The sequence below is a fragment of the Anser anser genome (genome assembly GCF_964211835.1).
Source record: "Anser anser genome assembly, chromosome: 5".
In the NCBI taxonomy this organism is placed as follows: domain Eukaryota; kingdom Metazoa; phylum Chordata; class Aves; order Anseriformes; family Anatidae; genus Anser; species Anser anser.
In genome coordinates, this window is record NC_139725.1 from 41939898 (window position 1) to 42084076 (window position 144179).

Here is a 144179-nt window from a genome sequence, read left to right on the forward strand (position 1 = left end):
GCACAAAAGGAAAGAAGAACAAATCTAAACTGTCTTACACACTGTGAAGAAATAGATTTGATTTTCAAGAGCTTTGAGTATTTCAGACTCATATTTGTGACAATATGTAGACATGGATGAGATAGCACTTACAATCTAGAGCCCCATTTTCAGGGGCTTCAAAACTCCATGAAAATTATTTCTAGGAAGATGTTGGAATAGTTCCTGATTTTTATTGCTTTAAAGGGCTTCTTGATAGATTTTCATAAGGTTCTTTGAGCTGCTTTTAGCTTGCTCAGATGGGAAGATTAAAATTATGATTTTCTGTGATTGAGAGATTGCCTAGATACTTCTCTGAACTCAAAGCCAAGAAAGTTGTTTGTGATTAAAAGTTTTATGCCATTTATATTAAAAATATGGCCTAAATCTAAAGCCTTTATGTTAAATAGAAATAGCAGAATCCATTTGACCCATCTAACACCATCACTGAAATAAAAGAAGTTTGAAGGATATATATATATATATATATATCAGTCCATTCCCTTGGGCCAGTTCATATGGATTTCTTCACTTTTGCCCTCTTCTCAGGACCGCCCATGATAAACATAACCATACTAAACAATAAACAGTACAGATAGCCTGAGGCCTGAGTGGAGACAAACCTGCTAATGGTGTTGAAACAAAATCGTGGAAGAAAAATACCATTGTTCTTTGTGTTCCTGACCTTAATGACAGAGTGAATGCCCAGGTTACACCAGGAAACATGCAGTTATAGGTGCCAATGAGACACAGAAGGTTGTCCACGCTGTCCATGAGCCACAGGCTAGTGTTTGTGAACCCTTCTGAGGTCTTTGCATAACAAATTACTGAGCAGTTTCTCTTCTTCCTCTTCTTTAAAAACAGGTGGAAGGGTGAGAAACTAAATAGTTGCAGTGCTAGCCTGCAGTGCAGCCTACCCCATACCTTCATGAATGATGAGTGAAAGATATACAGTCTGGGAGGATTAAAGAGGTGAGACAGAATTTAAGATTTTTTCAGTGCTGACCCTAGAACTGAGGTGATCAGCCTGAGTAGAGCATATCAAAGCCAACTGTCACTTGGACTCCATGGAGAAGTTGAGGCAACTGGCCCTTCACTGCATAGATCCCCATAGCATCATTTCCCTCACAGAGCAGTGAGGAAATAGAGAGAGAAGATTTGTGTGCTTGGTTCCACGCACACACCTCTCCAGCTAGGGGCTGCTGTGGCAGCTACTGCCTGGTTGCACAGCATCTGAACCACAGTCACTTTGCAAAATGAATCTCAGCTTCCTCACTTAACATAGAACTGAAAACATGATAAATGTTTATGGAGGGAACACTCTTGCATTTAATAGTTGCTAGTTTCTCATTTTAATTTATTTTTTTATAAACAAAATAACACGTTATATCATACCTAATAACTGCATGATTCTCAGGAGTTCAAATGATTTCTGCATTAATTTCTGCCTGCTGATATGTGGTTTGGCAACATTTGACTGTCAGCCTCCTTTTGAGTAATGGATTCAGTGTGGAAGGCCAGGATGCACACAGTGTTGTACCTCATTGCTCAGTTTCACAGTGACTGTATAGTGGAGGGTAAAACTCAAAGCATTAAGTTTTAATTTAAAGCACGCTGAATTTCTTAAGCTGTGTTTGCAAGGTTAGTTTATCCTTTCATGGATGGCTGCTCCCATCTGCCTTTGTGTTAGTAAATGCCCCACAAAATCACTGACGTTCGTGTTGTGTGTGGAGCATGAACAGTAACTATTTTAGCTTTCCATCTTTCATATAGAGAATGGATCCTCCTCAAACCATGACCTTTCTGCCTTTCAGATTTCAGCCTTGTAGCAAAGCTAGGTTTGACTGACAAATCAAATTAAGGACAACAGTGTATAGGCTCTGAATTTTGCAAATTGAGAAACAGAATTAATTCACAAACACAAATATTTATTTGGTGACCTCATTCTCCTCTCCAAGGTACCTTACTGCAAATTGAGGTGACCTATTAGCTCAATGGAACAGTAGAAATGGCATGGGTTAGATGAAATCTCAGGAAAATGCTCTTTAAACACAGATATTTTCTCATTAATGACAAGAATGAAGAATACAACAACAACAAATGTCTCAGCTGCCAAAGGGGAAAGAGAAAGGTACAACCTTTTCCAAGATGAGTTTTAAACTCCTGGACTGTTTCCCTTTCTCTGGTCCTCAGCTGCCAACACAGAAGCTTGTAAATTCAATGATGAGCAATGCTGGTGAATTGTGTTGATGGACTGATTTCAGTCAAAGGGTTTTAAACAACCAATTTTAACCTTTCTTCCTTCTTTTCCAGATAAGAAGCAGGAAATCTTAAGCAAGCAATTTTAATTTTGTTTTGCATATATACCGTTCTTTTTATCCTTAAGAAATTCATATATTCTTTTTCTTTTTCCGTATCTTTTCTTTTTCTTTTTCTCTTTTTTTTTCTTTTTCTTTTTTTTCTTTTTCTTTTTCTTTTTCTTTCTTTTTTTTTCTTTTTCTTTTTCTTTTTCTTTTTTTTCTTTTTCTTTTTCTTTTTCTTTTTCTTTTTCTTTTTCTTTTTCTTTTCTTTTTCTCTTTCTCTTTCTCTTTTTCTTTTTCTTTTTCTTTTTCTTTTTCTTTTTCTTTTTCTTTTTCTTTTTCTTTTTCTTTTTCTTTTTTCTTGTCATGCTAATCAGCAAATATACATGCCTCTCCCTGTATGCAAGCAACTGTCACACACTCCCTGATAATTATGAGTTTCAGAAAGCCTTTTCCCTGTCCTCCTGCTTGCCAATGAAATTCCAGATAGGACTGCCCACAAGAAGTTTTATCTTTGTTACAGCAGGAGTGTTAGCCTCTCTGGCCCTTACCACCTTCTATTGAGGAATGGACTGCAGCACCCACTTGCTGAAAACTGTGCCACTACCCCAGTTTTAAGGGTTGCCTTGTTCCTAGGAATCAAGTTATTTACTGCTTACCAGTTATGTTATAAGTCCCTTATGAGAAAAAAAAAAAAGTGATTTTTTTATTTTTTGTAAGCTCAAGTAAGAAAACAGCAACAGCTTGTGTAGAAAAACTGCACAGAAATAATTGAAAAACCCTAACCCATGAAAAGCTTTTACCTGCATTTTTTATTAGTTCCAAAATATTTCTCCTTCTGTGTTTTCATTTGACATTCATCATTCACTTAGTTGTTGTTTTTTTGTTTTGTTTTTGTTTTTGTTTTTAATCAGAGTTTTTTGACCTCTTATAGAAAGAATCTGTCTTTCAGTTTAAAAAGAAAAGAAACATCATTTAAAGATTTCTGGGTTTTTAATTGGATTAAACTGAATTATGTTGTATATATTAGAAAATCATCCATTAAATATATGTTTATTTAAAACTAATACACAAAAGGATATCTGTTGCGATCTCTGAATGGATGGATTATACCTGATCATAGGTGGATTTTACAAAGAGCTTTATAATTCATAATTTGAGCACAAACAATTAGTATTTCATTAGAAATATATATTTTTTTCTATTTATTTTTAGTCATTTTGCCCTGCATTTGAGAGCTGATTGACATTGTGACCTATATGGGAGCGTTCAAGAACCTCCGAGAGGAACAAGCCTTGTGGAAATATTTAATGATAAAGCCTACTCTAACGTGACAGTGGTAAAACTTCTCTTGTGGCCATCTGGAAGAGATATTGGCATGTGAAACTCAGAAGAACAATGTCGCTGATAGGACAGATGCAGTAAGCAAAAATGGGAGCAAAAATAAGTGTACAGAACTGGGTCTCTACAAGATTTAACAAAATGTTAAAATCAGAGCCCTGAGGGCACTAGGAGGCCTTAGTGGCCCTGACCAGTCTCACCTGAGACTCCCACCCGCAGACTCTGCCCATGGGCCCTGAAGCCTAATTTCAGCTCAGGCTTGAGCCCCCCGTCCCTGCCTGAGCTTTGCTGTAGCGGTGTCTTTCCCCAGTCCTGTCTGGCACATGGTCCCCTTGGACCTGTGCTGCAGTCCTGTCTCCAGTCCTGTCTTCAGACCCAGCTTCTGCTGCTCCTGAGAAGACTCCATGGATGGCTGCTGGGCCAGGTTCACCACTTTGCCCTGCCTGGGCCTGTCGATGGGCCCAGCTACCAGCACCCACCTCTGTCTGTTGTGTTCAAGTGCTCAGGAGCATGCCCTCATCAGTGAGAGCACAGCCTGCTCCAAGCTCACTTCCCTTATGAGCAAGCAGCCTGTCCTCACTGCTCCCAGACTATTCAAAATAGGATTTTTTTTTTTTCCTGACTTTCATAAATTCCTATGTGATCTAGACATAATACTCAGAGAAAGACAAAAAGCTGAGTGTAAGCACATCAAGAATGCACAATACTCAAGGGAAAGGCAATCCACCAGCTACTGAGACTTGGAGCCTGTATGTGATAATACTGTCCCTGGCAAACTAGAGGCAGATGAAAGAGAGAATCAGGATAATCCTCTCAACTGCTAAGAGACCTTGATCATGTAACACAAGCGCCCCAAACAGCAGAAAATGTTCTTTATTCTTGGTTAATGTTTAAAGGCTTCAAAGTGCAATACTGCTATGGCTGTGATTGAAAAGGACAAATTCTGCTCACAAACACACATCAAGGTTTTCCTACTTATTTTCTACTCATAGCATTCTCTACTCAAAATACTGACAAAGTTGTTGCTCAGAGAGACAATGACAGTAGCTGAACACTATTTAATTGACTCTTGGAGCTTAGGTCCAGTAGGATAATGCAAAAGCTTCATTTTGCCCTATGAGGGTTGTAGCACTCATGTGTCTTTCCTGTTAACACCCTTGGAAAACATTTTAATAGTCCTGGTAGTGTAAAGGTGGGAAGACTCCAGCCTACACAGCTGTTTTGAATGCTGTATTCCCACTTCAAGGGAAATCCTGGCACTTGCAAAAGTATAGCTTATTTGGGAGCCAAACATGTGAGTTTTTAAATTTTGCTACAGACATAGATTTCTGGAAGCACTTTGATTTGGAAAAATCTAACAATTTGTTTGATTAGTTGGGGTACTTCTCTAAGAGAACAAAAATAGCTATACTGATTCTTGGATGCTCTTGCCATGAAGCTGCTTTAGATTCCCTGAGATGGTCTTTACTCCTGGTAGTAGCCCTGGATCTCATCCTCTACAGAGGAACGAGAACCCTGAGATTTGTGGTAACATCTCAGGAGCACAGAAATTCAGAAACTCTCTGAAACCAACTTGCATTTCAGGAATGATTTAAGGAAATAAACATGACTTGTTAGGCAGCATTTCCTAAACAGAAACAACAAAAAATAAATAAACAAAACCAACCAACAAACCACCGAGTGCATTTTTTGCTTCCATTTCCTGATCTTGTTGGTAGGTTATAATAGTGCTGGGACCAAACTAGTGACCTTGTGCTGCTGTGAGCACGCAGGAAAACAGATACTGTAAACCAAACATTACTTCTGACCTGCAATGCCTTTATGACAGGAGAGTGTCTTGGAGGGATCAAGAAAGAGGAAAACTCTGGTGTCCTATTGAGGTTTTTTGGTAAAATCTTCCATGAGTGGAAAGGTGTTAGGGAGTTAGGAGGTGGGGAGGGAGCTGCCCACTTAGCACACAGCTTTTGCCACCCCTTGGAACCTCAGCCCCCTCTCCACTGGCACCGCACTTCCCTCAGTGCTGGCCTGATGCCACTAGGTTTCATGGTTGCCCTTGTGAAGGACTGTGAGAGTTGGCCCTTAGGACTTGCTCTCCATAAACTATATAACCATCTGAATATGTATTGACATCTTTGCTGATTCCCTTCATGGTTAGTGAGGGCAGCATAGGATCTTTTCCTAAATCACATTCTCCCAAGATTTTAAATTCCCTCTCACAGAGTTTTTGGTGGAAACAAGCAATTTTTACAAAACAATCACAGATTCATTAAGATGGTGACTTGGAGCGTGAATCTCTCTTGGTTAGTATCCTTGTCACCACATACATTTTTTTCTCATCTTAAGTAGCTCATTATTTATATGGTAGGATAGCTTCAACTGGAGATACTCTGGTCTCAGAATAGAAGGTGGGACTGGGACTGAATTTGGACACAAAGTATGAAAATTTTGAAAGTTGGCTCCAGTGTCATGCTTTAATCTCTCAGGGTATTCTGGGAAGGATCCCAATTTCTTATGAAAAGAGGTTTCTCTCCTTCCAAAAAAAGGACTTGATTAGGTGGTGCTTGGGCAGAAACAGGCATATCCTGCAGGTTTGGGTGTCAATGCATTTCTATCTTCCAGAGAGAGAACTTGCACATATTGCTCCTGAGTGTCCATGGCTGGCAACCGCAGTGTTTTGTCCTCAGCACACTGACTTCTGGAATCCTTTTCTTTTACTGCATGTGTTTCACTTTCTTCTTCAAGGCACTGGAACATCTATCCTGAATTCCACTAAGCACCAAGATAGCAGCTCTGTTGGTCTCAAGCATCAAACTGTATCATCCTGAGAAACTAAACCCTAGTTTCTTACAGAGCAGTCTAGGTCTAGACGTACAAAGAAACACAGAAAATCCCAGGAGTCAAGTTACTCAATATCTTCTTGAATCTGTGAGAGTAGTAACTAAGTCATTAGAAAGACTTGTCCCTCGGGTACACTGCATAAATGGATAATGGGTAATAGGTAGTCGTAGATTAATGAAGTTCATGTGGAGTACTGAAAAGATTTTCCCTTGAGGATCACGATTAGCTTTTGTATACTTTTGGTGTAGTCAATCCATAGCACTTTATTCTCCTTATAGTTGCAAAGTCTAATATTAGCAATATTGAGCTGTGATGGCTAGAAGAATTAGGCAAGAAGGAGAAAAAATATATACATTTGTACAACTCAATATTGAGCTGTGATGGCTAGAAGAATTAGGCAAGAAGGAGAAAAAATATATACATTTGTACAACTCCTTCCCCCAGACAAACCCTTCCTCATCCCATTCCAGTTGGTTTTCCTTTTATAGGAGTCTTATTACTATTATTTGCACTTTTCACAGAAATACAATGAATGCCATCTTCACAGTAAGATGCTGCTGCTGCCCTTTACACTACTTCTAGATATTTGAAAAACAGTTTGTTATTCAGATATTGAAATAACAGCACAGTTGTGAGATTTAACACCATTGGGTGATATTTCAAGCTTCAGAACATTTTATGTTTCTTTAGGGGTCTAATTTTCAAGGTGATTTGATTCATTTTTGCTCCTGTATTCCCATAGCAACTGTAGCCAGAAATGCCTTTTACCGCTTGGGCAGGCTAAAAGGCTGCAGCCTTTTCACTAAGATGCAAGACTACATATCGGGTCTGGTGGTGACATCTTTGTCACAGGGAGTGGTGATGCCTACTAGGACTAAGCTTGCAGACTGCCTGGAAACTGTAGCTAATTCAAAATGCAGTGGTCTGCCAGCACAGAGATGAAAAACATTATACTAATCTCTAAATTGTACATTGGCCACCCATTGGAGCCTGGTTTTAATTCAATGCACTGGTCCTTATCTCTAAAGCCTTAAGATTTGGCTGACTCTGAGAACATCTATTTTCTGCCTGCTAGCATGAAGCCTGCAGCTGATGAATTTTTTAGACTTTTCAGCTCTAGACTGACAGACGGAGGGGGCAGGGGCACAATGCACCAGTTACTTCCCATTTCCCAATTTCATCTCTTTTTGCCTTTCTGACTGCAGTATACTAATTCAGATTTTTCTCTTAAAGAATATGGCTGGCAAAATTCTCTCACACATGCACTCAGGACAGGGATTTTTTTATTACTTTCCTGTGGAAGAAGGAGTCACGTCATCACTGGTGAAAGTATTATCAGCTCTTTTTTGGGAGAGGTCTGCTGTAATAAGTGTTTTTAAAATGTCTGTAATAATAAGCAGATATGGAAAACATTCTCCTCTGTTTTAGCTCGCGACCCAATAAAACCTAGTTGACATGTACCTGACACATTTATGCCACCCAGCAGCTTTTAGTTCATCAAAAAAGGTTACTAAATGGACACAACAAAAAGATAACTGTACTTCAACGTTTGTTTGGTGAGTATTCACCAAATACAATACAATACAATATTCCTTGAGTACCGTATAAATACCATACCTTCAGCAAGCAACAATAGATACTAATGCAGTTGTGTCATTTCTAGATTTCAGCCTGTCATGCAATCAATTTAAGTGTGGCTAATGTTGTTTCTACCTGTAACCATAGTGAAAACAATGGATTTATTAAAATAACACATACTTAAACAGTTGCAGTAGCAAAGACTTAAAGATCAAGAAGATGTTTTTTACATTTATTTCTTCAGGTTTATTTTTCTTCTAGCATTATCTACTACTCTTTGCATGCCTAAATCTTTATGTAGCATAGTTGTTACTGTATACAAATAAAAAGGTATGCTAAAAATATAAACAGCAGCACCTAAAGAAGCCAAAACCAAGCCCTGAGCCTGTATAAAGAATGATAAGAGAATGCAGATGGATGCAAGCTCACATTTGTGCTGAACACCCATCTACCTTACAAGTCAACACACATTAGAAGAGAGGAGGCTTTGTGTCAGAAATAAAGAAAACTGCCCCCCTCACAGATTCTTTTCTTTTGATTGTGCTGAAATGAATCAAGATTACAGAAACAATCAGCCATTTCCTTCCAAGTATCATTAAAGCTAGGTGAAAAGTCTGAGATGAAACTTGCCCTATCTACAGGTAGAAGATAGTTATTCACATTAGGCTCAAGATGAAGGGTTTCCACTTCTTGTGCAAGATTTTTTTTTTTTGTACATGGCTGTGTTTTATAGCAGGTTGCTTTCTCTGAGGAAACTCACTTTTATCAGAAAATGTTAGATTTTTGTCTCATCGTGTGCAGATGATAGCTGTGTCCAATGCCTACAGACCTCAGGAGATCTGGGTAAGGGAAAAACAGCTGCGGAACCATGCCAATCTTGGCACTGAGCTGAGAGCTTGACCAAAGAAACCGGGCAGATCTGGACATTTGCATAAAAAAGGCTTCAAATATCTGTGGAATTTTAATAATGTTTTGGATAATACGTACAGATTTTTGGTTCATTTAGATAGCCACAGAATCAATGCTGGAACTCAGTTCACAAGTCTGGTCTTGGCGCTACCTTTTCTGCTTCTAGTTTCAATTTTGGCATCTGAACCCTTTCTTTTGTGAAGTCCACGAACTAAATTCAGATAACTGAAACCAGTTGGTGCATAGACTTGAAGCAGTCTAAAATTTATAGAAAAATGAGTTTTTTTTTAATAAAATGTCCCCACTGTATCTCATAACGCTGAGCACACTGTGTGCTCACTTTAACTGGTGATATCTGGTGCTAGTCAGGTTTAATTGTAACTGCATTGGAAATCTGTAATCTTTTTTATTTCATTTAGCTTGAATTAATCTCCTCTAACAAGCACTCAGAATAGCCCTATTCCCTCTCAGGATGTTGGCCACAGAGCCATTGTTGTGACTCATTATTGAGAACCCTTTTTCTGCTCAGCAAAATTGAGACAAAGGAATGCCTCATCAAGTTTTTACTGTTCTGCTGCCTTGCATTTATAAAGCTCATATGAATAGGCAATATGCAAAAGTCCTTCCTGTACAAGGTCACCCAATTAACATCTAGTGCACAGAACCATTAAGTTTGATTAATGCAATGCTTTGCTTTAAACTTTTTTCATCTAAAAGCTTTTTTAAATTACTAGTAATATTTCTGAGTATGGTTGCAACTAATTTATAGTAATTAGAGGAATTACATCCCTGAGTCTTGTGTACCTACGTATATTTAGCTCTTCAATATTTCTGAATGTATAAACCTCAAAATATCTTTTTTAATCCAGTCCTCATTTTCTCATTGCTAAAGTTTCTTCAGAAAATTGCAATGTTTTTTCCCATCTGCTTTCTGTTGTATCAGACTGTAAATTGTTTGGGGTGAGAATTCTGTTTTATTTTGTGTCTATCCAGTACTCAGGACACTGATTTTTCTGGTAGCCATTACTAAAATAATTTAGAGAAGACCAAAAACAGGAGCTGTGATGGATGGCTGCTCACTTTCCTCCATCTAGAGCATGTGTTGCAGTGGAAAGTGAAAGGAGAGCAGGAAATGTAGTTACTTGTAATGTTATCTCTCTCACCTACTTCCTCTTTTCTCTTTTCTACACTACTATGATGGGAGCCCAGCACAGGACTGGACATTTGATGCTGCTAGAGAATACATGGTAATATCTTTCCATAGCTCCATAGAGATTACACCTCACAGAGGTCATCCAGTCAGATGTCTTGCTAAGTAAGTGAGTTCTCTATATTTAAATCACAAAGCAGAATTAAACTGAAATACTTCTTTTCTCAGAAGATCTAATTGTTGCATGCTATGGGCAGAGAATAGGAGATCACCAAGCACTGCTGATATTCGAAGTTCCAATAGCTGTGTATCAGGGAGTTATTCAGGTGGTCACAACAGGGAAACAACAGCATGTAATGTGGAGAAAAATAAGAACTTCTCCTTTTTGCTTGCACTTCTGTGACAATACCAAATCAACTCATCAGATATGGCCAGCATGCATAGACAGGGCTTGCAAACTCAGTTCCTAGGACCACTGTGTTCTACCCCTTGCTCTATGTCTGCCTACAGATAGCTTAATGTTTTACAGGAACACAAAGAAAAAAAAAACTTGGAATACATGCAGTCTATCACGGGGAGAAAGAATCGTTTCTGATCCTTGCCTAGGTGGACTTGGGGGAGTTACGTTTTCCAAGGCATTTGAAAAATACATTTAAATTCTCATTTCATTGACAAATCATAAAGGTCACTTGAATGATCATGCAGTGCTTAACTACCCTAGCTGCCCTCACATTGATTGCACAGTATTAGAATACAGACACTCTTTATGAAACATTGGCGCATATTCTCTGTTATAATTATTATTTATAGTTAAGGCTTTAGTGAAACAGTTATAAGGGAATACTGACAGCAGCTGACTTGGTAGCAGACCCAAATTGGCTATAATTGCTGTGACAAATCAATTTCTCTGGGATTATTGCTACTGTAAAACTAATAGTCACTAAGAGTAATATGTCATTAAAGATGGCTCTGTATCAGAGCTTAGTAGTTAGGAAGTTAAGATATTAAACAGAAATAGAGCTGCTGGTAAAAATGATGTAAAAACTCTCTGAAAAGGTCAACTATCAAAGAACAAATGAAAATGAACAATAGGAAATCTTGATAAAATTTTGAGGGTTACAAGAAAACAAAAATCACCAAGCATACTACAACACAAAGGTAGCAAACTGAATGCCTGAAGCATTCTCAGTCATTAAGCTCCCTGGTCTTCCATTGCTGTGGGAGTTGTGCTGTCATGTCATTAATAGAAGGGCAAGGGAGACTTCTGGAATGACACCACAATGAAACAGTAAGTGTGGCTCTTTCACCTGGACTAACTGAAACGCATTAAAATAAATGTCAGGATCAATCAGTGTAATATTCAGAATTTAGCTTCAAATTTCTGTCTGTTCTAAACAAGCCTTTTCAGTGCTGCATCTGTAGTTCATGCCAGGACAATTTTGGCTTCTGCTTACTAAATCACCCATAGATCCTTTGGTCAGTTTTCAGCCAAAGAGGATCCACATCACTTTTACCTTCAAGAAACCAGCCTTTGAGAAATGAAAGATCGCTGTTCACTGACCAGCTTGGTCATGTTCCTCTGCTTGCATCTTTACTCTGTAAAAGGGGCAAACATACATGAATAAATTCACATTTGGAGTATTCTCTTCTTCATGTTGGCCAAGCAACACTGGATGCTGAGGGCTTTCCTGTAGAGTACAGGTTTCTGAATACGTCAGAACATTGAGTGATGAACCAGAGACAGTTCAATGACAACTTATGCTACATGTTTCACAGATCTGTTTTCCTCCCATCCCTTAGAGTACAGAGTACACTTCAGTGAGTTATTAGTTTATAGAGGTGTAGGGAGCTGAAGCCTTTTGGGGTAAATTTCTTGGTCTCTAAAACACAATAAATCTTTCCGCATACATGTACACAACTAGAAAATCTAGAAGCTTACCAAGGACTTTTTCTCAAAGCTTGTATTTAAAAATGTTAAGTAAAAACTTTTAAAAATTTACAGAGTTTAAAATACCACTTCCTATATCTATCTTTAGATATTTTGGAGGTACTGAAACATGTTGGTTTGCAGAGTTCATGGTTTATTTATCTTAAATAAACTAACTAGCTCAGATTAAAGATTAAATTATTTTGTTGACATGCTTGCCTTTCAGACAAGTACAACAGGGAAATATTAAAATGGGTTCGTAACTACATTTGACTGCAAACCACACTTAGTTGGATTATTTCCTGTTTTTCTTATGAGAAAATATAAATTTATGCAGATTATAAAATCATAACAGTAAAATCAATGCTAAAAAAGGGACTGCATATATAAGAGAAATATGTATATAGCAAACAGGAGGGAAGTGAGAACTCACTACCACAGTGTTCAGCTTATTCATAACCACCTTAATTAAACTGCAGGGTAGAAAGGAGAGAGAAGGTCAATGGCTTTTGCTGTGAAATACATTTCCCTTTTACTTTATTCATAACTTTTTGAAGAACGACTCCTCAACTCCTTAGATGTTGCTGCAACACATATCCTCCTATCTCACCAGCCCCTGTTTCTATGCATTTTAAAATGCTGTCATTCAGATATTGCTTTCCAGACCAGGTCAAAACAAAGTCCACAAATAGCATGACTGCAAGACTAAAAACCACACAAGTACAAGGAATATGTTGGAGTTTTAATTAAATTTGACCAAACCAGCAGATTAAATCCTTATCCATTCTTGAGATGGGATAGCAGGAAATGTTGCAGCTACCTCCACCTTGTTTTCTTGAAGGAATGTTGATGCAAGGAAAGGATAGAAAGCTCACGTCTCACTTGGACCCTGACAGAAGAGAGCCCAGTTGCATTCACTGGGCCTCTGCATAGCAGCAGAAAGAAATATTGCTACCTAACCATGAGCTTTAATTAATCAGACCTGAAACAATATGGACTGCATATTTTAGTAACTCTTCAGCCCTGGAATCTTAACAGAGTAGACAAAAAGGGGGACTTTAGATATAGACCTGTCAGGCTACAGAAGACTGATGAGAATTTTATCCATTAGGATGCCAAGTACTGACTTGCCTCTGCTGTCAATCACTATTCAGCAGGAATCTGACTCATTAATCAATCAATACATAGCACAAACGGGTAATGCTGAATACAGTTATTTCTCTGCAGATCAGTATGTCTTAACATAATGATGCTGTGTCTTTAAAACATGTTCAATTTCACAATCCAAAAAGAAGAAAAAAAAGAAAAAAAGAAGAAAAAAAAGTTAAAGATAGAATGCAAATAACACAGGTTTCAGGTGTTTGACAATTTGACAATTCACGTGCTAGTAGCTTATGGGAAATTAAAACATAACACAGGTTTCTGGAATAGTTTCCTGGGGCCTATTTTATAGCTGTTTTGCAGAAGGGTGTTTTTTTGTTTGTTTGTTTATTTGTTTTGTTTCTTTTCAGATAATAAGACGAGTTTTAAAATTATCACATCATATAAATGTTAGCAGTCTCCCAAACTGTCTTGTTTATTTTTCTCTTCACATCAGAAAATGAGTCTGATGATGCTTTGACTGAAGTCAATAGAATTATTCCCATTCAATTACACCCTAAACCTGCAATGGGATTTGCTAATGAGTATAATGTCAAAGACGGCACAAGTGATGAGCAAATGGTTTTTATGATGCAGTCAATATTGAACTTTTTTTTTTTATTTTCTTTTTCTGGAAGGCCTTATTTCAGAATCAGGGACATACTCAATATCAAATATGTATTTCAAAAGGATTAATTCTGCAACCAACACTCAAGCTAAACATCCAAAACTTGTTTCAGACTGGCTTCTGTGGCATTAAGTGATAGCTGAAGTGTATGAAGATGGCACCATTAGAGCTGATGTAAGTGATAAACATCAGTAACAGAAGGAAGCAGATAAAGACCATTCTAAAAATAAAAGAGTGCCAAGAAATGCCTTCAAAGAAATCCTGCCCTCCGTGTTCTTCTATAGACAGTGTTAGAAAAAATCGTCACTGGCTGATCAACTCAAATTCATAAGTCTGAAAATAATTCTGTCCATCCCATAGCATGACAATGGTAATAAGATGGATTCTGCAGCTCTAATCCACCATGACCACCAAGAATAAATATCTCAGAATATTTCTGCCTGTCAGGCAACTGGGATCATGGCCTGAAACTATTCCGAAAACAAATGTTGAGAAACAGATGGGAAGGAGCTGTACTCACAGGTTGTTGGTTTTTTGTTTGTTTGTTTTTTACCACTATTAATACTGCCTGAGAATCATCTCCACATATTTTCCCCATATATGCAGGTAGCACTTCAGTTTATGAAAGCGAGAAGTGTAATATACTGTATGACATCTTCCTTTCTAATCTGTTTAGAAAACTCCATCTTTATAATCTTGGTTTTATTATCTGATAACCATATACTAGCACAATGTGATGTGTTTATTTCCATTGGTGTGGGAAATGCTGAGTTATTCATTCATCCTCCACAGAATCCCCCAAATGATATATTTGGATATATATATCCAGTATTTGGATTAATGTAAACTCTGATATCACTTTTTGCAGGTGGTGGCAAATTCTGATAAAGTGAAAGAGGCTACTGAATTGGTTCTGACTTCAGCCAACAAGGAGAGAGATGAGAAAAAGCTGAGAGAGAGATGAGAAAAAGCTGAGAGAGAACAGAGAGGGAGGCAGAGGCAGAAGGTGTCCTACCAGCATGTCTCTGAAAGAGACTGGCAGAGTGAGTGACGCTCTCAGAAAATCTGGGGAAAAGAGTGGAAAGATACAGGCTTTCTCACGCTACCAAAGGACAAGGTCTGAGAGGATCTCAAAGTGTGTGAATCATTATTAATTTAGGAAGGTAAGACTAAATGTGACCTATAACATCTATTTTCTTTGCATGTATTCTTGTTAATCCAAGAGCTTGGGGCTGAACATCCTCTAACTGAAAGCATATACTTTAAAAATCTTTTATTTCTTTCATTTCATTCATATATTATCATGCTTAGTTTGCATTTTGAGATGACAGGATGACATTAGGTGCATTATTGACTCCGACATAGAGATGAAATAACCATTTATCATCCCTGCTTCCTTCATGACCTTCACCTAGTCATTTTCTTAAGATAGTTTTAAATATTGCAAAATGCCTTTTCCTGTCTGAAAACTACAGTAACTAGATAAATGCAATGGGAGATAGTAGCTAGCATGATGGAAACAAACAACAATTTGTATTTCTTGTGTCAAAAGAAAATGAGATGCATAGATGGGAAATTAAAAACAAGTAGCTTGTTTTAAAATAGAGGTGAGAAAAAATTTACAAATAGATCACCTCATGCAAATTGCTTATGGAAATATTACTTTCACTCAAGACATGCAGATGAGTTTTCAACCTACATGAAGCTCTGCTTTGACCCCTGCCTTGCGGCCAAGATGTGAAGTTATGTGTTATATACCATGATATGCCTTATTGTTTCATATGCAGCAGGCCTAAGTTGGTCTTTCAATGCAGGAAGAATCAATGAAAGTCTTGAATTACTGCAGAGGATTTAGTACTGAAGCATCTGCAAGTGGTCAGGTTTTAGCTACGAAGAGCCATTACTTGAAATATTTTCACTGTTGCCATTATTCAGAATATTCTGTTTATTTCTTAGAAAGTGGAATAAAAAGTACTGGCTGTTCTAACTATTGCAATAAATCTATTTTACAATTGCATTTACTTAGTTGTAAATTTTTACTTTACAACTGAATTTTAGGTTATTAAGTTTTATTTTAAAAACAACTAGCCTTTGGCTTTTTCCTTTTTCTTTTTTTCTTTTTTTTTTTTTTTGGTCATGTAGGAAATTAAAATAGAAGTTCTTCAGCTTAATAACGTATACAAGATAAAACTGAAAAAAAACAATTTTATCATGTCAAACTGGAAGATACCGCTTTCTGTTTTACTGTATGAGTGTTAGATGTGCAAAATGCTGCGCCTGAAATGTCGAACGGTCTTCAGAGATGTACAAGTACCATAGGTAGCCAAAGGTAACTCTAGGATTATGCTTTTTTTTTTTTTTTTTCACAGTTAATCTTTCTCCTGCAGCTGGACTTGAATTTCAAAACACAGACTAGATCTGTGCTGTCACTGTAGATGTGTGCTGCTACTTCAGTTGTTAGCAGCCAAATATCCTTTTAATCATCTATTCTCATTTCCATGATAAAAACAGTTTCCGGTTGCTTGCAAGTAGAAAGAAACAATTCTACATCAGACTATGATGAGACATCAATTTTTAACAAGATTTACTGTGAATTATATGATTGTTCCCTGTACAAATGTGTTTCAGGAGTTTGAGAAAGGAGTTATCCATCAGGAAGATCATCAGACCTTTAAATGAAAATTCATACACTGAGAGAAGCAAAATAGATGCAATAAGTAATAAAATTTAACTGGGTGTCATACAGGCAGCTATGGTTATCCTATATGTTTACTTTGTTCAGAGCAATATTTCCCGATTTCTTTAAAGCTATTTGCATGTAAACAGGACCTCCCCTTCTCCCAGCCCGCCCCGTTCATAACTGATCATCCACTCGCTGTGCTCACACATTTATTGCCATATTTATTCTCCGACTATATCTGCCAAAATAAATACTTAGCACTGGCAAACAGTAGCCATCAGCATATATTTAAACATAACAATTACTGTAAAGAGGCTGGCGAAGACTAGTAACTGAGCCATTTCAAAATTAGGCTGGGCAAAGCACCAGAGAACAATATATGCTGTAGGAAAGTACTTTGATAGAAGGCAAAGAGCAGATGACCTAAAACCTTTATCCCCAACAAGCTTTTGCAGTAATTATTTGCAATTACTTGTACTTAGTGATTAACACAATCTCCAACATAACAAAAGTCATAAATGTCACAGATGTTTTTGTTTAAATCAATTGTGAAATACTTCATTGAATCACTGGGAAAGTTCAGTTTTACAGACATATCTCAAACCCAAATTATTTCAATGGATTTACATATTCATTGAATACACATTTCTATCTCTGCTTGAATGACGAAAAATTCCTATTCTTCTTGTAACTTACATGAATATAGCTATTTAAAGATTAAGCAGTTCTCCAAAACAAAGAGTTTATAGTGAGTCACTTTTACCACACAAAACAATTCCCAAACCCCAAAGATTACACAGCAGGGAATCAGTAAAATTATACCAATACATAGAAAGAAGCAAGAACAAGTAGAGTATTACAAATTGTATAGAATTATCCACAGAATTAAAATGATGATTTTAATCATCACCCTTGATGTAGGGATTACAACATGAATTTGTGAATAAATTGTGAGCCTGTTCTATCAAAAGGGGTTTCTGACATTTCCATTTGACAATGACAATTTTAACAAGTTTTCATTTACTTTCATTTCCTTGCCCAGTTACAGAGAAGAGAGAATAAGTAAAAGCAACTCTATTCTGCAACTGAAATAAGATGTTATTCTTCCATTTACTGACAGATGAAGTGGGCAAAATTTTCTTCAGGGGTAATGTATGAAATCCCTATTGGTTTCAATAAGGTTTTGCACATTTACCCATAAGAAAATTGAGATATTTTATCCTGTACAGTTATACATGGTAAAGAAAGCTGCTTCAAAAAACAGCATATTTCTTCACCACATGAAATTTCTTTTAAGACTATCTTTGTGTCAAGCCTAACTAAACTATTTCCAAAATGCTTTTTGGCTTAAATATAGTGATACCTATCAGTCATCTTGAAATGCTGCAATTTTATAGGGGCTAAATGTAAAGATAATAATAATAAATAACCTGTTTTAAATACCTGTGGAAGCTTCATGGCCATTTTCCTGAAGAATGTACTGTCTCCCTTTAAAACAGATCTCCATACTCAGAACTTCAGACAATGCTTTTGGCTAAGATCAAGAGGGCTGATAGCAAAAACTGTAAACCAGCAGCTAGTTGATTGTTTCTTGAAGGATGTTAGGTTAGATACAGACTCTAAATGTTACCCCAAAAAAGTAACTGTACACTGATCTTCTCCTCAAGAGATACACCTAAAATTATACAAATCTTGCCAAGGTGAGAAAATTACAGTGAAATGAGTCCAGACACCAAGTTTGTAAGCTGAACACTGAATGTTTTCAAACACCAGGAATGTCTATAGGAATCCGGTCACAAATCCACAAATCCTCCATGTTCAAGTATGCTGTCATAATGACTGGCATCTGAGACAGAAATGCTCTGCCCCTGGGCAGAATGCCTACCACTGTGAAACCTCAGAGGCAAGACACCGTTGATGTAATGATCCATGCTCAGCAAAGTCAATAGAAATACAGCAATTTTCAATTGTTTGAAGATGTTCCCCCTTAGAAGGTATCCCTACTTCCAAGCTAAGAAATAAAACATACAATCTTCTTGCAATTAATATTTAAGAACTTGGTTTATGCCCTTTGAGGTAAGGAGACAAGTTGTCTTACTTTGTTAACGCAAAACGTTTTTCTACTGGAAGATGCATCGTAGCACAGTATGATGTGGTATTATTTGGGGACCATCACTTCTGATCTATTCTTCGTCTGTCTAGAACAACACATATAGCTCTCTCATTCTTTAGAAATATTCAAGTTAATCAAGCAGTAAAAACAAAACAAAACAAAATATATATATATATATATGCAAATTTTATATCTGCTCTGCTCCAGGCAGATTTTAACTAGGCCTGATGAAAATCTGTTAGATATGGTTTGTCCATGATGATGTTTACAGCCAAAACACTCGGTAGCCTCTCAGCTGCACCTACTGCTGTGGCCACTTTTCGCCAAGTAATTTTTCTAAGGGAAGCAAGGATTAAAATCAAGATCCCAGCCTCTGATACATCAATACAAACCTAGTTATTTACAAGTCAATAGAATTACTCAGATTTGGAAACATGTATCTGAGATCACAATCTGACACGTTTTACCTTGTTTGCTGGGGCAGCAACCATGTGTTTGAGAACTTGGGGGAATGTGCTGTCAAGACATGTATTCAGCCCTTGGCTCTTCTGGAAAAATATTGGCATAGAGTCACTTGTTGTATGATTCTGCCAGATTATTGATTTCAGGAATGGTACTCTGCATCATTTATTAACTATTATAGTAGAAAAAGTGATGAAGTGGGGAGAATTACAATACAACACAGCTTTTGTCAACCATCTGATTTTAATATTTTCAGCAAATAAATCTGAAATAAATGCATCTGGATCAAGAGACAAAGAATCATTTGTATGTTCACTAAGCAACAGCTTGACACTTTCTGTGATGAATTTGGTTTAAAACATCTGTTTCTACAGAATAGATGTTAATTTCTCAATTAATTGTAAAGTTCAAAAGACAAAATTGTCCTTTTAGAAGCAAATGCTTTCTAACATACTATTATAATGAATCACTCCCATCTGTCTATTTGCACTGCATTTTCAACCATAACTATAAATGATGTAGAGTTTAGGCTGTAGAGTTTACTCTGTTAAAGTAAAATGATAAGAATCATGACATCTAAGATACAATAGCTGTATTAAAACAAAAACTTCTTAAAAATATGTTGACATTCTAGTGAAAAGTTAAAAACTCTGCTGATTCACAGCACATCCATTGATACCTCTCATAAAGTAAGAACAGAATTTACATCTGAGTAGTTTAAGTGGCCCAAAATTTTCTATCTTAATCAAAAAATTTTTCATGAAAAATGTATGACTCAAAAATACGCAATTTAAATGGGTACTGAATGATTTATAACAAAACTATAACAGATTACAATTCAACTGATTAACCAAACTACATCATATTTTGCTATTTTGTAGAAATAGATGGTTGTAAAAGAGCATTCAGTCATTAACTTCTCAGCAAGATTTATGAAACATTCAGTTGAAATGTACAGGGTATCTGTAGTTTGAACAGGAGACACTTTACCAAGTTATTCAGTGGAACCCCATCATAATGACTTCAGGCTACCGAATTGATTTTGATTTTGCCAAATTTTCACGGCATATACAAATCAGAGCAGTTTCACAGGCTACTACATCACTGCTGTGTTGAAAAGTTGAAAGACATACATTTTCCAGGTTTTAAAATGCATAATAAATTATCTTAGGATCCCTTTTGAGTGCCTTGGCTGTCTCCTTTTGTCTTCTTACAATACACAAGGCATGGTGACACTATGCAAAATATATGTTAATTGACAGAAAACGTATCTGACATGAGCTGTTTGTAGGGTTTTTTTTAGATGGGAGATTTTGAGTGGTGGCCTTACACTGCTGTCAGGAGACATGTTTGTCAGAAGACTGTTTCTAATTGCCACTGACTTTCATGCCTCAAATACTTCAGATGGAGTTGAATGGGCTGGCATGTAACTGGAAATAAAATGAAGGTTTATTCTCTTCATATCAGAGCAGGAAGTGCTCCATCAGCTAGTGCAAAAGCAAATGTACTTGCCTGGAGTTCAGACCACCAGGCAAAGCATCTGTGATTTTTACAGTCCACTTGATTTTTGTTGCCTGTCTCCTCAAAATTACACTTTGTAAACAAATTAGACTAAGAGATATGTATGCCAGACAATATTTCTGCTGTAGTTAAGTAATTCAAGTTCAGGATATGATACCAGGGGCTCAGGGTTCAGTTTCTGCATGCAGTGGTGACAGGTCCCCCCCTCTGCATTTTAGGGAGCTCTGAGACTCACAAGAGAGCTGGGGGGAAGATCCTACCCCAGCATGGTAGTCCCACTGCACCTGCAGCTCTGGGCTTTGCCTCCCATAAGTCTAACCCTAAGACTGTGGTCGGGATGGACCTTATCCTGATACTCCAGCTGTGTCCCAGAGAACATGGACAGGGGAGAAAAAGTTTCATTACCTTCCCTTTGGCAACCCCTCTTAAGATTCATTCCCCTTGGAGCTATTGGCTTTGTCTCTTTTCTAACCTGTTGTGGTGGTTTTACCCAGCTGGGCAGCTGAACTCCACCACAACCACTCTCTCACTCCCCCTCCTCAAAGGGAAAGGAGAAAATATGATGGAAAGGGCTCAAGGGTTGAGATAGGGACAGTGATATCACTCTGCAATTATTGTCACAGGCAAAACAGACTCAGCATAGGGAGATTAATATAATTTATTGCCTATTACTAACAAGCTAGAACAGTGAGATACTAAAAGCAAACTAAAAACACCTTTCTTCTCATCTACCCTTTTCTGTGTCATCCCCCCGAGCAGCACAGGTGAATAGGCAATGGGGTCTGCGGTCAGTCTCTAAAGCTTCATCTCCGCTGCTCCTTCACGGTCACTCTCTGCCCCTGCTCCCCGTGGGGTCCCTCCCACGGGATGCCGTCCTTCCCGAACTGAGCCTGCGGGGGCTGCCCACAGGCAGCAGCTCTTCAAGAACTGCTCCAACATGGCTCCGTACCACGGGGTCCATCCCCCAGGAGCAAACTGCTCCAGCACAGGTCCCCCACAGGCGGCAGCTCCCCCCAGACCCCCTGCTCCTGCGTGGGCTCCTCTCCACGGGCTGCAGCTCCGGCCCGGGGCCTGCTCCTGCGGGGGCTCTCCATGGGCCGCAGCCTCCTCCAGGCCACATCCACCTGCTCCACCGGGGGCTCCTCCACGGGCTGCAGCGTGGAGATCTGCTCCATGTGGGACCGATGGGCTGCAGGGGCCAGCCTGCTCCACCAGGGGCCTCTCCACAGGCCGCAGGGGAACTTCAGCTCTGGCACCTAAGCACTTCCTGCCTTCCTCCTCCACTGACCTTGGTGCTTTCAGGGCTGGTTCTCACTCCTTGCTCCCTCAGCTACTGTTGCACAGCAGTTTTTTTCCCTTTAAATCTGCTCTTACAGAGGCACAACCAACATTGCTTATCAGCTCAGCTCTGGGCAGTCGTGGGTCCCTTTGGAGCCGGGTGAAACTGGCCCTTATCTAACATGGGGCACCTTCTGGGCTCTTCTCAGAGAGGCCACCACTGCAGCGCCTTGCTAGCAAAACCTTGCCATGTAAGCTCAATATGCCTGTGTCTTAGGGTTAGGTTAAGAGATTGGGCCCTATCCTGAAACTCCATCCTGTGGCCCAAAGGAGAAAGTCCTTGGAGAAAATATCTGTAGAGCCCTCTCTTACCTTATGCAGCTTTAGAAAAAAAAAATAATGTTTTTTTTTTCACTCCCTTTTCAGCTGCAGCTCTTGTCTCTCTCCAGGACCTAAACATAAGCCTAGGTGTGGGATGAGCTGTACCCTGAGATGCCTAGCTGTGTAGCAGAGGAACAAACATGCAGCCTCTCCCATCATTCGTTTTCCCCCTTGCATCTCACCATTACAAGCTTCATTCATGTCTCTCCTAGCTCTAATTCTAACCTTAAGTGTGGGCTAAGCATTAGCACTAGGCTGCCCAATATGGCCAAGAAGAGAGAATTTTGGGGAGATAATTCTTTTTTCACCCTGCCATGGGAAACAGGTCTTGCTAAAAAGATGGTGTAATGGAATGTATCCGCATGCATCTTAGGCAAACCTGCAGCCTGTGTTGAGAAGGTCAAGCTGCCCTTCCCGGTTTTGTGACAGGAGCATTATAATCACAAACTGAGACCTCTGGCCTATTCTTTACAGTGAAATCCTTAGGTAAAAGAAATGACCATTAAAAAAAAAAAAAGTCTAAGCATGTTCCCAAATTAGAGTTTATTTGTATCAGTATTTCTTCTTTACAGGACTTTTTGATTGTTATACCTATTCCTTTCATTTCATGAGGGTGAAATGAGACAATTCTGATATTTATAATGGTGTTATATCATTATTGGGATAATAAAACATGTTATTTGTATTCAAGCATTGCTCCTTTATCAAGCAGTTAAGGTTAGAAATATCCACTTTTGAATCATGAGCAATAGACAATTGAATGTTGGCAAAGATCTAGAATTTCTCAGTAAATTAATATATACAGTGTGGTAGAACAATTGGCTTAAGTGACTAGGCAAGCATTCAAACAACTCATTTTTGGAAAATGGCAGTATTCTCTAATGTGAATGTAATTTTCCATAACGGAGGGAAACTTCATTGAATGGAAATACAGAAATCCTCAAGACTTATAAGTAGGGCACATACTTACTTATTGAGAGATACTTGGTACCTCAATATAATTATGATTATAATGATATTTTGTTTTTCTGGAAATACACATCAACTAGGTATATGTACGATGCCTAGTGAGATTAGTACCTCCACAGGAGTTACAATTTGCAGGTAATTTATTTTGAATCATTGCAGTAAGAAAGAACACCATGCACAAAAGTACTTCAGTAGAAGAGCTTTTACTGATCCTCTTGGGTGCAGGGCATAGCCAGCTGCTAGCATGGCAAAGGAATGGCTTAAAATAGGCCAAAGCATGGAGAAAGTGTCCAAGGTACCTTCATGAGTGACTGTGTGTTTATATGTATACAAATGTAATGGAGAACAATGCAGACAAGAACTGAAATTTTGTGCTGATGACACTGCTATTAATCAGCTTCAAAATCACTCATTTTTGCTCCTGTGTTCTCAGAGGATAGTATTCTATATGAAAATAATATGAAAGTATTAATATGAAAGTATTCAGGTTTATAGTCGAACTATTGTTAAATTTCAGCTTACAACAATACAAAAGAAAGAAACCATTTAATCAATACTCCATAAGTAAATGTCCCTTAAAACAAATGCTCATGTAAACAAAAATTGGATTATATTTGAACTATAGGTTTTCAAACAGACTAAAGTGCTGCAATCAAACAGATGTTCTTGTTGATGGGTTTGCAGTTATTTACTTATGCTCGTCCTCATATCAGTGACTGAAAGCTGATTCACATTCTCCCAGAATATAAATTTTAATGAAAATAATTCTCCAGCTGAATTTACGTAATTGTAGAGATTTGAACAGTGTGAGATAGTATACTGCAAATAAAGACTTTGCACTTTGTAGTTAAATATAAATCTTTTCTTTTCTTTTTTTTCTTTTTTTTTTCCACTGTATACTGGAAGTTCTGATCCTAGTATATTAGAATATACAACCTCTAAAACTCAACAAAGTAAAATTTGCATGACATCCCTAAGTGTTCTAACATCTAGATAAAGCACTTATATACAGCAATAGTCCTAAGACTATTAAGATCATTTGCAGAGGTTGCTCAATAAATGCATTTCTATACATGAAAGTAAATACAAAAAGTCCTCAAAATGTCCAAAAGTCACTAAGAACATCATTCAAATAGAACTTAAGTGCAATTACTAACAAATGGGTTGGGTGTTTTATATTATTTTATTTTTTATTTTATACCATTACATTTCTGTGTAAGATTTTATATAAATCTACAGTCTCCTTCTTATTCACAGCTTGCTTAAGGCTCCTGCAAAAGTGTGCATTTGTTAAACATAGTACCTATTACAAGGTGTCAAAAACACACACTGGTCCCATTGGAGTGTCTGGGTGTATATACTGGTTGGAAGTGGTGATTGATATGAGAAAAATCATACAGTCAGAGAGATTACATGTATGTGTTAGAATTGCTGCTGGTGGGGATAATGGGTATGTAGACATATAATGTGTTAGAGAGAATAAATTCCTGATGATGGGTTATAATGAACTGATGGTAATGCTGTGTGTATCTGCATATTAAAGTGGTGGGTAGTGATAATATGTATAATTGTGAGGGTGGGCAGACAGTGATAACGAGATGTGTGAACCGTAGGAGGTGATGGGCATGCATGGTAAAATGAGTAGGAAGCGAGGATGTACGTGTGACGCTGTGTATAGTGATGTTGTGGGGGGCACATGGCAGCATATGCATTATGGTGATATTTATGCGGTTTGGACCTGCTGTTCTTGGAAAAGTAGGTGGTGCTCATAGGTGACAGTTCATGTGAAGAAGCAGGTTGGTCTCCATACAGGTGAGGTGTGCCCACACATATGTGTGGATACAATAGACAGACGCAGTTATTAGTTTTGTACATCTGTATGTGCTGAAGGAGTCTTGATGCAAGCATGGTGCATGCATTAGTGAATAACCGTGTCTAGCTAATACAGAATGGGCAGGTGGTGGTAGTATTTGAAAGCTGGCTAAGTGGTTATGTGCAAATATGTAAGGATAGACTCTGCATTGAATGATAGCATGTAGAAAGATAAGAGACATTGCCTGGAGGGAGATGTGTATATGAAGGTGATCAAATATGTTTGCCTAGGGTGTAGAGGTGCAGCAACAGGACATTCTGCTGGTGTTCACATGTGTTTGTAACTGGCGTTGTGGATGAAGTGTGTGAGGAAGCAGCATCTGTCTAGGGGTGACAGCATTGAGTAACTATTGGTTTTGATTGTCATTGTCTGGGATTGGGGTGTGTATATGAAACGGCATGGTATAGATCAGTGCGTAAAAGCAGTTTGTGGTGCACATCCCCAACAGGGATATGCAAGTGTTTTAGGTGCCGTATTAAGGTGTGTGCATGTGCAGCAGTGGTGATACAGCATGTGGTGGTTCAGTTTGAAGTGCTACTGGGAGCAGAAGCAGTATGTGAGGGGACAGAAGAGTGGACAGATGGTGTGTTCGTGTGGCAGCATAGCTGGGATGTTCTTGGCACCATCACGGTGTAGACAGTAATGGTGAGCAGTAGTGTGCAGGCTAGTGCCTGCACTCCTAGATGTGAGAAGCACAGAGGCAGGAGTTGTGCTGGGGGTGTGAGAATGGGACAAGGTTCGGGACATAGCATGGGCTGGGGTGCAGTGCCGTAAGGTATTGGATGCTGCTAATGTGTGATGGCTGGTGGTTGTGGTGGGATACGACAAGGTGGGGAGCATGGAGCAGCAGCACGGCTGCAGGAGGCGGTGTAGGCACCGCTGGTTTCAGGCAGTGCTGTGCATGTATGGTAAAGGCTGTGGGGTGCGTAGTCAGTGCCGTGCCTGGTGGCAGCACCATGGGGCGGGCAGCATGCATGGTGCGGCTGCGGCAGCTGTGCAGGGATGAAGCATGCCAGCCCAGGTAACACTGCCCACCCACTCCTGAACAAGCTTTTGTCCCGAAGCCGGAGGCATGGTCCCTTTGCCCGGGGTGCCCCTGGCCACGACCCAGGTGCCGTGGCAGGTAGGGAGCAGTGCAGCACGGAGGGGCAGGAGAAGACCCTGGCCGCAGGGGGACCTGAAGCTGTACGGCGTGGGGCAGGGGCAGTGCGGGCAGCAGGGGCAGAGCGAGGTGGGGGCAGAGGGGCCGGGGGTGCCTGCCCTTCGGCAGCCCCGGCTCTGCGAGCAGCCGGGGGGGCGGGATGGGAGGCGGGGGAGTGTGGGGGGGAGGGACACCCACTTACGTCTCCTCCCGCAATTTCTTTTTTTCTTTCCCTCCTCCTTTTCGTAGCCGGTGACGCGCCGCCGCCTATTAATCATTCACCAGCCGGGGAGCAGCGATTGCTGCCGCTCGGAGCGAGCGGGGCCGGCGGCCGCCTCCGTCCGTCCCCATGCCAGCGCCCCGGGGCAGCGGCGCCGGGAGCCCCGCCGGGATGCTGCGCCCGGCGAGCGGCGGGAGCCTGCGGCTCTGAGCCGGGAGCGGGGAGGTCCGGGCAGAGGATGCTCCCCAATGGCACCTGCACCAGGCTCCCGGGCGGTGCAGGCAGCGACAGCGGCGGCAGCGACAGCGGCGGCGGAGGAGCCGGCGGCGCCTTGGAGGAAGCGGCGGCAGGGGGCATGGACTCGGGCGGCAGGAACTCCTCTGGCGCCCCGAACAGCACCCTGAGCGAGTCTCAGGGCAGCGCCATCCTCATCTCATTCATCTACTCCGTGGTGTGCCTGGTGGGGCTGTGCGGCAACTCCATGGTCATCTATGTGATCCTGCGCTATGCCAAGATGAAGACGGCCACCAACATCTACATCCTCAACTTGGCCATCGCGGACGAGCTGCTGATGCTCAGCGTCCCCTTCCTGGTCACCTCCACCCTGCTGCACCACTGGCCCTTTGGCTCGCTGCTCTGCCGCCTGGTGCTCAGCGTGGACGCCATCAACATGTTCACCAGCATCTACTGCCTGACTGTGCTCAGCGTGGACCGCTACATCGCTGTGGTGCACCCCATCAAGGCGGCGAGGTACCGCCGGCCCACTGTGGCTAAGATGGTCAATCTGGGCGTCTGGGTGCTTTCCATCCTCATCATCCTACCCATCATCATCTTCTCCAACACAGCAGCCAACAGTGATGGAACAGTGGCTTGCAACATGCTCATGCCAGAGCCCACCCAGAGGTGGCTGGTGGTCTTTGTTGTCTACACCTTTCTGATGGGCTTCTTGCTGCCTGTGGTGGCCATCTGCCTCTGCTACATCCTCATCATTGCCAAGATGCGCATGGTGGCCCTGAAGGCTGGCTGGCAGCAGCGCAAACGCTCAGAGCGCAAGATCACTCTCATGGTCATGATGGTGGTGATGGTCTTCGTCATCTGCTGGATGCCCTTCTACATCGTGCAGCTGGTCAATGTCTTTGTAGAGCAGGATGATGCCACCATCAGCCAGCTCTCCGTCATCTTGGGCTACGCCAACAGCTGTGCCAACCCCATCCTCTATGGCTTTCTCTCAGACAATTTCAAGCGGTCCTTCCAGCGGCTACTCTGCCTCAGTTGGATGGACAATGCTGCGGAGGAACCCATCGACTACTATGCCACTGCCCTCAAGAGCAGGGCATACAGCGTGGAGGACTTTCCCCCGGACAACTTGGAGTCAGGGAGCATGTACAGGAACGGCACTTGCACCTCCAGGATTACCACCCTCTGAGGAAGCATTCCTGCCCCACCGCCCCCCCACTGCCCCCAGCAGGAGGGTGAGCGAGGCCAGGGCTGTGGCATAGGGAGGACGGGAGGGAGGGGGTTTTGGTCCAGCCCACCGACAGCAGCGTTTGGCACAAGAGGGAGCAAAGAAAACCCCATGTCCTCGGTGCGCTGCCCCATCCCCCCTGCCTGCCTCCCATGAAAGTGGGTGCATTTGCTGATGCTGTGATACCCCCTTAGTAAACTGCCGCACTCGGCTTAGGCTCTGGCAGCCGGGCTCTGCCACCCCTCTCTGTGTCTGATGAGCAGCTGTGCGGGTCCCACAGTGACTGTCCTCTTTTGTACAGGTCCCCCTCCTCCTCCCCCTCGGCTGGTGGGACCCCCCTGCCACTGAGCAGAGCTTGCCCCAGTCAAGTCCCAGCCGTCTGGCTCAGAACCCCCTGACCGACGGCAGCCCTGCTCAGCATCTACAGGTACGCACATGCCCTTCAGAGAACAGAAACACTGGGAAAAGTCCCCCCCGTGCACACCTGGCCCTGTTAGCAGCCTCTCTCTGCCTTCCCAGGGGGAAAAACAATAAAAGAGGGGAGAAAAAGGCCCTGAGAAAAGGAGCAGCGTAATCACGGAGCTGTCTTCTGCTTTGCAGACAGCTCTCACCTCCCTGGGGCTTGGGCTCTCTGTGCTGCTCTCAGAGGAAGCAGAACAGAAAAGGTCTTCAGAAGGAAAGCTGCTTCTTGCTGTGCTTCAGAGCTGCACAGCCAGCTGCTGATAACAGGAGATAAGTGGTCCCGTGACCCACAGGGAGCAGAGCACTGAGCTGGGGGCAAGAGGGAGCCTTGAGCCGGGGGATGTGTGAATGCGTCCATACATCCAATAAAGTGTGCAAATAATAAAGTTTAAGGGGAGCGCTAGACTGTGAAGTTATTGTCTTGTGCCTGCTCCATTAGCCATGAGACGGCAATGAAGTGAGCTGAGACAGTTCTGAATGACCTGGGTGGCTGCAAAGTCACTTTAGCCTACATGGAAAAAAGGGGAATTCATTCAAAATCTCCATCAGGCTCTTAAATTAATACTTGACAGAAAAGTAGCTGTTTGACAATAGCTATTATCCTAGCTCCTGTTTCTTCTGTTGCACTAAAAGAAAGATAAAATGTGTTTATCATATGTTGCCAATGTAATATACTGGCCCAGAGCTTCATAATGTTTCATTTCTCAGAACTGTTGTTTTTAGTGTGTGCCAGATGTCTTTTTATTTGATTTTTTTTTATTTGATTCGTGTCACTGTGTTGTGAACGTGTTTCTCTGAAGCAATTTATACTGTGTACTTATGTCTGTGGTGGCTACCTGCAAGAGTGCATTTAAAATGGGTGATGCTCAAGAAGGCTCCTTTTCAGAGAAAAAGGTTGTAACTTTTTCTAATATACTCATCTACACTGTCTCCCCCAGAAAAAAAATCTCTTGAATTTTCCCTCTTTCTCTTATGAAGTAACATTTTTCATATATGTGAATGAAGATTTCTTGTTTGATAAACGAGCTGATTAAACAAAACCTTCTCTCCCTGCTCCCCTTATCCCAGATGCAAGAATTAGTACAAAGTGTATTAAGCAGATAATGTTTTTTTGTTTTCTACCACCTGTATTGACAATGTCACGGAGTGGCAGGTGTCCTGGTAGTTGTGACAAATCACTTCTCGAGCACAATACTGTGGTGGTATTAATTATAGCTACTGACAGTCTGAAGCAAAAGACTGGAAAAAAATCTCCAGTAGCAACACACCCGTAGCCCTGTACTGGGAGCTACAGTGCTGAAGAAGTGCATGCAGTGTTAAGTGTAAGGCTGGCTGCAGAGGCATATAGCACTCAGGGTGGTGGACTTACTGCAGGTTCTTGTCAGATTGTACCCTTCAACTTTTCTCAGCAGCAAAAAGCAGGAGACTACTTTGTACATTTCTTTCACCAAAAATTAGATACTGTTAAATGAATGTATAAATTTAGTATTTCAAAGTTGTCTGATTCAAAGCCCATCGAAATGAGAGAAAAGATCCTAGTTCACTTCAATGGACTGTGAGTCAGCTCCTTTTAGGTTAAAAATTGCTAATGTGGAAGCTGTTACATCTTTATTAAAATATTTTGTGAAAAGCTTTAACAATTGTAGTTTCTTTTCTTTTACTTCTCAGTGGACCTCATTTAAAGAAAACATGCAAATATTAGTTTTGTTAATGATTTCCATGCACATATGGGGGAAAAAAAGGACTAAATCTCTCTGTAAGCTTATTTAACTTTTCACAGAAACCAAACATCTGTCAAAACAGTCAAATGCCCTGCGATACCACACGGTGCTATTTGTGGAGCTTCAGTTAAAATCTCACTCACAATCTCTTTAAAATGGTATAAATCTCTCTCCCTCTCTCTCTCTCTCATCTAGGCATACTGTTATGTATGGTTATACTAAATAAAGAATTTGTCAGCTTTCTATTGCTGGATTTGTTTAACATTAGACACTATGAAGTAAAAGTGAAGAAGCAGTGATTCAAATCAGCTTTGATGAGAAGTTGAGCCTGGTTTTATTGCTTTTTTTTTTTTCTTTTTCTTGATTTTGCCTTTAAACAAAAATGTTATGGATTTCTGTACACCTGCCAGCACATGCACTTTAATTTCAGTTTCCCCAGGCAGAGCGAAGAGGGTTGGTGACTGTACTTGGCAAACTACCCGGCTGCTGCAGCAGAGGCTGTCGGTGACACAGTAGATGGCAGGCTTTCCTTCACAGAGATGCCCTGGCTCACTTGCAGCCAGCAGTGCTGGTCTGACTCCTGGCTAAAACACACCGCTTAGTTTCAGTTTGGAAACAAAACCTGCTTATCCTACATTAACAGTTCTTCCTGCTATTTTTCACCCTGAGTTTAGTTCAACTTTGGCAGTGGGAGAGGTGATCAAATACTGTAAATCACTCTTGATTTCCTTTGGAAGAAAAAGTTTGTTCTGTATTATTCTACCCAGTAGAAGATACCTACCAGAAAGTAAGTTGTCCTTCTGAAATAGTGTAGTATACCAGAAAACAAAGAGAACTCTTTTTAATACTTTCCAAATTGCAAATAATTCTTAAGATCTTACATGGAAATTATTTGAATTTATGCTTAATTCACTGAAAAAAACACAGTACAGCACCATATTTATTGGTGAAATTTTGTCCCTTTATACTGTAACGTAATTCATTTACAACTAGGTAAACCATAACTTATAACCAGTGGTGTGTTGCTCAATTTTCCCTGTGAGTTTAATATTTAAAAAATACTTCAACTTTATACACATCACTGAATCCCAAGCAACTTTTCCCATTCTTTGTTTAGCCTAAGACCTATACAAAACAGTATGACAGCTCTGAATAACATGCAGTGGACTGCGTCATTTCCCTGGGTACAAACAAAGAGAGAATGGCCTTCACATGGATTTTCCTAGCACATACACCCGATACTTCTGCAGCATTTTCCCACTCAAAGAAGAGCAAGTGGAAAACTACTCTTCTTTCTCACCAGATTCCCCAGGAAGCATGATTAGATCTAGAAGTGCATCCAAGAAGACACATCTCATCTCCCAGGGGCTAACTGCTGCCTGCAGACAGTGAGCTTGGAGCAGACTGGCTCTTCCTATCTCAGCTGTAGATGAAGGGAGTGATGGCCACAGGTAGATCCTCTGCCTTCTGAGATGGCCCTCACAGCAGAGAACATCACACAGTATACATTTTTGCATTTAACACTGAAAAAATCCATCTGATTTCTTCACAGAGAAGAAGCATCAGATTTCTGAATGTGATGTGTGCATTTCTGAAATGCCAGATTCCCATTGTGTTGGGATAAAACAGTTTTGTATCAGAATAAAATGGATTTCTGGTTGTTTTTGTAAAACTGAAAGTCTGCATTTCAAGCATAATCTTGCATGCTGTATCAACTTCATGGCCATTTGTCCATATATTCTATGTCAACCAGTTTCCTAAGATGAGCATCATAACTTTAAACATTAGGCTTAATGTTACTGAAATAAAATGATCCTCTGATGAATGATTTATATAGGATTTGACTTTTCTCTGTCATGTTTCCAGAACGGCAATGTGTAAATTAGTGTGTTAAAAAAAAATAAATAAATAAAATAAAATAAAAACAAACAACAACAAGCAAACATAAATAAACAAACAAACAACACCAACAACAAACAGAAAAAAATAGTCAAGAAAATAAAAAATCAGTCCAGTGTTCTATATTTCCTCCCCTAGAATCCTTACCTGACTCCAGGGCTACAGACAAAATGTTAATTGTGAATCTCTAGAGGAGAATAAAATATTTTTACTGCATTATGTATTCAGCACTTCTGTCTTCTTTAACACAGAGCCTTGTTGGACCAATGACTGCAAGCAAAGCCACAGGAAGAAAAGGTAATTTACTAATTAAATTTCGCTTTGAGGATAGTGCTTTCAAAATATTATATTTTGTAGAGAGAAATAAAAAAGAGCAGGTGAAACAGAGAGTATTTCAAAGTGTTTCATTAGACAGCTACAAACTAAGCACAGTTTTCACAATATGCTTTTCAATAAAATCTCTCTATGCCCACCCCCTTCCAACCCTGCTTCACCAAAACCCTAAAATCTGGTTTTAGCATAGTAGTAGGCAGCCATGAATCAGAAACAGCAGGATGATGGGTCCTACCTGAAATATATGGGTTTCATCTCCCGTCTGGACTGAATACATTTGTCATTATATGCTTATCATTTCTATGGCAGGTAGAGTCACCTTGAAAGCAGTATTAATGTACAAAAGGCCCATTCTACTCTCTCTTTAAAAAATAAAAAAATAAAAAAAAAATTCTCTGCATGGGTTCTTATGCTATGAAACATGAGTAACACTGCAGGGTATCTCTGTGGGTTATTGAGTTTCCTAAGTAGAAAGGTTAAGATAAAAGTGCCAAGATGCATAGCATATGAGGGCTGGAGGACAGCTAAGAATCACACATTTATAACTTGGGACCTGCTGTTCATTGTGATGATGACTGTAACTGGTTTTTATTAGCTCACATTCGACTGCTGCTGACAGTGCTGTTTTCTGTATGTAGGAGCCTCACCAGTCATAAAAGTGGGTATGAGAACAGAGGGGGAGGCTGTGAGCTTCTGCAAGGGTGCTGTAGTGCCCTGTACTTGGCACAGCTGAAGATGCTGAGTAACGTTGCTGCTGACAGACTGAGGCAAGTCAGGGGACTAAGGTTCATCCACTTCATGCAGGACTGGTAATCACACGCACATTTACAACAGCAGGTTCAAATGGTCATCTGGAATAGTTCAAAACGAGACACAAATATCCAAAGCAAGTATGTAATATACATGTAGCTTGCAAAATGCATAATTATTCTATTTGGTCTGTTAGACCAAAAGAGATGGATTAAGGTGTTATGAAGGTTATGAAGGAGCTCATGATCAATAGAATTCCAATTAGAATTTCTGGACAATTAGGTAGTGCTGTTTTACTACATAAAATATCGAATCATTTATTTCATAGAATCATTTAGGTTGAAAAAGACCTCTAAGATCATCAAGTCCAACCGCTAATAGGAAGTCTTTTCTGTTTTTTTTCATGCTAATTTGATGTGTAGAGGAAAACTGAAGTCTCAGTTCTGCTGCAGAGGTGAGTCCATTGCTGGAAAGATTGGAGCTGGTAGGAGAAAAAGCTCTTGGAGGAAAAACGTTTGGATAAGAACTGGAGTGGCTTTATATGGAGATATCTATTTGATACTCAGAAGGTTTGAAGCTTGCTAACACACACTGAGTGTTGCAGGTGCCCAGCACTTTAGGAAATCACACCTCACACTTTCTACGTGGACCAACCATGCCTTGCCTCAGCTAGGATAATGTAAGCATCTCCATCTGAGGCCTAAACATGGAAACTAAGGGAGGCTTTGATTTGGTTTCTTAATTAGTTAGGTTAAATAGGTTATCTATTTAACCTAACTAATTAAGAAACCAAATCAAAGCCTCCCTTAGTTTATATTATAACAATATATTGTAACTGAATACAAAAGCACCTTGTCTATCAGCATACTGGCTAAAGGCTAAGGATCTTCTTGCCCTCTGGCTTCTGTTAAATACAGACATAGATGGATCTTGCCCCTCTATCCAGTCAATAAGAGACAAGTCATGGATAAAAGAAAAATTTGAAAAGCGCTGGCTTACTGAGCAGAAAATCAATACTAGTGTTAGTGAGTTTATTTTCTTAACATTGCATCAGAATTGTTGTTTATATCATTTGGTCACAGAAAAGAAAAGATGCTTCTAGAAGCTAAATTGACTGTACAATATTGTAAAGCAGCTTTTTTTTTTTTTTAAGGAGCTATATATATGTCTTCTTGAAAAAGTAGAACAACTTTGATATTAAAACAAGTTTATTATCTAATGCCTTGTATTTCCTATATCATTTTGTATTCTTTCTATAAACTGAGTGTCTTCATAAGAAAAGATGCTTATTTACCCATTCTTGGTGACTATCGATAACTCATTTCAGTGATGCTTTGAACAGCTACACCAGCTAAAGACCTGTCTGATCCAAGGTTCATGCCTTAGATTCATACAAATTAATTACACGAATCAATTGCAAGACCAAATGGATGAACAAAAGAAAATTCAATGAAAGGAAAGATGAGAAGCACAGAGAATGGATTTTTTTGATGGATATTTTGTTTTAATTTTTAGATCAGTAGACATTAACTGGTCACATGACGAGACCAGGAGAAGTTGAATCTTACTTTCTACTACTTGTGCTACTACAGGATGGTACAAAATCCTCATCAGTTAACCGTGCAGAAGAGTGATGGGATTTGTGTCTCAGGTGACTACATGTGAAGTTTTCATAGATGTAGGGAAAGGTGGGGTTTTAACTCTCCCTGTTGCTATTTCTGTTGTTTAAGGTGGAAAAGGAGATGGAAAGGTTGTGGTGTTTTACAGAGTGTTGTATAAGAAAAAGCAGAACATTCCAGGTATGTTCACAGTGGGGCAAATGATTGTTTGGATATTTGGGGAGAATGGACATGAAAGAAGGCAGAATTGGTGGATATCTTACCACCACTAAGCACTGAACAGTAGTGCTCAGAGCCTTAGAAAGAGGGAATCTGAGATGGAGAAAAAGCAAGTGTGTGATGTCCAGGAAAGGTCATTTAATTAAGAAAAGAGAGAGAGGGGAAAAAAAAAAAAAGTCCAGTACAAGAGTTATAAAGTAGGACTTAGTTCTTTCATGTAATTAATTTAGATTGTTTAGGGTATGGCAGATACATTAATTTTCAGTTCAGCAAAAAGGATGAAGTTCTGTTTTTTATGTCAGTTGCTATTTTCAAAGCTGGCTGTTGCTTTTGAAAGTTAGAAAGTAACTAGGTATTTATCTAAAAACTAAGTGATAATGTAAGTACTTTATGAAATTACTAGAAACTTAGGAAAGCAATGCAGAAAACAGATAACAGATATATTTTTTTTTAATGTTAATTTACTGTGGATTTTTCTAGTGCTTTAAATTTCATGGGCTATTTTCTTTCCTTTTAAATAGAAAAAAAAAGTCTTACCATTTTTTTTGCTGAGCACAAAGAACTCTACATCAACAAGACAGAAATGGAATGTAGCAACATATTATCTTCTCTTTCACCATCATAAAATAAGATTTGCAGAATTCCTTACTTTAAAAGCATCTTCAATGCTATGGCTGTGAAAACTATTTTCCATAAGAGAAACACATGCTCTTAAGAACAAAAGGTAATGTTCACATATTCCTCTCCACAGACCTTGAAACTCCGAACTTTGTTTAGCGTGAAGGCAGAGCTGCATTCCCCAAATGGTTTATCTAATTTACAGAGGATTTCAGGTTTCTGTGTACTCATTTGAGAACCTTTAAGTAGAACTAAGATTTAAAAGAAAATAAGTAAGAGAATAAACTACTCAAGCAAGGAAGGAAATCTCCCAAATAATGCATACTTTTGGGAAAAAAAAAAATTGTCAGTCATACTTGCACTTAAGCCAATTCTAGAGTCTGTAGAAGGGCTTCTCCTAACTAGACAGATTTTTGCTTAGATAAACTATTCCCACAATCTTAAATTTTACTAGGAGAGCATATTCTCTCTAAAGGTAAATAAATATATACAAGTTTTCATTTAAACACTAAAGAAAAAAATGCATTTAAACCTAAGTTCTTGTCTTTCACTGCAGCAAAGTTGGCATTATCTAATGAGCCAGTAGGATGTTCTTTTGAGAGATCTAAACTGGATTTATGGAATTGCAATGGATATCAACAGCATTAGTGTGGACAATTTATCTGAAAGTAATGAAAGCTTCCTCATTACTATCCAACTGATATACAGGCAAACAAAAGAGGACTCGTGGTGTAAAAGCTGCAGATATATAATAATATGTCACTGCGTATAGGGCAGAGCAGACCATGATGAACGTTGCATATTAACAGGTTGATGCTCTTGTACTGTATTATCTTCTCATCCTTTTAAGCTTCAGAATCTAGAAAAGAATGAAAATCAACTTTGTTTTACTTAGGAAGACTAACACATATGTTGTTATGAATAAGTATTCTCTTAGGATATCAGAGTTGCTTCAAATGGACCCGAATCTGCTTCATCATCTCAGTGGTTAGGTATAATTGAAAGAGAATCAATTCACTTTAAGTGCCATTAGCACTGCAGAGTTGGAAAGGTTATTGCTGAGAAATGTAGGAAGCTTGTATTCTGAGAAACAGCTACATGCACCACATAAACACAACTTATTACTTCTTTGAAGAGGGAAGAATAAAAAATATACAGGGGGAAGGGGCTGATTTTTTGTTTTTGTGTTTGTGTGGGTCTGTGGACTACTATCATGGCAGGCTGACTAGCACCTAAAATTACAGACATCTTTAATAACTGTTAGTTGGCATAACTGGTCAGACAGCTGACAAAAAAGACCCTGATTTTGTCCTAAGAAATGGGTAATATTTGGCTGAACACTGACTATAACATACCAAAAACGAAAACTTTGAGTGAAAAGTATATATATATATCATTCAAAGCAGGGAACTGCATATAAATTAAGGAGGTTTTGAAAAAGAAATTAAAAGGAACAGCTAAAAAGGTAAAAGCTTGTAGGTGGCACTGGAGCTATTTAATGATAGGGGAACAGATTAACACATATTACCTATCAAAAGAAGACATTACTAGACCCCTTTCCCCTAAGTTTAAAAGTAAAAGTTAAACACTACACAACAGAAAAGTACCTAATTTACAGTTGAAATCAAGTACAAATAAAAAAAAAAAAAAAAAAAAAAAAACAAGGAACTTTAGCAAATAAACGGTAAATTCTTAAAGCAGACAAAACCAAAAAATGTCAAGGAACATTTGCCTAAAGACACAGTAACTACAAAGGGAAAATGCAGTAGAGGAGGAAAACGACCAGTGTGCTCACTGCTGATGAATGATGATTGTATTTAAGAACGTTTCAGGAAGAGCCATAGGGGAAAAAAACGTGAAATCTTATTGCCTGTGTTCATTATGGACTATCCTTTTTCTTAAAGAAGGGGAAAGGATGAGACTGTGGAACTTCACCAGAATTAAGAGTTTGTAGCAGTTCTGGTATAAATCCAATAAAGGACAGTACAAAACCATCAGCAGAGGCTGATGCTCTCCTAAGACTTCAGAGGGAATTCTGTAATGAAAGAGCTGTACTATGGATGGTGGTGAAACCTGCTGGAAACCACAGGGCTCTCTCTGGGGAGTTGTTCAGCTCAAATGTCTCATAAATGATCTGGGGAAAAGAGAGAGAGAGAGAATTCTTTGTAAACATCAGCACCATTCTCTTCAGTGGTCAAAATAAACAAATGGTTTTCTTCATAACTTAAAAAAATATGCTGTTAAGCTATCATAAAAATAATAAAAAAAAATATACCTGCAATAGTTTCTAAATTTGTATTTCACAAGGAATCCAGCAGCATAAGAAAGGGTGCAGAAAACTATAAGTAAACCATCAGGTCTATAGAATATTTTTTTTAAGTGGAAATTGACTCGTCATCTTGGCTGAGTGAAAGAGTGCATGGCAAAGGTACAGAAAATTGAGAAGATGAATGGGTCTATTTTCTCATGTCACATGTAAATTAATTTTGCAATTAATTGATATGGGATGGTTGGATGCTAAAAGTAATAAATAGGATCCAACCTCTATTAGACAAACTGATGGAAGTCTACCATGTGTGACATCAATGATACCCAGTCTCAAACTCATTTTATAACCTGGTAGAGTATCTAGTAGAAGTGCCACTTACAGATGTCAGCTTTCCTATTCTATTTCCAAAACCATTTGCTATTGTCAGAGACCGATTTCTGATTTAGGTGACTTTTAATCTCACACAAACTATCTGTTCTTATGTTCCAGGGAACAGTGTAAACCATTCTTATCAATCCAAAACACAAGACCTACTGGTTATGTTCCAAAAAACAAATCACACTTTGCTGAAATATCACAGGCCATGTGCTTTTCCTTGATTAATGACTGAAAATTTTTATTTGTTTGCAGACCACTGCATTCTAAGTAACAAATACCTGAATAAATCTGCAACAAAAGGATGTTAAGGATGGATTATCCTGGTTAAAGATGGATACTTGCCCGAATTTCTTCTCTCTTCCTCCCGAGCTCTTCCACTCCCTGGATTCTTGTTCTTTACTTTATCCAAGAAATACATAATAGTGTTTGACTTTCCCCCATCCTTCTGCCTCAGACTTGCAATGGAAGGACTGGCAGGTGGCAGGAGGGACAGGACACTATAAATGTGGGACCACCACCACGTCTCTCCCTTCTCTGCCTCTGCTGCTGCCTTCAGCTACCTCACCTGTGGTAAAGTGGTCCTTCAGTCCTTCAAGTCTACAATACAAAAAAAGGAAAAGAAGGCTTGCTGGACTCCCCATTCACATCCACGTCTTCCAGTGCCAGAGCTCTACAACTCCAGGGGGGAAAGGCAAGGCTATGTATTGGGGGAAGAAGGAAAGGCATGAAATTTAACCTAGTTTGAAGCACTGGGAGAGTGATTACTGTTGCTGCCTCAAGTTGGTTATATACCAGTTAAATGCATGAAACACCTCTCTACAGCCTTGATAAATATCCACATGCTGTAGAAATGGAAAATATTTTTTCTAGAAGGAACTTAACATGTATCAGTGATTAAGCTCCATGTGATAAATGAGGAAAGATAATGAGATTTGAAAATATGAAAAATATTAAGTGATGAGAAATCATGCTTCCTGGGGGAAACACAGAATCCATTCATTTTGAAATCTTCTTTAAGCTGTGCTGCACTCAAAAAAGGAGGAAAGTTCTTGGAATGTTTGAATTTTGCCTACATCCACTTCTAGCTTTCACTTTAGTCCCACATCACACTTAATCAAGCCCTCAGTAGTATAAAATATTATTTTTAAAATTGGGAAAGTCAAAATTTTATCTCTGATTATCTGATGATTACAAACCATTAAAAAAGCATTATATACTCATGAATAAAATGTGCAGCCAACAAATGATGTGCCTATTAGTCAAACTATCTTTGGAGAAATTAAGGAAATCTAAACACTAGATTTAATGCTTGGCAGCAGGTCACACTTTTTGGACCACTGTGATACATTAGAGGTTTGGACATTCCTACCCCTTGCAGAAATCAGCATTTTTAGACATGGACTCATAGACTCTTGTGTCCACTATTTTGTTAGCATTACTTTGTTACATTCAGTCCCCTAGGGAATTTACAATTTAAACAAACCACCCAAAAAGAACAACAAGTAAAAGTACTAGATCACTTAAAATCCCCCATACAAATCTAAAACTCACAGATACAATGTTTATAGTGACTTACATAGTTTTAATATGTGAGAAAAGATGCACTGGAAAAACAGATTAAATATAATATGCTTATATAATGTAAATAAAGTATTTTTAGTGAAAGGAGTAGTATGTAATATGAGGGTCAAGAGGTCAAGATTTGTCTTAATCTCTGCTCTGTCTTGGAAAAATATTTACATTTGATTTTGTGTTTTACATACTTTGTTAAATAAAAATTAAAAGAAAGTTGCATCCAATTTCATAACTAGACACTTTTAATGTAAGTGTTGTTATGGTTATCTGTACTCATTATGACCTTACTTATTCCCCTCATATGGATGTAAATAGGAAACCCTGCAATGAATCTGCCTAGCATAAAACTGATTCATCACTGTGATATGAGCCAACGGTACATGATACAAGCCAGCTATCTATTTGTTTCCTACCAAAGAAAGACACAATTTAAATTGAGAGTGGAAAGTAAAAATGATTTACCCTTTCTCCCAAACCCTCTACTTCTTGGTCTGAACCATTACAGTAAAGGAAGAGAAATTTGTCCTCTGCCAGCTCAGGCATTTCAAACGCATTCAGGTGTCAACCAAATCCAAATGCTATTGGCTTTATATTCTCTTGGCTGCAAAAAGAAGGTAAAGCAGCCCACAGAGAGAAAACAGGAATCTATAGTATGTAAAAACAATAGTGGCTATGGTGACCATCTAGCTTTGAAGAGATGCAAGACTGTGAGCTTGTTTTTAGAAAAGTGACTTGCACAGCTAGAGACCTAGCTTTGCTGATTTTTCTGATTTAATTTTAGATCTGTGTTTTACGGTCTTTTAAATCCAAGTAGGCTCCCTAGGCTGTCTTTTCAGCTGATGTAGAGAAATGGTACTTTTAGGATGCAATTCATTGGTCCTGTTTTCAGCTTCTATTCTAAAATGAGTTTAATTTTTATCTGCATGTACATATTTCTCTCCATTAGAAGAGCAGGTGAGTCTAGATGAAAATAATGCAAAATAATCTCCTTTCAACTGAGTCAAATTACAGACCAGGGAAAACAACAGAATCCTTGTGTAGCCCTTTAGACACGTGTCTAAAAGGATGATCTAATGCTTAATCCTGAACCTTAAGTGTAAGAAAAAGAATTCTGAAATCCATATGTGATTTAACAGGAAGCCAATGCAAAGAATGAAATGAAAATAATATGTTGAGACAGGCAAGTGGTTTGTAAGAGTACGAACTTGTGCATTTTAACTGAATACACTGAGTCAAATCCTGAGAGATGCCAAAAAAAAAAAAAAAAGTAGTCAGTAACAGGCACATAAGTCAGTGCTTAGATGTGTGCTTCATAAGACTCCTGAAACAGAGAATCTGAGTATTTCTAGAGCTTAGAAAAATGTCCCTGAGCAGTCATACCGCCCAATTAGGCGTTCCACTATCTGATATGTGGGAAAAAGGGAAAGCATAGAAACAATAACTTCAGGAGGCTCTCACTCACCTTAGTTTCACTGCTACTCGCTTATGGAGCCCCTTGTAGAAGCATGGAGCACACTGTGCCCTGGAACAGATTACTTACAGTGATGGTAACGGAAACAGTATTAAAAGGAACGGCATTAGAGGCTTAGTCATTTTCCATATCTGTGCACATTGCAACGTAGAATCAACCTCTTATTGAAGCTGAAAAAACGCTTGCCTTTTGTAACACAAATGTCAGATAAACAGATTAGAAAAGTATGCAAATTGTGAGATAGCTTTGTACTGACTAGTATTCTGACCTAGCTGGATTTAATTCCTGTCATAATAATCTAGAATTTATAGCTATAGACAGCCTAATGGTTCACAGATGTCTGGGATACCCTTAAGAAAAGCAAAAGGCTGTCTCCCAGAAGGCTACAGACTATCATCATTAAAACAAGAGAGAGGGAAAAAAAAACACGCTATGTCAAACTTTATCCTCAGCAGAAGTTTATACCAGATAAATCATCAAGTCTTTGCTTGCAGGAAAAATAGGCAATAATACACTTTATTGTTTGAAACAGAGTCCTCCAAATTCAAAAGGAAAGTCACAAAATGAAAGTAGTCAAAGGGTCAGGTCAGCTCTGAAGGGAGGAAGAGAGAAAAGAAAAAAAAAAAAAGCAGCAGCTTGGCAAGGCAGCTTAGAAAAAGGCATATTCAACTGTAACATACTCTTAAAGGAAGAAAATATTTCCCTCCCTTCCATGCACCCCAAAAGGCTTGGATGAGCTCCTGTGTCTTACTGCACTCAGAAAACCTTGAATCAATATTTAGCATTACCACTTTAATTGAAAATCAACACTAACAATAGGTAGTGAGCATCAGCACTCTGAGCTGCGCTGAAAGCGAGTGGTGTGGTCAGGAGGAAAGCTGCTTTATGGGAAATTCCGAAGGGAAATCACAGAGGAAGTGTTTACCTCGATTAGAAAGGGGTACAAAGGGTGAATTCTTCTTTCCTTGCTCTCAAGGGACTCCATGGAAAACAAGATTTCAGAAAAGCGTGGGATTCGCATACTGTGGACCCATGTTAACCCTTCTCACAGTTTGAGAAGTGTGCAGGCACCTTGTCTGATTGCAAGGGATCCCCACGCTGCAAGCAGAAACCAAGTTTTGTACCGACACACCCTAGGAACAAAATTGTAACTGGAAAGCTTGTTGTTCTGCTACAATAAAAATGAATAGTGTATGAAGTTACAATCAGAGCAGCAATTTAGGCTTTAAATAATCCTTTATTCTTTCCATCAGCTGAAATATAAAACTGAACCCCCATTATCCTCCCCCTTCCTTAGCAACTTAGTGACCTTCAAGGTATAGAAATGCTCTTTGTTTATAAGAATATCAGTCTGAAAGAGTATGGGTCACAGTTTCCTCCGAAATTACGGCGGTTCACATCTCCAAACGCCCCAGCAATGAGCACGAAAAGGAGAGCCTCCGGTCGAGGAACGACGTCTAAATCTCAAGGCACGGAGCGGTCCAAAGCGTCCACTTCTCAGCTGCTCGCAGCAAGGCCCCCGGGGAAGTTTTCTGGGGAAAAGGGAAACCCGCAGCCGGCTGCGGCTGCCGGTGAGCGGTGATTTTGGAGGCCGGGCCCGCGGGTGGCGTGTGGCAGAGACCGCCAGGGAGCGACAGGGAGCGGGGTAAGAGCGGGGCAGGGCTCGGTCCCTGCCGCCCGTACTCGCCGCCCGCTGCCTCTCGCGTCTCCGCGGCGCCCGCCTCCGCCTTGCTGCCGCCCGCCGCCGGCTCCTTGTCCCCGCCGGCCTCCGGCTTCTTGTTGAAGCACAGCTTGAAGACCCCCAGGACGGTCATGATCAGGATCACCAGCACCACCACCGCCACCGTCACCAGGATGAAGACGTAGTTGGAGGAGGAGGAGGTGGACGAGGTGGAGGAAGGCGGCGGGGCCGCCGGCTGCTCCCGGCCGGCGGGCGGCGTGGCGGGCGCCCCCGGGGAGCCGCCGGGGCCCGGCGCGGAGAGGCGGCTGCCGCCCGCGGCTGTGGGGGCCGCCCCCGGGGCCGCGCAGGGCGCCCCGTCCCGCCCGCCCGGGGCGCAGTCACAGGCGAGGCCGCCGCTGGCATCGCGGCACTCGGCGGCCGGGGCGCACTGCCCGGTGCCGGGGCGCAGGTAGCCGAAGGGGCAGGGGCAGACGGGCTCGTCCGTGCCCTTCCAGGCGAAGCCGCCCGGCTCGAGCTGGCAGGAGAGCCGCACCTCGCCACCGGGGCACGCCACGGAGAGCACGGTGCCCGGCGGGCTGAAGCCGGGGGGGGCGCTGCGCTCGGCGAAGGGCAGGCGGTAGTCGAGGCCGAGGGCGGTGGTGGGGCGGAGGTCGGGGCAGGCGCCCTCGTCCTCGTACCTGCAGGCGTAACCCTGGCTCTGCCGCTGGCAGTTCTGCTCCTGCCATCCCCAGCCTGGGTCGGCGGTGGCGGCCGCCGCCAGGCGCAGCCCGGCGCAGCGGGCGGACACGCAGCTCCGCACGGGCTCCTTCACCCAGCGGCCGAGCGCCGCCGGCACCTCCCGCGGGGCCGCCCCGTCGACGGAGCCCTCCCAGGAGAAGCCGCGGAGCGGCTGCCCCACGTCGGTGCAGGCGGACGCGTTCCTCTTCAGCCCGACCCAGAAGAACGCGGGCCCCGCCGCCACCTGGGGCAGCAGCGCCAGCAGCAGCCGCAGCTCCGGCTCGCCGCCCACCCAGGCCAGGCGGCCCCGCCGGCGGCCGCAGGCGCTCTGGGCCTCGCCGTACGAGGCGTTGGCGAGGTGGGCGCTGAAGCAGGCCCCGGCCGCCTGGCAGCGCACGGCGGCGGGCGGCTCGGGCCGCCCCAGGGCGCAGGCCGCGGCCAGGAGCAGGCAGCAGGGCCCGGCCCGCCTCATCGTCGCGGCGGGCTGAGGGGCGAGGGATGCCCCGGCGGCTCTGGCGGAGCTCCGCTCTGCCCGGCTCGGCCTGGCCCACCCCGCGCCCACGGCCCTCCCCCGCGGGCCGCCGGAGGAAGCGTGTCGAGAGCCGGGCTTGACCTCGGCATCCTCCGTTTGTTGACGGGCAGCGAGGAAACGTTGGCCCGGCTCCGGCTGGCGGGGCTCCAGCGGCGGCGGGGAGAGGGTGGAAAAGTCCCGGTGCCCGCCCTGGCCCCGAGAGGGGCAGCGAGGCCCGGAGGCCCAGCGGCGGCAGCCCTACCTTCAGAGCTGAGGGGCTGAGGGTTAGGTGAAGTAGTGCAGCCCTGCCGACCCCGACACACCAGGCGAACACTCGCCAGAACTGATTCCACACTCACGTTTCGAGAAAGTTGGCCTGAACGCATTTATAGGTGTCTGTGCCAACGCCCAGTGGGTTGTTTTTAAGTGAGCTTAACTGAGCTGGCACAACTCTTCCACAGGCAGTTTGCGTGTCACCTCCTGTTCATACTGGGATATCCCTCTGCTCTTAACCTCACACAAACGTTCAGGTGCAGCACACATCAGTTTCATTCCCAGGCATTTTATGTGGCATAAAAACGATACATACGTGTGCATTTCATTTTCCAGGTTTCACTTCAGAAGAACCCATGTCAGTGTTTTCAGTTTAGTAAGCGCGATGCAATACAAACTGCTAGCGTCTCAAAAAGCAGATAACTCAGAGAAAGCAAATAAAATAGCATTAAAAAAAAGTGTCATCTATTTGGAATTTTTTTAAGAAAGTGAGGTTCATCAGTAGCTGCTGTTTCTGGAGGAGTGGCTTCTACAGTCGGATCAAGGCTCCACATAGATTCAGTCCTGAACAAAGTCCCCACCCTGCTCAAGCATGCTAGTAGGCTCTGTGTCTCTACACCCCATTCTTAAGAATTTAATTTCTTAGGTGGAATAAGTGTGGAGGACAAGCCTGATTCAACTAGTTTTAGACTGATCCGCATGGATCTCATTGACTCTAGGCCCACACTTACTTTCTCTGGCTTCCTCAAAGAAGGAGTTGAAAGACCAGCATACAGACATACAATGTGATGAAGCTCAGAAGCGCTGTATATTTTTGTATATTCTAAATATTTGGCAAATTTTACAAGCTTTCCAGCAGGAAACTGTCTTGACAAACTGTTTTAGAGACGGTGTCCTCATGAAGCCCAGCAGCTTCTGCTGCAATGTCAGAACTGCAGTAAACCATACTGAAGAAAAATCAAAAGCTTAGATTCAGGCTGTTCCACTTGCCCCAGACCCTGTGTCCTGAATCAAAAATGAATGCAGGAAGCACACAGTGGTCTCTATTCACAAAATCTCTCTTTTTTTATTTTTTAACAAGAAGATGAGGGGCAAAAGGGCAAAAAAGTCATCTATATCAGTTCTGTATAAAGTACATCCATGGTATCCTGTATGTAGATATGTGGTGGTTTTACTTGGGTGGGCGGCTGAGCTCCACCACAACCGCTCTCTCACTCCCCCTCCTCAAAGAGGAACGGGGAGAAAATACGATGAAAAGGGCTCAAGGGTTGAGATAAGGACGAGGAGATCGCACAATAATTATCGTGACAGGCAAAACAGACTCAGCGTAGGGAGATAGTGAGATTTATTGCCTGTTACTAACAAGCTAGAGAAGTGAGAAACAAAGGAAAGAAACCAAAAGCACCTTCCCCCCCATCCACCCTCTTCCACCTCCTCCCCCCAAGCGGCGCAGGGGAACGGGAGAATGGGGGTTATGGTCAGTCTATAGCGCTTCTTTTCCACCGCTCCTTCTCAGTCACTCTCGTCCCCTGTGCTGTGGGTCCCTCCCACGGGATGCAGTCCTTGCTGAACTGATCCAGCGTGGGCTGCCCACAGGCAGCAGCTCTTCAAGAACAGCTCCAGATATGGGTCCGTACCATGGGGTCCATCCCTCAGGAGCGAACTGCTCCAACCTGGATCCCCTACGGGCAGCAGCTCCTGCCAGGTCACCTGCTCCTGCGTGGTCTCCTCTCCACGGGCTACAGGTCCGGCCCGGAATCTGCTCCGGCAGGGGTCTTCCACAGGCCGCAGTCTCTGTTGGTGCGGGTCCACCTGCTCCACCGTGGTCTCCTCCACGGGCTGCAGCGTGGAACCCTGCTGCACCGTGGTACTCCATGGGCTGCAGGGGGACAGCCTGCTTCACCATGGTCCTCACCACAGGCCGCAGGGGACTTCTGCTCCAACGCCTGGAGCACCTCTCCCCCTCCTTCTTCACTGACCTTGGCACCTGCAAGGCTGTTCCTCACTCCTCTCACTCTCCCAGCTGCTGTGTGGCGAAGCATTTTTTTTTTCCCTGTTTTAAATATGCTCTCACAGAGGTGCAAAACAACATCACTTATTGGCTCAGCTCTGGTCAGCTGTGGGGCCCTTACCAAACATGGGGCAGCTTCTATATTCTTCTCACAGAAGCCACCCCTATGGCCCCCTGCTACCAAAACCTTGCCACGTAAACCCACTACGAGATAATATATCTACCCATGGAGATGGAAACACTTTAGAGACAATGCTAGCAATTCCTTGTTTTGTCTGTTTTCCTCCTGAATACTTAATGACAAGAAACTGCAGCTAGGTGCAAGCTGCTTTTAACCTCCATTTTCTGCCAATATTTTGGATAGCCTTTGCATTCTTATTTTCAAGATGAACACAGAGGACACAATAAAGAAGAAAAACAAACAAAAAAAAATTAAAAAATATGTCCTAGCTTCCCTTGTTCCATTTGGTCAATTCTTAATAATTAACAAGATTTTTTTAAATTTTCAAATAAAGTAGACTTACTAATGTGCTTTATGTCTTTTCAAGTAGAATGATTTAAATACCTTTTTGAGATCTATAGAAAACACAGTAATTGTCTGTCCCCAAAATATGTATCTATTAGTTACTTAATTTTTGCTTTGGGCAAACATTGCTAATTGCTTTTACGGTCCCGCTAGACACTCACATATACAGAAATTCTGTTTATCACAATTGTAAGAGCTAGCAAAGCAGCATTTCAAAATACATGCAATAGAAAAACTGGATTAGGGCTAAACTGAATTCACACATTCATAACTGTGTTTAAGCAGACTATTACATTCAGTTTGTATTTCTTTTCTCATGCTATTCAGCAGAACTGAAACTAGGTCAAATATTGCCTATATTCTTACAATTATTATATTTCAAGAGCACAAACTGCTTAAGTAAAAATACATTAAATTTACTATATACAGCTGGGAGTGTAATTAAATTTGGGTGGCAGTAAGACTCGGCTTTATGGAAAGCAGGTTTTTATAACCAAACAATAACCTGTTGATTGAATTCTAGAGGAAATTAGAAATTTGATTAATCAAGACATATAAGTGATGGTGCCACCGAAGTGTTTCAAGAGCTCTGCTGCCTGCTGGAGCTGTTGCCCCACGCTCGCTCCTCTCCACAGTGCACCAGGGTGGAGGCACCGAGTCATGAGTCTAGGTGGGCAAGGACAGGGTGATCCCTGTGGTCTTCCAGCACTCCCAGCTGTGGAGATGCAGCTCAGTTTGCATCTGAAAGCTGTTACCATCTCATATTCAGATCTCTAATTCTTCACTGGATCCAGCCTTGAACGTACCCAAACTAAACAAACCATTCCTCTGGTCCAGTGATGGCTCTTGATGATGCACAAAGGTTACAGTTCCACAAATACCTGTCAGCTTGGTATCTGGAGCCACATATAGTTGATGATAGGTTTGGGAGAGGAGAGTTTGTTATATTGGAAGCCCTAAGTTATATTTACTACTGCCGTCTTTCTCAGGACTGCTGACAAGTCTTTGCCTAATACGCACCTGTAATCCTACAGCTTCATCTCTTTTCTCTTTCAAAATGGAGCTAATGTATTGGAGCTGAATAGAAACAAACCTTTATAAACACGATGAATAAAATAGAAGGAACAAAATAGTCTGTTGTGCTTCAGACCTCAGGCCGTGTCCCTAGAGAGGAGAATGCAATTCAATCTCTGAAAACATTTGCTCCCTTGCTTCTCTTTTCCACTGTCAGCAAGGGCACAATGTGACCTGTTTGTGATGGCCTGTCCACCAGGTAATTGGCAGGTACTACCCGCTCATTTCACACAGGCCATGAGTTTAATTTCCTAGGCTACATTTGAACCAGCCATTTAGAAATAACAGGTTAGCCACCAGTGCCCTGGGCAGTCCTGTCTCATCAGAGGAATTCATACCAAACAGAAACAGCAAACACTACATGCCAATGCCAAAGGCTTTCTGCAGCAGGGAATAGAGATGGGAGCTGTTTGTTTGCTGGATCTGCCTGTACACCTGCTGTTTTCTCCTGCAGCTGCACCCAAGAGTCCTGCAAAATATTTTAAAAGTACTGGATCTACTAGATCTCCAGAAAGCAGCTCTCCCTCTGGTTTTCAATGTTCTTTTGTTTCCATTTTAGGCAAATAAGAAAACACCCTTTCATTAAGTGCCGTCATAGGGCTTTTCCTGAAGAATTCCTTTCTTTAATGAGAGGATTAGCTGCTCACACACCAGTCAACCTGTGAGGCAGTTAAAATTCGATATATAAAGAAGACTTTACTGTGTGAATGGGACTGCTTTATGACTAATTGATGTCTAAGTCCTAATGTAGCTGTTTTGCTCAATAGTAAAAGCTTTATTTAGCTATAGTCGTTCCTTAGACTCCTGCCTGTAAGATCTGAGCCTCTGAAGATACAATGGCTTCCTTTAATTGCAATTTTAGTGAGAGCAATTAGTTATTTTGTTTCGTTGTGTGACCATGTCTGCCTTATAATAATAGGTATGCTTTGATTAAAGAGTAATGAGCAAATTAATAAAACTACTTTTTTTTCTTTTATGGTGGATTATTTCTTGCATTTTTACATGGTAAATTAAAACTATTCTTTTTGTGAGTAACCAGAAAATATGTCAGCCATATTCAGGCACATGCTTTACACCTGCTAGGGCTTAAGGGGGTACGTTTTCGTTACAAGTAGGATTGCAAAGAGGTATAGTATCCTTTTTTTACTAAGAACTGTATTTTGCTTTACCGAAGTAGAGGAGATGAATGGTGCAGTAACAGATCTGCCTGGCTGTGAAGGGGACAAGTAAAGTGATTGCATTACACTGTGATGTGTAGGTTAGGAGTAAAGTAGCTCAACTGGCTGGTGACATTTCCGATAACCAAAGGGGATACAGGAAAATGTCTGGAAATTGTTGTTTGCCCATTCTGCCACAAACCTGGAAATGGTATTTAAAGGCAGAAGCAGCTTTTATTTTGTCTAAAGGGTTGCCTCATCCCTGTGAACTTGCTCCTTCTCCTTCATCCTAACCAACATCCCAACTGGATCCACACATCTTCCTGTTGAATTTACTGTGATCAAAGTCAAAACATATTCCCTGTCTTTTAGTGCTCTGCCAAGAGATAGGTAATAATTTAAATGTCCCAGTGGAAAGAGGTATTTTGAACAAGTGAGGATCACAGTTGTTTGACAGCACACTTCCAACATTATCCTCCCTTCCTCACTCACTGCTTCATGAAATTGATAATTGTGTTTAAGAAGTGGTTGACCAAATAATAAGACAGCCTTACATTTCACATTTAAGTGGTGTTTAAGCAAAATATTTTCTCACAATAGGTTATATTCTTTAAGAAAATGCTTAAGTTAAAAAAACAGATACTCTTGAAGTCAGTGAGAACTGTCTCATTTCATCAGTTTGCCAAGATTTCTCATGGATTTCACTGCATTCAGTTAAATAACTTGCAACAGGGAGTAAAAATGCCAGGTGAAATCTGGCATGCCTTTGTAACTTTTTCAGGAAACAGGACGAGAAGTGAAAATAAAATTTTCTATCCTATTTCAACAACTTCCACGACCGTAAAAATGTAATTATTCATCTCTAAGAAGGACTATACAGATAACAAGGTTCACTTATACAGTTTGGAAAAGATAACCCAGCAGGGGTCATGCAAGTTCCTGTCTACTGTAATAACAATTTCCAGTGACATTATCACGTAGCTAAGAGACTTTAAAAAAATAAGTAATAATGTTTAACTGCTGTTATGAACACAGTGATATATGTGTTACATTGATGATGTGGACATAAAATTTAACTAATCGTGATCTGCTGAAGTGGCATTTAACAGATGGAATGCGTTGACAAAAACAAACAAACAAAAAAGATGTGACTGTAGTGTTACCCAATATGCATATGTTACCCTTAAAGCCTGTTTCAGTTTTGATGTTCATGTTTCTATTAGAAATTATGCAAGAAAATAATGTATTCTGTTAACACTTCCACGAGTTATTAAAAAAAAAAATCCAATACTGTAATTAGCTAGGGGAAATGAACTCCAGAACTCTCAAATTAAACACTTTAAATCTTTTCCAAAAATACTGTAGTCTATAAATATTTTTTATTCTCACTCTAGCCTTCCTTTTGTTGATTGGATAATTCAAACTCATTCTGTCCCAACCTCTGAAGTCTTCAGATCTGCTATATTATGTAGCAGGGTCTGATTGCCCCTTTTGAGGTTCATATTGAGCACACATTGGTGTGAAGGGGGCCACAGGAACTGCAAAGAGGGTATAACCATATCTTCTAGTTTGTGGTTAACGGTGTCATAACTAGTAACAGCACTGAAATGGGTCATGGCATGATCAACCTTCCATGCATCATCTTCTCTTTTCTCTGTACCTTGAATAACAGCCAGCAGTGGCCAAGGCTTTGATTTGATGTTCTAGTGGCTCACATGAAGTGTCTACATGCTTTAGAATCCTTTTCAATTTCAATTGATTCAAGCTTTCAATTGTGTTCATGTGTGCGTACATGTATTTAGATGTTTGTATGTAAAATGTGCATATAAATATATATGAAAATAAAGACATTTTAAGTACTTGTGATTTCAAGGAGTTTTTTTAAGTGCAAACTGGTATGAAGTTTGTCATCTTTGTCTTCATAACTCTATAAGGCGTTTAGAAGAGGGGGGCAGGAATGCAAATATGACTCCTATCATTGATCTCATAATGTCTGACACCACCTCTGTGATACCCAAGCAGTGTGGTGTTAAAATAAGGCTGAGAGTATAGTGAAGGGTTAAGTTGAAGGAATGGGGAGATGCTGCACAGAATAAAATGAGTAGGCAGGATAAAAGTAGAGAATAGGGAAGGAATTAAAAGAAAAGACAGGAGATTTAATATCGCTCATTAGTGTGGAAGCACTAGGAGAAGCAGAGGGAGCCAAGGGGCCGTATCCCTGCACGTGTGCTGGTACGTGATATGGTGGTGACCTTAGGCGTGTTTGCACAGCTGGGCAGCCCCCAGAACAGTCTGATTCCAGGCAATGCAGCGCTGTCAACATGGGGTCAAGATAAGAACAACGACAGATAAAATAAAAGATAGTTACCCTGTAAGGATTGCGTACAGTTCCTCAACCATATTCCTATAGGCAGCTGTGGGAGACACAATATGGACTGAGGGGCCGTCAAAGCCTTAAAGCAATTTTGTGGCTCAAAGGCAATCCTCAAAAAGCATTATTGTCAGAATGATCTTGACGTCTTCTTTATGCCATTTCCTTTCTGGTCCATAGGGATGTTATCAGCAGGCTTTGTAAGTCGTAGGTTTCAAAAGTCTGGGAAAATGTTGTGTGCAGTTCTGATGTCCTCACATCCTATTTAAAAAAAAAAAAAAAGAGAGAGAGAAGAATGAGCCATTAATTCAAATTCACCTATATCCTATTATAGGTTTCTAATCTTGTAACAAGTTTTACCAAGCTAAAAACATTTTGGAAAATTAATGAATTTTTATTTGAAGTGAGAAAACCCATACTTTTAGTATCTTCTTGTAGAACTGCAATTATCTAACAGGCTTTTGGGACTGGCAGATTATTTGGAATGAAACAAACTTTCCTAGGGAAATAAAGTAAAATAGAAGGAAATCTAGTGGTAAAGAGGTGATTTCACTTCCTGGCATTTTGCCTAGACTGACCATTTAAGAGAGAGTCTTGAAGTATTTGCTTGAAAATAGGCAAGGAATACAAGCTAGTAAGAATAAATTCAAGAGAGAGCAGCTGTGAAATGGAGAGGCAGCAGATGCTTGTCTACACAAGCAGTTAATTCAGAATGAAAAAAATAAAAGGAAGGAAGAGTATTCTGAGCCTAGTGAATTAATTGTTGTGGAGGTCATAAGAGGTAAGCATGCCTTTTATAGAAATATCTATTGCCATTCGTTTTGTGAGACTGGACAGTCTAAAAAGGTTTTAGTTCACTTTACTGATGCATTTTCCCCTTTTCCCTTTATAAATAATCCCCTTTCTTGAAGCATTTCCTTCTCCAGAAGGTCTAATGTTTCAAATGTACCTCATTGTTTGCTTGCAAAAGATAGAAGCAGAGACTTTAAATTACTTGTGTCCTATAGACGGAGAAGATTTCAGAAGAACTTGCTGTACAGCATGATGTTTTTTTGTTTGTTTGTTTTCCTGTTTAAAAAGACAAGCAGTGCTGTTCTTTGTACTTGTATTTCAAATGTGTGCAGGGATACTTATTCTAGCTGTCTTAAACGGCTCTATACTCATAAAATGGTACCTAGGATCTCAAAATTTTACGTGACATAAAAATCACAAGGAAGTTATTGTTATACTCTGGAAGGAGTGAATTTTGAAAAGAGACAGGCTCAAGAAACAAAATTGGCATTTGCCTTTGGACTTTCCATGCTCCAGGATGTGGAGTGTTCAGAACTGGGGTGTTAATCCATGTCTACTTAAAGCAGGAAAATTAAAATTATACTTTAAGTAAAGAAGTGTTTACTTGCCAGAAATGGCTAAGGTCTAAGTGATGGATGGGTCATAGCTGTATTTCTTTCATGCTGCAATTAAGATCCTAGCAGTAGTGACAGTCTTTCACAATTTAAATTAAATAAATAAAACATCTTTGTTATGACATTATGAGAATGTTGTTTTCAAAAAAAAAAAAACTTTTTAAAGTTAAAGTCTATAAATGCTGGGAACCAAAGACCAACTGTTTCCACAAAGAATAAAACAAGCTTATGCTTAGCAAACCCAGTTCAGAAGACACAGTCACATATTCTATACATAGAATCATACAATCATTAAGGTTGGAAAAGACCTCCAAGATCATCTAGTCCAACCAGCCCCCTACCACCAATGTCACCCACTAAACCATGTCCCTAAGCACCAGGCCCAACCTTTCCTTAAACACCCCCAGGGACAGTGACTCCAACACCTCCTTGGGCAACCCCTTCCAATGCCTGACTACTCTTTCTGAGAATAAATGTCTCCTGATTTCCAACCTGAACCTCCCCCAGCACAACTTGAGGCCATTTCCTTGAGTCCTATCATTAGTTATCTGGGAGAAGAGGCTGACTCCCAGCTCCCCACACCTTCTTTTCAGGTAGCTGCAGAGAGCAATAAGGTCTCCCCTGAGCCTCCTCTTCTCCAGACTAAACAACCCCAGTTCCCTCAGCCGCTCCTCACAGGACTTGTGTTCCAGGCCCTTCACCACATTCATAGCCCTTCTCTGGACACGTTCCAGGGCCTTGATGTCCTTCCTGTAGTGAGGGGCCCAAAGCTGAACATAGTACTTGAGGTGCAGCCTCACCAGAGCAGAGTACAGGGGTCGATCACCTCCTTGCTCCTGCTGGCTACACTATTTCTGATACAAGCCCGGATGCCATTGGCCTTCTTGGCCACCTGGGCACAGTGCTGGCTGGCTTATGTTCAGGTGAGCAACAATTAGCACCCCCAGATCCTTTTCCTCTGCACAGCTTTCCAGCCACTCTGCCCCAGGCCTGTAGCACTGCATGGGGTTGTTGTGGCCAAAGAGCAGGACCCAGCACTTAGCCATGTTGAACGTCATCCCATTGGCCTCTGCCCGTTGATCCAACCAGTCCAGGTCCCTCTGCACGGCCTTCCTACCCTCCAGCAGATCGACACTACCCCCAACTTGGTGTCGTCTGCAAACTTACTGAGGGTGCACTCAATTCCCTCATCCAAGTCATCAATAAAGATCTTAAAGAGAATCGGCCCCAACACCAACCCCTGGGGAACACCACTGGTGACCAGTCGCCAGCTGGATTTCACTCCATTCACCACTACACTCTGGGCCTGGCCATCCGGCCAGTTTTTAACCCAGCAAAGCATGTACCTATCCAAGCCATGGGCTGCCAGCTTCTCCAGGAGAACATTAACAGCTATGTACCCACAAAGTAGACTTGATCTTGCAATTTTCATCCACAAGTAAGTTTTGTTGTTATGATTATTGTAATGTTATTTTTGTGTTTTGGTTGTGTCACAGGCCATGGATCCCTTTTATTTTCACAGGTCCTGTGAAAATATCTGCAAATTTAACCAATATTAACATCACAGAGCTGCAGACAACATGCAACCATTATGTGTCTCCATTAGAACTAGGCGTACTAGCTCCCACCTGAGTGTATAGCCAATCCATTGGGTTGTGTGCTGTTCCCTGTTGTGTGTGTGTGTAAAAGCAGCAGTGTGCACGTGCGACCTGCAGATCCAGACTCTTTTGCCCATGTATGGACATTTGTTATTATTTGTCCCTATTATTCTGGGCATCATTGAGAAAAATATGTAACCTATTCATATGATAAAATAAAGCCCTAACTATTGTTTAGCTGAAAAAAAAAAATAAATCATATAACCATATTTAAAATAAATCATGAATAATAACCTATGAGAACAAACAGTAGCCTCACTTCCTGGCTTCATTTAGAGTAATGCCAGCCACAGGCTGCCCTTGAAGATTATTTGTGTGCATGGGTTTTCCCTAAAGGGAGGGTCTGTCATCACTGCTCTGCTAGTTTCAGACCTCAACCACCATATACTTTGTCAAATGCTATGTGGTACAAAAGCCCAGTCACAGCAATTTGTTCCTCAGCTTAATTTTAATTTTAATAAATTAATTTTAATTTAATTATTGACTGTAGTATAAGATGGGGGAGAGGTTAGAATCTGCAGTTTATTTTAGCCAGCGATGGACAGTACAGGCAGACCAAATTCCCTGAGTGGTGTGCTCATAATCAGTAACATTTTTTGAGGTAAGGCAAGCAGTAGCATTGCCGTCTCTCTAGCTGCCCGTTACTCAGGGCGACAGCCTGCAATCCAGCTGCATCACTTGGCACTTGGTTCAAAGGGCCTTGGTTTAATACTAGTTGAATAGGAAAGGTCAATAAGAGGTTAGAAACAATTGAATATTAATAAATAAAAAAGGAATGGGAGCTACAAATGTTTGACCCATCCCTGCTGATCCGATATCGATCTTAACTGGAAAAGAAATGTCAAACCGTTCCCCACCCAGAGATCTAGAAATTATTCTGATGTCTGTCAGTAAAAGATAAGGATCAGACCAAGAATAAATTAGCAGAGTGACAGAGAATAAAGCATAAACAAACTAAGAACAATAGTTACTGTGTGTCATCTACAAATACCATGTGCTTATTTGACAGAGCACATCCTGCTTATGTCTGCTCCTGCAGGACAGTGTGGGCATGCCATAGAGACTTGTCCTGGGTAGGGAGGTCAGGCATGAGGAGACTGCTTAGTGATGAGGTTGCAGGCTCTTGGAACTGCAACTGTGGCCTCACATGGAGGGAAGATTGGAGGCAACGGGTTTTTCTCTACACAGAATTTCCATCCTATTCCTTTCCATTCTGACTGTGTAGTGTCCATCCTGCATATTTTACCCTGAGAGCACCCAAATGTATCTACAAAGGACTTTAGGCATCAATCTACCATTTCTAGTTCAAGAGTGGATCTTCAAAACCTCCATTGTGCTGTGATTAGCCATCCAGAGACAATTCCCCAACACTCCCCTTTTCCTACCTGTAAAGCAATCTACATTTTTCCCACTAGACCCCCATGTACACCTTGACATCAAAGTTAAGAACTGTCCCTCCTGTATTATTCTTATCCTCTGATCACAGGTGAATCGAACAGCCAGTCACACGAAGTGCATGAAGTCTTGCACAGAATGCAGTTGGATGGTAGAAAGGCACATCAGGGAAATCCTGTAGCCTGAATATTAAGGCATTTTTCACAACAAAGCAGAGTTCTGCTGCAGTGATTATTTCTGTATTTTAAATCCAGTGGTAACATTTTTTTTCAGAAGAGACTGATATAGAAACCTACATAAGATTGCCTGATCTTTTCCAGAAGCATGGAGTTTTTGCTTTATATCCCTGCTCCACAATCTGACAGAGGAAGGATTTGAACTTTTATCTCTGACATTCAAGTAAGCATATTAATCACTAAGCTGTCGTGTTTTTTTTCTTTTTTTCTTTCTTTTTTTTTATTTTTTTTAAGATAGACTGACTTCATATCGCTTTTCTGATTTACGGGAAGTATACTAACTGGGGATTTGGTCTCAGCAAAACTCCTTTCCTTCCTACTTCCAGACAGAAAGCCCTTAAGCATGTCTCCATCCTCAGCTGAGTTAGGAACATAGTGCATTTGACAGATTGCTCCTTTGAAGTCAATCCTAAACTGAGATGTGTCTGCTATATTCAGATTGCTTTACAAAGGAAAGAGCTCTCCACAAAACATCTAGAGAAACAGTGCTTTTTGCTGAAATGTTCTGTGTTTGCCTCTTGCCACTTCAGGATCAGGATGGTAATGTTTGCTGCTGTAAAGCCAGTAAGAATCATCCACTTTTAAATGTATTGGTTTTAGTCTTAGCCGATCTTTGCACCAATGTATGAAAAAGGGATTTTTTATTCTTCACAGTTTAAATATTCCCCCCACACACACACAAAAAGGGGGTGGAGGAGGAGGAGAAGAAATCACTTTCTTCAGTAATTCCCCAAAACTTTATATTTCATTTTAATAAAATTTAGGGGAATAAATACACTTAATCTCAGCTAAAATCTCAACATTATATTTTAATAAAGATGCTGAAATAATTATGACTTCAAGTTACTGCTCACAATTGGTAACATTTCCAGGGGAAACAGGAAGGGGGCTGGGTCAGTATTTTTAATTTAGCCAATTCTTTGGTGGAAGACAGACAAGGGAGACAGCCAGAAGAGATAAAGCTTCCAGTTCTGAATCCCCCCTGCCAGAACAGCCATATTAGTCACTACAGAGAGAATTTATCGTGTCCTTCTGACACTGTAAAGATTAGCTTCCTGGTTTAATTATAATTGGTTGTACAACATATACAGTATATATATATACATGTATATATATATTTATCTTTTTTAATGTGAGGGGAATCTCCCATGCTTATGAGAAAAGTCTGTAAGAGGCACTGTTTTCTCCCAGGCAAATAAGTAAAACAGGATTAAGAAATCTTAGAAAAATTTAAATTACTTTTTTTTTTTTTTTTAGGTCAAGCAAGTGTTACATGAAACATCTCTCCTTGAAAAGTAGGCTTTATGTAGACATCCAGCTTTAGACTTTAAGTTTAAACTTGTATAATCACACATATTAACTGCATGTGAATATGCAATGCCAGTTCAAAGAGGTACTTAACTACATTCATTGCTGATATGCTGGATTTATGGCAACTGGAAGAGAGGACCATGAAACCTTGCTCTCCCAGTTCCCAGAGGGGCTGAAATGTTTCTACTGTTCAGTAGTCCTGTATGCTTGTCACCATTAAGGTTCCCCCTAATTTATTAGTCTGTGTGTGACAAATGACCCCTTGAATACAAATGTGGGACTTGCAGCCTTAGATCACATGGGCCCAGTAATGGGACAGGAAAACAAATGTCTGTAAGACCTTTTTGTGCTTTTGGCGTTCTGAGTCTCACTCAGTCTGTGGTATAACTTTCTTTAGATTCATGGCATCTTTACATCATGCTACGAAGTAAGAAAGTTATTTTGCAGTGCAAAATGTGTTCCAGGCCAGGGTAGCGTAGCTGCATCACTGGCTGAGACCTCTTACACAAAAGGAGCAGACTGAAAATGGACCTTCCCAATCCTCCCAATCCACTCTTAATTTTGAATTCTGCCATTTCACTCACGGGAGGGCAGAGCGGTGAGGGGAGGTAGGAGAAAGGCACAGGGACTGCTGGGAATCATCCCTTACATGGCCAAGAGCAGTTGTGCACCTCCTGCTCGGGAGGAGACGCCTCAGGGGAGGAAGCCTGCCAGGCTGGATCTATCCCTGTGCTCCAGGCCTAGCCAGAAGACATGGAGGTGGCAGATGGAGGTGGGTCGCAGGGCCTCTGCTGCTAGCCAGAGAGCACCAGAGCTGCAGGGGGACAGCAACACGTCTCATCTTCCCCATCCTGGTCTGTGTGCCTGCAAGCTAAGGCATTTGCAGAGGGATTTACAGGAAGCCTGAATGTGTGTTGGCCTGAGAAGTTACCACCCTCCATGCACAGCCTCCCCTTTCCCCACTGCCCAGGGGCAATAACTTCAGAGGGAGGGCCAAGACAACTCAAGAGGTTCTGGTCATTCCCCTGGTGCACCCAGACGTTTCATCTCTTGCCTTTCTTGGACATTGCACTGTTAAATGAACACTGAACCTGGCGGTGTGTATAACTCTGCCCGTCAGGGGCTGCTTACTTCTGTGGCTCCTTTGCGAGACACAGTGACCCCCTCGGGAGGTGGAAGTGCCATGCCATGCCTGTGTCGAGCTGCAACATGTAATGTGCAAACATCCTCAAAAGTCATTCACATTTGCAGGAATAAAACTCAATTGCTCCTGTGCTGACAGAAAGTAAATTCAAAAGTGTGGGTAAAATGGCATCATTTTGATATCTGAATGGGAACGACAAATATTTTGCAGCTGTCTCATATTTTCTAAGGTGACCTATCCGACTCCAACTTGTACTCCGCAGTGTGTTTTATAGATTATCCCTAGTGCACATAAACAATAGATCCCTTGCCTGAATGCACAAGGTCTCCCTGCACGGAATTTGTGCCATTTAAAGCAACTTTCTGTGCCTGAAAAACAGGGAAAGGGGCTGAGTGAGCAGGGATCATGGCAAAACAGCGAAAGACATGCTTGAAAGCTGAACTAAAGTGGTCTACCCAAGTGTGTACACAAAAGAACAACTGTATAAATGTGCATACTTGGAAAACAAAATCCTTACTTCCATTTATAGCAGTGTGAATTTTTCCACTAGATTCGGAAAGGCTAGAATACCATTTAAAGCACATCAGAAAGCAAAAATTAATAGTTTCTGGAGAAAACATTGAAATGGGAATGTCAAAAATATTTTTCTTAGAAGGGAGAAAATAGCATTTCTATTTTAGAAGAATGCATTAAAAAATATCTATCTCACTCTGGCATTGTCTTGTTACTATACAGAGCAGAAGTGAAAAATGGCTATTACCCAGCAAAGAAGAAGTAGGTTACTGAAATTACTGGGGAATTAGTGTTTCAGCACTTGCAAGACTAATTCTGCTTTCTGCTTTTAAGATAAAAGGATTTGATATAGTATTGTAGCATAACAGGGAACTTTCCTATTATCTTTAGTTTATAAGCTGGTGTAGATTATAAGCATTTAAAAAAAAAAAAGTACACAACCTGGTGGGAGGCTGGTACAGATTATTGATGATAGGATATGACTCTCCTCTGCTTCTTTGTCCTTAACACATTGATTTTTAAGTTGAATAGTCTCAGGATGCCACTCCTATGTCTAGGCAAGGAGTCCAGACTAATTCTCATTCCTGCAATCATCTGCCTGATAATGGCTAAAGATTTGTTGACCATGGGGCAACGTGCACTGTAGTTACCAGTGTTGTACAAGTTTTGCAGAAGAAGCAAGCAGCTATTTTTCCAGCACTATCTGCCTGCCACATACCTTCAAAAGGAAAGTATAAAAAAAAAGGAGACAGGCAAAAACTGAATTTATTGTCTTGATTTTATATGGATAAGTCCTAGGCAGCACTGAAAAGCAATGAAATCAAGCACAAAGAAAGGTTCATCGTGTAAGCTGTTTATTTTGTTCTTTGTTTGCAATTCTTGTGAATACAAAATTGAAACACTAAGCAGCTGTCACCTCCTGTTTGTGCCTTAGAACAAAAGCCCAACAAAACCCAGAGTTTTGCATGGTTCTCTAACAAAACCATAATTCAAGACTGTTCAACTCACTCCTTTCCCAAAATATTGTAGCAAAGTAGGCAAATTCTACTTCCAGGCTTTCTGTTGGCTTTGTAGATCAGGTATACTGATAACACCATATCTCCTCTTTCTGTAGCACAGTCTGAAATCCCTAACTAAATCCTCCTGGGCAAACATCAGCATTCTCCTTGAAAAACAAATTCTATCGCAACAGTGTTCTCCATTTTTCATTCTATGTATTGTTTCATTTTTAATTTTAAAAAATACTTTAAAATAATCTTGACAAAGACTGAGAATAACACATTAGCATTGATAGTTTGGAATAAAATCCCTGAATAAGTAGAGAAGGATCCTGACATCCTCATTTTACTTCTGAATTTATCCTAAAGAATACTGCACGGTGGTACACAAACAAAAACAAGAACACATTTAACTTTAACTGATATCTATTTCTTGTACTAACTAAAGAAATAAACTATTTGGTTCAGCTGAAGAAGTGAATAGTTAAGTGAGTGCAAGTGTATGGTTAAACCTTTGGGGAAATTCTTTTGCTTATTTGTTTATTATGGAGTGGGAGAATGATGGGGGAGATGTCTTGGAGGTCTTTGAAGGCATTGGTCTGGGAGAACTGAGGCAGTTGTACTGCTGGTCTTTGACGGGTCAAACAGAAAGCCATAGTGTGTCTTCTATGCTTAGAAAACATGCCAAAGAGTCAGTCTAGGAAAATCCATTGCTTTAGCATTATCAGGTCAAAAGATGCTTAAGAGGAAATATTATGGTTGCACTTAAACACAGCCATCTGGGAAGTGTACATCTAGAAAATGCTTGTGAAGTCTTTGACTAGTAGAAATCTTTTTCAACAGGTCTTTGTAAGCTGTGTCCTTTGAATTCAAGGTCCTGTATCTAATAGGGTTTGGGAAAAAAAAAAAAATCAATGAAAACATCTTTGATTACACAACTAAAATTTATTGCTGTGTGAGGCCTCAAAAGCAGTTTCCTAAATTTTTCAAAGTCTTTCAAAATGAAATGAAGGAAAATATTGCTTTTTATGCTAAATTTCAAAAGGCAATATCAAACAGAGAAAGAGAGAGCTGCTTCTGTTGCCTTAATAGAGATGCATTCATAACAGTGCAGAACTCTGAATGTCAAGATTTAAGTGCCTCAAATACCAATATTGACAGATTTCTCCAGAGATCATATGCAGTTAAATTAACTAAAAGAGTAAAGTACTGTTTCTGGAAGATGTTTAATTTTTTCAACTCCCTCTGAACTTAGTGGGAAAGATAAGGGTGTCCAGGGCAGGAGAAATTAGAAAGGTATTGGATAATTGCATTCATCATCTTACTTCCTAAAATGCAAACTCCTTTGGGTTTCTTTTTGTCTCTCATCGCTTCTAGATTAAAGCTCAGGGAAAGGGTAGAATATTAAAATGCCATCCAATTTATAATTGGTTACGAAAGTCAATTCACACATGACCTTGAAAAAGAATTAATCCAGCAAGCTTATAAAAGCAGATGACCCAGTCAGTCTGATTAACATCAGAGCAGGTGATGGAACAGCAATGGGTTGGGGGTGAAGGGAGACAGAGGAGAGAGACTAAAACACCCAGTAGTTAAAGGATCTCTTTAGAATGTTCCTCTTGCCTTCCACCCTGACAAAAATCCACAACTTTTAAGCCAGCAGTATAAATTTGTTACAAATTTAACATCTAGTCAACAGCTCTTACTATAAGCAAAATGTGCAATTTAAAATTCTGTCAAAATATTATTAGTTTGAATTTTCCATATAAGCTCTGTATTAAAAATGTAAGCCAAATGAACATTCAAGAACTGGGAATTAATTTCTATGTTTATTTGCTTGTCTTTTAAAGCAAAATTTATAAAGTCAGTTTAGTCTGGGAGAAGATTTAAGCTGTATGGATTAACAGGGAGAATGGTGAGAGAAATGTGTTTGGTTTTTCATTTTTCAACATTGTTAGAAAGAGCATAAAATTGGATGCTCTGAATTGGTTAATATGGACTTAAAAATATAGAATATCTGACTTTTTTAGGGTTTGTTTTTAAATCAGACAGCTATGAAACTTTAAAAGTTCAATTTTTGAGTATTTGGAAGGAATTGTCTACCATTCACACTTTCTAACAACCCAGAACATTAAAAGTTTAATTGGACAGAGAGGGGAAAGAAAAATCTGAAACAAGCTTTACAGGGTGAAATCTTCAGACCACAATATACCAAGATTTGTCAATAGAATAGAATAGAATAATAAAATAAAATAAAATAAAATAAAATAAAATAAAATAAAATAAAATAAAATAAAATAAAATAAAATAAAATAAAATAAAAAATAAAATAAAAAGCTGTAGTTCACATGCCTCATCAATTTGGTAAGCTTAATTGGATACTTTTAAAAATTCTTATATTGGGAGACTTTCTAACAAAATTTTAAAATAGAAACAGGGAAAACTACAGCTACATGAAATGGCTGTGCTCTGATTTCCTCTATTTACCAGAAGATTTCAGAGAGGAAGCACCTCAAACTATGAGTCGTACAGTTCCTTACAAGGAGTTCCCAAAGGAAAGCAACCCAAGGGCAAGAAGACAACCTTGTCTGAGACCTTAGGAGCTGAAAAAGAAGGCAAACCCTGTCTAATGTCCCCTGTTGAAGTTTACCTTCAGCTCTGAACGGTGACAGTCTAGCACTGCCCTCCATAACCTTCACGTCAGAGGTAACAATGTAGGACTGTGTAACAATAAAATCAATGAACACAAAGCAGTAGGCCTACATTTATCTATTTTTTTAAATGAATACTACACTGAACCTACAACTTCTTCCTCAAGGTAGCATGAGTGACAAGTGACTGACATGTTGCCCATTGAATTCCTGGAGGCTTTCTGATGAAATATGTAAAATACAAACAGAATAGACAACTGCCTTGCATTAAGTAAAAACTTTGCTTCAGATCAGAAACTGTACACCTGCACCAGTGAATTTTAACCTATTTTTAGTCCTCCATAACCATACAAAGTCTGTATATACGTGGTAGAGAGGGAGATGTACAATACATTTGCGGCTGAAACACCAGCACAGGGGATGATCAGTAGGTAATGGCATCTCCAACAAGTAAGCAGGTTTTCTGTCTGGCAGAACTGCAAGCACATACATATTAGTGGCTCAGCACCAGATTTCAGTCCTGAAATACTGTCACTTTCACTTAGACTGTTTATCTAAACACTGTCTCTAATTAACGGGAATCCTTATAAAAAGTGAAAATAACAGAGCCAAATAACCCAGTGTTGTAATTCTGTGTGACTTTCTCAACAGCTAGTATTAATGTCAATTTAATTACAGCAATGCTTCTGGTCATCACCAAATTTTACTTAAATCTGTCTCTCTACAGTTTCAGTGATCCTCACGTTAGTAGAGTGAATATGAAAACACAGTGTTTAGTACTAGATTTGATAATGCCGTGTTTTTTGTAGCTGATAAATAAATGAACAATCCTGCCTTTAGATTTTGCAGTAATTGTTGTTTATTCCCTATTTTTAGCAAGCGTAGTAATGGACACTGAGCCATTTTATTTTGCTCTGTGTAAGTTTCATTTTATTTTAGCCATGGTTTTAATTTTAGAAAGTATACACCTATTTGACTATCTTGTCAAACCAATATTTCTTAACCAGGCAGACAGTATAAGAAACCTTGTGGTTAGTAACTCACTATTGTTCTCATATCTTTCAAAATCAAATCATTTGAAAGTGCTTATTTTCTTTGGAGATAAACATCCCATTTATAATCTACACATCAGAAGCACCTAAGCCATATTTTGTTTAATACTTTTAATATATTTTACCTGAATCCGTCATTTACTACAGGGGCAGAAACATCACACTTATTTGAATACAAGTCACATTCAACCCCAAAATCCTCTTCAAAAAATAAAAAATTGAGAACACAGAGACTGCAACAGTAGCTCATCTAGTACAATATCCTGTTTCCAAGAGCAGCCAATGCCAAATGCTTCAAAGGGGCAAAGAATTGAATTAAAAATCCATGAGTCTACTGAAGATTTCAGCCCAGCCACATCAATATAAGGGAAGTTAATGTCTTCAAGCATTACTTCCTTGAAAACTAGAGATGTTACTTTTCTCCTTAGAGCTTTAGACTGTCCCAGAACATCTCCTTAGAGCTTTAGACTGTCCCAGAACAACTCAACACATAATGTAGGTATAGTCATACCTCACTAAGGAACTGACTATCACTGGGGGTTGGGAACAACATAACAGTTATAGCTATTTCTAAGTTTCTTACTTATACAGGAAAAAAAAAAAAAGTAACAGAGAAAGCAAGATTAGGATTTAATTGTGTCATTGCCTGTAGCATTAAGGAATTTTGTTAAACACCAATTCATCATGCTCTAGTGATACAGCTAGAGGATAAGGCTCTGCTTCGCTCCACTGATATGTGTTTCTTTCTTCTCATGCTTGACAAGCTTAGAAACAAGCATTAATGCAAAATTTCAGAAGAATCAATTCAGTCACTTTGAGGTATCAGACAAAAAAAACAGTTGGAGTGGTTTAAAGAAAAATCAGCTGAAGTTTCAAACTTGCTGCTCTCGGGGGAGCTTAAAAATCAGCTTGTGCAACCTAAACTTACAGAGAGGTTTGTGATGGTCTGGTCTGATCAAGAAAACACAGTAGCATCTATTCAGTGTGGCATTATTCTATATAAGAAATTGTCCGTTTGAGTGTATGACCCAGAGAGTCATTCCGAGTCTGTAGTGTCAGTGACTTTGCTAACTTACGGTCTCAGGAAATCTGTTCTAGTTCACTCTGACATACACTTTTATTCTAAGGCATCAAAAACTCACTCGATACAGCAATGGTACTAAGGAACAGAAAAGTGTCAGACTTTATGAAGTGGTTGTTATTAATCTCTAATTATGATGTTATCCCAGGTACACTACTATAGCAGGCTTCATTAATCCTTTTTCTTTCAAAATCTGGACTTTGGCCATTACTTAGATTTCAGCCCTCTCTCCTCTCAAGCACAGCAGGATCCCACTGGGTTTATACAGCCTTCAGGAGCTGAGTATTTGCAGCAATTTCTGGGTCCCAGTCTCAGCCTGATGCACATTAGTACAAAAAAAAATATCTTCTCTTTGGCTCTGAAATATGGCTGGGCTGTGCTGCAAGCTCAAAGTGCTGTTTAGAGATGTTTTGCCAAGGCTTACACATAGTTTTTCCTTCATTGTTTCTGGTGTCACTGAATAATTCTCTCTGTTTCTTTAATTTCTTTGTTGTGGATGAGCCTTTTTGGTGAACAAGAAAATGTGTTACAATCTAGGGACCTGATCTTGCAAGGTGAGGAACACTCTCACTGCTCAATAAATCATGACTCTGACAAATGCTGAGATATTGCCAGAGATTAGCAGACAGCTCTATGCTACTCTGTAGGCAGTACTGAACATGCTGCTATCTTACATTTAAACCCTTTTTGGAGCTACAGCAGCACCTCTCATACCCCTGGAGAGAGGCTTTCATTTTCTTGGTGAGGGATCACTGTCCTTAGCCTTCTCCTGAAATCCAGCTCCTGAGAGAGAGATTTCTTCTGGAGTCCTTATCTGAAATGACTATTTCAATATTTTACTGAATGACTGGTTAATATAATGCACAAATACATTTAGGAGTCAGTTCCCAATGCAATGTCTTTCCTGATAAACTTCTGAACTTCCAGCCTTGTGTCTTGTACCCAGCTCTTGGACATCATGTTCCTCTGTTGACCTTTGAGTACCTGCAGGGAAGGTAAATCAGCTTCAGCTGATGGAACACTTTCTTACTCTTTGCTTAAATGGTAGCCTAACAGCCATTTGCTTAAATAGTAGGCTACGCGTCTCTGCCAGGGGAAACAAGATGGGGAGTGCCCCCCAAGAGAAAACTGAGCCCCCAGTTTCCCATTCTCTGTCTAACACACTGAGCTGGGAGCAAAGGAACTCCAGCAGCACTATTTGTGATACCAGCAAAATTATCCCATATTTTTGGAATACATCTCCCAGACCAAGTACCAGAAGTGATATAAGCAAAGGAAGCTCTGCTGTATTTCAACTTACTGTGAAGCTCTTTATGACCATAATTAATAGTAAAAACATGGTTAGATCAGAATTGGATGTGTAATTTTTCAAGTTTTTGTCTCCAAATAGTTCTGATATACTTCATGCAGGGTACCTAGTTTTAGTCCTGTATGTGATGCTTAATTAAACATGTGAGTGCAGGCACTGACTAGTGTTTTGAGATGGCTTGTTAACACTTGCTCATTTGACAGATTTTCTGAGAAAGAGGGTATGAGAACACTGCCACTCTTGTTTGTGCTAAAAAGTTCAGTTTACATTATGTTGAGCATTCATGCTACAGCAAAAACAATTAAGGGAATCATTTTGTTTTTATTCTGTAGATGCAATCTACTAACATGTTTTGCAGTAGCTATTTCAAATTCCTTTGTTACACCAATAACACCAGGAACATTTAGAAAAGCAATCATTGTTTAAAGCACATATTTAATTTGAGGAGAACTGGATGTTTGTAATGGCTGCTGATGTATTCCGTGATAAGAATACATATAAGTCTGAGGTAAAATTAACGAGGGAGAAGTGTGGTATTCAGAATCTGACACCACACAAGGTTCAGTACATCCTCTTCTCTGCCAGTGTTAGAAACAAGGTATCTTGAAAGCAAGATGAGGAATAAAGTCATCCTCTCCTTCCCCCCCCCCCCATCAGCATTACAAAATATCTTTGAGATGTTGGAAATGTTGTGCAGATCACCCAAACCACAACGCAGTGTTATGCAAAACTGTTTTGGGGGTAGAGTGTTGAGTAAGGGGGCCTTTAAGGTCCCCTTAAAACTGCAGGCTTAAGAACTGAAAGCAGGCTTCCAAATTGTCCTGTGTTGGTTAGCAGCCAACGAAAATCCTCTTTGCAGAAGACTGGCAGGGTGCTGATTCCAATCCAGAGAGGCCTGGAGCCAGTGTCTAATCTCCCAGTAATCCCCCACCCCGAAATTTTTGGAGTCAGATTGAACTAGTAGCAAGGGAAAGCAGGAAAAGACAAAGAACAAAACAATAAAACCTTCAAACACATTCCTAATTTAAAACCCCAAAATGTATTTGTGTGGAAGTGTAAATAATAATAATAACATCAGTTCTTGAGCTCATCTATAGGATTGTACAGAGCTGAACAAAATGGCTACAGTATCAAGGGTATCAGCTAGCAATAACCCATGTTCTGAATACAAATGAATATTTCCTGTACTGTTGTTATTTCAAATCTCTTTTTGGTTTCAGCTATTACTTTCCCAAGCTCAGATATATTCTTAATTAAAATCAGGTAAAGAAAGCTCCAAGGACAGCCTATAACAAAGACTCAGAACAAATTATAAAGGCTTCAGTAATTGTAACATTGACATTTTTTCCAGCAGGTTTAGTTTAAGGGACTGATCAGCTGTTAAGGACAGAAAAGTGTAGATTAAACCTTTAAGTCTTAAAAACCGAGTATCTTCACAGCTTTGTAGCAGAATTAATTTGGCTTTACAGACCTTACTTCAGCCAAATTAGCTTTGAAGTTAGTCACCCTTATAGAGTAGTCCCTACCCCTGACAGAGTTTTACCAACTGCCTTGTAATTGCAGCTATAACATACTGCATGTCAACAATACATCATGTCAATATTACATCACAACTTTTAACTGGCTTTATCACGACAATCTGTCAAGCCAAATGTGATCTATTATACTGCTAGCCAATCTTCACTGCGTAGACTTGTGAGATATCAAGTGGGGAGCATTTCATTTATATCTGCTCCTAGGGACTGACCTGTCGGAGTGCCAAAGGTCATCGGCTCCCAGGGAAGCCCAGTGGAACTGAAGCACCTTGAACCCTCAAAGACCAGATCCTAAACTCAGTCACCAGCTGTACAGTCATGGGGAACCTTGCCTTGCTACTGAAACAAGCTGCACAAACGAGTAACCTTGCTAGAATTGACATTTCAGCCCAGGCAGTTTTAAAATATCAGCAGTCAGGGGCGAAACCCTTGGGGTGTTGAACCTCCTGCTGCTGACCTGGCTGGCAGTTAAAGCTGCTCAGCCCACCACTCTGCTGCTCAGCACTTACCTGACTCAACCTTTTAGGGTCAGTGGATGTCATTGCCTTCAAGGTTAGTAGCTTTAAATGACCATTGAAACATATAAAAGCCCCCAGCCTTTGTCTCCCCATGCAATTACAATGCAGCAGTTTTGCCACAGCAGTCGTGAGTGGGTTGGTCATAATTTTTTTCAGCCTTGGCTTTGACTACCCTTGAAAGCTTGCCAACAAAGAGTAAAAAGGGGAAAAAGTTCTTGCCAAGGATGCAGTGATGAATAGGAGGAAAAGATGGGAATGGTGTTTGTTTATGTTTAAGGGGAAAATAAGTGATATCATTTTGTTGAATTGGTTAAGAATCGTGAAATTAATTCATTCACGATTTCAGTAATCACACAGATACCTGCAATGCTGAGTTAATACCTTAACAGTAATAAGATGTAAGTCTTGATGAAGTATATAGAATTTAAAATTTTTTCCTTGGTGGCTTCCCCTTTCCAGTTAATATGTATTGGATTAGATCTTCAATGCATACAAGAGGTGGAAATGGGGCTCCTCCCAGAGATTTCCTTCCTACCAAAACCTCCTTAGCATGTAACCCCAACATACCAGCATTTCACTTAAAGGGTCCTAATGCAGTACATGAACTCTCAGATAAAGATATGGCTGAGCCCATCTAGTCAGGACTGTTGTGACAGTATCTGCTTTGCCTGCAGTTTATAAATAAATAAATGCCATCAACAGTACAGTACAACCAAAGCATAATACAAAATCCACCATAATTCATTTCAGGTCACTGAAAAACTGGATTCCTGATCAAACTTTCAGGTCAATCTGAAAAATATTTCAGAAGTATCTGTCAGACTGAAAACACTGACTGAAACTACAATGACTGGTTTGAATATTTTCTTAATGAAATCTTGATCAAGTATTAATTACTTAAAGCATTTTTACTCTGTTAACCATTCCTTTTATCTCTAGAGGTTAAGAGACAATTGATATGCTTTCTGAATTACACACCTGCTTTGTCTCCTCATGGGCCATCTCCACTATGACATGTGAAGTCACCAGAAGAAAACTTGCCTAGAAGAGACCGGAGAAGTAATTCAAAGGTAAGGCATTTAGGATACTTGCCACATATATGGATTCTCAACCACCTAAGGTTGGAGCCTAATCTAAACAAAAAAGGAGCCTAATCTGAACAGTCGAGGTCTGGTTAAATATTTGTTTCCATCTGAAAGGGTCACTTTGCACTTAAACTTACACAACTGCTTGCTCTAGTAGGTCCTTGCAATGCCCTGGCCATATACCAGTTCCTCTCCCATTTCTTGTCTCTGTGTTGCAGAAAGCTGCTGAGTGGTACAAAGGAGACACAATGATGCCTGCTGGGTTCCCCATGTTCAGCTTCCCCACTTCTCTCAAGAACAAGCTCCAACATATATGGCTCTGCCAGTAGGGCATGCTGAAGGGGTCTCTGGTGTCAGAAGGCAAGGCTAGGCTTGAACTTGTCCTTTATTCAGAGCAATTACAAGGTACCTGTCATCCAATCAGCCAGTGGTGTGCACGCTGCTAATGGGAGCCTAATTACCTGCTAATGGGAGCCTAATTACCTAATTAATTGGCTGATGAGCAGGGCTCAAAGGGTTGTGGTAAATGGGGCCACATCTGGCTGGCGGATGGTCACTAGTGGGGTCCCTCAAGGCTCCATTTTAGGGCCAGTCCTCTTCAATGATTTTATAAATGTTTTGGATGGAGGGCTAGAAGGTGTTTTGAGCAAATTTGCTGACAACACCAAACTTGGAGGAGTTGTGGACTTGGATGAGGGTGGAAAGGCCTTGCAGAGAGATCTGGACAGACTGGAGAGTTGGGCGATCACCAACCACGTGAAGTTTAACAAAAGCAAGTGCCGGGTCCTGCACCTGGGACGGGGCAACCCTGGCTATACGTACAGACTGGGCGACGAGACGCTGGAGAGCAGCCCTGCAGAGAGGGATCTGGGGGCTGTGGTTGACAGCAAGTTGAATATGAGCCAGCAGTGTGCCCTGGCAGCCAGGAGGGCCAGCCGTATCCTGGGGTGCATCAAGCACGCCATTGCTAGTCGGTCGAGGGAAGGGATTGTCCCGCTCTACTTTGTGCTGGTGCAGCCTCACCTCGAGTACTGTGTGCAGTTCTGGGCACCACAGTACAAAAAGGATGTGAAACTGTTGGAGAGTGTCCAGAGGAGGGCGATGAAGATGGTGAAGGGTGTAGAGGGGAAGACATATGAGGAACCGCTGAGGTCACTGGGCCTGTTCAGCCTGGAGAAGAGGAGGCTGAGGGGGGACCTCATCGCAGTCTACAACTTCCTTGCGAGGGGGAGTGGAGAGGCAGGTGACCTATTCTCTGTTATCACCAGTGACAGGACCCGTGGGAACGGTGTTAAGCTGAGGCTAGGGAAGTTTAGGCTGGACGTCAGGAAGAGGTTCTTCACCGAGAGGGTAGTTGCACACTGGAACAGGCTCCCCAGGGACGTAGTCACTGCACCAAGCCTGTCTGAATTTAAGAAGCGATTGGACTGTGCACTTAGTCACATGGTCTAAACTTTGGGCAGACCTGTGCAGTGCCAGCAGTTGGACTTGATGATCCTTATGGGTCCCTTCCAACTTGGGATATTCTATGATTCTACCTCCACCTTTCTTCCAGTTGTCATGGGAATTAGGTGGTGGGTTCAGAAGTTACTGGCAGAGTTGTTCACCTAGGTTGCTAACAGGACTGCTGCTAATTAGGCTACTAATGTATCTGGTTCTTTCTATGAAGACTTTTTTTTTTTTATCCCAGCTGATGAGCTGATGTCACATCTTCATTGCAGTAGAACAACCTCAGGTTGCTCACTTTCTAATTGGCTATTGTGCAAATGAATCACTCTGGTTTGGGTGCAATCTACTATCAACATGTCTGACATGAAGATTTTACTGATGCCTAACAGCTGTGCCTCTAAACCTGTTTAGAAGAGATAGAAAAATTGGGGGGATTTCATACCAAATTGTGGTCTGAGCTTATTTTTGGGTAAATCTACCCTGCATTATCACATTGCAATACCTGTCCTGACATCTGCCAAGTCAGACATATAATGCTGGATCACCTTTTATTGGCGTACTTGGTTTGTGCTTGTCAAAATTCCTCCTTGTCTTAGGGAGAGTCAGAAGCTATTGTGTCTATGTTGGTCCCTCTACACAGACTGGCACTATGTAAAGTCAATATTTCCAGAGACAGGTGCAAATCCATTATAACTTCTATACCGGGAACACGTAGAAATATGGCATGTAATAATTACTCAGAACAACCTCTGGGATCTGAATCACCAAACCCCAAAAAGGAAACAAAAACAGATCCAAATCAAAGATGCTCCATACAGGTAGAGAAAAACAAGCCAATTCCACGCTCTTGGTGCTCAAGACAACAAAGAGTGCACTATAACTTTAAAATGAATCAGAGTGTTTTGTAGTAATTTAAATGTGAACTTTCAGAAAATAAATTACTATTCTCCGCTTTTACAAGGTTAATTTTTTCATGGCCTCTTGATCACATAAGATGACTAATCAACACCCAGATTTAGCTTTGGAAACCATTTATTTACTCTCTGGTTTCTTTCAACGTTCTTGCAGTGTGTAGTTTAAATCTTCTTTAATCTACTTCAATTCTGGAAGACTGATTAATAAATATTAATTATAAATATGCTGAGTAGGCATTATGAAAGAGGATGAAGTGGAGGTAATGGCTGGGGAAGGGAGGGTAACGCAACTGTCTTTCTAATCTGCTGTGTATGTCACTACACATGAGTATGTGTTCCCTCTCATACTGTGTCTAGCAACTGCTCTCGCATACCTAACCCTTGACTTCTGCTGTCACATATTTGAAGCTAACTCTCACACATTTGCAGCACTGTCTCGGTCTCTTCTCACCCTGTGACCTATTGTGCCAGACCTTGTCCATCAAAGGTTTGCCATCTGGCAGTCTGTTGAGCTCAGAAAAGCCCTGTTCATGAGCAGTCTCACCTGCTGCACTCTTGGGCTGGGATTTTTCTCAGATGACTTGATACGCTGACTGCATCCTTGAGCTCATAAACTAGCCCAGTGCTGCTTCATCAGAGATGATACCACCTGAGAAGTCTTTATGCCAGGCACCAGCAGTGAAAACAGGGCACGGTGGGAATAAATTGCCATATTCATCTTTGTTTTCTTTTCTGTACAATAATTTTTGACACTTGGTTGAAAAAAAAAAAAGTTGCAAACATGAAAGTCTGCTTAATTAGACATATAACCACACCATCAGTGTATGCCCCTGAGAGCTCAAAGGATAATGTCAGCAGTAGAGAGCACTGTGATGGAGCAGGGTATGCAGCAGAAAATGCCAAGGAGAATCAAAGGCATTTATAGAAAAGGCAAAGCTTAAAGATTTTATTTTCCAAGTCAGATATGTGAATGAGGATAATGTTCTCTGGGGATAGAAGTGGAGAATAAAATTCCAGCTAATAGAACGTATTCATCCAGGAAGATATATTTAGATCTGCTGAAAAACAGTAACAAATATTTATGGGTATGAATTGTGATTAGCTAAAGCATGTCCTTAATTTCTCCTCCTTGATAAACCCAACTCTTCACTAACACAGCATATCATTTTCATATTTACTCACTGACAATATTATTTTGTGGATGAGCTGGTGAACTGCCACATCGTTAAATTAACTTATTTTTGGTCTGACAAACCCATTAAAATGGAGCAACGTGTCAGAATAATATCTTCAGGTTTGGAAGCAAGAGCCTCTGCTTTACCTTCCCCACAAATACCATGATGTTTCTGTTGCTACTGTGGTGGCTGCTAGCTGGTTGCCATGTCCTTTCTGTTGTCATTGTTCCTTTATTACAGCACATGAAATTGCTGCTTGCTGATTAGAAAGGTGTTAGATGGGTTTAATTGCTGATTTAAATCAAAACAGAAAGCACCTCCTCACTGTTGTCAGTCCTAATGCATCACTTTGTAAAAGCAGTTCTTTAAGGAAAAATATGAAGTCAAGAACAAAATCAGGAAATATATGTTTCATAAACTCAAAGGCCCCTCAATTATATATGTCAGTAAAGCACACTTTGACACGGGAGAAAATTTACAAGAAGACTTTAAGGGCTGCAGCCACCCGTCAGCTCTGTTCATTGCAGGCACAACGCCCCATGCTGTACACCTAAAGAGTGACTGCCCTCCTTCGCAACTCTTTTCCTCAATCCTTTTTGCAGACACATCCAGCATTGCCCAAGCAAAGAATCCGTTCAGTTTGCTATGTGAAACCATTAAGTTGTTCTTCTAAAGTCTCATGGAGCAGAATGATACCAGTCTCTGAGAAAGGTAGGGTCTTTCACACTAAGCACCATGCTCTGGTTTTCACCTTAAAGACCTAAAATCCTGCAGATCCACAGTCACCCTTCAGCTCTGGTGCTGGAGTAGACTCAGGAAATACGGATTCTTTTTACATGTCACAGGTTTCCTGTGTCATCTCGTACGAGTAGCTTAGGCCAAGATTTAAAAACATGACTGGCATTTTTAAGTGTCATTACTTGAGAAACTTTAAACTGTTTTTCCAAGAGAAGATGCTCAGAATATACAGGAAGCAGTAAATACTTTTTAAACGCTACATTTTCCTTCCCATCCTTACTGCTTTTTTAATGCAATGGTTAGTGGTTTTTACAGTGAGGGGAGTAGCTACAAGTGCTGAGAATTCAAAGTTAACAAACAAATCTCTTTGAAGAAGCCCTGACTTAAACCCTTAAGCCTGAAGTTCTCGGGGCTCATTAATCAACTTCTTAGTATTTATCTTGCTGGGCTTTAGCTGCCCAGGCAGTGCAGAGGCTGTATAAATATATTTGCATCTGGTAAAGGTGCTCCATGGAAGGACTTGCAATGAAGCAGACCCCTTAACTTCAGAGGGAGGACTCAGTGAGCAAAAGTTTCTGACATCTTTCTGTCACATGGAGGCTTTGCTGCAGGGTCATTGTCTTTGCTTTTTATCTTCCATGCCCCACATATTTCAAAAAACATCTTCACTGGACACTTACCCACTGCATCTTTAATGTCTTCTTCTAGATTACCTATTTCATTATAAAGGAATATAAATTTAGATAGCTGCAATGATTGATTGCCTTTTCCATGTTATTATACCATACCATTTTACTTGTGTGTTTTCAATTTCATGGTGGATTAAAATAAATATTTTGTTCACCAGCAAAAATTGGCATCTGTTCAAAATACTATCTTAGAGATATATTCATTCCTATGTAGGTGATGTTCTAATGATTCCTTCCATTTTCAAAGCTATTTTGAGGCATTCAAAGTCAACTCTATTAAGCTGATAGATCCAGACTGGGGATTTAGGAACAGAAAAGTTCAGCATCGCTCCTCCTAACACATAAGTGTCTAGCCCTCATAGTGTCATTTACAGCTCTGAGTTATGTACCTAAGCATGATATTTCATAAGGCTCTTAGCTCCACCTGGCTTCACCCCAAAACAGAGAACTTCTGGAAGGTGGTTTTTATTCTCCCTAGATCCTATTTTATTGCACCCCTGGGTATGACTCTGTGAAAAAGCTGCTTCTAGTCTTCATGAAATATTACTTTCACATCCTGGCTGAATCTAAATTAATGCAAGAGGCACTGTCAAAAATTCGCTCCTATATTTTAGCTGACATAAAATGACTAATGATTATTTGGCAGTCATGGCATTTAAATATTGATAGTCTTCCTTAAAAGCTTTTATTTCATTATTTGATATTTGACTGTTTTACTTCATATAAATGTGCAAGCAATTTGAACCTAATTATGCACTTGTCACTTAACTCCTACTTGCAGTTTTCCACAGCACTATTCTAGATAGGCATGAATTAAAATGATTTGTCTGCATCAGATCAACTGCATTTCTCTTGTAAAGTCTCCACATCCAGGACTACTGATGAATAAAAAGTATGTTAGGTTCCAACTAAATAAGAGTAAATTAATTATGCAAACTCCTAAAGAAAGAATCCAAAATGATTATTGCTTTAAAATGGCTAATCAGATGTTTGGGGATGAATCCCAATGCATTAGTGAATAGGATTACAAATAAGAAAGTTCTGGTATTTGAACTAGTACAATATACCCTAGCTATACCTTTGAGTTACCTCTGCTTTTCAGATGCTTACACAATTGAGGCATCACATTATATGTACAAGTCCTCTGGTATCACAGAATGATGAGGAGCTGGCTTGACAGTAACGTGAGTTCAGATCGTGTGTTTTGGCCAAAGTTACTGTTTTGTGGAAATAAAATGTTTTAGGAAGATAATTTACCCTACTTTACCATAAAGCAATATCTGCACATACACTGAGTGATACTCTGACCATAGTCTCACACAAATTTTCATGTATACTACTGTCCAGGTAGTAGTATCTACTCATCTATTACATCTACATATCAGTTATTTTGGATGGAAGTTGTGATGGCAGGGACTTAAATGAGCTTTTGAAATGCTGTCTTTGGAAATGGAAATGAAAAATGTCCCTCTTGCCTAGAACTCTGACTGAAATTTGGGAGAAAGGCAGGAGCTGTCAGAAATCACTCAGTGAATCAAGTTTTGATAAATAACATTTCCCCAAACTGATGCTTACATGGAGGCTTTTTAAAAATGTTTTTGAAATGAGGAAGCATGATAATAAAAGTCCAAAGCATTCCATAGTAATTCTGGCATATTAAATTTTAATAGTATTGATGCATTCTTATAAGGAGTAAGCAAGAATGGTAACTACTTACTAGGGAATGCAATTGCAATGAACCTGAAAAGCATGTAAATATGAGAGGTTGTGTCTGAATTTGTTCTTTAATGAGTTTTCATTTCATAATGAAAATATGTTAAGTCACAAAGAATGCATCAAAGGACACTGCAGTAAAGGATGAACATATATGATGTTAAGAAATAATAAAGCTGATGATTTAGCTCATGATCCAAAAGCCATTGTGTTCTTTGATATGAAAGGGTTGCAGGACCCAAGGGACTATGAATTAGCTGAGACTTGCCTGTAATATTCCTGCTTCTGCCAAGCACTGCTAGCTGTACACCAGTGGGAGAGCCTGCATCCCAGCCGGCTGGCAACCTTGCTGAGCAGCTGAAGCTGAGTCCTTGTAGGGGAAAGGGGGAAGGCTTTTAACGTACTCTCTCTGTATAGAAACAACGTTCCTATTGGTAACTCAAAACTATCTACACATCTTTCTATGTTTATTGGGGGAACTGTTCCCTAGGATCATCGCAAAATATGACTGTTTGGTGAGATGCCTTTATTACCAGTTTGAAGGAGATCTAACATCTGTCTGTGATTTCTGTATCTCAGAACCACAGGAAACCTGCATGTGTGCTGGTGTACAGCATAAGGGTTATGGCTTGCCTACCACTCTGTATTTGGCAACACAAAGAGTGTTCTGGTGCTTTATTCAACCTATGTTTCCCACAGAAACATCAACTGGCAGTTTGTAGCCTTCAGAAGTGCTTTGCAGTTTAACAGATAATTAGCAATGTGGATGGCTTATTTTTGCTTTTCAGCCTATTTAGAGGAAAGATGCAGAAGCACTCTTGCACAAACTTTTCCTGAGCATAGCCTTGCTTTCAGAATTTGAACTGCAAAGAGCAGAGCAACAACTACTTGCATGATATTTCACAGTTTCTGGTTCTGGTTGACATTGACAAGTAGGGAAATACGAACAGTGCACTTTTCCATGTTCTTTGTGATGAGACACGATGTAGCACCTCTGGGAGAAGTGGTTCCCCAGGTGCTGAGATCAGAACCTGCTGGAGCATGCTGCAGCTCTCATCTCCAATGGGCACCTGAGCTTTCTTCCCATGGAAACCAGGGAGTAGGTGTGTGCAGCTGTGCCTTGTCCTGAGGTGGAGGAGATAGGCAGTCTGAGCCTGCAAACAAAACCCCTCAGAAGCTGTCTAGGTTGACGCCATTCCCCTTAACTTAAGTGTGCTGGAGTGAACAGGCGATAATAAAATCATACGAGCACTGAAACTGTGAAAAACCAAGGAGAAAACAAGAAATAAAACAAGCCTGGAGAGATCTAGGAGACAGAACTATTGAAACGCAAAATGAGCTTCATTCAATATGTAAATCAAACTGAATCTGCATTTGCTTCCTCTCCTACAGCAGTCTGTAATTAGGACTATGCTGACTGCCATTTGTTGCTGATTTAGGAGCCAAGAGAAAATCTAGTTAATTCCCTAACATTGCAAAAGCCATACAGCTAAGAGAAGAGTTTCATTTAATGAATCAAAAATATGAACATGGTCCCCTGATGCTCAGGATGCTTTTATACAAAGTAAATTAGTCCCCTTTACATACAGTAACATTTCTGGCTATCTCAAAATCCAGCTAAAGATTAGGGGAGGGGTGAAAATAAAATTGTATTAATAAATTAAAGGTCTGAGTTTGTCTGTCTGAAATCAAAAAAATTAGGTACTTAATAATACAGTGGTTCTATTTTGTAGGTATATGTTCAGTTGCTGAGAAGCTACCATAATAGCTCTGTAATGTATTTTGTTGGGTCTTGGGTATCATTAGTGGTTAACTTTAAGAGTATTTTGAAAAAAAGTAATTTTAGAATATGTAGCCTTTAAAGACATTTTCAGCTGAAGGTCTTCTGTATTAGCTTCTAGTGAGTTGCATGACTTGCTTATAATATGTCTGGAAGGTTACAGTGGCGTAGTTTATGATAACTCAGCACATAAATCTAAAGAGATACTTAGATTTGTTTTGCCTTTTAAATTAACTTAATCAAAACTGTCACCTTAGGAACAGGGTCTGAATTACCTAAAAAACCTGAAAACTCTTAGATCACATTGAGAAACAGAAAAGCCACCAAAATGGACATGAAAGGTGACCGTATCACACAGCTGGATAGCTCCATGAATAACTTTAGGAAGAGATCTCGAGTCTTTATTAAGAGTAATATTACTCTTTAGTAAAAGTGATATTTCTAAGGACAGAAGATTGTTGTAAAGATACCAGGCTGCCTAGATTTTACCATAACGTGTGTTAGATGTTGTGGAACCAAGCTGTAGCCATCCTTTACCATGCTTCTCTGAAATAAAATTCTCTACAAAATTGGGATCAAAACTTGCAATGGCCACTGTGCAAATATTTTGCCATGTTAGTGGACTAAATAATTTTCTAGGTGCATTTTATTTACTAATTATGCTCACAATAATTCTCACAATAATTTCTGATTCTATTTCTTTCAACATTTCTCAGTAGGTTTCAACTGCCCTACATGAGCTCCAGGAAATTCAAACTAACACTTAATTATTGTGGCAAAGCAATTAGCCAAGTTTTAGAGAGGAACTTAAAAGAAATCTACAAAAACTATATCACAGATTTAATGCCTACTGTCATGAGGTTGAGACCTGGATTTATATCCTGGAAGTTATAATTAAAATAAACAAAACACTAAAACACAAAGACGAAAATACATTCCAAATCAAAATTAGTATGTCATGAAATAAACCTGAAACATTCCAATTTAACATGCAATCTCTAAGGGCCAAATTCATCTGACCTAAACTTTACTGAAGCCCATCTCAGATGGCATTTTCTTAGAATGGTTCTTCTTCTGAGAAGCCTAACCATGCAAAATGGTGTCAAACCTCAAAAAAATCTTCTTTTTAGAAAAACAAATCAAGATATTCCAGCAGAACACTTCAATTTTAACAAATGACTACCACTTTTTTTGTTTGTTTGTTTGTTTTTAAGCTTCATCAATCTTAAACAATAAGCTTTGTGTCAATTCTGTTTGGCAAGCTTTTCACCCAGAGCTGCCAGCAGTGCAGGGTACTGTGAGCTCATGCTGTAGGTGACAAAATTCAGGAAGATTTCCTCCTCTCTTGCTTGTGCCCTTCCTGCAAGAAGCAGGTGACACCAAGATGATTCCTGAAGTTTCACAGTGAATTATTGCATTGCACTAACATTTCAAACAGCAACATGTAGACCTGATAAGCCTACATGCCAGTAATGATATGTTTCTTCTCTTAGGATAATAAACCATTTTAATTATCATGTTATCCCCCCAAATCCTGACAAAGACGTGATGTTCACTTCAGAGCTGACTATAGATTTCTTCCACAAACATTTACGATAGGGAAGGCGAATATCACACTGTTTAACATCATTTTTTTCCCTATAAAAACCCAGTTCTGTAAGAAGCAGAACATTTACAACTTCCATTGATTTCATACAAATTAGACGTTCAGCTTTTTCACACAATTGCATGTAATAACCGGGTATGTCACATCTCACAGATGCTCTGTTATTAGTCTATGAATAACGTCAGTTGAAAGACTGATCTTTACCAAAACTAAATTGCTCTAAAATACATTTTAAACATTGGCAGTATGAATTTAAAGATTTCTCTGCAAAAATCAAATGCCTTCAAATTTCATTCTTCCTCTGCAATCCCAGCAGCTCACAGCGCCAGGATGAGATCACATTCAGATTTCTTGATGCTCCTCTAATCATAGTGATTCTCTTCAGTTTTACTGACTACAATGACATGATGTCCCTTGTGCATGGCTGTCTGCTTTTGATCATTTTTCTTTCTTCTCTCTTAAATACAATTGTTAGTGCTTCTTTTTTCACTCTTTCCTTCTTGCCTATAGAGTGAGTTACGCTTACAGAGGATTATTGCAACATTGCATTAAATGCTTATTGCAAAGCTGTACGTGTAGAGGATTCACAAAATAATATCACCTTCTCCCCTTGAGACCAGATGCATCAGACACTCTAATCTTTGCTCCTTCTGCAGTAATATACAACTTAGGGCTTTATTGTTACATGCAATTTTACCACTATACAGTGACATGAATAATAAGCAGCACAATCAGACATTCATAGAACAAACTACCTTGCTATGAATGCATAAGTCTTGCCACAACCACCTAATTAATCTTGGAGAACCTCCTACACTAGGGGTGACTGTATTATAAATTGTTCAGCTAAATAAGATACCAATAACACTCATGGGTAAGGCTTCATTTGTACTTGCAAATAACTCCACACATATATATATATTTATATATATATATATATATTTTTTTTTATAAAGAAAAACTTCATGCAGCACCATTTTAATTTTGGGCAACGGTCAAATCCACAACCATCCTTGGCTCACATACCCATGTATTGTTGTGATATGGCTACAGATCCTGACAATGAGGCATTAACTTAACAAGTTTGAGAGCATCCTGGGGACAGAAGCAGAGTTGCCAAAAGAGGTAGTGTAAAGAAAGTATCAGAATGCCAATCTGGGCATAAATGGCCTGAATGTGAACTGCAGTCACTGTATCTGTCTTTTACATGTTGGTTTAGCTTTCAAGCTTGTGTACTTAAATATGGATCAATGAATCAACTGGCACAGAAACTTTGGGAAAACCAGAAAACATTTTTTTGCCAGTTCACCTGAGATGAACTTTGTGCCGCCAAACAATGCCTTGAAATACATTTGGAAACAGTTGGACATTACTTATTCATATCCAGAGAATTCAAGTGTACGCCTGCTCTTTTATTCATACAAAATTTTCAGTTAAATTTAATTAAACAATGACACTCTCACCTCCTCTTACAGTGCCAGAACTGCATGTGTCGTGCTGCATGTTGATGTTACGGACTCTGTGTTACAGCTATGTAGAAGTCTACCTCATGTTAAACTCTACCTCTGCTCTACCTGTAGGTTATTGGCTTTTGTGAGCCGACAAGATGAAATGTCCGTGTGTTTCAGAATATGGCCCTAAACAACTAAAAAGATCAGAGGTAAATTCCAATTAAAATACCTCTAAGCAAGGCACGGCATTTAAGCTGAACAACCCTAGGATCTGAGCAGAGAGTTGCTATAACTCAAACATACCTCTGAAGCATAAAATCTCTCTACTTCTGATAGTACTAATGCATTATCAAACAACCCCAGCAGAATTTTGTTACTGTTCTCTTTCTAGATTAGCTAGCAGTAGAGAAAGGTATCAAGAACTCTATTTCTCATCCATTTCCCCCCACTCACACACAGAGCACCTTTCTTTCACACACAGAGATCCTTCTTGTGTAAAAAAGCACAAAGCTACTTGACCAATTAAAAAATATATATCCCATTTAGTAATTCTCAGCTGAAAGTAATTTGACATCAAGAAAAGAATATTGGACTAAAATAGTAAAAAAGAAACCAAAACCAACAACAACAAAAACACACACAAACCACTTGTCATTAGTAAGGTTTTTTTCAAGTTGCATATTCTGTTTAACTTATAAAAGTAGCTGTTTACTATGGAGGAGCCAGAAGGTTCAGGGACACTAATGATTCATGCAGCATTCAGCCCATCAGTAGCTTTCGTGGTCTCTAATGGGCCTTTAAAAGCCACTTCTTTCATTTCGTTTCATATAGAAACGGTACATATTAATCCCTTCTAATGGAAGATGTACTGACCAAAAAAAAAAAAAACCATAGTACCCAACTGGCAAAATCACTTGGGTTTTCTTGACCTCTGAACTGATATGTCCCGTGTGTTATTATGCAGTGTGGGTAGGAAAGAAATTAGTCACTGTGATAGATGTTAAACATTTCTGGCAAAGTCACGGTGAGCTCTCTCACAGAGTTGTATAATCCCTGCTTGTGTGGCTGTGCCTACAAATAGTATCACTGGAGCCAACAGGTCTCCTGCCAGGGATCAGTGCTCACCATGGTTGAGGAAAGACTGTCTGGCTCAGAGGTATTTAACAGAATTATTTCTATTTGCTCCATTGTTTGAGATTGCAAGAAGCAGACTTTTGTTTATACTGGGCATGTTCCCTGTCCAGGGAAAAGTGTCCTTGCAAGAAGATGATGAAATAGTAGGGTTTATTATTTGTATGTGATTTATTGCATTTAAATCATGTCACTGCAGGATTCTCTTGAGAACACTGCAAAATTTCCACAGGGTTACATTTCAGTAGTGTACTGTATCAAGGATTAATTAGTTAAATGAAAACAAGATGTATATATTTGTCTCTGAAAAAGAAGTACTGCGCAGTCAGCTGGAAGCCCTCTCCCTCCTTTCCCTTTCAGCAAAAGTGGACAGACTGTGGGGAGGATGGGAAAGCTGTGTATTTAGTAACTGCTACAGACTTGCAATCCTTCTTGCCTTCCTACCTCCTATCTATTAGTCTGGAAGCTCTGTGGAGCCAGTGCTCCCTCTTTTATAACATATTTGATTATTTCTGAAAAAGCGGGGCTGGGATGTGAGTTAAAGACTCTAGAGGCCCCTACCCCCTAGCAGGAATGGCTATAGTTGGGAAAGTTTGGGTGAGACTTTCTCTAAACTGAATTTGAAGTCAGACAGGTTCATCACTCACTTGTGAAATTGCTTTTATGTTCAAGAGGGAATGTAAAAGGAATGGATATAGTAATACTTCTTAAAGTAATGCACACTTTGAAAACATGCTACTGCTTCAGAAACAGCATTGCAGCTTCTGTGTAACGTTAACTGCTGTTCTATTCCTCCTCAATCTCTTAGGTTAGGAAAAATAATGTAGGTAGATGAGGACAGCCCTTATTTTATTGTTTAATACCAGGAAAAATAAAAGCCCAAACAAAATTCAAATACCTTTATCACCCCACAGAATCCAATGTATTCAAGTATTCGAGACAATAACAAGGCAAGCCAAAATTGGGGTAAATTAAACTACAAATCATTACATTCCACATGATTTGATAAAATACTTTTCAACATCTCATCTAGCAACTAATGAGAAACAATAATGAAATATGGTCAAGCCTTTTGTATTTTCTGGTCATTGCTAGCTAGAAGCTTATCTGAGAGTGCTCTGCCAGGCATTAAGGAAATCAAATGTCTTTTCTGCTCTCGGCAATGGTTTTCCTTAGTTTACAGCGTATTGAACTATATGATTAAAATAAAAGATTGAACTAATAATTTATTAACCTATACTTAGTGCTGAAAATACAAGAGGGACAACTTGAATGTTCAGTTAGTGCCACAAGGGGGTTAAAAGGAATGAGGATTGATGGGTTTGATAATGAGGATGTAAGAACAAAATGAAGGCCAGCGTTTTATAAACTTAATAAGCCCTGTGTGCAACTACTAGATAAGTTAAATAGGAGTGTTTTCTTGCATAGTAATGGATTTACCTTACAGAAATAATGCATTAGGATTTTACAAGCTTCTTCATCATACCTTCTGCCATGAACAGGAAAAATTTTGTTTTCTAAGTTATGGTATTGCAAAGGACTGCACTGCAGTTACTAAAGTATTTTCCCATGCTGACAGTGTCAGAGTTATTGAGACTATACTATACCATATTTCCTCTCCTGGTAGAGTTCTTGGTTCCATCCCGTGTGCACTCCTATTTTACTGAAATTAACTTGCACTAAGGACCAAAATTAACTTGAACTAAGGATCAATAACTTTAACAGCATACTGACAAAATAGTCATTTCAGGAGCTCATCCTTCTCCCCCTGTCCCACAGGCTCAATATAGTTTATACTATTAATGCTTTGCTTTGTAATGAAACTGTACTATTAGGAAGTTTAACTCCATTCTGCTTTCCCCTTGGTCCTGTCAGGGGCCTTCTTACCAAGGTCCGTTATTATGTGTTTTTAGATATATACTACTCTTACATTACCAGACCCTTTGGAAGCTGCAACTCAAGTCGATATTTTGGTAAAGTTTTTTGTAGTTTACCCTAGGTTGAGTTGTCAAGTAGCATCTCAGAGTAATCTGATCAAATTGTTTTAGCATCATTTAAGACCCTATACCCAAATATATGACAGTTATCCCACTATCTGCAATAATGCATTAAGCGGTAAACCTATCAAACACTGGGTATGGTTCTTTCCCTGTCTCCTGCACTCCCCTGGCTGGCTGGAATGCAGGGTGCTGGGAGATTAACTGTTTTCTCCTTGTTCTGAAATGCTGTGAGTTTTCACATGTAGATGCAGGGTCAAGGAAGTAAGCTCTTTAGGTGGAAAAAAAGCTTTATGGCACAAGTTTGTTGAATTTCCCCCTGCAGCAATAAGAAGCACCTTTTACATGGCTATGAGTGGAAATGTCTGTGTTCAGGGACGATATGAGATTCACTGCTAAGCTCACCCATAAGCCTGAAGGCAAACCACTAATGACCCTTGCAGAGAAGGGCAGATCTCAAAGTGCACATCAATACATGGCATGGTGTATGTAGATTACAGAGCTTGAAAATCTCATTAAAGCTCAAGACAAGGTAAAGACCTGCTACTGTTTATTCAAAGAATCATAGAATGGTTTGGGTTGGGAGGGACCTTAAAGACCATCCAGTCCCAAGTCCCGTGCCATGGGCAGGGACACCTCCCACCATACCAGGTTGCTCAGAGCCCTATCCAACCTGACCTTGAACACCTCCAGGTATGGGGCATCCACAGCTTCTCTGGGCAACCTGTTCTAGTGTCCACCACCCTCAGAGTAAAGAATTTCTTCCTGATACCTAATCTAAATCTACCCTCTTTTAATTTAAGATCATTACACAGGTATGTCTCCTTGGATCTGCTCTGGTTTGTATAAATGCTGGTTCATGGAGGCAACCCTCCCAGCACCCACTTGGCCGTCAGACACCTCCTGTGCAATACAGAATGATAGGTTATAGGTACTGTTGTAAATTAGTCCTCTAAGGTCTTTCAGAGCCCAAGTGTCCTAACAACAAACGTATCAGATGGTCATTAGTTATTATCCCCTTCTTCCCATTGTTTTCAGAAAGCATTGCGGTTTTCTTATTCCTCAAGTCTGGGACATTTCCAAAGAAAGTTTCTATTTTCACAAAACATCATTTTTTAGGAAAGAAATACAATTAAAAAAAAAAAAAAGGAAAGAAAGAAAGAAAAAAAAAGAAAAAGAAAAAAAAAAAAGGATCATTTCCTTTCACAAACATCTTCATTAAACCCCAGTCATTTTACATCTGCTCCAACTTTTTTATCTTCTATTACCTGCGTCTATCTGAAGCTGCCTATCTGTAAGTGGCTCCATACACAGTAAGTGCCTCATCTCAGATTGCTTTAACAGTGTCCCTTTTCTCTTAGGCTGGCTCTGGGCCAGTCCAGCTTCTTAGTGCAGCAATTGCAGTTCCAGTATAATAGGCAAGATAAGCCACTATCAGTCTCTCTTACAGCAAAGTCTTCAGTAATTGCTTTACTTTGGAAGAACTCCATCTCTTTGCTGCCCCATATAAAATTCTAGAGGCGGGTTTGGCTAAAAAAAATGTTTCCCAAGCACACATTGCATGGCACATTATGTAAAATTATTGCCTGTTTACGATTAATTGGACATAATGACAAGAAAAAAGTCAAGTGTTCCAGAAATGTGCATATGCAAATACACATCTGACAGAATTCATCCTATATGAATTAATTCTTTTTAAGTTTAGTACAAGGGATCCTATATTCTCTTCACTTGGTATTTACACAAAAATATTGCAGTTCTTTACTGTATAAAGGAGGTCATTCAGATCTGCTGCTGCTCTCTCCATGCAGCAACAGTTCATTCAGAATCAAAGCCCCACATGTGTTGAGCAAAATCTACCCAATGAAAGCAATGGCGTGAATTTTGATGGAAATTAAACACACTCCTTTTTCCTCTACTGCCAAGTGGTCCCTTCACTGTATGTCAAGGAACTGAAAGCTATAAATTGTGGCTTAAATCATGTGGCTTAAGAATGTATGTGATGCAAATTTTGCAGGTAAACATATTAACTTATAGGACTGATAGATACAGCTGAATGATAAGATTTCTGGCATATGAGCCATTTCTATGGTCTGAAACTGAAGTACCAAAATCTACAGGGAAGAAAAAAGTGGTTGGTACCTGTGAAGCAGGAGATGTTGTCAAAAGAAGAGGTGAGAAGGTACTTAGCCCCTGTGGCTAGAAGAAATAGAAACGTATTTATCGCCTGTAGCACACTAGAAGATTGATTACAAGTGTGGAAAAATTACTGTCTGTGATAAAATCAAATACTTCTGCCACTTGAAACTGATTCATTTGATGGCAGTTGTTTGCTTCAGAGAGTCTATCAAGGTGCATAACCAGATAGGTTTTACCATCATCTGTTCCTTATGAAGGCATATAATTTACTGAATACAGTAAATACATACTCAGTGACATGGGAAGTGGATTATGTGAAAAAAGGTATGCAGATGAGTCTGAGAACGCTACATATTCCCTATGGCTTTCTTCTGGATAATTCCACAGAAGGTGCTAGCATCAATTGCATTCTACATCTTTCTTTATGTTACTGCATTTAGCATATTGTTGTTTCAGTTTAAGGTTTTTTAGAACTATTCTTGTTTGTAAAAGCAGCTATTGTTTTGTTAAATGAAAACAGAACTTTTATTCTGAATCAAAACTTCTTTTTCAAAATAGACAATTCTCCTTAAATACAGGTGGGTAAAATCAATAGAATGACTGCCTTAAGAACTCCATGTTTCATGATCTATAAGCTCAAGTGAAATCATTATCCAGATGTCCTTGTGTTTATAATGCAGCTCAAAATAAAACCTCTTAAAGAAAAACAGCATGCATTATAATTTGTTGTTTCCCTATCCTAATACTAACGACTATTCTCCAGTCATTTGAAATAAATATGCCCAACAGGATCCTCATTTTCATAATTCCAAGGTGTGTTTGGGATGATCTTCCCAAGTCTTGTGCTCTTCAGCTGAACAGAGCAGGAGGACCAAGGCAACATAATTTCCTTCTTCACGCATGTCTACCTTTAGAATCCAGTTTGTCACTGTCAGGCTCTCTAAGGAAAATCTGCTGAGAATTAAAATGAGTAGAACGGGACATGAGAACAGCACCATGCTTCTCTCTAAAGTGGGAAGCTCTTGGTGTAACGTGGTTTATGCTCTGGGGCAAGTAAAAACATGGAAAGATATAACTACTGCATGACATTGAGAGAATGACATTGTGAGAACAGGAAAAACTGGACAGATGTATAACAGAGTAATCCTGGTGTTCCTCCATAAATCCTTATAATACCGGGTTGGATTTTGATCTTTTTATCTCTTATTGCATGCCTTTAACTCTGTCTTTGATTGGAAATTTTCGTTAGGAATGCCCTCTGGTAAAAGTCAGAGTTGTTTTCTTTCTTCACATGTGAGCTTCACCCTGGGGTGTAGAAAATGGCTAATTATCTTTTGGAATAGACCTGATGGCTACTTCAAGGAGATTCCCAGACCAGATTGACTTTTGTGAATTCATCCAGTTGAAATCCTTTCACAGGCACAGCTCCAACTAACACAAAAGAGTATCACCCAGAGAAGCCTCCAGCCCTAATCTGAAATAGAGAGGCTAGTTAAGGTAGTGGTTCGCTGACTTACAGTAACAAAATCAAACTGAATGAAAAATGCTGCAACTGCATTACACACAGTAACCATAAAAGACAATCACAGTTTGCCATTTAAAGTATGCTCAAACCTATTTGACCAAATAATACCTTTTTACCAAGAAGCTTTATGGTGGTTTAATTAACATACGTTGTTCCACATTCACCATAAATCTGGTATTAAAACTACTATAAACCATTTTTTTTGTATGGGCCTCACTGATGTGCCCAACTTTGATGGGTTAGGTGGCAGTGCAAAAATTCAGGGTTAAGGCCTGCAAAACCATAGCCTCAACCTCCAATACTTTTCTGGTACTAATAACAACCATGAAACTTTATTGAGTTATGAGGGTACTTAAAAAAAAAGTGGAAACCTTCCCAAGGCGTAAAGATTAACACAAGTTATTCTATTGGCTATCACACTGTAGGATGCCTGACTTTCTTCGTGCATTTGAAAATCTGTCAGTCTGAACAAGGGCACACTTTGAATATGACACAGCGGGAATAACCTAACAGCTTCAAAAGATCTCGGCTAAATGTGCAACAAAATCTCCACAAGGATTGGCTCATGAAATGCTCTTCTCTACATCCTTGAATTACAAGTTTGCACTTTAAATTCAAATTTTAAAAATCCTGTAAATCTATATGCTTATAACTATATACTTCATGAGGCAAATAAATGCTTACCACAGATGTACGTTTGATGTTAATTTTGTTTACTAGATCCTCAGGAAAGGCTATTTCAAAACAGATCTTTTTTCAATGAAAAACCAAAGCTTTTCCGTTTCCTCAAAATAGCTTTCTGACTGCAAAGCCATAATAGCTCAGATAAAGTATATGTGAATGTGTGTACCTATCCTGTAGCTCACAAATAACTGACAGACATCAGTTTGTAGTCCCAGAAGTTATAGGCTACTTTACCCAATAAATCCCAATCAGGATCACCTAATTTATTCTACTAACTTATTCTACTGCTATAAAGGTTGCATGCTGTACAAGCTTTGCCATTTTTAGGAAACCAAGTAGTGTTTTAAATTGTGTGAGCTGGCACCCACATCTTTCTTCAGTTTTATGATCTAATTTACAGCATTCTCTTCTGAGACAAATTATTTTTGAATGTTAAGAAGCTGGAGTAGCATTTCTGTTCTAAGAGGAAAAAATCTTTGCCAAATAAATGTCAAGGATATATGGTTAAGTATGAAGATATTCCTTGGGAGAATCCTTCTACAGGATATTTCTCTAGATAGCTAACATTCAAAGCAGACATCAGAAAACTTCACTAATTCAGACATTTCTTTGCCATAATGTGGCAAAATTGAGGTGGATATTTATACCTGATCTAAATATTCCATTTATAGATGTCCATGTGGGGAATAAAATAGGATTATCATATTCCCATCACCCCAGCCCAATGAGATGAACCAATGTGCCTTTTATTTTGTTTAAAGGTGATGTAAAGCTAGAGGTTTTTCCTTAACCTTGTATCTGCTTCTTTTTTTTTCTCATGTGGAGAAGGATGTGTTACAATTTTCTTGTAAGTGTTTTAATGACCATGCTTTAACGTTGTTAAAACATCAGCTTTTGTGAGAGGATTTGGTGTAGTCTTGTAAACCAATCAAGGGAATTCAAGGGAAGATATTACCAAAATCATAAATATTTTTATTTATATGGAAAATGCTCACATCTGGCACTTTAAAATCCTAATGAACATCTACTTATGCTAGAAGTTTCATCAGAGGTTTCTTTCTTCCATCCTAATGTGACTGCAACACTGATATTCACTTGATAAATACAATTTGGTCATTTATATCAAACACTTGGATATACTCAGTAGAGAAAGTTCGCTGTAACCTTTAACTGACCACCAGTGCTAAAACACCAGTGCTAAAATCCTGAAGTCTCCATCCTGCAATTTGCTGTAGAAGTCAGGATGGCTGAGCTGGTTACCAGCTGTCTCTTTTCAATGAGACAACCATTTGGGACATGATTTTCTGTAGTTCTATACAGCTATCAATTATTCACTGCCACAATGGGCCATTAAAGAACCATCAGTCAATGATTCATGTCTGGTGGTTATTTTAAGAAGTCTAAAAGGAAACCAACAGAAAAAAATAAAAAAAAATCTTCATAGTTCCTTAAATTCAAGAAAAAATCTACTCATAAGAAGAAGAATCTCCAATCAAGAAATGAATTAATCCTTTTGTAAGGTTCCCTAAAGTCTATCTGCAGCTACAGGTTAGAGCCAGGCTGGAATGGGAAGGAAATGAGGCAGGGTGTCGACAGAAATGGGATCTGAGGTCTGGTAGAGGATCAGAGAATTGGGCCAAGCCACTGAGCGTGGCGGAGTATGAAACACTGTCAGGAGATAACCAGGTTCAGAAAACTGGCCAAGCTGGGATATACCAAGCTGTAGAGCCAAAATAACAGTACCACCAGAGACTGAGTGAAGGCCAGAAAGCTGAACAGTCTGAGTAAGACAGGGCCAGGGGGAAATAGGGCTGAGCAATGTCAGACAACCTGGTCACCATCAGTGAGCAGTGCTTTGCCAGGAATCAGGTGTGAGGGGACAGAGGGCAAAAGCCAAAAATTAAGGTACAGCAAATGGAGGGAGAAGAGGCTTAGCCAGGATCTGCAGCCAAGACTGGGGAGCAGAAGACACAAACAAGGATGTGAATGAGAGATGCTGAGACAAGTGACAAGCTTGCAGCAGTAACCAAATTGAAGAAAAGGGAGCAACCGATAGGATTGTCTCATGTCTCCAGTAAGTGGGACAACCTGTCAGCCAGCCTTAGGATGCCTGGCCTTCTGGCCCTCCTGACTCCCCAAAAAGCTGATGACAGGCACCATCTCTAGAGCTAGATGATGTCACCAAGGCTGAAACAATTAGAAATAGGTAGGATTTGGGATTTCTCTAGGCAAATAACAGTTAAGTGGTGATTCATCACAAACTAGGATTACAAAATACAAATAAAATCTTCCCTAATATTCTTCCAAAGAAAATAATAATAATAATAATAATAATAATAATAATAATAATAATAATAAATATAAGGTAAGCTATGGTAAATGTTGCACCAAGTTTTCTTAGAAACCAAATAAGGATGGAGAAAAGAACTGTGACTTGACTAAAATTAATACTACAATACGGCCGAAAAAAAACTTTTTTTGACTTTATGAATGAGATGTTTTAGTGTTTTGGTTTTTGATTTTTGTTGTTGTTGTTGTTGTCGTTTTGTTTTGTCTTTTGATGTTTTTTGGTGTTGTTTGTTTTTTTTCTGAAAGATGTTAAAAAATTTGTAAATGATCACTAAATGTTTCAGGTTTTAGTGGAAAAAATTTGTGGCGGTGCGTGTGCCCGTTTGTGCATGTGTACGTGCATGTAAGGGAAAACAAAGAGGGAAAAGGGGAAACAAAGAGTTTCCTTCCCATGTCCCCACCAGTTCTAATCCAAATCATTGTATAATTATGTCTGATAATGGGCTGCCAGTTTTTCTGTCTACATAGAGCCATCAAAGAACATTAGGAACTCTAATATTTTACATAAGCATTCTCCAAGTTATTTTTGTCTCAAATACTGCCATCTCAGAGAAATTCAGCTGTTCATATGTCCTGCTTGTTAGCTTCAGCACAGAGCTGTACTGACAGAAATATTGGCAATGTTTCTAAAAAGTAGCTCAAAGCCCACGTAGACCAAGAGAAAGACTAAGAAACACTGGTATCGTAAGATTTGAAAAGGTCACTTGAATAAAATTTGTACTGTGCCCCCTTCGACACTGACTGAAAAGCAGATTACCTCTCCATATAGCTACCTACTATTTCTTTTTAATCAATGGCAAACAGCATTTCAAAGAATGCTCCTCAATAGGCATGAACTAGTTATAGGCATTTTTCATCTCATACTTAATTCACAGAGAATTACAGAAGTAGGTGATTATCATCTTGATTGACTTAGAAGTTAAAAAAAAAAATCCCACAATTTGAATAAGTATATTTAATCAACCCTTCTACCGGACCCGATCCAATTATTTACAAGTCTTTTTCTGGAATCAGTAAATAGCTTTTAAAAGTACTCTTCTAGAGTGACAGGATGTCAGTGTCTTTAAGAACAACATGCTTTTATTGCATTTGGATCAGATCGAGATAAAAATAGAGATAAGTATTATAATGAGAGCTCTAGTACTTTCCAAACTGACTGTTTTGAATGACTTTGCTAATAAAAGATTTTAGACATTGGCAGTGAAGTCAGATCCCAATTTGGTGTAGAATCCCTGTGCAAGACTTTGAGTCTTACATAACATGCTCAAACTAAAGAGGGGGGGGAGATCACATTTTGTCCAAAAAAAAAAAAATAATCCTAAAATCCTAAGCTTATCTTGTGTGGTATCTATGTATGTGGTGGAACATTTCTGCTTCATTTCTTCACAAGCCTGTGCAGTGACTCTACAAACTGATACGCTGATTCACAGGGATCTAAAATAGATCATCCTTTTTTTGCAGCTGAAATTCAGGTAAAATTTTCTAGAGTATCTCAGCCATATAAAAACTCTTAAGTAGCTGTGTTTATATGTCTGTGTTTTGTGAAATGACATATATATATATATGCTGTATATTTTTATTTATGTATATGTATAAAATAGCAAAGGCCTTTTTTTTTTTGTTTTTAATACTGGGAACAAAAGGCAGCAGCTAATATGCAGTTTCTTTGGTTTTTGAAACAGCCTTGCCTAAACTTTCAAGTAAATTTATGTAGAAAAATAGATTTGGGAATATAAAATCTTTGTGTAGTTCAGAAGGGATTCAGAGATCCTTATAAAAGATTTTTTACTGGAGAAACTATTTAGAATGCTCAGCTGAGAGGCTGGTGCAGTTATCTGACAAGTTACTTTTCCTTCTGATAGCATTAATTGCTCAAGGACTGTGATAGATGGGGTAAAGCATGATCATTAAAATTTAACTGCAAGAGAATAGTAGTATTACATCTGCCAAGGAGTACTGGGTAGCTGAATGATAAAAAAAGGTAGCATTGACATTCCTTGTAATAAAACTAGAAGAGATGAAGTCAAATTATGAATTCTTCAGAGTAAATATATTATTTTCCCCAGTGTATTCAAGCTAGCAATGAAACAACTGGTATTTCCAATATTAGATTTTATCTTTGACCATATGGTGCAGCTCACAGAAGTAATTTTGGCAGAACCTGATGCCTTTTTTTATGTGCTTGCTAAGTCCTTTCTTGGTACAGGCAGATGCCAACATTAAAAACATATCACTGGGTACTATTAGAGTAGGTACATTATCTAGACATTAAAAAATGAGCCAGTCTGTATTTTCTTCAATGAATAAAGACGCATTGCATGTTGCTTTACATTCATAGGTCTAAGTCACTGTCCTTTAAGTGTGATAGTCATAAAAGACCTGAGCCCATATTTCTACCCAAAAGCTTCTTGTATGATCTGAGCAGAAGAGCCCTGCTGATTATTGTTTTGGAAAAGATTGTGATTTGTGGGTAGATGAGCAACAGCTCAGGTGGAAAAGCATGAAAATACATTCAAGTTGAGAGAGAGAAAGACATTTCAGCACTGCCGGAGCCATACTGCTGTGTAACTGGCAGAAATCCAAACAAGTCATTGCACTGGTTGATGCTGAAAGAGGTTTGATATCTGGATCAGAGGAGACATTTCTGGAAGTTTGTTTCAAGATGGTGGGATTTTCACTACCCTGCAACCAGCAATTACCAGTTTCTCTTAAAAAGCATATGGGATCTTGGATTTTGGCTAGGTTGGACATGTTAGCAGTGCATTATTTGAGTTTTTATTTTAGTTTGCAGCACTACTACAGGTAGACTAACTTGGAATAGCTGATGCAGCTACTGCCCCCTCTGCCTCCCCCAGCCTTCTGGCATCCTTCTAGCAGACATGAAATATGAATCACAGTCTGGATCCAGAGCTACTAAATTCAGTAGAAGCCGTTCCTTTCTCTCTAGAGAAACTGAACCGGTGCTTGGAGCCTCTGTGCTACCTCCTGAGGAAGGCCACGGAAAGATGCCTCCCTGCTTGCCTGGATCTGGTGCTTACTGAGCACAGTCCCTCACACCTCAGCACGGGGGGCTGAAGGAACAAAGAGTTTAGGTAATGACTGCAGGGAAGAGGACTGCTAGGGACAGCCTCACAAACCCTAGTGTCACAAGGATTTCTTCTGTGCCCAGCTCCATGGTGGCAGCTCATCCGCTGGCTTGCTGCTGGGAAGCAGCATGGGGGAGCAGCCGGTGAGCAAGCAAGCAGAGCAGCCACCGCTGAGCTTGCTGCCTACAGAGCTGGAAAGCAGTGAGGAGGGGTTGGCTGCTAATTCCTCGCTATTACCAGCTGCTGAACCAGGGAATGAGCTCATCACCCAGAGAACGGCAAACATGTAAAGACAGAGAAGTTTGCTCAGCCCTAATGGGAGAGAAAAAGAGCAGACTCCTCTTAATTAAGAAAAGATGCCAGATTGACATCCTACTAGCAAAGTTATTTTGCTCTTAAATTTTGCCTGAACTGCTCTGAGTATAAGGAATTTTTCTCAAGATGTGTTTATCTTTACTTTATTGAAAACCACAATTTTACTTTAAATATAGAAGTTAAATTCTAAAAACCACAAAGAATTAATTCTTTCAGGGTTTTCTGGCATATTAACAAAAAAAAAAAAAAAAAAAAAAAAAAAAAACAGAATGTAATGAGATACTTTGCCCCAGCAGTTAAGGTGCTAGTTAGTCACAGATACCTGTACCACTAGTGATTTGTTCAGCAGCAGCAGCCAGTGTTTAGCTAACATTGTCTTAATGTGAGGTGGAATATATAACACACAGGAGGCAAATATCCTTTTTATATTTAGTTTCTGCCATTTTGCAGTCCTTGTTAAAACACCTGGAAAACCAGCCTTCCCTTTGGTAGATGCTATTAAAGGGTTACACTAAATTCATTGTCACAGTTTTTGTATTTCTGGTGGGTAGATTTAGGATATAAAGCAAAAATTGTCAGAAGGAGTTTTAACATCCACCACTGATGTAAGATCTAAATGAAAGATGTAATTTTCCATCAGACATCAACTCTAATGTTGAAAATATTTCCCTTTTATTATGAGCTAAGTAATCTAATCTGTGTGTAAGACAAGAAATTTTATAGCTCTTTCTATTCATGCAGTTCACAAATACCATGTTTATATAAGCAGATTATGTAGGTATTTATGTAAATTGGCATCAAAAGCATAAAAAATAGACACTGAAAATCTAAAATGTTATATGACAAATCTGTCTTGACTGCCTTTATAAATAGTTATATTGTGAAAAAACAGAAAATCAGTCTGAATCAATCTGAATCAAAACGATTAACCACATGAACTACCACACAGTAAAAAAGTACCCTATGTCAATCGATCTGTGATAGCTATCTGCATGCCCTTAGCAAATGTAAAATACTGAGAATTAGTTAGGTTCTTCATAACTGAAGGCCAAGATAACTCATGTTACCTGACATCTTCTGTAGGCCAAATAAGGCATTCATGCTGAGTCTGAGCTAAGAGCAAAGGTTCCTTGGAGGAGTCAGGTAATTATCCAGCCTAATTTCAATTTCTAAAATTAGATTATCTGAATACTCCTTTCTGAGGTGCATAGATGACAATACATATTTGCAGGTGTTTTGTTGTTGTTGGTTTTATCCTATTTGATCCTGATCTTTAATGCTTCATTCTTTACTCAGGATGCTGGGGGGAAAAAAAAAAAAAAAAAAGGAGAAAAGAATTTTCTTCTTCCACCTTGCCTTGTTTCATGACTATCCTGTATGCTGACACTGTTTTGTTGCTCCACTGCGTCATCAAAAAAAGACTGCTTGACCTTCCCAATTTCTCTTCTGGTTGGCTTGCTCCTCCTGAAAACTAAGATGCTGCTTCTTTGACAAAAGTAGTCCTGCTGTGTTACATAGCTGCTATGTTCAGAGAGGAACCATGACCTGCATGATGTCTAAGGCCAAGTGATGTTCACACTTCAGGCATCCACACCTTTGTGCGGTGAAAGGCCGGATTAAGAAGGTGTGCTCTGAATTTGCCAGCAACATCCTGTCAATGTCAGAATTGTATTCAGAACAAAGCACCCTTCTTTGAAAAGAGAAAGTAACTCAAGTGCCCATTTTATTGTATAATAGTTAAGCGATTAGAGCACTTCACGAAGGAGTGGGAGACTTCAGCTCAATTCCTTCTTCAGCTTGACAAGATTCAAAAGTACATCTACAGCCTCCCAGGAAATCGTTCGTTCTATCTCCATAAAACAGCCTGAACTGAAGCACTCTCCATTCTGCCTGCTGAAGTGAGGCCACTAAATATGAAGTAGTGTCAGATTTTTAGCACTGAAGGAAAACAAGAAAGAAGAAACTTAACTCGGCCTGGTGACAATTGCATTCTGCTGGAAAAAATTCAGCTGTGGGGCCTGCTCCCAGTCCCACATCACTTTATGCACTGCATTTAATGATGGCCTAATGTATAGGATATCTCTGGGAGAACTGGGAAAAAGAAAGGTGGTCTGAGCTGGCAATCTTATTTAGCAATTGGGATGGGCTAAAAGCAGTGAAAAAAGGGGCTAGTGTAAGTAATTTAACAGGCTGTGACAGCTTAAAATTCATTAACTTGATCAACTGCCATCTTACAAGTGTGTTAAATATGTTATCAATCACTGTAACAAAATTAAAAGTAGAATTTTAAATTTGATTCTTCTGTAGGTATTACCACTTGTTGCAGTAGGAAACAAATTGCCAAATAGGCCAACTGTGTGAGTTATGATATTCAATGTGGTTAATTACTGCAAACACTGTTTTTCCAATTTACTATTCAGGTTCTGAATTGCTCATATGGCACCATGCTTAGGCTGTTCAGGAGCTCTTACTCATCTGTGCAGGAAGGAGACTGTGTTATTCATTCCTCACTGTTCAATCTTACCCATTTCTTTTGTTTGTTTCTTTGTTTGTTTTAAACGTATCTGATGACAACAGAGAAAACAGAAAAAGAGGCTGTGGGATTTAAGTAACTACCTGGGTTCCATAATCAATTCACAAGCAAGCCAAACAAGGCTTGGGTGAGTACAGGCTGAAGATTAGTCATCCTTTCTATCAGTCAAGGACTTAGTTTCAAAAATTTCAGAAGAAAATTGATCAGTTCACAAACTATTTGTAGATGAGAAAAATGGAGCTGCTTTCATCAGATACAATCATTCACAATTAATAATGTGATGTTATTTTTAGTACTCTGAAAACAGAAGTTTCCTTTAAATGCCAAAAACCTACTACGTGTTTTGATTACTACTGACATAATCATCCTCTCTCTATAAAAGCATATCTTTCCTGTTGGGATTTTGTGTCTTGTGCCATCACTAATTATTAACAATGAAGGGAGAGGAAAAACAATAAAATTCACACTCTTCCCACAGTAAAAGTAAATAAACATTAAAATGTGGAGACTGTTATGAGACAAATTTTAGTCCCAGAAAGTGATATCCTCAAATCCTGACATGGGGAGCTGACATGGAGGTTGTTGAGACTATTTTTGTTACTGACAGAGCAACAAAAGACATGGAATATATGATAATCAAAACCAAAAAGTAATGCACAACTCCCAGATAACCACAGGAAATACCTCTGGAGTACATCTAGTGAGGTAAGAGCCACAAAATCTGAAGGGAACAAATGGCATAACCTTTCTATGATGACAATGCAAATCTGCCAAGTCTTTTCCCTGTGTACAGCATTGTTTACTTTTACACACTGTATACGGCTCAACTGGTTTCAGACATTTGCCTGTGCCTCTAGAACAAAGAAAGGTATTTATGCAACAATTTTATGTTATATGTACAGGAGTTCACATGCACTGGCTTTTTTGCCCAGGAGTTGATCTATTTTACTTCACCTGCACAACAGTTCCAGCACTTCTGACACGAAAGACCACTGCCTGACATGCATATATAACCACAAAAGTTCAACATCAAAAGTACAGGTTGGATACTATTTAGGCAGGTCAATCAGGCTGAGTCAGTAGCATCTGTAAAATTATATTTACAAGGAGACTTACTCGTAGGAGATAACAGGAAATCAGTCAAAGTCTGGTAATAGTGATGTTCTAGCACTCAAATATTATAATAATGAGCACTTTATGCAGTAGGTTTGATACATTCTAAAGCTATCTATTGAAGTGAGCCACCCAACAGGTATTTTCCAATTATGAGAAAAAAAGGTTCACTGATTTTTTTTGAAAGTTCATGGCAGAGTTTATCAGAGAAACCATCTGGTTTCAGCACCAAAAATAATTCTTTTGATCATAGCATCCTTTCATGATTAGTCATGACTGAAAACTAACCTTCCATCTTCTCACGCAGCACACAGCGCAAACTATTAACAATTTGTTTCACTGTGAATTGAGTTTATTAAAAATGTCTGTAGTTCCAGACATTACTATTATAAGCCCTATTCTAATAAGCCATATTATTATACACTGGATTTCTGCATTTCAAAGGCTTTCCAAGCAAGATTTTGTTCTTGAAGGGACAAAAAAAAAAAAAAAAACTATTTTCAGAAAATAAGAAAATGAGATATCATTTATGATTTTTAGTCTTATTTTAATAGTTTGCCTTTCAATAGTTAAGCAAGGTATACCACTGAAAAAAAAATTCCTCTGTGGTATTACCAGTCTTCAATTATGTGAATTCATATGTCTTCCAACAGGACAACTGTTGTCCGTATGTCTATGTAGTACATACTTATAGTGCTCTGAGAACTTTAATATGCACGTATGTTACCAATGACAGAAGCTCTTTGCAAATGCACTGAATTTGTTAGGATAGTCTGGGCAACATAAGCCCTTTTCACAAACAAGGACCAGAACTTGCTACCTTCGACCTAGCAACACAAAAAATGATAATTCAGATGTGATATACTCTTTGCCATTTTCCGTCAAGGCAACACCACCACACACATATGTTCGTTGAAATACACACCTAGACACCACTTGAGAGTGAAATAATAAGAAAAAGCATTAGAGTAATAAGCACCAGATGAATTGAACTAAAGAAAGAATAAAAATGCTCATGTTAAACAGAATAGTGCAATACATGAATGATATTTTCAGAAACGAATTATTTGTTATGATTTACAGAATGTCTGCACAGAAATTGCTTTTATGATGTTGTAAGAACTGTTTGAAGTTTGTAGGGGTCTTTATTGCATGACATCCTGGTTTCTACATTGCCAATTGATGACACCCACAGTAGCAGACTAGAGGTTAACAAAGCATTGGAAGAGAAAATAATGTGAAAAAGTGCAAAGTGAGTAATAAAATTTTACCAGATGCCTCATATTCCTAGCTAGCAGTCAGAGGAGCAGGACAAACAGAAAGGTCTGTTTAGATCACAGCAAGAAGGATGCAAAAAAAGATGGCTGAAAAATAAAAGGTAAGGAAGAGCAAATCTAAATGAGTATTTTCAATATTCAATAACATTTTTCATTTCTTTTTGGTGAAGGGCATTGTAGTGGTTTAACCTGGCAGCCCACTCCCCTCTCCCTGAGTGGGATGGGGGAGAGAATCAGAAAAAGAAAATAAAACTAAAACTTGTGTGTTATATGTTATATACATTATATGTTACTACACATTGCTGACCCAGTTTTCTGACATGGAGGGTGTGCAGTATCCACTGACTTACTAGACCACTAATAGCCCACTGACTTACCTCTGCATGGTAAATATACATATCAGATATATATCAGAATATAATTTGCCTAATAACCACAGAGGAGTGACAGATGCACCAGGTGGTCATGCAGCCATTCATAGAGATCTCAACAGGATGGAGAAATAAGCCAACAAGAATCTCATCAAGTTCAGTAATCAAAACCCTAAGTCCTGCACCTCGGCAGGCTGGGGGCTGAGAGCCTGATCCACCTACAGGTCCTGGTGGACAACAAGCTGAAGGTGAGCAGCATGCCCCTGTGCCAAAGATGACCAGCAGTGTCCTGAGCTACAAAAGGAAGTGCTTTGCCAGCAGCAGTTTCAAGGGATGTGATCTTTCTCTTTTATCCTGCACTGGAGAGATCACACCTGGAGTGCCAGGTCCAGGAGAGACATGGAAAAGTTGAAGTCCAGCAAAGGGACACTAGGATGATTAAGGGACTGAAACGTGTCATATGAGGAGACACTGACAGACCACGGACTGTTCAGCCAGGAGAAGAGAAGGCACAGAGGGGATTTTATCAATGTGTATAAACACCTAACAGGGGGAGTGAAGATGACAGACCCAGACTCTTCTCAGTGGTGCCCAGTGACAGACAAGAGGCAATGGGCACAAACAGAAATATAGGAAATTCCACTGAAATGTATGAAAAAACTTTTTTACTCTGAGGGTTCCAGGTGGAACAGATTACCCAGAGATATTGTGGAGTTGCCATCCTGGGAGACAGTGAAAATCTTACTGGGCACATCCCTGAGCAAGCTGCTCCAGGTGATACTGCTCTGAGCAATGGAGTTGGCCTAAACGACCTCCAGAGGCCCCTTCTAATCTCAGCAATTCAGTGATTCTGCGAAGCTGTGATAATGAAGTATCTGCCTTGCCATTTTATTTCTGAACTGCTTCTGAAAGGTGCCAGCTTACTGCCATTCTGAAGTAAAGACCTACAGCTAGGTTTATTAGTACTTTCCATTTTCTTGTAGCCATGGTCATTCTGACTCATACAGCAGCCTGGACTCTCCTGAACAACCAAGCAATTTGCAGCAGTGACAGTGAATAAACCCTAGAAAAGAATTGCTTTGCAGGAAACATTTGTGTTGCCATTGGGGGCAAGCTAGCAAAAGGAATAGTGATGACCTGTAGTAGAAAGGGGACTGGATCAATGCTTCAAATCTGTAGCATAATGAATTCTTCCTGTGTACGGCAAATGTCACCTTACTGCTCAGTCCCAGTATATGAGGAATAAAGCGTAATGGGGGAAGGGGTGGAGCAGAACGCTCCTTCTCCAAGCTGAGGCTGCATTATCTCTTCAGAAATAAGAAGGGAAGATGCAATAAAGTTAAGGTGGTAGCACCTAGAAACAAGAGTGCAACAATAATAGCAAGCTGAAAAACACTCTTAGGAGCACTGTTAACTTAAAGACATAATTTTCACAGGCCTAGTTTCCAGAAATGCACTCTGGGAATTACTTATATAAAAAGACAACCTTAGTAGTTGGCAGGGGATGACGGTATTGTAAATAAGTGTTTGTCCAATTATTTTGCTCTCTACCATGGATGGCCATTTCTAACAGAGCTCGATGAGGCATATCCCAGGCTGGCTTTATTGCTGCTTGACAGGCAATCAAGTTTGCTGATGCCAAGCAAACTTGCTGATGCTATGCCTCCCTCCATAGAGCTTCATGAGGTTGATTATCAACCCAAGTGCTACAACACAGAAAGCAAATAAGAACTGATGTTTTTCACCTATCCAAGTCATGTTTTCAAGCTTTTTCTTTGAATTTATGCAGGATAAAAGGGCTTTTAGAAAGAATTTGAGTTTTACATACAGCAACATCCCTATGATGTACACTTTCCTTTCTCTTGCCCCCAAAATATTTATGGGAATCATGATTTTAAATAAAATATTGATAACACAAAGAAACTTTTGCTCTTGCAGTGGCTTCACCCTGATGGCACCTAAACACCACTACACCCACTCTCTCACTCCTCTTCCTCAAAGGAAGAAAAGAAAATATGGTGAAAAAGAGCTCAAGGGCTGAGATAAGGACAGGGAGATCACTCAACAATTACTGTCATGGGCAAAACAGATTCAACTTAGGGAGATTAATGAAATTTATTACCTATTATGAACAGGCTACAGTAGTGAAAAACTAAAAGCAAACTTAAAACACCTTCTCCCCATCCACTTTCTTATACTTCCTCCCCCTGAGTGGCACAGAAGAATGGGGAATGGGGGCTGTGGTCAGTCCGTAAAGCTTTGTCTCTGCCGCTCCTTCATGGTCACTCACTGCCCCTGCTCCACGTGGGGTCCCTCCCACGGGATGCCGTCCTTCCCGAACTGAGCCTGCGGGGGCTGCCCACAGGCAGCAGCTCTTCAAGAAATGCTCCCACATGGCTCCATAACACGGGGTTCATCCCCCAGGAGCAAACTGCTCCAGCACGGGTCCCCCAGGGACAGCAGCTCCAGCCCGGGGCCTGCTCCTGCGGGGGCTCTCCATGGGCCGCAGCCTCCTCCAGGCCACATCCACCTGCTCCAGTGTGGGCTTGCAGAAAATGACCCTGGATGACAGCATGGGCTTGCAAGTGCTGTTACAGTACAGTTAGTGGGAACACTGCAGTCTTTATTACAGGAGGTATTTATCTTCTTCAGTATCATTTCTTCCTTCTCTAAACACAGCTAGCACTTGACATGAAAAACATGACTTGTACTTCCTTCTCATCTAGAAGCACTTGTTACAATACTATAATGTTGTAATTTTTGTGTTGTTCGAATTCAACAGGATTCACAGCCTGAAATAGCACACCTGATCTTCCTTCATTTATGTGCAGTACCACAAAGCTTCTGTGAGCACAAACACAGCATGAAAAGGTGGCTTCTGCCCCAAGAACCTTGCAGTCTGAGCTGAAGGAAAGCAGACATATTCGAGTAGACCAAGGGCACAAGGAAAGAATGAAACAACATCGGTGATAACGATGTTCTGAAGTGCAGCACACAGGCAGCTCACCTGTTTAAATTGTTGCACGAAGCCCATAATAGAAAGCTTATGGATAATATATATCTGCTCTACAAGGACCTCTAGCACTAGGGAGAGATGCCCAGGAAGTTACTGTATGAAAAGTTTGGAAATTACAATCAAAAAAGGAATGGCAGGCAGAGATGGATAAAAGTTGGCATATTCATTTGCCCTTGGCTACTCAGCACCTGGTTTACTAACCTCAGCTTTCTCTGCATATCCAGGCGGGACTGAAAATAGACCCAGTTTGGAACAGAAAAATAAAGTCATCACTTTCCAAATTCATTTCATACTTCAGGGGTTATGAATTCTCCTCCCTTTTGTTTTCCTCAGTTCAAACTTTACAAGTTTGGGGCTGGAGGAAATGGGAGAAGAATGGTATCTAGTGTTATTTCCTGGAGATAAAGCTTATACCTAAAATGTGAGAGATGTGAAAACATTGAACTTTAGAGGCTGATTAATGATCCCAAGCACAGAGCAGGTTAGGTGCTTTGGACTGGACCACTGAGTTTCCTATTATATCATCTTTAAGGCAGACTGTCTGGAGTTGTGCCAAAGCACAACACCCTTCCCTTATATTCCTGAACAAGCCATTGCTTTTGATTTGAGAGAAAGCTGAGCTGAGAGCAGTTTTGTTAAAATAGTACAGCTGAGGCTGGATTCCACAATACACTTCTGAGGAGTCTGCAACGAGAGGTGCACAAAAAGCCTTCCCCTGTCCTTGCTGAGCAAAACAGAATCTCCTGGAGCACGGAGCTGCTCACAGCTCCATCCGTTCTCACATCTCCTGCACAAAGCACATTCCCATAAAGGCTTCATTGAATAGGTGGTACCTCCATTTCTTAAAAAAGAATTCAGTGGAAACTTCACATGTGGATTTTTGATAATCAGCCCAAGGGAACCACAGTGCAAACTCCAAGCCAGAAACTTGCTCTGAAGTGTAACTCCTTTCAGGCAGTAGATTGATACTCTATCTACTGTAATCTTCAACTGTATATAAAATGAAATGTGTTTTCCACTGAAAATAATTGAAAGACCCAAGAATCCCTGCAATGCCTTTTCAGGCTCGATAAGCCTTCCCAATGCACTTTCCTTTAACATTTCTTTCCCTTGAAGAACAAAGTTTTAAGACAATGATTTAATGCACTATACATAATTGCATTCAATATCCCTCTAGGATTGTAGGATATTTTTGTCTTGCTCTGCTTCCTTTATGTTTTCACCACAACACAACAATATTCAGAGCCCCTATCTGCATACTTCCATCAGTCCATTGTTCATTAAGTAAGCCAGGAACATGTAGAGCTTTGATCAGTTCTCAAACAACAACAGGAAAATTTCTTACTAAAATTTTCCCACAGGATTGCCATAACTGCATAGACAAACCAGCCACTGTGCAAACAAGTGAGTAAATGATCACTTTTGCGTTAAGAGTCCACAAAATTGGCCCTGCTTACATTTTTTACTAACTGAATAGTTGGCAAAGATACGGTATTACAGAAGTGGACAGGTGGACAGTTCAAACATAATTGTCAGTATGTCTATACTGCAATAGAATCTATTTTTTATCTTAGAAAAAGAATCAGGTTCCTAATATTTATTTCATAAGCCTGTTATTGAGAGTTTGAAGACAAAGTGAATGCTGCTGCATAGAACAGATATACACCAGCCACCTTTATGCTAGCTTGTTCAGCAGATAGCAGTAGCTCAACACAAGCTGGTCTATCCTGTTTCTCAGACAGATTTTTCAGCCTATAGTTTTCTATATGATTGTCATGGTTGGATCTAAACAAATACTACAGTTAAACAGTTCAATGTTAGTGGTAGGTGTATTTATAATTATTTGTCAGAGAATAAAGAGTAGGGATCAGACTTTTCTAGTTTAAGTTAAATAGGACTGACTGCAGTATAGATGAAGAAACAGAGCAACTGTACTCTCAATCTAGATCCCTTCAGGATAGCTTGGGCTGTGGTCTTGGACTTTTATCAAAGAATGATACAAGAGCAAAATATGAAAGATTAATTGATGTGCTTTGCATTTTAAGAAACCAGCATTTAAACCCATGTTCTGAAATAATGTTCTGCTTTGTATTTCCAGAATGGGACAAAAAAACATCCTAATGAAATACGTGCTAACACACAGACAGGACAAAACATCAATGGTAAAATGTGGAGCAAGGTAAATTAAGCAAGTCCATTAGTATTACACAAATGGGAATAAGAACTGATGTTAAAATACAGAAAAATTTACTTGTAACAGTGAAAAATAATCACTTCTCTAAGTTGTCATTCTGCTCTTGTGTGCAGTAGTCAGATGGGATACTCTATCATATAAAACAGAACAAATGATTTGATAAGGAGCATTTTGACTCTATTCCCATTGCATCTCAGGTGAGCTCTGCTCTTGCCAAATACACCCTTTCTTACCACAAAGTTGTGGATATTGTGATTCACTTAGCTGATGAACAGTATTCAGGATGAATATATTCATATGAAGCTATGAAGGTGTGAGTGTAATAGATTATAAGATTACTATTGTCACTAGAAGGAGTTATTCAGAGAGCAACACCAACCAGTAGATCAATAGGGAACATAGTATATTTTGTTTATGTTAACCGTAAAACTTGACAAAGAAATTGAATATTTTTCATCAGACAGAAAAGTGAAAGACTTACAGAAAATGAGATGCAAATGCTGCTAATTTTGGTGAGTAAATTTTCTGGTTATTTATGTTTATTATAAAAGTATATGAAAAGAGGCTAATTCTAAAGTGTTTTTACAGGAGCCTGAATCCAAGCAAGTGGATCTAAAGTTGTAAAAGGATGATGAACGTAAGAATGCAATTTATTTAAAATAACAGTAGCGTGAGATAAATGTGAAAAAGAAATCTGTTATTTAAAAATACAAGAACTCTTTTGTGTTTTCACAGATTAACATATGTTAAATGTCCTATGTTGGTCTGCATGGACAGTTTTTAAAAATTTGATAAAGTGGACATGTTTCTGATTTTAAGCAAAGGGAATCAACACTCGTAAGTTAAACTTCCTTCAGTACAGATGCCATGTTCTCAAGAGAAAATTTGCTAACCTCTCTTTACACTTGATATGAGCTTACAAACAGATTTGGTTAGGTGAAGCCATACAAATTCAAAAAGCTAATTTTAGATTGTGGATACTTTTAATAAGTGAAATATTAATAACAAAAAAGGCACAAAAAGTTATAAAAGGGAGCAAATAACTCAAAAAAATATGAAATTATTTCTTCTGGACCCATGTGTCAGAGTACAGACATATTTATCACACAGTTATTCAGAAGATAGGCACAACATCAAACTGTCCCCTATCTCTCTGCTCTGTCAACTCCTAATACTTTTTTGAACTAAGGGTTATTCTATGTAACCAAAGGAATAGCAATAAATAGTGAATGGAAAAACAGCTACTTAACAGGTATCATTAAATGAAGAATGCTGAACAAAAATGACTGAAGAAAATGAAATATTCCTACAGTCTGAGCTGTAAGAAGCAGAATGTTTCAGCCATGATTTAATGAAGCACACTCAGAATACAAATACTTCTGAGTTTCCCCTAAGTACAATATTGCAGTCATAATTAGCTTTCACTTCTTAATTAGAGGTAAGAAGTAAATATCTGACAAAGAAAGTAACTTGAAAGAAAAATAAAATAAATAAATAAGATAAAATAAAATAAGATAAGATAAAATAAGATAAAAGATAAATAAAATTAAATAAAATTAAATTAAATTAAATTAAAACAGCCTATCTTTAGCTTCAACAGATCTCTACTATTACTTCTGTCACAGTTCACCCTTTCGAAGACCTTTCCAGATTTCTATGCGCTGCCTTTCAAGTGACAGGCTTGTAAGCCCGACATCCCCTGGTAATGCAATGCCATAATTCAGTCAGCCTCAGTGTCTGCACTTTGGTAGCAAAGTGCATTCATCAGTAAACACAGTATCTTGGGCTTTTGCAGCCTATCCCCTTTGGGAGCCTGAGCACACAGAAATCAAACTTCAAAACAGAGCAGGGCTTTTATGTCAAAAGCTACACAGTACTCACAGAAATGAATTCAAATCAGCAGAAAGACATATTCTGCATATTCTACAAGTGGTGTCCACCTCACTCCAGTTTACCTCAGTAATGCGTGCTTAAAAAACATCACAAAGGCATGGTTAAAGATGCCTTTAATGTAACAGTGAAGGGCAAAATTTAACATCTGTTGTTTTCATTTAAATAAATTCATCCAAGATTCATCGATTCTAGAAGCAAAAGCAGAGTTGCAAGAATGGGAAATGTGTATTGAAACCTCCAGTTCCTTAGATCTTATTCTGCTGCAGAGTTCTGCCTGCAGACTTGTGTCACAAAATTGACAGATCCATGCTTTCCCCAGTGCTGCTACTGGGAGCACTCACATTTAATGATTTCATGGCCACCAGACATGTTATCTTCTATTTGTTTTAGCAAATTTGTGATATGCATTGCATGCAGGTAGAACTGAGAAATACATTGAAGCACATTAAAAAAAAAAATTTACCTTAACCGGCAATTTTTTCTCTTTAGCTATAAAAAGAAAAATAGAGAATTGAAATGTGCTACTTATGAAATACAGAGGATTTACATTTTAGGACTCTATTAACACTCTGCTCTTAGCTCATTATAAGCTTATATAAATGAAAGAAGAATCTCATTTTTCCTATATAGACTTATTGCAAAAAATGAAAAGACAGAAGGATGAAATACAAAATAAAGATCTATTATTACTAGTATATCTTGTCCCATGTCTGTTCATTTACCTTGACATAGGACAGTCCTTGTAAATATTCTCTCACATTTCTAGTAGTCCAAGAGACAAACATATTTGTAAAGATTTAGAAGGAATTTAGAAGGAATGCCTGAGATCTTTCAAATTCTGTAAGGTTGAAGCCCAAGATCCTATATGCAATTAGATTTTGTCTATTTAGGTCACATTTTAAAAACAGTGATTTTTTATGAAAATTGTCATAGAAGGGTTTTTTGGTTTGTTTATTTGCGTGTGTTTTGTAGTATTGGAATTCCATTTTAAATGTTGTTTTTGAGGATATTCTACATATATACTACATTTTATATTTATTTCTCACATAGATGTAAAAGAAATGGTTTCTCTGATGGATTCTTAGAAATATTTTAAAGACATCTGCTGGTCAGTACTACCTGAAAATCCTTTTCTGTAGCTGTGTATATCTCCTGTAGTTCATAGTGAGACACTATACAAAAAAAAAAAAAAAAAAGTGAAATGCAAGGACAGAAACCAATCCAACCACACACATAAACAATTCCTAACACTTTCCTTCCACTGCATGTAGAGAAGAGAATGGGTACGTACCATGGGATAAACTCTTTGTCTCCCTGATTAATTGTTAAAGTCACAGTTTGAATTTTAAGGGAGTAGAAATTAAGTCTGGTTTTATGGGGCATTTGCTTGCATTATTTAATGTCTGATAAAGTTCTGCTTTAAGCTTTGCTGTGACTGGAGTGTTCATAATGCCACTGTCCTGGGGATTCTTTGGTGTCTAATACCATAACCGATCTCACTCTGTAGGGACCCCACCAGTGGGATGCCAATTTGACTCTTCCTCCTGTTCTCAGCAGCTTGTTTTCCTGCAGCTTGGAGGAATTTAATATAGCTGAGACCGACTACATCTCTGTCAGGGTTGCTTGAAAGTGGCTGGCAGGTTCAAACAGTACTGAAGCAGATAGTGAATGACAGATTTGCAGATAGTGGGACGGGGACAATTCAATCCCATAAACTTAATTTCCCTTGGAAGTCAAGGTAATGTGGAATAAAATTCAAATCCTCATTCACAGCAATACTTAATACCCTGCTATTCTAGCCTCTGCTTACTGTGATTTTGCCTCTCAGGCCTAGTTAATAGAAGCAATATCTCAAAAGACCATTTTATACCCTAATTGCTGAGAAGACGTCAACCATAGGCTTTTATCCAAGAATGAAAATTCTCACCTGTAACATACAATTATTATTTTTTTCATAATGCCTAATTAAAGTCAATTGCTTTCAACTGTCTCCACACACACACAATAGATTTGTATTCCAGTTATGGATTTGAGGACATTGCAGTACAGAAATTGTAGGCAGACAAAGATATAATAGATCAGTTCAAATGGTAAACTGTCCACTTTATAAATGTCCATTTTCATGTGACAAGTTGCAGTCATTATTGCATTATATAACAAAGCAAGTTGAATATACTCCTTGGGTGTTATTGACTGAGTACCACCTTGGTGGTAATAGTAGGAAAATAGTTTAACAGTGTGTTACTTTGACTAAGAGTTGATAGGATTCATGCCCACTAGAAAAACTTTTTAGATAGTACTGTTCAAGCCAGACCTCATAAAAGACTCAGGCACCTCACTATTAGGGCAGATGCTCACACTTCCACATGACCCCACCCCTGGGCAGGAAGGATGTGTTAGAGAAGGATCATTTCGTACTGACCTTGAAGGTCTTTGAGCTCTCCTGCCAGGCTCACAACCCCGCCTAGGGAATTCTGCTTGTGCTGCAGCACTTAGGTTTTCAGTGCCCAGTCCCTCACCGAGAAGCAAAATGCCAGAATTCAGTGTCCAAGCAGCTGAACCAATGCCTCACAAGGACAAGCCAAACAAGCAGCATACTGAGCGTGGGGAAGACATACTGCTAGCAAACAGGGAAAGCAAAGAGCAAGAGAAAAAATACCAGCAACCCAATCCTTTCCCGAGATTACGCTTCTAAATCAGGGCTGTGGGTAAACACCCCCATCTGTTTAGCATCCAAATCCTCCCTAGAGACCAGGCACCTAAAATTGTCTTTGAAAGAACTTAGTACTTCAGTCTTTCTCATGCTTTCCCTTATAAAGTGAAGACTGAATAGAAGAGGAGGCAGAAGTGTAGCTGGACAGTTCGTTAGTATTCCTCCTGAAAAAAGTCATCTGAATTGTCGGTTTTTCTCTGTCTGCGGGAAACTTGACACACATTACATATCCTGGCAACACATCCCGACCACAAGGCTGTAAGATGGGGAAAAGGCATATATAAAGCTGGGTACTTGGTTATGTTGGGACTGCTCAGTCTGGAGCGGAGGAAGCTCAGGGGGATCTTATCAATGAGTCTAAACACCTGAAGGGAGGGTACACAGATGTCAGAGCCAGGCTCTTTTCAGTGGTGCCCAGTGCCAGGACAAGAGGTGGTGGGCACAAACCAGAACACAAGAGGTTCCCTCTGAACATCAGGAAGCACTTCTGTGCTGTACAGGTGATGAAGCACTGACATAGGTTGCACGGAAAGGTTGTGGAGCCTCCTCCTTGGAGATATATTCAAAAGCCACCTGGAGATGGGCCTGGGCACCCTGCTCTGGACTGCCCTGCTTGAGCAGGGAGATGGACCAGGTGCCCTTCAGTGGTCCCTGCCAACCTCAACCACTCAGTGATTCTGTGATGTTATTTTACTGATACATTATTGTGTTCCAGTATAAAACATATTGCAAGACACTGCATTCTTGCAAAGCTTTAAGGTCTTCAATGGTTAATTTGTGTTCACCGAACATTGTGTAGTCCATATTTAATAGTATATTGATTTTGTAGGAAGGTAATCCTATGAATTCTAATAATCAAGAGTTTCACATCTGAAATAAATAATAATAATAATAATAATTAACTTGTAATCTGGAGGTAAAAATTGTTATCAGAAATTCAATCATTAAAAATATGTTTCTTTTAAGTTTAGCTGAGTGCTCTTTGGTGTACACAGATTCTTTCCTTCTTTCTCCTACATACATACAAACTGTTTTATTCCCTGAGGGTTCTTTCCTATTGTGGAGAAATAAAGATTAATATAAGCGTTTGCATTCATCATTTAGTTTGGCAGAATTCCAAATGTTAGATTTTTATTTCTAGAACCAGAGTAATTCAAGATTGCTCAGATCTATGATTTGAATCTATCTTTAGTTAGAAGTGAGATCTAATAAAAAGCTAACTTTCTCCTCTGCAAAAGCTCTTTTCAGAATAGCTTTTCCCTGTCAAAATACAGCACTGATTTGCTTTAGTTGTGCTTCTGAAGCCTTCTTTCTGTACAGCTGCATTGTTAGAGCACTTCTATTATTTTCAAATACAAGTGTTTCCTGCCTTTTCCTTGCCTGATTGTGAGCTGTTGCTCTGACGCTCATGAAGTTTAATTTGATAACTCTGAATATCCTGAAATACACATTGCATGAGGATTGGGAGATCACTTTTTTCTCTTGAATTTCAAGAAAAGAGGAAAGCTTTTTTAATTCAAATTATTAGCTAGTCATTTTTTTTTCTTGATAAACATTGGTACTATAATTGAATAAAACATCATTAGAATCAAAATGAATAATGTATAAATAGGATAAAAACCTGAATTAAAATAAAAAGAATGAAGATTGATGTCTTAGACACAATACATAAAAAAGCATTTGTGGTTCTGTCCTCTCAGAGATCTTGCTTCTGATTCCTACCTGTCAGCAGTGCTGTCTCCATGGGCTTTTCTCAGACTGCTGACCTCACCTGCGTTATCCTGGATACACTATATTTGCATCTTCTTTTTTAGAATGCTTGTAAAATATAGTAAATAGTATTGCTTGGTTTTCTTCATTTATTTTGCAAATTTAATGATACGCAAATTTATGTTTCCTCTTTGCTTCATTTACTTTCAGTTGCAGGGCTTCTATTGATGGTGAAGGTACTTGCTGCATGGATTTCCATTACAGTGACACAACACAAAAAGGCACTAATTGATTTCTCTTTGTTCCTACCAAACTCCTAGAGATTCCCAAGCCACTTTGATGGGGTGCCCAAAACACCATTTCATAAAGTACCCCTACCTACCCCCATTACTAGGGTAAACCTCTTTTGATACAATGCTAGAAGAGGGTCCCAAACAACAGCGTCTCCTTTCAATGAAAGCTCTGCTATCCATTGTATTTCACTTTTCTTTTACCTGCATAATTTCTTTTAACTCTTGATTTTCTGCCATTTATTCTTTTTGTTTCCTTTTGGTCTTCTCATCCATTTACATCACTGCTTTTTTCCTTTAAATTACCTACTAAAAATTACTGGTCTTAAATGTTTCCAGATTCTTGTCCTTCTTAAATAAATTAACCTGGCCCACTTCACTCTTCACAAATTCTACTGTGAGAAGAAAGAGCATCTCTGAACAGCTTTTAACAGCAGTTCTAGACCAGCGAAAAGACATCATCCTCATAAAACCTACACATATATAACCAAACTCTTGCATGTATTGAGGAAGTATTTTTCAGCTAGCAGTATTTAATGGGTACTTGATTTCTTTTACAATTCCTCTATGCCAGTTTTTCAAAAGGTCAAGCAGGATATAAAACATATGTTATGGCCAAATACGAATAAGTAGTATAATTACATTTAGTAAATTATGTCAATATGAAAGCCACTTTGCAATATGTACCAGTAAGTAATATATTACATATAAAACCAAAAGATTTTGCAAACTCATCTGTGTTGTAATGGGTTGACACCAAAGATGGATCACATCACTTGCTATTTGAAAAGCTGTTTACTCTGCAAATATATGGCTATGACATGTTGATCCTACTTTTGCAGAATTTCAGTCAAGAGCAGGGGAAATTCTTTATGATTTAACTTCATGGCACCTATCAGCGCACCCACTGACCTAATACAAAAGGCAGTAGGGAAGTAGCAGAAAACAGCAACTTTTGAGACAATTATTTCTAACTAAAGTTAGAAAATCAAGCTATTCGAGATCAGCTTTAAGCATTAAAGAAGGAAGGAGGAAGGAAGAGAAAGAAGAGAAAGAAGAGAAAGAAAGAAGAGAAAGAAAGAAGAGAAAGAAAGAAGAGAAAGAAATGAAGAAATGAAGAAAGAAATGAAGAAAGAAAGGAAGGAAGGAAGGAAGGAAGGAAGGAGGGAGGGAAGGAGGGAAGGAGGGAAGGAGGGAAGGAGGGAAGGAGGGAAGGAGGGAAGGAAGGAAGGAAGGAAGCATCCTCCTGTGCCAATCTCAAGTGTATGAGAAAAATTATTTTGTATATCACTTAAAAAATGATCATTCTGTGAAACTCTTCCCCACACCTTGAAACTTCAAACTGAATAGTCCCATCTCTTGGGTTTTGCTCTTCACAGCTCTTTCTCAGTCTAACCAAAATGCCACTTATGATAAAATAGTACCTTTCTGAATTATTTCCTTGGCTTTCTGTCTTTGGTTGTATCAGATATGAGTTTCTTTATTCTTATCTCCCTCACAGTTCTCACCTTTCCTTGTATTTTTGTCCTTTTGTAGTGTTACACAAATATTTATGCAATGAGTTAAAAGGACATTTTGGTAACAGCTACAACGGAAATAGCAATTAGTAATGTGTAGAACCACTGATATTATCTACCAAACAATTGCTATTGCTTAAAAGTCATTGGGGAAAAAAGCTAATTATTGAAAAGAAAAGTTATAAAGGCCTTATCAAATCTCTTCAACTAGTAGTAGTGGAGATTCATTAATAAGATATAAAATGATGTTAACACACCAAATGAAAACTCCCAGAAAAGGAAGGAGTCCTGCATATGTAAATTGAAAATCTCCAACAGTTTTGTAAAAGTTTAAATAGAGATAGAATTATATGAAACCTAGGAAAAGGGTCAGATATAAAAACATAAATCTATGAGATATCTTAAACACGAGAATGTGAAAAATAAGTATTGACAGTCAATGGATGTGATACTGCGATCTCTAAAAATAAGATTTCCAACATATGGACAATTTATCTTCAGCAACATCTGCAAAATACAGACACACATTGCAAACTGTGATTACTGGACATGTGACAAGCAATAAGCTTTAGACTCATTAATGACTTCTTCAAAGAAAAGCATTTTTATTGTGCTAAGAGAAAATTAGATGAAAGGGAACAAGATAAATATATAACTGCCATGAAAATCCAGAAAATAAATTTAATTAAAAATGAGGAGAAGCAATTAAAACAGGCAAAAGAGTTCCTCAGGAAGCACAACCATGTGTTTTGCTACTTATCTACTGTACATAAATAATTTAGATAACAAACTAAATAATTATCCTATAATACGTTGTTCAAATGCCATCATTAGCTAGAAAGCAGAAATATGCTGTGTTCTACAATTAATGGGTAGGTGACGTTTGCAGATAAGTAAAATATATGCACACCAGGTGAAAACACCAAACTGAATCACAAAAGAAAAGAAATATGAAACAAGAGGGCAAATGGTGATTTCAGTTTCACCTCAGAGCGACTTTGGAGGACATCAGAACCTTCTGAATATGACTGCTCTGAATAGTGACACTGATGTTGATTTCTACCTCCTCATCACAACTACCAGTACAGCTAATAGAAATCTTTCTTTTGAGACATAGATTCCACGAATTTCTATGCCACTGACTACAGAAATCTTTTTTGATGAGAGTGACTTTATTAAATGAGTTGGCACTTTTGGAGCAGTGGCTAGAACCAAGCAAGCTCTTTTGCCATGTGCATGCTGTAGCTGGTTACTGTGGTCTTTGGATCTGAGAAATGTAGAGTAAATTAGGGGTTTGGGAAGCAAAAAAGTTGGCTTATGAAGCATTTAACAGAAAACTTACATACAGGCATTTAGCATTTGTTATCTCTGAGCTGTCTGACTTTCTCACCTCATATCTACCACTAGCTTCTCAAATTTGTCTTCAGCATCATTGCTGTGGTTACTGGTGCCTCTGTGAGACAAAATCTTCCCCGCCTCATCTGATTAATCATTCTTGTAGCTACCTGGCCTAACTGCTCCTTACTACCTCTTCTCACTCTTAATTCCCTACCTCGTTGCTCCCCCACTCCTGGCCTCATTTCTTGTTTGTCATGTCTCAAATCCTCTGCTCTATGCCTGAAAAATCCCACTTTCCACATTTCCTCTTTCCTTCCTTTAATGATTTGGAGAATACTGAAAAGGCAGGAGAGACAGCCCCACTGCTCAGCCCCATCCCACCTGCAAGGAGGTGTTTCAGGGTCAGCTGGTTCCTGCAGCCCCTGGATGCATCATCCTCCATCACATGTCAGCACATGTGGGCTGAATCACTCAGAGCTGGGAAAAGTTTGAGAGCTTCCAGTGAGGCTGCTGTCTTCAGAGACTATAGCCATTAAAGTATTTAAATATTGGACCTAAACGAACAGTAATCTTTTCAAGTGCATATAATGGGGCTGAGACGGTTTCTCCCCAAATCTGCAAGAAAAGCTTGCATGATATCCCATATTCTGTGGATGTCAGAGAGGAAGGAAGGTGGTCTTAAAACCTCAGGGAAGTGAAGCAACTTTGAGAGGTAGATTTAAGGCTAACAGACCAGCAACATTATCTCCATGTGTTAGTGCCAATAACTTTGCAACTTCTGTAAGTATTTCTATCTGCTGTTTTCAGAAAAAAAGGTAGTAAAATCTCCATTTTCCTGAAAGTGAAACTGAGACAGAGAGGTGATGTGTGAAAGACTGCACACTACAATTCTTCTGTGGTAAAATCAGTAAAGGAATCCACGTTACATCTATTTAGGATTAGTACTGTAGCCACTAGCTCATGTTATTTCTGGGTGAGTTCACTGGGAAGAATCAGCTGTACCCTTACATTTCCTGCACATTCTGCAAACCTTAATGAAGGGCATGGGTTACTACAAGAGCTTCCTTCCACCATCATTTGCAAAAACTAGAAATCCAGAACTTGAATTTCAATTATTAAAACATTCAGAGAAATCAAGAAAGGTAAAATATAGCCTTAGTAGCTGACACTTTTTTTTTTGCCTCATACAGTACATATCCCTTCTTTGTCATTCATCATTCCATCTTTATAAACTAGAGAGCACAGAAAGCATATACCTCAATTTAGTTAAACCAATAGTTATAAATGAAAATCAAATAAAGAAGGCAACAGGAAAAAGATAATAAATCCAAGAAATGAAATCTCTCCCTAATTAAGGCAATTTGTTTGTTGATGTTTTTGTCCTTGTTGTTTGGGGGAAGTGTTCATTAGCCAAAAAGGAGAATACCCTCCAAAACACTGGCAAACGCTATTAGTAAGCTCTTCATTCAGTTTACACAGAGGAAATGAGCACATTTTAGAAAGACAATGGGCAGAATGTAAAGGCCAGCAATACAGGAGGCAGTCATGACTGGCTTCTCGTGGGAGGGGAAGCCAGAGCAAGTGTTATCCAGAAAGGCCAGGACATTGTGGAAGAAATGACTCAGCTCTCTGCTGTTATCTGAGGAAAGGAATTCCATTAGGACACAAAACTGCTGATGCTTGTGCAGATCCTTGTCACCAAGCATGCATCCTGGAGCAAGTGATGTTTTTTCATGGTACCGGTCATGTTATATAGTTCAGGAAGAGAAATACCTACCATGTTTTTGCTTCTCGGTTTTTGACATTTAGGAAGGATAAGTTTAGATTAATTTTTAAAAAGAGCAAAGTGTCTAAAGTTGCTGAGGTAGAAAACATTTACTCTTCTGTAAAATCATGCTACTCTACCGTAGCCACAGTCAGAGTATGTTCTGTTATAGATGACTCTGAGAAGTTGCTTTAAATTAAGTGCTTTCATGCACTGCTTCTGCTTTACACTTTTATTTTTTTTAAGTGGTGACTCCTTTTAAATGCAAGATTTTGTATCCCCTGAATGATCTTCAAATCTTTGTAGTCTTTTAAGTATTCTTCTGAAATACAGTGCAATGCTACCAACATAATAGAAAAAGTCAGTCAAAAGTCTTGTTATACACAGACATGACATGAGTTAGATACAACAAACATCCCTGTCAATCAAAATTCACGTTAAAATGAGATCTCATGTCAGTACTGTTATATCTTACTGACAGCTAAATGCAGACAGAAAATTTTACAAGCCTTAGCACATCTATGAAATGGACTGCTGTGCTATTGCTTTCAATCATCTACACCTGCTAGGACTTTCTGTTCAGGACAGAATAAATACTAAGTTTAGATGTTTGGAACAAAAAATGGAAAGCATGAAACCACTCCAACTTCAAAGCCTTTCCTCTCAGTCAACTCTGGAGGCTAGGCATAGCAGTCATAGCAGCAGGAAAAAAGGAAAAGATTACATTTTCCAGCACGCATATAACTTCCAGCTATAGATAAAATAACATGAAAAAAATCATACTTCTGCTTCAATAAGAAAAATATCATAGAAAAACTTTAACAATTTCAAGTATTTTGAGAAATTATTTTGCTATGCTATCTTCTTAAAATATAAATGTCATTTTGTATTAAGAACGGCAGCTAGAAAGCATAATAGGAAGTAAAAGTAGGCCATCCTTATGATTTCTGTTCCCCTTAAAAGCCATCAATCTCTCTGGCTTCTTTCTCCTTCTGTAAGATAAAAATTTACATGAAGATCAGCTGTCTGAAATATATTTATGTTCCAGTTCATTCAAAGGATGTGGAGTTTGATTTAAGAATTAGTGCATGGAACTCAGAAAAAAAATACATATGATACTGTTTCTTTTAGTCTTAGATTCTGAAAGACTCTGACTTCACTTATTCATACAAAAAGATTTTACATTGTATGGGAGATCTTCTACCACTGTCTAATAATAAATCATCACTGCAGAATTGGTTTGAGTTGTGTTTGTTCACGTTAACTGTACACAAGTTAGTTTAAATTGAGTTAGAAGATGAAATGGTATGAAGCTACAAGTGCTAGTGGTAGGTATCTATAGGCTATTTCCCACAGACAAGCCAACCCACTGTGCAGGCATTGGTATCCTTTAATTTGCTAGAGAATAAAATTTTCCTGCATTTTACCTCTGCAGTGCAGACAAATCCCAAGCGTATCATAGTGCCCCCAGAACGGCACCATAAAGGAATCTTCCCCAGCAAGGCATGGCGGTTTTCTTCAGAAGTAGTGGAAAAGGTCAGGATGAGTAATCCCTAGCTTTTCCCTCGTTCCCACTAGAAAATATGCTGACAGGTGTAGTTAACAGGCAGTCCTCTTCTCCACGCTAGTTCTGTTGCTCTGTTGCTGCTGCTTTCTTTGTCCTCACCCAGTTCTGCAAGCTGTCATAGAGCTGGCCCTGGCACGAGGTTTACTTGAAGGGAAATGTGCACATCTACATGCTCATAGCCTGTAAGTAAACCTGCAGCAAAATCAGCACGTACTTTGAGGGGGTGCCACCCATGAGCATATGCTGTGAAGGTTCACTGCTTGCTCTACCCACTGTCCAGAGGTGCAAGCAGCCAGCTGAGCAACTGACACAGACCTGGAGGAGGCTACACTGAGAGCTAAGTCCTGAGTGCCAGCACTGTGGCTTTGCCTGTGGACGACACTTCTGGGGAGCTGATAGCAAAGGAGGAATCACAGAATCACAGAATCATCTAGGTTGGAAGAGACCTCCAAAATGAGTTTCGCTAGGGGGCAACTCGTCAAACCAGGTGTAATCATTCTGCCAAAAGACAAAATAAAACTTTATGCACTCTCATTCTAGAGAAAGAGAGAAATATTCAGTGAGTTGTTTTGCTGCTTTAATACTTTTCTCGGTCTGCTACAAAGTGCACAATTGTCTGCAGAGCCTAACCACTTGTAGCCTAGTCTGGATACAAAGCTGATTTGCTCCTGAACCTCCTCCTCCTTATTTCTGACCTTGTCCCTAAGGGCTGTTTCTGAAATCAGAATTTATATCCTATACCTCAGCACATCACATGCATAATTGCAAGCAACAGAACTGAAAATTATGCTAACTCTGCATTTATATCCAACACATGTCTGGATCATTTTCCACACAAGAAATAATTAATCTTTCAGGGAGCTTTTCCATCAGCCTAATGGCTGCTTTGAGAATTGAATTCCCCTTACCTCCTAGCAAGTCATTAGAGATTAGAGAGATGAGAGAATAACATTGACAAGAATCTTGCCTTTCACTTCAGCTGCAGTAAGTCAGGGCCACACTCGATCAGAATTTAGGCATAAAAATCTGAGTTTCACAGGAAATCTGAAGCTTTTGTGAGTTGAAGAACTTGAATGGCTTTGCTTGTGTTTTGCATCATCTTTTCTCATAATGAGTACAAAATGTTATTGTTATGATCATCTGCAGAAAATAATGCTAAATTAATTCCATACAATTTTATGAGTGAAATTATACAACATATTAATGAAATGCAAATACCCTTGTTCATTAGGCTCATCCATTTCAATTGTACCTACGGTAGATGTCTCAGTGGGGATGGTTAATCATACAGCAGCATACAGAAAAGAATATATTATATTAATTAAATAGCCACATTATGCAGCTGGGTACTTGGATTATGCCCATGAAATTCAACATAGCATACACTATTATTTTTTATTAAAGCACCAGAATCTCATGTTTACTGATTTTACAGGAACACAATATCATTTTGGTGAACATCACAAGTAACAAATGAAGAACAGTCCAGTATTTCAAATGACACAGTATTCTCCACAAGAAACATCTGCATAAAATCCACAAGCATCAAAACTGTGATCATTCAAAGAGTTATTCACAGGCACATGGCTCAGTCCATGCAGACCTTATTGAAAGGCTGAAACAAACAGGAAGATTACAGAGCTGGGCAGAGTAGGAAGAATGGCCAGAACTGAGCCTTCAAATTCAAGCATAATTTATCCACAACACAATGCCTTCAAGGACCTTGAGCATTTTAAAGATTAAGGTACCAATATTGACCAAAAAACATCTCATAATAAATACAGTGTGTGACGTGTTCACACTCATAGGAAAAGACACCGCTTACTGTTATGTAAGGAAACTTCAAAGGAATATGTCTAACTTTCTGCTTCCATCATTACACTACACATATCCTTAAAGATGCTGCAAAGCCAAGTTCTCTCTTGGATTTTGAACACTTAATATTAATGGAGGCTTAGTTCTGGAATCAGAGGTCAACATCCCTGAGTTTCCCTTAAAAATACTAATGGCAGGACTGAATCAGAGAAAAGGCCACTTCAACAAACCTACTCAAGATAAAAAGTCAATTTTCCTTTACATATTAAATACAGCATTTCATGCTGTAAATTATGTTACAAGGAGGAAGAATGAAACATGCAGGACAGGACAAATTCATAATTTACAACATGCTGTCAGGTGACTGAAATTGTAGGCTTCCTCCTAAAGCACCATGATGTAAGAAATGGTAACAACTAGTATTTGAAGAAAGCACAACGGCTGCATTCATGTACTATTAAGCAATTTAGGTTCCTTATAGATTTGTCGTAGTGCCTGAGACTTGAAGTGCAAAGGAGTACTATTAGATCTGTCAGAAGATTCTACTTCCTTCTGCATTACCTGTTTGCTTCAAGCCTGCGGTTGATAGCTATTTACAGGCATCATTTGCTAAACACCAGGAGGATGAAGCTGGTGGCATTCCACTTCTCAAAAGGAAACCATCCATTGCTCGAAAAACTATCACAACTGAGAGTCAGCCTGCAGACTGGGAGTAAAGATCACAACTGAGAAAACATGATTTCCAGCTGCAACTTCTGCAATTCCTTATAATAACTAGCCAAAGCGTGAAATCACCAGTATTGCTTCTACCTAATGCCTCTCCTTTCTGCAGTCAAAGTCCTATATTCTTGAGAGCTGTATGATGGGAACTTTTGAAGAGGTCTGAAGTTTCACTCACAATGTTTGAGATGTTTGCATCATGCCTACATGTTTAAAACACCTAATTATGCTAGGAGACTGATGGATGAACAAAATCAAACCCATTCTACCAATGAAAAAGTAAATGATTAGCCCCATAGCATAAGGGACTCAGGAGTGAAATAGGCATGTAGCCTATTCAGGCTAGCACCTGACAGGATGTTAGATTTTAGGTTCTTTATCTGGCCAATGGATAGAAATATGCATCAACAAAATTCATTGTTTATAAATGCCTGACATATAGAGAGGAAGTTAGGGGGTGTTTCTCTTCCACCCAGCCTATTCTGGGGTGGGGTGATGCTGCAAGCAAATGTGATTCAGTTCCCTTATTTGCAGCACAGACTGGGACCTGTGCCTGCCACTTTGTAGAGAGCTTAACCAGTAATCTGTCACACTAAGCGCTGATAGCCAGACATTCCCCTCCTGCACCCATGTTTCTTGGTAAGATGACAGTGCTTGCTCTGCCTCACGCTGAGCTAAAGGCTGGCCAAACACTTTCAGCATCTTCTGATTATGCCCAAGGGATCAGGCACTCAGGGCTACAGACTGGGGTTTCCCTTTATACCCTATGAAATTTTACTGAATTCAGTCTACCACTCTGGCCTGCAAGTTTACTAGCATTCATGTCTCCCCAATAGATGCAGAGATGTACAGCTCCTGCAAAGGCAGACAGGTAGCTACGCACACCAAGTAGTACATATATAGTGCCACTGAGTCCAAGGGAACCACCTACTTGCCTGTGGCTTTTAGAGACTTCTCGAACACGCATCAAAATCAGATTGGATATATTTTGTCCCACTTTTTGGTAAACAACAAGACCAATCTGTTGTATAACACATAGGAAAACTTTCAAAATTATTTTGGAGCTGCATTTTTTGTTGCTTCCTTGCTTGTCAAACTTAAATTCACATTTAAAACGGCCCTAGTTTTTCACCCTTAATAAACATTGAGATGTGCAGTGGTTGTAATGCAATTCACATTGCATGAAAACTGCAGCCATGATAGTACCATCTGGTTTCTTCACTGATTTATAACTTGGCTGTAAAACTTCACTCTAGTTTTAAAATGAATAGAAGACTTCTAGTTGAAAGCAAGTGTTTAAAACAAAATTTTATATATACATATACCAAAACTAAACTGGGTTAATTTGCTGGATTCTCTTTACAGAATAATTATGTTATTAAGAGCCTTTAATTTCTCGACTGTTGTGTCTAGTTTGACAATAATCCAAATGAATCAAGAGCTACTCAGTCAAAACTTGAGGTCTGGATTCACTTAGGCTCACTGTGCTTTGTAGTTCCATAACAGTTAAGAAGGAGATTAATTCAATAACTCTTTGCATACTGGCTCAACACTTTGTTCCTGACAAGACACACTGAAGTCCTATAATGGGAATGAAATTTCTTAGGTCATGACTGTGTGGCCTCACTAATCTGACATTTGAATTCAATTCTGATTTTTAACAAAAGATCCACAGATTGAAAAGGGCAAAAAAATTTTGCACAGTAGCAAGCCAGAGCAATGTTCTTCTATGTTCCCTAGGTTTGTTTTGACATTTGTCTGTGAAAAGAACAAGTTACAGCTAGGACCACTGCAATCACCCACGGTGACTTCCTACGCAAAACAATTCATAGCACTTAGAGATGTTCTCATATTTGTACTTTCTAGGACCTGGCACACATTTTTCCCTGACATTTGAGGCCTGATGCTTATCTGATGTAGCAGTCAGTCCATTATGATCTCCCTTATCATTTTACTACAGCACCAAGAGAACATAGAGCAATCGCGGCAGTAACAGCAACTACGACTGGAGGATGAAATTAAACTGCAGTATTCAGAAAAGACCAAAGTAAAAGCAGATAGACAAAATTCTTCCGAAAGAGAAAATTAAGTTTCATTTTGATTATAGCCAGATACAACTTCTACAATTTAGATTTCCATTACCATTTTCCTATAAATTCATGTTGCCTGATAATGGACCATGCAGCTGTACCTTTTAGAGAAAAAAGTCCTAGGTAATTTCAAGGTGTTTTTACAGATAGAAAATAAAAAAATGAAAGGCTTAGCAGAGTTTTGTTAATGTTCTAATTTTGTTTTTAGACACTTTAAAAGTTTCACATTTCAAACAACTTTTAAAATATCTTTCTGACATATCTTTAGCGAGCTTCATATAAGCTTAATGGTCTAACAAGTATTTAGGCATCTTCTACAGCTGCAGGGACAAGACTGGCACCTCTCACCATACTTAGCTGTTCACTTGTCTCCTACCAGATAAAATGATTGCATAGGTGGCAAGATTGCTAACATCCTAACTTTTAGACACCTAAGTTTAATCAAGATGAATATCACAACTTCATTTAAAGAATAAATAATAAATACATGTCCAGGTAATGTTTCATGATGGATAAGCACAGCTAACAAACAAAATGTAAAAATGAACTAAAAATAAATTACTTGGGTTTTTCGTTAACTAGAAGAAAGCAGATGTTAAGGCATGCAGGAAATTTTTCATAAGAGTTTAGAATTTCAGCTGGAAACAGATAAGCACACAACATTAGTCCAAGGAGTAAGAACAATTTTCAGTAGAAAATCAAAGCATCCTGAAGTGCACTCAGGGTCTGTGTCTTCAAGACACACAGATTTCAGGGAAGAGAAACTAATCACTTCTGACACAGGGACATTTGTTAAACTGTCAACTGCCCATATGAAACCAAAGCTGAACCTTTCCTTCCTACCTCCACAGACCATAAATCAAACATGGACAATGAATTGGTAGTCAGCAACCAAAGCCCCCAATTGCAATAGATAGATAGACAGACAAACAGATAGATAGATAGAAAAATATCATACAACAGATTTTCGTTGTTGTTGTTGATGTTGTTGCAATTCTGTTAAAGCTGTAAACTAAAACAACTGCCTATAATGTCAGCTAGATTTATTATTCAGTATGACACAGTCACCAATATTGGCACAGACTGCTGCAGGGAAGCATTCTCATAATCAGAGAGTTGAAAGCAAGGTCATCAGTCACAGTTCTCTTTCCCACCTCAACTAAGACATTATTCTTTCTGTTCCTCTTTTGTAACCTTTTGATGTTTTTGGTGTCGATTCTTCTTTGGGCTTTCTTCATTTTTTCCCTTGTGGTGGAGGACACCAAGTTCTAATAAGTCAAAAACTTGTCATTTAATTTCAGTACAAATATTATTCATTCAATAGGGTTGTATTTATCTGTCTTTCTCATGACAGCGTTTTGTCCTTCTGACTGTGTGTGCTACATAATGCCATACCATGATAGATTTGAATTTATATAAGTATGTTCTTTTTCAGAACTGTAATATGAAACACATTATTCAAATTAGACTCACCTCCAAGATTTTGCTTGGATGCTTTCTCCAAGATCATGGAGGCAAAGGAGCAAGCAGTCAGTTCAAACAGTGCAAATAACATTTACCATCTTCATAGCTTATTGTATTTTTTTTTAGTTTAGATTTCTCCACAGAGAGTGAAGTTCTAAACATTTTTAACTATCCTACATTTAGTCTGTTTGCAGTTTTCACTAACAAGAAGCCAATTCTCCTTTCTAAAAGAATTTGTTGGATATGTTTGGATGACTTAACAAAACAATTCACGCTGCTGGACTGGCATTTTGAAGCTAATAGAATAGGTCTGGCTAATGAGAGTACTTGGAACTCCAAGTAAATGCTTGCTTATTGTATGCTTACAATGTAAATTGTATGCTTATGTTTCTGCTGTAATGTGTAAAAGGGAGTCTCCCATGTGAAGGACTGTGTATAGGAAACAGTATTCCGATTAAAGCCTTCTTTGCCAATGGATACATATTGAGACAGCTGTGTGTCCTAAATCCTCTCCCTGTCTGGGACTGAATGGAGAAAACTAAGATTCCATTGATTTCATGCTGGCTGCAAGAGGATGGACTGTGCATGATCCATCATAATCCCTACCAACACCAACTTAACATCCCATGGCTTCAGAGTATAATTCAGCTGGCAGAGTGAGTTTTGACTGGATCAACACTTTTCGTCACAAGACCATTGTATTTCCAACCCAATGCAGGACATCAAAAGAAAAAGTGATCCCTCTTCCTTTAAAAAACACTGCCAGTGGCAGAGGAGGCAGTAGTGCCAATTTTCTTTTTCATATGAAATTATATGAAGTTATGAAGTGCTAGAGGAGCCACCTGATACAAAGAGCAAGATGAAACTGATAAGAGCAGAAAGGCTGAGCTGTTTTACTCCCAGCATACTAACCATGGCAACTGATTAAGTGTAGCAGGAATGTACAGTGTCTGAAGGAAATGTACCTTACAATTTACCAAGCAGCACAATGGAAAGGTATGAGGTTTCTACCATTAGGGCACTGCATGGAAAGTTCTGCACCAGAAGATTTACTATGAGACTGTAAATTTTGTGTTGTATTTAATTTGACCCACTTCATTGAATAGCATCAGATTTTGTGGGACTTAGCTCGACTCAAGATTCCAGTATTTAAGCTTAAGTTTACTCTTGCCAGAAGCCATCACAGTGCAAGGAAGAGGGCATTCTCTTCAGTAAAGTCCCAACCCATTATTTCAGGTCACGAAAGTTTCATTAAAACTTTGTTAAGATGAGCTCAAAGTGATTTTTTTCCAGATAAGGAGGAAAGAAGCCTATTACTTAATGATAAAATACACCCCTATAAAATGATGCTCAAATACATGTTTATAATATCTTTCAAATTAAAAAATAAGACTAACACTGTTCTCCCATAATCATATTCCTAACATCTACATTTAAATTTCTTCACTGTCCTTGTGTATGATTATTGCAAAAATATAAATGATTTTTTTTTTACTGTGAACCATATAGTCACAGCATACCCAAAATTATGCAAATTCCAAAAAAAATTTAATAGCTATATAATCAGTCTTTGTATACAGGCAATCACGTTCTTTATGAGCTGGATCATCCCCTGCTGTAAAAAAAAAAAAAAAAAAATCATAGGAAGGAACTGTGAAGGGAAAATGAATCTCAGACACTCAGATGGAGTTTGTCATATCTCAAATTCTGCCCTAGCAAGTGGAGTGCCAAAAAAAAAAAAAAAAAAGCTGTGGAATTCATTATTAAGAATTTAGGTTCCTTGGGATGTTTACATTTTCCTTGTTCTCACTTCCTACTTCTTTTGTATCTTCAAAAACATGTGAATTTGTATGAAGTCATTTCATGCATTTAAATGAAATTAATTCAGTGTTAGCAGAAAAAGGAATTTCTGAAGGAAAAAAAAATGTGTCAGCATGCTGTAATGCAGCCATAAAAATTAAGACAAAAGTAATCAAAGATTTTGCCTGGTGAACCTCCCTGTATGTTCTACTTGTTTGTATGTAAATGAGCATATTTTGAGGTGAGAATGTAGAAATACAGAGAAATATAATTCTTAATTTCTGCTTACTGGGGACACACTCACTACGAAGCAAACTCACTGTTTCCACTACGCTGGTGAACCTGCTTAGTTTTGAAGGAAAAACTACAAGATAGTCAATGAATCCTGAAGCAACATCCGTCCTTCCAAAACCTCCCTTAAGGCTGCTGAGCATCTACAGGGCCCAGAGGACCAGGGTGGCACACAAAACAGAAATCCACAGCTCACAGTGTAAAATCACTTGGGGTTGGTAGAAGACATTCACTCCCTGGCAGCAGTCACTTGAGCCAGAGAGATAAGATGTGTCAGCAGCCTGGACAGCAACAGAAGCTGAGGAGTCTCGGTAGCATTTGGAACATTAACTTTTTCATGGACTTTTTTTCATGGTCTGGAGGCTGTCGGGTGTAAACTATGTCTTCTGCTACCTCTCGGTGACACCTGGCATTCTGTGGGCACTGCCGTAACACAGAACTGTTTGCTGACCTTTCCATCTCGCTAAGGCTAGGAGGATCATGTCTTAGGGTTGCTGTTATATCAAATGTTTCATCATCCCTTTCGCAACTTTTTATTCAGCATTTGGTACAAATAATGTTTACTCCCAGCAGTGAAGGAATGTGTGAGTGAGAAGTGTTGCCCAATTTCCCACCTTTGTTTTAACAATGGTCCACATTTATCTCTATTCTTAACTTTGTCTTTTTTTTTTTTTTTTTGGTGACTATAATACTGACAGCTGGGAACTTACCGTTTTTAAATCATGTTTTTTTTACTTTGCCCTTTGGACCTGACAGAAATGGGACATTCTTTTTGCCAACATCTGGATGTATTTATCATTAAAACTAACAGAAATTTCCCTGGAGGTTAGAACTAGTGAGTAGCTATTGGTACACTATACGCTAGTGAAAAGTCAACACTGCTTTTGTGAAAAAAGGACCACTTTACAAAGTCGTCAGAGTTCTCTGATAGCTTTACTGAGGACTTGGATGTGGGAAGAATTGATGATATTGACAAAGCCTGACTGTTGAAAAAGGCTGTTTAGGAAGTTAAATTGTCGTGGAATAAAATAGAACGACTTTGAATGGATAAATAATTTATTTTAAAAAAAAAAAAAAAGAAGAAGCAGCAGCAGCAAGAAACAATAGCAGGCATAAATGTTTAGTCCTTAGAATGGAAGAAGGTCAAGAGTGGAGTTCAAGGGATTTATGTGCTGGAACATGTGTGGTACAACACATTCATAACAGTGTTGAGTAGTGAGGAGACAGATTTTGCTGAGGCACCTAAGTTATTCTGGATAAAGTAAAGGTGAAGGTGAAACAAAGTATTGTAGAAGGATTTATGAAACAAAGTGAATAGCCAATAAAATGGGAAAAAAAAATCAGCATAGATGAATGTAAAATCATGCGCATGAGGGGAAAAAAAAAACCACCTTAACTTGTCACACACATGGTAGGCTCTGAGCTGGTCATTCGCACTAAGGATTGAAAGTGAAAATAGAGCCCAGGGCTCATAAGGGGCCTACGGGGCAAACTAAAGGCCAGCAGCTACAGGGAAGGAAAGATAGGACAAAATAAAGAATGTGAATTGGCTGCTCTATAAATACATATCTCTTCTCCATCTTGAATAATACATGTAGCAGTGTGCTATCCATCTTAACACGTTATAGTAGAGCTTGAAGAATTTCAGAAAAGACCCCAAGGACAATCAAGGATATGGAGCAGCTTCTGCACCAGAAAAATTAAGTAGGCTAGGACTCTTCAGAGTGAATAAGAAATGGATGAGGGGCATATGACAGAGTTCTGTAAGATCAGAAGTGCCATGGAGGTATATAAGGATTGATCGATTTGGTCGTTACCTCGCCCAAGAAAAGAACTGGAGACATGAAATTAAACTAAGAGGAAGCCAGTCCAAAACAAAGGAGAATGTTACTCATACAGCCAGGTTTAGCTACTGTCCTGCTGGCCACAAGATGCTGTGGAGTGGAAACGTTTACAGTGTTTCCAGAAGAGGTTAGCAAAGTTCACAAAAGAGATATCTCCTGAGTAACTACAGAACAAATAGAAACTACAGATGGCCCATGTAGTCCTAGTGCAGTAAATGACTGGATGCTAGGAGAATGCTTGTGGGGAGCATATTCACCTTGTTCTTCGACTCTTCCCTGGGTAGCTGCTTTTGGTCACTGGAGACAGGATACTGGGCTAGACTGATTGACCAGATTGACCTTTCATGGCCCCTCTTCCATTGTTAATTCAGACGTGAACAAAATAGCTCTACATCTCTGTACAAAGTCCTCATGCCAGGTTGTCTATCACATATCCTTCTTTCTGCCCTAAAATTACTTGTCAGACTTTAGCTGCCCTTTCAGTCACTGTTTTAATGTTGGAACACACAGACATAACACAACTCCAAAATGCAACACTGTGAAAATACAGACAAAATAAAGAGCTCTTGATTTGGGCTTGGATTTTTTTTTTATTTTTTATTTTTTTACTTCAGTGGTAAGAAAGTATTGAAATGCTACCGTATTTCAGAATAAATCAGATGTATTGTATCTTGTGCCTTTTGAAATTTTTCTGTAAAAAACTTTATTCTGAACTTGAATGGCTGAGGATACAGCACACTGCAAAATAATATTTAACTCAGAGAAATGCATTTCGTAAATAAAGCCTTCTACAACTCAGAAGTTGTGCTTTCATTCAAACTGTAAACTCAAGAAAGATTCAGTGTCATTGTGCTCTCAAAGCAGGATTTTTCAGAATGTACTATTTTCTATGAATACCATTCAAAGCCCTTTCCCTCTGTAAAGAATTTCCAAAGGACAAATCAGAGTCACCTGGTAGACTAGCTTTTAAGAACAGTACAACTAGCGCAGAAATGCTTTGAAAGTCTGGGAAAGCAGAATATATTCCTCAGAATGTTAAATAATGAAGAAAATTAAAACATCTAAAAATTCAAGGAAACAAGTCATATTCAGTAGCTTTTACTGATAGAGAAGTACAATTTCCAAATGTCTAATTAAACTCCAGTAATTCAAATTTTAATATACTATTTTAATAACTTTTTTTATTATTTTGTGATGGAAAATAATTTGTAAAATAGCAACTGAAAACTGTAAGATTAGATTCTATAACAATTTCCAATGCCAAACAGATCCTTGGAGATTTCCTCTTTGAAAAGCCAAAACAGATGTATAAATTGTCAGAGAAAACCCATAACAGACTTCAGCCCTGTAACTCATTTTCCTGTGCCAGTCTCAATTCTAAGTATTTAGCTAAGAACAACGTTTACTATTAGAAGCATGCAAAAATATAGCAGTGCTTACTCCTGCCAGGGTAATAGGACATTGTATTAAAAGTGCTGTGTGGTTCTAATCAAAGTGGGGTGTGTGGTCACTTTGGTAATAGAGGCAACAACAACAACAAGACAATAAATAGGTAGATCCAACCAACCATGCAAACTTATGGAGTGAACTGTAAAGCATGGTTTGAAATATGGATCAGTATTAACACTAAACAAATATTGCAAAACGCATACTCAACATATGAGATATTAAACTAGCTCATTCTCTGCTCGCTCCATAATGAACTGCTTTTTCATAAATACATTAATGACTGCTCCCTACTGATAAATATTGAATCTTAAGCTATTGCTGGATAATATTCACATATTTTAAGACCTTTATCCAGAAAACTTCTTTGCATGTACCATAAACTATCACAATCAAACTAAAGGTACAAACATGAGAATTCACCTCAAAATTCAGATGTTGAGTACCAGTAAGTTTCAGCTGTTTTACTATTCATTTATCACAGATAAGAGAAAGTAGCATTTCATAAACAATATGTCACAACAGTAACATGTGTTTGCAATTCAGATAGATAATAAATTGCTTATGTTATGTGGTCATAAGTCTGACAGAAAGGAACCTTAACTTGGAAGGTAGACATGCCTGTAAAAAGTCATTAACAGTGCTACATTAGTCTGCTACTACCTTTAAACTACAACATAAAGTCTTTAGCTCAAAATGGAAAGCTAATGGAATTAATAGTAGAGGTTCTGAGTCAGAACTAGTGGTTCCCATTCATTTGGCACTGAATATGTAGTATTGCACTCATCCAGCAAGACAATGAAAACATGCACTAGTGAAAACTTGGTACTGTGGAATCCTACAGCAATTGGAACGGAGATTAATTTTAAGTCCAAAAAGAGATATAAAACATAAAAAAAATTCCATGATATCAGCTAATTCTGCACCAGAAAGTACATCTGTGGAACACTTGGTGGTCCTCGCAGAAACTGCTTCTGGGACTTCCAACGTTGTTTCACTTCGATGTTTTTTGTTGCTTTTTTTTTTCAGAGGGGATGTAGTCCTTATCTGGAGACTCATAAGTAAAATCAAAGCATTGGCAAGGAATAGAATAGAAAATTTGTACTTTATTTGTTAAATTAACAATTAACGCCTTGCCGAGGCGATGGGCTCCGGGGCAGACGCGTTCTGCAGCGGAGTGGGGGATCGGGACAGCCAGGGCTTTTTTTCCGACATCGAGGCCGTTCGGGGGAGCCGCCAGGGCCCGGCAGCCCCCGCGAGGGAGGCTGACGAGGCGTAGGCGGAGCCAGCAGCGCCCCCTCCCCGGCCGCTCAAAGGCAGCCCCTAGGGAGCGCGGGCGGCCAGGAGCGCGTGACCAGGGCGGGCAAACAGGGCGCGGCGCGTCAGAAGGGCGGGCGTGGCAGTCCGCGCAGGCAGGGCGAGCAGAGAGGGCAGGGTTTCCCCCCGCCCATAAGAACAACACCTTTAACGGCTGTCGACCGCTAGCTAGGCTGCGATGGCCTTCACCAGGCAGAGCACTCTCTCTAGAGAGTCTGTGGCCACCCAGACTGACCGCCTGCTCAACAATGAGGCAGTTCAGGTCTCTGGGTGCAGGGACTGCCTGAGCCTGTTGCTGCCATCTGAGGGAGGCAGAGGCACCGTGTGTGTGAGGTGCGAGCAGGTGGATGGCCTGGTCCGCCTGGTGGCAGAATTCAAAGAGGAGGTGGAGAGGTTGAGGGCTATTAGGGAGTGTGAGCGGGAGATAGACTGGTGGAGTGACTCCCTGCAGGGCCTGAAGGAGAGGTACCGGGGTGAGACACCCCAAATGGGGATGGACCCCGTGCCCTGTCACTGTCGGGCCGAGGGAGGTGACCTAGAAGTTGAGGAGGGATGGAGACAGGTCCCTGCTCGACCTTTCAGGCAACGTCCCCCCTACCGGCCCACCTTCCCAGATGCCCTTACGTAACAGATTTGAGGCCCTGGAGCTTGAGAGACCGGTGGGTGAGGACGAGGTAGAAAGTCTACCCAGCCTAGGGTAAGGAAGCCGACTCCACACCTCAAGACTGCCTCCACCAAGAAAGACAGAAGGGTGATCGTCGTAGGCAACTCCCTTCTCAGGGGAACAGAGGGCCCTATTTGTCGACCTGACCCTACCCGTAAGGAAGTCTGCTGCCTCCCTGGGGCCAGGGTCAGGGATGTTGCCAGGAAGCTTCCCAACCTGGTTCGCCCCTCTGACTACTACCCTCTTTTGATAGTCCAGGCTGGCAGTGATGATCTTGACGAGAGAAGCCTGAAGGCTATCAAACGGGACTTTAGGGGACTGGGACGATTAGTGGATGGAGCGGGAGTACAGGTGGTGTTTTCATCTATCCCTGCAGTAACAGGGAGGGGTACCGAGAGGACATGGAAAGCCCATCTGATTAACACGTGGCTCAGAGGCTGGTGCCAACACAGAAATTTTGGGTTTTTTGACCATGGGGTGCTTTACTCGGCACCCGGCCTGATGGCCACAGACGGGTCCCTATCTCTAAGGGGAAAACGGATCCTAGCCCAGGAGCTAGCAGGGCTCGTCGAGAGGGCTTTAAACTAGGAAAGAAGGGGGATGGGGCTGAAAGAAGGCTTGTTGGAGCTGTGCCAGGGGGAACAATGACAAAGCCGGGGAAGAAGGCAATGGCCCGACTGAAGTGCATCTACACTAATGCACGCAGCATGGGTAACAAACGAGGAGCTGGAAGCCATCGTGCAGCGGGAAGGCTATGACTTGGTTGCCATCATGGAAACGTGGTGGGACCACTCTCATGACTGGAGTGCTGCAATGTCTGGCTATAGGCTCTTCAGAAGGGACAGGCAGCACAGAAGGGGTGGTGGTGTGGCTCTCTATATTAGAGAGTGTTTAGATGTTGAGGAACTTGAGGCTGGGAATGATAAGGTTGAGTCCTTATGGGTTAGGATCAGAGGGAAGGCCAACAAGGCAAGCATCCTGGTGGGGGTCTGTTATAGACCGCCGAACCAGGATGAGGAGACTGATGAGGAGTTCTACAGGCAGCTGGCAGAAGCCGCGAAATCATCAGCGCTTGTTCTCGTGGGGGACTTCAACTTCCCAGACATATCCTGGAAGCACAACACAGCCCAGAGAAAGCAGTCTAGGAGGTTTCTGGAGAGCGTGGAAGATAGCTTCCTGACGCAGCTGGTTAGAGAACCTACCAGGGGAGGTGCCCCGCTAGACCTTCTGTTCACAAACAGTGACAGACTGGTGGGAGATGTGGTGGTCGAGAGCTGTCTTGGGCGGAGTGACCATGAAATGGTTCAGTTCTCTATTCTTGGCAAAGTCAGGAAGGGGACCAGTAAAACTGCTGTCTTGGACTTCCGGAGGGCTGACTTTGAGCTGTTCAGGACACTGGTTGGCAGAGTCCCTTGGGAGGAGGTTCTGAAGGGCAAAGGAGTCCAGGAAGGCTGGGCACTCCTTAAGAAGGAAATCTTAATGGCTCAGGAGCGGTCTGTCCCCACGTGCCCGAAGACGAGCCGACGCGGAACTAGACCGGCCTGGCTGAGCAGAGAGTTGTGGCTCGAGCTTAGGAGAAAAAGGAGGGTTTATAATGATTGGAAAAGAGGGCAGGCTACTCAGGTGGACTGTAAGGATGTTGCGAGGCTGTGCAGGGACAAAATTAGAAAGGCCAAAGCTCATCTGGAGCTCAATCTGGCTAGTGCCGTTAAAGATAACAAAAAATGTTTTTACAAATACATCAACACAAAAAGGAGGACTAAGGAGAATCTCCATCCCTTACTGGATGCGGGGGGAAACTTAGTTACAAAAGATGAGGAAAAGGCTGAGGTGCTCAATGCTTTCTTTGCCTCAGTCTTTAGCGGCAAGACCGGTTGTTCTCTGGATACCTGGTACCCTGAGCTGGTGGAAGGGGATGGGGAGCAGGATGTGGCCCTCGCTATCCATGAGGAAATGGTTCGCGACCTGCTACAACACTTGGATGTACGCAAGTCGATGGGGCCGGATGGGATCCACCCTAGGGTACTGAGCGAACTGGCGGAGGAGCTGGCCAAGCTGCTTTCCATTATTTATCAGCAGTCCTGGCTATCAGGGGAGCTCCCAGTCGACTGGCGGCTAGCAAACGTGACGCCCATCTACAAGAAGGGTCGGAGGGTAGACCCGGGGAACTATAGGCCTGTTAGCTTGACCTCAGTGCCAGGGAAGCTCATGGAGCAGATTATCTTGAGTGTCATCACGCGGCACTTGCAGGGCAACCAGGCGATCAGGCCCAGTCAGCATGGGTTTATGAAAGGTAGGTCCTGCTTGACAAACCTGATCTCCTTCTATGACCAAGTGACGTGCTTGGTGGATGAGGGGAAGGCTGTGGATGTGATCTACCTTGACTTCAGTAAGGCTTTTGACACTGTTTCCCACAACATTTTCCTCAAGAAATTGGCTGCTCGTGGCTTGGACTGGCGTACGCTTTGTTGGGTTAAAAACTGGCTGGATGGCCGGGCCCAAAGAGTTGTGGTGAATGGAGTTAAATCCAGTTGGAGGCCGGTTACTAGTGGAGTCCCCCAGGGCTCAGTGCTGGGGCCGGTCCTCTTTAATATCTTTATCGATGACCTGGATGAGGGGATCGAGTGCACCCTCAGTAAGTTTGCAGATGACACCAAGTTAGGTGCGTGTGTCGATCTGCTCGAGGGAAGGAAGGCTCTGCAGGAGGATCTGGATAGGCTGGACCGATGGGCTGAGGTCAACTGCATGAAGTTCAACAAGGCCAAGTGCCGGGTCCTGCATCTGGGGCGCAACAACCCCAAGCAGAGCTACAGGCTGGGAGAGGAGTGGTTGGAAAGCTGCCTGGCAGAGAAGGACCTGGGAGTACTGGTTGATAGGCAGCTGAATATGAGCCAGCAGTGTGCTCAGGTGGCCAAGAAGGCCAACAGCATCCTGGCTTGCATAAGAAGCAGTGTGGCCAGCAGGTCTAGGGAGGTGATTGTCCCCCTGTACTCGGCTCTGGTGAGGCCGCACCTCGAGTACTGTGTTCAGTTTTGGGCCCCTTGCTACAGGAAGGACATGGAGGTGCTTGAGAGAGTCCAGAGAAGGGCAACAAAGCTGGTGAGGGGTCTGGAGAACAAGTCTTACAAGGAGCGGCTGAGGGAGCTGGGCTTGTTCAGCCTGGAGAAGAGGAGGCTCAGGGGAGACCTCATTGCTCTCTATAGGTACCTAAAAGGAGGCTGTAGAGAGGTGGGGGTTGGTCTATTCTCCCACGTGCCTGGTGACAGGACGAGGGGGAATGGGCTAAAGTTGCGCCAGGGGAGGTTTAGGTTGGATGTTAGGAAGAACTTCTTTACTGAAAGGGTTGTTAGGCATTGGAATGGGCTGCCCAGGGAGGTGGTTGAGTCGCCATCCCTGGAGGTCTTTAAAGACGTTTAGATGTAGCCCTTAGTGCTATGGTTTAGTGTAGGACTTGTTAGTGTTAGGACAGAGGTTGGACTAGATGATCTTGGAGGTCTCTTCCAACCTAGACGATTCTGTGATTCTGTGAAATTTTACAGCCCAAGCTTTCAAAAATACCTGTTCATAGTGTTGTTCATAGTTTTGAACCCATTTCTACAGACAAACTAATCCAACGTTTCAAAGTGCAGTACCAGCTATAGCTAATTTTTTGTTAGGAGGATTTCAGATCCCCAATTAGTGTTCTCTTCAAAAACAGAGAGACTTGTTCATTTCAGCTGGTAAATCCCCCAAACCAGTGAGACCCGGACTCTGATCTTCTTTCTCTTTAGGCTGAAGATGGGCTGAAAATCATTTTCTCTATGAGAAAATTAATGGTTAATTTATAAAAGTGGACAACTTTCATCAGCAATCGAGATACACTGCCTGTCTTAGTACTACACCAAATTATTCCCTTGCATATACTACAAATAAACTTTCACACAGTCCCTTGGGTCTTTAAATTCATGTTTTGAAAGTATCATTTTCATTCCAATGGACCAAAGGAATGTCAAAGCCTTACCATTTTTAAGAGAACTGACTTATTTTCTGGGCAACCTTACTCCAGAGTTACCATCTGCTAGTTCTGTACAGTGATTGCTACATAATATTTTCACTGAAGGCAGATACTAATGCTAAACTGCCCAATTAATCGAATCATTCATTCATCAACTGGATTCTTTGCACTTTATGTCAGCCAGCTGTTTTTATTTGTTTCTTTACAGATCTGAAGCAACTTTCTCTCAGTTAGCTATTTTTCTTTTTATATCACTTATGCTAAATATGATCTTCAAACACAGAAACCTTTTAAACAGGTCCAGAAGAGAAACCTTCATCAAAGACCTCATCTCAGCTATGACAGCTTGAGAAAACAGGCCAGTTAACAGAATGGAAGTAGGACTGTTAATAAACAGAATCATACTTTTCTCATCATCAGATCTGATTTTGCCTGTTTGTAAACATGTATGAGTCTTAATTTGTTTTCCTCATCCCACACACTTAGGATGTTTTGCCAGTTTTACATAGAAACAAACTAATTAGTGAGAGGAAAAGAGATTACATCTGAGATTCTTCCCAAAAAGTAAAGCTCTGTAAGGGACCTGTTAATATGATGACTCCTCTGCAGGCAGCCATTGGACCTCAGGTGTCAGGAGAGAAAAGGAAGGTTTCTTTGCCACCATTTTAGATGCTTACAGATTCCTTCTAAAACACCTGTTACTAATTCACTCAATTTCTTTACTTTCACTTGTCTATTGCAGGACAAAGAGGCCAGTATTTTCAAGAGCTATGCACAGTGTGCAGAATATAACTTGCAGAAGACAAAAGATTGCTGTGTGTCATTGGCAAACAGACCACAGTCTTTACCAGCCAACCCTTTACCAGGGTTGACCATCAAAATAAATCAGCTGTGCAGGAGAGCCATCTGACTACAGTCCACTGAAATAAACTACTAGTCTTTCAAGAAGGCTTCTGTATCTCTCCTCTCCAGTCCCATCTAAAGAACTAAGCTGCAGCTTCCTAGGTATTTTGTAATAGCAAGCACTCCATCACCTTCATGGAAGGGGCAATTTCTGGACAGATCACCCCACAGGACTCAAACACCAGTTCCAATATAACATGCAGCACCTTGTATAATTGCAATCAGAGGTGACTGTGCCTTTGGTGTCATCCATAGCTCCATACAGCTGTGACTTACTACACTGAACAACCCACTGTACTTAGCTGGAACAAATTTGCTTTCGTAACATTAGCCAAGACTGCTCTCAGTTACATATGACATTATTTTATGATATAAAAATAGAAAAGTAAATGAGTAAATAGCTGTGAAAGGTTCTCAACATCCAGACACTTCTGCAAAACATAGTAGAGCCTCTTGAGATACAATCTCCCCCCATTTGCTGGAACCAATGACACTGTTCCATCAAGTCCACCAGTTCCACCAGGATGTCTACAGCTGGGCAGGACTCCACCTGCAAGTGTTAAGAGTAGGCCACTGGAGGCTTTGAGATAAAGACTTGATAGGTCAGTCAATTCACTGACCTAATAATAATGTCACCAGACTCTGACATAACCTGGGAGTGGTCATGGAAAGATGCATTTAATCCTGCTGTTCCGCATTATTCAAAGTATGAAGACTGAAACGTATATTAAAGATTTATTCAATGGAATAAAACAAAAGGAAGCAGCACAGGAATTTCTGTCTACAGCAGTAGGTAGCCATCCAAAACACTTGTCTTCAGCTGCCCAGCAACTGCATAAATCCCTCAAATATTTCTGCATTAATACACATGCCAGCAATGTCAGTAAAACACACTGTGTACTTCAGCAGAAGCACCTTTTGAGTTACAGAGATGAAAAGTAGTTGTGTTCCTTACACGCAAATGTAGTTTGAAGAGAAAGATACAACAACACTGCAGAAAAACCTCAACCAACCTCAGGTCTTTACTCCAGGGGCAAATGAAAACACAGACATTTTCTTTTCTAAGATCTGATTATAAGCTCTTTTTTTTTTTTTCCTTTTTTTCCCAGGCCATTACTCTTTATGACCAAATTACATCTCTTGACAAATTTAAACTTTATAGCTAAAGAGAGCAACATTTCCATCTTCCATCATTAGTTACAGAGATTTTGCAGCCCATTCCCATGGAAACAAAAATTTAACTGGCTTCCTTCTTTTGTTTCTTGTTCCTAATTAACCAAGACAATAATGCCTTCCCTTTAGAACACGAGCACCACATAGTTTTTACAGGAAAAGGTTGGTCTTCTTTCCTATTCCCAGAGCAGTTAATTAACCTCTTCTTGTATTTGCCAGAGGTGGGACATATCACTACACCCATATTGTGTTGTAAGCCTATTAGGTAAGTTTGCTTAATAGTGTAAAGTACATTAGTGCTTAGTGTATACTCTCACATGTGGAATGACTCCGGATGCCTTTTTCTTAACCTATGGCAGTAGCTAAGCCATTTGGCAACTGAAGCAAATAGAACAAAGTAGAAAGCACTAGAGTAGCTAGAAAGATTGTGTTTCTTTTGAAAGAAAAAAGTCCCATCAATTTTACATGTGAATGTAATACTTATGTATAACTGCACCTATTGATCTGCTACTCCATGTTTTTCACAACTGTCTAAACCCTGGAAATAAGATGTTAAAATAACTGTACGAGCATTCTCCATTCTCCTTTCACAATAATGAACACAGGAGACAATTTTGGCTGACTTGTGTGCATGCTTAATTTCATGCACATGTATACACAAAGAAAATGGGACCACTTCCAACGCCCAGCTTTATCCTTATTGAAAACAATGAGCAAATTAATTTAACTCTACTCATTGCACTCAGTATGTGAACAAGTAAACTTATGCTTTAACTTTTTCAGGACTGGGACCAAAGCAAACATCATCAGACCAAGAAAACCATTATCTAAAGCTGACTATCGAAAGTGAAGACTGAAAATATCCCTGCAAATAACATCAAGCGTTCTCAGCAACCACATCTCAGCTACCCAGAATTTTTTTGACAGTGTCTACGTTGTTAACACTTGAGCATCATCTGCCCATGCCAGAAGGCAACCTTTATTTCTAATAACAGGAAAAGAAAGTAATTTTGCTTCAAAAAAAAAGAAAAAGAAAAAGTATGTCTAAATGGAACTATCCTTACAGTTCATTCATCTGTTTCATAGGTTCCATACAAATACACTCTACAATTGTATACAACATCTTCAGGTGCAACAGCAATGGGGCCAAGTACCTAGAGACATTATGACCCAGTTTTACCTTTCCCAGCATTTCATCTTTATACCATGAAATTTCAGAAATATCTGAAATGTCAAATCAGTCAAAGCAAGTTGGCTGTTATCTTTAAAATAACTACAAAACATTTTTTCCACATATATTACTGCATATACTGCAATTTCATTTGTTATATGTAAAATAAACATAAACATAAACAATCCAGGAGAAAGTACGTTTAATGATATTAACAGCACTTACGGAGAAATAGCAGCTTGAGAACCACAGAAAATAGGAATAGTTAATGAGCCTTTAAGCTACTCCTGTACTTTGTCAGTGGATATCAAAAAATCTCCAGTGGCAACCATCCTGTTTTAGAGCTTAACTGTCCTTAGTGTTTGGAGACCTTTTCTTCTACAGTGTAGCAAAGATCTTCCTTGATTCAGTTTAAACCTTATACTTTTTATCACAAGACAAGGTGCCGGGTCCCTGTTGCCTCTGGCTTAGCTTTTTAACCTCTACAAGCTGAAGTTTCTCTTCTGTAAAACGGCTTTTCTAGCATTTCCTATCTTGTATCATATAGCTGATTATTCTCATGTGCGGGAGGACTTCACCCCTTCTCTGACTGATTTACATCCTGTCTACCACATGCTGTTGCTCCAATCAATCAACATTTCACATTGTAATCTTTCGAAGTGCTTGTAGGTGCCCCACCCTTGCTTGTTTTTGCATGAGAATTTAATAAGCTCATTCTCTATTCCACTGTCCAAATCCTTAATGAAAGCAACAAGTAATACTGACCTTGAGAAACTTCACCCATATTTCAGTGTGTGAACAACAGATAGCTACTCTCAGCATGACTTTTTGACTGCTTGTTTGCCCACTCTACACTAGTTCCACAATGTTTCTATAATTCATTTATGGGAATGCTGTGCAAGACTATCAAATTCTGCTGAAAGTCAAGTTATACGTGACATTGTTTTCTTCCTCTTCCACAAAGCTTTTTCCCCCGTATTGTAAGAGGAAATTAGGTAGTTTGAAGTTCATGAATTCTAAACAGAGGAGGTGCTTTATAAAACAAGGTGAAGTTTCATTACAAACATGGAAACACACACTTGATTAATATTTCCTAATAATCATTGGTATTTGGAGTAAATAAAGGTATACAGGTATAGTGATATATCTAGAACCATGTTTTGCAGCAACTCGTAGAACAGTCTATTAAAAACAATCCGAATTTTTAGATTAGCTATTGCCAAAAATAATCCTTCCCATGGTCTTGTTTTATTGGCACCAATACTTGAAGCTAATGAGGATAGTTTGAGTCTTCTTCATTTGTTCATTGCAATTCCAGATTTTTGACTGCTCCTTTCCTCATCCAGAATATTTTTACACATTACTTCTGAAGCAGCCATCACTCTAAGCCAGAGCTTCTAACACATCCATTTTCCCATGAATTTGTGCAATGTGTCTTTTTTGTGCATGATTCATGGAATTCAAGAGAGATTGCTACTGTCCATTTTTCTTTATCCCAAATTGTAAAACCTCAAGCTTTTATTTCTTTAGAGTTCATGAAACTATCCCTCACATACATCAATCAATATTATAGGCACTGAAATAACCTCTGCAATGTATTGTGGATACAATTTTTGTCATTAACTGTCCCTGCAAATAACTGTGTATGAAGAGACAAAAGCGCAGGTTTTGTGAGGGTCAGAATATAGAAATATGGATTGAACTTTGAAGTCTTGCTATTAACCTTGATAAAGGAAGATGGAACATTAGGAAATGTTCAACTTCTTGTTTCTAATATGCATAAGATTAAAAAGATTCCCCGTCTAAAGTTTCAAGAGACATTACAGAAAAAATAGTAGCGATCACTAGAAAAAATTCTCTATGAAAAGACCCCTCAATACAGATTTGTAAAATACCCAAAATTATTCAAACTTTCTTCCTCATAACTGTTACAATGTTCGCTCACAGAAAGCTCTTAGTGTGCCTCATGGTGCACTGTCATCTTCACTGTGAGGTGCAAACACATTGTGACATATTGCAGTAGGATGACCATTTTAATTACTCATTTTAATAACAGACTGGCCACTGCAGTGACTGACAATAAACACTTTCCCATCTGCCAGGTTGTTTTGAGGGGAAGGAAAAGAAGGCATTTTGTTCCCTTCCCAAACTCAACTCTCCTCCAAAGCACACCTGCTAAGCATCATGTATTTTTTCTTGTCTCCTGCCAAGCTAAAGAACACAATAATTCCTGCCCCTAAGTAGGAAAAATAGGAACTCTTAATAACAGAACAACACTGTTTTCAGTGACAAGATAGACCCTGTAAAACCTTGGATAAGGGATGCAAGCTAGAAGAAAAAACAAGGAGCTAGAGATACTCAAACCTGGACCAAACATATTTGCTTTGATTCTTTCTTCACGTTAATTTGATATTCAGATTTACTTTTCAGTTGGATATGAGTAATAAGCCATTCTATACCTTAGTTTCCAGGTACATAAAACACAATTATTTTGTCTCTGAAGAAAGCGATTCCCTGCAGATGTTGTATGTTTTTTGGCTAAGTTCTTTAAGGAATGACTATAATTATCAGTTGACAGAGGTAAAAAATTCATTGACCTTGACTATAACCACAAAGTAGCAAATTAATTATATGCATAGGATTCTCTGATTTTTGTTTATTTGTTTATTTGTTCGTACATTGTGAAACTCATTGCACCTATGAACTTTCAGGAAGGAATCAAGGTAAGCTTATAAAGTTAAATCAACAGTGTTTACTTTGTCTCTACAACTGTATTATAAAAATTGTTCACAGAATCTCAGAATCATCTAGGTTGGAAGAGACCTTCCAAGAGAATCAAGGTAAGCTTATAAAGTTAAATCAACAGTGTTTACTTTGTCTCTACAACTGTATTATAAAAATTGTTCACAGAATCTCAGAATCATCTAGGTTGGAAGAGACCTTCCAAGAGAATCAAGGTAAGCTTATAAAGTTAAATCAACAGTGTTTACTTTGTCTCTACAACTGTATTATAAAAATTGTTCACAGAATCTCAGAATCATCTAGGTTGGAAGAGACCTCCAAGATCACCTACTCCAACCTCTAAAAATGCTAAATGTTTAAGAAAGATGGTTCTGAAAGATCTCAAATCCAACAGTTCATTCATTGCACAGACCAAGAAGAAAAAATAGTCCATTTCAAGTTTCATGCTCTAAAATAGGATGTAAACTGTCAATAAAAAAATAAAATAAAATTGAAACTCATCATGTCAACCCTGAATCCAAATCCAATAAGACACAAAAAAAAAAGTAAATGAACAAGTAATAAAGACTCAGTTTAAAATACAGTTGTTTCTAATCCTAGTTATGACTGCTGTGAAGATATGATCTAAAGCTAGACAGGGGTATAATGTAGATTTTTTTCTCAAAAGATATGTGACAACATGATATTGATTTTTTTGTAAGTGAAATCACTTTCTCTTTCTGAGAACATTTCTGAGCCAGTTTCCAATGTTATATGGGGAGAACTCCATATCTACTCAAGCCCTTAGTCAAAGAATTATTGAACAACATGTCAGATGCCAGTTATAGTGTATGATATCGATCATTTAGATCTTTCCTCCTGAAATCTACACAGGTTGTCTTGCGGTGTTGGGTTTTGGGTTTTGGTTTTATTCCTTCCCATATGTTGTTGGGTAAACCATATGACACAAGAAAAGCTTTCAGAAAAATCCTGCATGGTTTGCCTATGAAGTAAAAAGGAAAAGAATTATGTGAAGTGTTAAATCCCATTGGCAAGAACAGCTTTCAACTGACTCATCAAGATATTGTGGCAATGAAGCAGTGGCTACAGAAAACATCAAAGTATAAGAGAACTAGACAATTAGCTATACAAAGGATAGGACAAAGAACCTTTCAACTCAGGAAATGGCATGAAGATTCTGTCCAAAATATCATAACCTAATGGTACATCAGCTGGAAGCATTTTGACAGCATGTGTATTTATGGAACTATTTCCCAGTCAGGGCAAATGATGTACTGCGTGCTTTTGGAGATGCAATGTATCACAACTTTGCTAAATCTCTGTATAAGGAGCACAAAGGGAAGTAGCCAAAGGTTTAAAACTGAGCACTCCATGTTTGGAAAAAAAAAAAAAAAAAGAAAGAAAAAAAAAAGAAACCACCTGAACAGTTTAATTAAAACTTTCACTATGCTAAAGGTACATGCTTTATTTTGGGGTATATTTTTTTGGTTACACCTTGTTACACTGGGTGGAGTAAGTGATCACTTTTTCAGCAAGCACTTTATTATATTTAATAACACGTGCTTCAAAGCAAGACTAAAACAAAAATAGCTGCTTTCCTGCATAAAATACTGACTAAGAATCAGACCTTTCTAACGTACACCATTTTTGTGATTATTTAACTATGAATATCTTCTTAACGAATTTTAGGTTACAAGAGATACTGGGTAGGTGGGGGTTGAAGTATGTAGTTAGTCAGGGCAATTACTACCTTACAAACCCATAAAGCAAAGCGAAGGGAATTTCTTCTCTACCCTCTTGAATTTATGCTGAAGTTGCAACATAGCAAAACGCATGAAAATAATTACTTTTCTAATTATAGAGATGTTCAAGCAGTAAATTACTCAAATTTCCACAGAAAATGATTAATACTTTTTAGCACTGAATGAATTGCAAAATCATTAATAAAACCAATACATTCTGCATCTTTATCAGAACTTTGGTCACAAGAAAATCAGGAAGACTCAGGTGGGCGACACTGCCTTCCCAGTTTAATGCAAGCACAAATGATTTCTCTGAAGTACTGAGCATACTAAACTGAGGGGAGGGCTAAGGATCTTATTTCTGATTAGTGTCTTTTAAATGCCGCCTGATGCATTTCTATGAACTTCTAGCCACTTGCTGTCAAACAGTTTGGATGCATCTGTCCCTCTAGTTGTTACGCAAATTCTTGAAATTTAAATTAATTCTTGGATCTACCACAGTCAGTAGAATACTTGGATTTATTTTCAGTCATGTCACAATTCCTCTCTTGAACTAAGAATTAAGTAATTTTTTTCTTCCATTCATTAGCGAACATATTAATGTATGCAGACACGTCCATCTGTGGGCAGTACTGTGTGATACCACTATAGAGAAAGGGATTCAATATAAAATGAATCGCAGTGATGTTACGTGAATATTTCAAAAAATATTCTACAAATATTAGGCCAGAAGCAGCATTCTTTAGGAAGTGCTTTTGAATTTCCTTCTGCGATAGAAATCCTGCTTCAATTACAAGACTGTCTTCTTCTAGTTTAAAGTGCATATAAGTACATTGAAATCCTCCATCACATATGCAGAGAATTTGTTTCAGTATTTTCACAAAAAATTTGCAATTTCAATTTTAACTGTTGCATAATACTTTAAATTGCCTTTTAATGTCATCTATATAAAATGAAAAAGTCATTAAAGGCTCTAATCTTTAGCATTGCTGTTACTCTAACATTTTTTTCCAGGAAATGGCAAAATACCAATTCATCTTAAGTTAATGGGAACTTTGTGGAATACATTTTTCATGTATGGCATTTATAATAATGCTTTTCTTGCTGTTTATGTAAATTTGTGTGCGTGTGCATCTGTGCATAAGGAGAAAGCGTATACAAAGAACAAATGACCAGTTCACTTTCAGGAGCCTTGGAAAATCTGTTTTCTTTCCTGATGGAAGCATTTTAGGTCAAGGCATCAAATCATTTGGTTCCAGGTAGCAAACACATTGGGAAAGACTAGATGATTAATTTGACAGAGTAGGCAAAAGCATATTATAAATCAGAAATTGTATACTACCACTTGTGACATTCGCCCCTCACTGTGAAAAAGACAATATTTTCTTGCAATTTATCCAAGTATTTTTATAAAAGTAAGATTAGATTTATTTTAAGAAAAACGATGAATTTCCAGAGGTAGTAACAGCAAAAAGCAGAGTTTCAAATTTCTTTGGTATTAACCAG

General features: G+C 39.6%; 2 protein-coding genes and 4 long non-coding RNA genes across 7 annotated transcripts; 3 read left to right on the top strand and 3 right to left on the bottom strand.

Annotated features, from left to right (window-relative positions):
* Positions 1-24522: 24522 nt before the first annotated feature.
* SSTR1 (somatostatin receptor 1) lies at positions 24523-30360 on the top strand. The gene is made up of 2 exons (XM_083837759.1): positions 24523-26127; positions 26497-30360. Exons 1-2 carry the CDS (start codon positions 26109-26111, stop codon positions 27891-27893), a joined length of 1416 nt encoding a protein of 471 aa, XP_083693885.1. The 5' UTR covers positions 24523-26108; the 3' UTR covers positions 27894-30360.
* Positions 30361-42470: 12110 nt separating this feature from the next.
* CLEC14A (C-type lectin domain containing 14A) lies at positions 42471-44541 on the bottom strand (the record flags this gene model as incomplete). Its single annotated transcript, XM_083840294.1, has 2 exons — positions 42471-44413; positions 44515-44541. The coding sequence occupies 2 exons, from the start codon at positions 44539-44541 to the stop codon at positions 42704-42706; spliced, it is 1737 nt and encodes a 578-aa protein (XP_083696420.1). The 3' UTR covers positions 42471-42703.
* Positions 44542-45756: 1215 nt separating this feature from the next.
* LOC310900204 lies at positions 45757-95506 on the bottom strand. 2 transcript variants are annotated; one of them, XR_014584910.1, is made up of 2 exons: positions 95268-95506; positions 45757-51828 (listed from the first exon to the last, which is right to left on the bottom strand). It is a non-coding gene; the product is annotated as an uncharacterized lncRNA (long non-coding RNA). The 2 variants fall into 2 exon arrangements; XR_014584911.1 differs by lacking the exon at positions 95268-95506 and adding an exon at positions 51987-52032.
* On the top strand, positions 55053-91874 carry LOC310900206. The gene is made up of 3 exons (XR_014584912.1): positions 55053-56425; positions 69314-69444; positions 88192-91874. It is a non-coding gene; the product is annotated as an uncharacterized lncRNA (long non-coding RNA).
* On the bottom strand, positions 64982-69428 carry LOC310900199. The gene is made up of 2 exons (XR_014584900.1): positions 69353-69428; positions 64982-65996 (listed from the first exon to the last, which is right to left on the bottom strand). It is a non-coding gene; the product is annotated as an uncharacterized lncRNA (long non-coding RNA).
* LOC310900207 lies at positions 92290-101417 on the top strand. The gene is made up of 2 exons (XR_014584913.1): positions 92290-95343; positions 95497-101417. It is a non-coding gene; the product is annotated as an uncharacterized lncRNA (long non-coding RNA).
* The last annotated feature ends 42762 nt before the right edge of the window (positions 101418-144179 follow it).